Source organism: Triturus cristatus, chromosome 5_2 (genome assembly GCF_964204655.1).
Source record: "Triturus cristatus chromosome 5_2, aTriCri1.1, whole genome shotgun sequence".
Classification (NCBI taxonomy): Eukaryota; Metazoa; Chordata; class Amphibia; order Caudata; family Salamandridae; genus Triturus; species Triturus cristatus.
The window spans coordinates 121,276,641-121,420,819 of NC_140588.1; positions in this window are offsets into that span (position 1 = coordinate 121,276,641).

The following is a 144,179-nucleotide window of genomic DNA, read 5'->3' on the forward strand; positions in this document are numbered from 1 at the left end:
TATTTAGTCAATACATCAAAGTCAGAGATTAGGTATTGGAATATAAATAATTGGGATGGAGAGGTTAAGTCAGAGATTAAGCAATTAGATATCTCTAAGGTACAGTCTTTGGAGGCTCTTCCAACACTTAACTTTCGAAGGGTGGCAAAGGAGGTTGAGCTATTGTCGACTAGATGGAAGAACTTGCCCTGAACAATTTTATGGGTAAGTAAATTTGATTAAAATGTTAATACTACCTAAACTGACATACCTTTTTAATGGCCTTCCACTACGTTTCCTAGATCAGCTTTAGCTAAACTACAAGAGTTCATGAGTTTTGGGGTTTGGGGGGAGCCAGGCTCTCCTAGAAGATGTTGAGGCGGAGAGTGAGGAAAGGAGGACTGGCAGTTTGAACCTGTATTGCACGACCTTTCAATTTGAGAACTGTAGTATTGCTTCTTGGGACTGTGGCTAGTTCATCTTGGGCGAGGATGTTGTCAGAAATGACCACAGAATGGGGAGCAACAAGGTTTCTTTATAAGTTTGGAGCCCCAAAATCTTTCAAAAAATTGCAACTAAAGGTGTTAAGAGATGCACTTACCTTATGGGTCAAAGTAAGGAAAACTTTGAGAATAAGCTATTACTCTGAGTTTTCACCAATTTGGGTTTTTCCTGGTGTGCCTGAATGTATGTTGAATAATTTAAGTTTCCCCCTGAGAAGGGTAGGGATATTCACCTGGGGGGAGATATTTACAGAACATGGTTTAAAACCTTGGGTTGGGAAATACTCAATGTTAGGACAGGGGGCTCCCTATCAATATTTAAGTATTTTCAGCTTTCTTCTTGGTATAAAAGTGATATCCGAGGATGGAACATCACCTGGGAGGAAGAATCCCCTATGCAAGATGTGAAATCTAAAAGCAGAGAAGTTGCTATGTGGTATTGGAAATTATAATGCGCAGACGATAGGAGATTGCCGGTACCACAGAAGATATGGGAGGAGATGATACCAGGGTAATAACTGTCCAATCTGTGGCATACATCTGTTAAATTTCTATTCTCTATGGTTAAATCGGCCAATTTAAAGTGAAATCATTATTTGACCCTGAATAGATTGTATTGGACACATCAGAATGTAGAAGATGAGGGTTTCTTGAAGCAAATGATGAACATGTTTTTGTGTCTTGTCCAATGCTTGAAAGATACTGGGAAATCGTGAGCAGCGTCATATCAGAAATGATGGGAACAAACATTAAGACGACTCAGATGCTGGTCTTGTTAGGGGTTGATACTACACCAAGGTGTTTTCTTAGTAAGTCTCAGCCATGGTTGCTGTTCTATCTCGTATAGCTGGCAAGAAGAGAGATATGCATACATTGGTTGGACCCAAGCCCTCCCACAGCAATGAGTTGGTTAAAAACAGTTTGTCAGACTTGTAGGTTGGATGTTGGAAGTACTCCAGCTAGAGCAGGTACAATATGCGCTGAGTATATAAGATGGAACGATATCCCGGATTCAGGGGGATGAAAGTCCTGTGGTTTCCCAAGCACATGGGTATTGGTCTTCAGCCAATATAAGAGCACCAGGACCATTGCAAATGCAGTAGGCTGATAGCCATACTCCCCGAATATAACATAGCCTGAATCCGCAGTAGCTATGGTGCTCTGAGGACAATAAAATAAAAAAAAGTCACGTTTGAATGCCTTACACAATTTAATTGCGGTGCAGTGGGATTGAGAAAAGTAAGTGTTCATCACATTATGTGGCAGTCTATTAATAAACAATTTACAAACAGAGTCAAATCTGCTTTAAAGACTGGCTGTGTGGGCTTTCCTTTCTCTTCTTGTGTGTGTCCCTCACCTGGAGCATTGTCTCATTACTGTGTCCACTGCTTACTTTTCAGACACTCCATGGGGCAGATTTATAACGGACTTGCGCCACTTTTACACCGCCGTTGCGTCACTTTTGTGACGCAGCGGCGGCGTAAACCCTGCGCCATGTTGCGCCCCATTTACAGCGAGACGCATCTAGGGAGATGCGTCACGTTGTAAAGCTTGCGCCACATGTGGGCGTACCTGCACGGGGGGGCGTTCCGGCGCAGGAATGCCTCCTAAAAGTGGCTGAGTGAAATCTACAAGATTTCACTCAGTCACTTTGAGGCCCATGCTGCGTCAAAACCCTGCGCCTGCCTGAAGCAGGCGTAAGGATTGACGCAGCATTTCAAAGATAGGGCCCCTCAGAGCATTGCTGGAGCTGCGTCGCGCTTGCGACGCAACTCCAGCAATGCGCATCTGTGCCGTTTTTGCCCCGTGGTGCGCCACATTGTAAATGCGGCGCATCCATGGTGGCGGAGCTGTGGCGCACAATAACTGGCGCATCCCTTCTGATATGCAGGGATGCGCCAGTTATTGTAAATATGCCCCCATGTTTCTTTTCAATTTTGTACTCTATGAGAATGCATGTGTTTTCCATCTGTCTTCCTTGTATACTTCTCTTTGCCCTTCTTCTGTACTTGCCCAAGTGATTCTCCCTCACCCCACTCCATGTTGTGCTTCCACTTCTGTGGTCTGCCCCAGCATAGCTTTTTTGCCCTTATTGTGTACTTCTCCTGCCATCCTCCATGTTGCTTTTGACCCCATTCTTTGTGATCCTTTCTCCCACCAGCACCCTCCCTGTTGCTTCCACCCCCACTCTCCTTCGAGCTTCCTTCCACCAACTTTAAAGAAAGAAATAAATCTTTGGCCCTACTTTTTTTTCATTTACTGATCCAACTTGGATGAGTGAATATAAAGATCTCCACCCATATGCGTTTTGTAGGTTGATGCATGGGTGGTACACTTGCCTGCAAAATGACATGGCCACTGCGGCTGAGTCATAGCACTTTTTTGAAGTGTTTCCTCTTTAGCAAAGCCAATAGTTTCAAAAGGCATGACCTATTGACTTTGCCAATGTGTGTTACCCTCTTGCAAACCTTTTTTTCTGCTAGTGTTTTCCTATGTTTGATTTTCTTTTTTCATTCAGTTTGCATCGTTACCTTATTTATGCAGTCTAATGCCTGTAAAAATTAAAACAAAAAAAATATTGAAAGGTTCCACAGAGATGAACAGTTACCACAGGGTCACCAGCACTAATACACACCCTGCAGCAAGTCAGCTTACTGTGCAGCCCTATGCTAAGGTAAAGGGCTGGAATGCACTGTATTTATGCAATTTGGTTCATTCCTGACCCTACCCCCTGCACTGACACAGTTTCGGCAGCCTATTGTCAACGCAGGTACACTTGCACCATGGTGCAGCCCTACGCCATGCTGTCGTCCACCAAAGTGAAAAGGCAGAAATCCACTGTATTCATGCAATATGCTGCATTTATGGCCTTTCCCTCTGCACTGGTGCCGTTTCGGCAGCTTAGCACCAATTGAAACACTCTTGCACCATGGTGCAAGGCTGCCTGTGTTGTAGGCAGGATTGTTTTTGTGCAGGAGAGGCACATTCCTAATACTTAATAAATAATTCTAACACACATAGAAAGAGGAAAAACAGAGGAAAATTAAGACATTTCTCTTTGTTATGCCTCACCTTGGAGGCGTAAGGTGTTGGTGCTTCGCCAGGTTTACATGCCCTTGTAAATCTAGGGAAGTGTAAAATTCCATGGGTTTTGCGAGGAGAAACCCATCACAATGCCCATAGAGCACCTCTCAAATACAGAGTAAGGTAATGAAGTGATTTGAACTGCCTTGCCGTACTCGATATCTATGAGATCATTCAAAGCCATGCATCGTGTATGAGTCTGTAATTTGCACCGCTGGAGCTTCACAAAAAGTGACTCTCTGTTGGCGCAAGGGGCTCGAAAATATGCCCTGCAGTGTTTAGGCTATGTTAAAAATATATATATATTATCTACTGGCGGTCGCCAGTAGATAGTTATAGTTAGGACCTATTTTCCATAGGAAATCCGCAACATTCTATTCCCAATAAGTCTGGCACCGGTCGACGAATCTTCGCAAAATTTTCCAAACTTTTGGCCAGCTCTGCTCCGCTCCTACCCTGAAGGTTTCGTGGTGATTCATCAAGCAGGGGCCGAGAAAAAAGGGGGGGCCCAAAACGCATTTTCCCAATGCAATTTCCCATAGGATCTGTTGTCGCAACTACAGCCCGAACCGCTGAACGGAATTACACCAAATTTGGCAAAGAGGTAGTCCTCAGTTCAGACTCATGCCTTTTGCATAAATGGTGTGAATCCGTTCAGTAGTTCCTGAGAAAATTAGAGTTAAAAGTACATATATATCTATGGCCGGGGAGGATCCGCGGACCCTACCCGCACCGTAAGCGCACCCTCCCTGAACCGAGCGCGCACCCTCCCGATCGTGCGCTGAATGCTAATTGGCTGTTGAGTGTCTGTCTACATTCGAAACCAGGAACTGTTGGTGGCTATTTTCTGCCTCGGTAGAAGCAAGGCTGAAGAAGCAAGGGGAATAAGTGTGTAAAACATATGAAGGGGGCAGAGTGGAAATACTCTGACCCTCTAGAGGTGCTTAGGGGGTCCCAGAAGGACCCCCTGGGGCCTCCTTTAAAAAAAAAACGGTAGAATGCGCGCACAGTGCGCGCATTCTAACGCGTTTGGTGCACGGATCCTCCCGCGTTGGGTGCGCAGATCCAAGGAAAAAAATTTGAAAAAAGACAAGAAATCATTGGTTGTATGACAACTTTCTACACTGAAAGGTAGGGTGTATATTTCTGTTTTTTAAAGGCATGATTCTTATTGGTTAACAAAAACTGATTGTAAGGAACATTATATATGATAAGCTGATATGTTGAAAAGTCAAGCACACTTGCTGTCTTGTTTAGCAACATTGTGTGCTGAACTTGTGGCCTGTGTGCTCAGTGCAGTGTTCCATGACCTGTTTCTATGGTAACAGGCAGAAGGCAGATTGGGGGAAGGGTTGAAATGTATTTCTGTTGGAAAGGGTTGAAATGTTTAACCAATAGAAATGTGTGTTTGCTTTTGAGTTTATGTGTGAAGGATTGTGATTTAATGTTTACATGTATATGTGTGGAAAATGAAAGGGAAACTTGTCCATTCTTTGTTTTTGCTGAGAGGTTCACAGTGTAGAGATTCTGTAAAAGAAAATATGGTGAGTGACTGATATACTTCTTAATCTACAAAATAATTTGAAAGAGGAGTTATTTAATTGTGAGGGGATGTATGTAGACTATTTTGATTTTAATCAGACTAATGTATTTCTCCGGCTAAAGTGTAGGGAGTACTTTTTTTCTCTACAATCTTATTGACAGTGTGTGTGCATGTAGAAACCATTCTGTGATAAGCATTTGTGTTTTTCATGTGTTTGCAGACAGATAACTGTGCTGTTTTTATATTTTGGTAGAATTGGAAACCAGTCATTGTTTATAAATTTGTGAAATGAGTTATGTTTCTATATTAAAATGTAGTACTCCATCTAGATGAAGAAATGTGTTTTGGTATAGTGCAAGGGATAGTGTTGTTTGTCTAGAATCACACAGTGAGTATGTGTGCATTTGGGAACCACTGTGAGAGAAGCATTCAATCAATCAATCAATCAAGCATTTATATAGCGCGCTACTCACCCGGAGGGTCTCAAGGTGCTGGGGGGGGAGGGGTTCATTACTGCTCGAAAAGCCAGGTCTTGAGTTGCTTCCTGAAGGAGAGATGGTCCTTGGTCAGCCGAAGGTGGATGGGGAGGGAGTTCCAGGTCTTGGCTGCCAGGTAGGAGAAGGATCTTCCTCTGGTGGTGGCTCTGCGGATGCGTGGTACGGCGGCGAGGGCGAGGCTGGTCGACCGTAGCTGGCGGGTGGGCGAGTAGAAGGTCAGGCGAGTGTTGAGGTACTTGGGGCCCAGGTCGTGGAGAGCCTTGTGTGCGTGGGTGAGGAGTCTGAATGTGATCCTCTTGCTGATGGGTAGCCAGTGCAGGTCTCTCAGGTGGCTGGAGATGTGGCTGTGTCGGGGGATGTCCAGGACGAGTCATGCGGAGGCGTTCTGGATGCGTTGGAGTCTTTTCTGAAGTTTGGCTGTGGTTCCGGCGTAGAGGGTGTTCCCGTAGTCCAGTCGGCAGGTGACGAGTGCCTGGGTGACCGTCTTCCTGGTTTCGGTGGGGATCCATCGGAAGATCTTACGGAGCATGCGTAGGGTGTTGAAGCATGATGATGAGATGGCGTTGACTTGTCTGGTCATTGAGAGGGAGGAGTCCAGTATGAAGCCCAGGTTGCGTGCGTGGTCCGTTGGCTTGGGAGTGGCGCCCAGGGCAGGGGGCCACCAGGAGTCGTCCCAGGCGGAGGGCGACGATCCCAGAATGAGGACTTCCTTCTTGTCTGAGTTCAGTTTCAGGCGGCTGTTCTTCATCCATTTGGCGACGTCTTTCATCCTTTCCTGGAGGCTGGTTCTGGTGGTGGCGGGGTCGTTGGTGAGGGATAGGATCAGCTGGGTGTCGTCGGCGTAGGAGATAATGTTGAGGTTGTGTTGAAGTGCGATGGCTTCAAGGGGGCTCATGTAGACGTTGAAGAGTGTTGGGCTGAGGGATGATCCTTGTGGGACGCCGCAGATGACTTCGGAGGCCTCGGATCTGAATGGGGGCAGGCGGACTCACTGAGTTCTTCCGGCAAGGAACGAGATGATCCACTCCAGTGCCTTCTCTTGGATCCCAATGTTGTTGAGGCACTGTACTAGGGTGCGGTGGCAGACAGTGTCGAACGCTGCCGAGAGGTCCAGGAGGATGATGGCCGCTGTTTCCCCATTGTCAAGCAGGGATCTGATGTCATCGGTGGCTGCGATCAGTGCGGTCTCGGTGCTGTGGTTGGCTCGAAAGCCGGATTGCGAGGGGTCGAGGGATCCGTTCGTCTCGAGGAAGGCGGCGAGCTGTCTGTTGACGGTCTTCTCGATGACTTTGGCAGGAAAAGGGAGGAGCGAGATGGGGCGGAAGTTCTTGAGGTCGGTGGGGTCCACTGTTGGTTTCTTGAGGAGGGCGCTGAGCTCGGCGTGCTTCCAGCTCTCCGGGAAGGTGGCGGTGTGGAAGGAGGTGTTGATGATGTCCCGTAGTTGGGGTGCGATGATGGAATCGGCCTTGTTGAAGACGTGGTGGGGGCAGGGGTCGGCAGGTGATCCGGAGTGGATGGTGTTCATCGTGCGGGTGGTGTCTTCGGTGCTGACTGGGGTCCAGGTGCGGAGTGTTGTGGTGGGGGGCATTGGTTCGGCGGTTGGGTGCGTGGTTTGTGCGCCGAAGCTGTTGTGTATGTTGGCGATCTTGCGATGGAAGAACGAGGCGAGTGAGTTGCAGAGGTCTTGTGAAGGGGTGATGTCGTTGTTTCCGAAGTTGGGGTTGGAGAGCTCTTTGACGATGCTGAATAGTTCCTTGCTGTTGTGGGCGTTGTTGTGCAGTCTTTCTTTGTATGCTGTCTTCTTGGTGGTGCGGATCAGCTGGTGGTGCCTGCGGGTGGCAAGCTTGAGGGCGGTCATGTTGTCTGTGGTCTGGTCGTGGCGCCAGGCTTTCTCGAGTGTGCGGCAGTTCATCTTGGAGTCCTTGAGCTCGTCGGTGAACCAGGGGGCTTTCTTGCTGCCGGGTCTGCTGGGAGGGTTCTTCAGTTAAGCGAGGTCCTCGGCGCAGGCGGTCAGCCACTGTGTGAGGTTGCTGGCTGCTTCGTTAGGGTCCGTTGTGCTGGCGGGAAGGTTCCGGCTGAGGGAGGTGGTGAGCTGTTCGGCGGTGACCTTGCTCCAGTTCCAGCGAGGAGCCTGTTGCGGGCGGTGGTGGGTCGTAGTTTTCCTGAAGCTGAAGTGGATGCAGCTGTAGTCGGTCCAATGAAGTCCGGTAGAGTGGCTGAAGGAGATGTGTTTGCTGGATGAGAAGACGGGGTCAAGCGTGTGGCCGGCGTAGTGGGTGGGTGTGTTCACCAGTTGCTTGAGTCCGAGGTTGGTGAGGTTGTCCAGCAGGGTGGTGGTGTTGCAGTCCTTGTTGTTCTCCAGGTGGAAGTTGAGGTCCCCTAGGAGGATGTAGTCAGCGGAGGGGAGGGCGTGTGGGCTGACGAAGTCGGCGATGTCTTCGCTGAATTGTGTGCGTGGTCCCGGGGTTCTGTAGATGAGGGTGCCTCTGAGGGTCGTCTTGGGGTCGGTGTGTATCTGGAAGTGAAGGTGTTCGGCGGCGGTGAAGGTGTCGTCGGAGTTGGTCGTGATGCGGATGGTGTTCTTGTGTATGATGGCAATGCCTCCTCCAGTTCAGGTGACGTGGTCCCTCCGGGAGATCTTGTATCCGCCCGGGATGGCTGTGGCGATGTCGGGCGCTGAGGAGGCGTTCAACCAGGTCTCTGTGAGGAAGGCGACGTCTAGCGATGCTGCGTCGAGGAGGTTCCAGAGCTCGATGGCGTGTCTGTGGATGGAGCGGGCATTGAGCAGGATGCACTTGAGGTGGTTGTGGCTAGTTTGCATCGGCTTGGTGGGTGTGGTGCAGGTCCGGAGGCAGGTGAAGTTGCAGGCCTGGCAGGTGAAGGGTCCGTGGGTGCGTTTCGGGGCAGCCTGGTAGCAGACGGGGTTCCGGCCGGGTTTGAGTGCGTTGAGGGTTGCAGCATCGTAGGTCCGTCGTGTGGGCTGGCTTCGACGGGCACCAGGGGTCCTGGCGCTGGGCGCGGTCCGGTCGCGGACGGGCGAAGACGGGCTTGCCTTGGGCGCGCCTTTGGCACGCCAGCGGCGCGTCCGCTGCGCACGGCCGCTGCGCGGCCTCCATATAAGTGGGTGTGGGAGGGAGGAGCAGCTGGGAGGCGGGAGCGGGGTGGCGAATGGGAACGGCGGGGGGGCGGGGCCGCAGGGAGCAGTGGCGGGAAGCAGAGGTCGAGGCGGGAACTGGGGGGGCACAGAAAGCAGAGGGGAGCGGGGTAAACAGTTACGGGATACAAAATGCAAAGGGGGAACGGAGGGAAAAACAGATGCGGGATACAAAATGCAAAGGGGGAACGGGGGAAAAAACAGATGCGGGATACAAAATGCAAAGGGGGAACGGGGGAAAACAGATGCAGGATACAAGTGCAAAGGGGAACGAGGGGTGAAACGGCTGACACGACACAAGTACCAAGCAGGAACAACAGTGGTCAGACCGCAGCTACAGCGCACAGCTCAGGGAGGGTCACGCGGTGGCTAGGGGGGCGACCTACCTGGTGACAGGGTCAAGGGTCGGTAACATTGTGGATTTGCTGATAGATAACTGTTTTAAAACCTGTCATGTTGTCAAGTTTTAGTAGCATTAGAAGCCAGTCTTTGCTTATGCATTGATAAAATAAGTCATGCTTTCACACTAATGTGTTGTACTTTAATATGTAGATTGTGTGTAGTCTCCTTACCCCTTGCACAGTAGTGAATGAGTTTTGGTAAGCTGCTAGGGATAGTGTTGCTTGTCTAGAATCACACTGTGAGTCTGTGTGCATTTGGGAACCACTGTGAGAGAAGCATTTGGTAACATTGTGTATTTGCTGACAGATAATTGTTTTAAAACCTGTCTTGTTGTCAAGTTTTAGTAGGATTAGAAGCCAGTTTTTGCTTATGCTTTGATTAAATGAGTCGGGCTTTGACACAATAGTGCAGTCCTGAAATATGTAGATTGTGTGCAGTTCCCTTATCACTTCCACAGTAGTGAATGATTTTTGGTAAACTCCTAGGTATAGGGGTTGTTGTCTAGAATCACACTGTGAGTCTGTGTGCATTTGGGAACCACTGTGAGAGAAGCATTTGGTAATATTGTGCATTTTCTGGCAGATAACTCTTTTATAACCTGTCATGTTGTCAAGTTTTAGTAGCATTAGAAGCCAGTCTTTGCGTATGCGTTGATTAAATGAGTCATTCTTTGAAACTAATGTGCTGTACTTAAATATGTAGATTGTGCGCAGTACCCTTACCTCTTCTAGACTAGTGAGTGAGTTTTGGTAAACTGCTAAGGATAGTGTTGCTTGTCTAAATTCCCATTGTGAGTCTGTGTACATTTGGGTAAGGATTGTGAAAGAAGTGTTTGCTAACATTGTGTATTTGCTGACAGATAACTGTTTTAAAATCGGTCATGTTGTCATGTTTTAGTAGCATTATAAGCTAGTCTTTGCTTATGCATTGATAAAATGAGTCAGGGTTTGACACTAAAGTGCAGTACCATGTACTATTCTCTTCACTGTGCCAGAACTGAAAATTTAAAAGTTTTACCCTGGCACTGTCCTAGCAGTAGTCTGATGATTTAATCAGTTTCCAAGTACTCATGTTGTGAACCATACATTACCACATAGACTGCTTCAAATGTCTGTGCAGTATGAATGCAGTCTTCTAACATACTCTACACTTGTCTTTCACATCTTCAATTCCCTAGTCAGTATCCATACAGTCCAGCAAACATCCTGTCACTCCATTTGCACTCCTCTAGTGACCCATTCAGTACCAAGTACTAATCCATTGACTGTGTCAAAAGCCAACCACTTATAAATTCCCCCAGGCACTCTCCTTGCTGTACCCTAATCATTCAGTCAAGTCCCAAGTACTCATGCAGTGAGCCAGGCCTTAGTACATGGACTGCTTCAAATGCCTATTCACTATGCATGCAGGCCTCTAACCACCTACACAGTTGTCTTTCACACCTTCAATTCCCTAGTCAGTATTCATACACTTCTAGCAAACATCCTGTCACTCACCCAGTGTGTCTCCTTACAGTACTGTAATCATTCAGTCAGTTAGCATGCAGTCTTTTAGTGAGGTAGGCTTTAGGGCATGAACTGCTTCAAAGTAGTATGCACTATGCATGTAGTGTTTTAACCATCTTCACACTTGTGGTTCAGGGCTATAGTTTCTTAGTCAGTTTGTATATAAGATGTGTTTGTACAGTAATGGAATAGTATACATTTGAAAGTTATTAATATACATTTATTTGTGATTCTTTTTTACAGATACAGAACAGGAGTGTTTCTCATCTGTTTGCACTCTTCTCGTGCAAGATTGTTTGGATGAAGGGTCCTTCGGTGTTTCATCATACTTGCCGTGCCGTACAAGTATTTCTTTTTAGGATCCCCTTGCAACAGAACTCTTTTACATATCTTGCACGTGACGAAGGTGGCATTGATCTTTGCTTGCCCCTCGGGAAAAGTAAAACATTTCCACACCACTGAAGGAAAACGTTGTGGGCGTGATGCGTCCTCCAAAAATTCATCCTTAGATTCGGTGAATATTTTAAAGTGACAACATTTACAGTTTTTGTAACTGAAACTTATAAACTTTGTTAGCTGTAAGCATTTTATATATCTGTGATTTGTATCTTGTGGTATTTTGTTGAGAATAGCATAATGTTTTTTTTTTTAACAATCTTTATGATTGGTTTTCTTTTTGCCCGCTGTTAAGTGATGAGTACGATTGAAATCACTATTTTTAGTGAAATTTAATATATTCTGAGAACAGCAAAAAAGGCAAACAAATTACTTTGTGGAAATTATGCTGTGTTGTAAAAAATTTATTATTACATGTTATAATTTTTTTTTCTTTTCTTTCACAGATCCAAATTAAAAAATAGGCAATTTATGTGAATTTAGATTGCAATGAAAATCTGAAAAAAATGTATACCATATTTTATTGCTATTACTGGGAAGGTAAGTTTAACTAAGTCTCAATATGCAGAATGAGGAGGTCTGCAAGAAGCTACAAAGTTGAAACACCTTTCTAAAAATACTCTGTTTATACCTATGTAGTTTTGAAATCTGACCATAATCAGATATCATGTGACCTGCAAAAAAAGAGATTTGAGGGGTTCATAATATTTCCCAATGTAGCTATTGAAGGACCGTAATTATTTCAATCATTCTTCTTTGAACATCTTTGCAGACAAAACTCTGTGCTTACCTTCTATCATTCACAAGGAATATTTAAACTGGAAATATGTCACTTTTTGTAACATAGTTATTGCGCAAGACACTCTTTCATATTTACAAAGAGAGGAAAAGGCACTCTGTGTACTTTTTATACTCCATGTAAATACAACCTCATCATGCACACCAGTTTGCGTTAAAAGGGTGTTCTATAAGTGTTGTTGTACATGGTTGCACTGAATACTCATAGAACAAGACACATGTCTAGATTTGTCAGAAATCATAAAACTTGATTTGTGTGTGAATGCTGCACCATTCTAAAATTGGTGTAGGAAAGCACAACAAGGAGAATTGTTTTCATTTCTCCACATTTGTACATCTTCAATGCATGCTAAAATGCTCAGCATACATTGAAGGAGAAAAATGCCTTTACTGATTGTTTTTGTGCAGGAAGGTGTGTCTTCCTACACAAAAACAAACAGCACATGACACAGATATCCTTGCACTATGGTGCAAGTGTGCCGGTGTCACCACATGGCCGCAGTTTAAGCAGCCGTGCAGAGAGAAGCATAGATTTGCAACATATTTATGTACATATGTTGCATCCCTGTGCTTCGGAACTACTACAGCTCACTGTAGTTAATGAGGTTACTGTGTGATGCTGTAGCACTTCCTTATAGTTCTGCACTCATACATTCACCATACGCTACTAATGCATTTGTCCAGTCAATTACGTACTACACATACATTCATCTAAACTTTCACAGACAAACAAACAAATATAGCTCTTTTTTTAAACCAGGAAAGTTAGTTCTTAGAAGAACTTTTCTTTTTCTTCTTTTTTTTTTTTTCTTTTTTTTTTTACTTTTTGGAACAATTTTGTTATTTTTTTCAAAAGGTAAAAAAGACAACAGGAGGAACAAAACAGTCAACTTCTGCAAAAAAAAAAATAAACACAAATTTAGCACTTGTGGTTTTGCTGCGCTCGGCAGATTAGTTCAATTGACTGCTCGCCGTAACATAGTAGTTTGTTGCATTTAATGCAACTCATTTTTAGTTTTCCAAATTCTGGACGTATGTCCGGGTGAGTGCTTGATGGTGATGCTGCAGAAGTGCTTGCCACTGCTGGCTGAGGCTGCTGTCGGAGTCTTCTGCATTCCTGCTTGGCCAGGTTCACGGGATGCAGAGTCTTCAGGTGTTTTAACATACTCGCAGTCCCACAAGAGTATTTTTTTGATAGATCTCCTCTGGAGAGCACTCTTTGACATATTTTACATGTCACTTTGGTTGAATTAGTTTTATTTTGTCCTTCTGGGAAGGTAAAAAATGTCCACACCACAGAGGTGTATCTTTCTGTGCGTGGAGGTTCCACAACAAATTCCTCATCGGACGAATGGTCTGATTCTGATGGTGGCTGCTGTGCAGAAGCCATTGTCTTCAGAAAAATTGCAGCTGTGGAAATCTTCCCCAAAAAGTTTCTTCTAGTTATAAGGTGTGAGATGTTCCTCCAAAGAAGCTCAAAGAAGAATGATTGAAATGGGTGGGGTCTTTCAATAGTTAGAATAGGAAGTGTAATGAACCAATCAAATCGCTTTTTTGCAGGTCACATGGGATCCGCGCACCCTGCGCTTCTGCATCACGCCCCAGCGCGCTTCCGCGAAATTCAATTAAAAAGAAATATAGGATTAGATGTAAAAATATATTACTTTTAAGACTAGTTTAGATTTTGTCTTCAATTAATATTCACATGAAATACATATATATATGTTTTTTAATGTTAAATATTTCACCGGATCCGCGCACCCATCGCGTCATACATGCATATGACGCATCGCGGAAGCGCGCATCGCGGAAACGCGCATGCGTCGCGTTACGTTCATCGTACGTGTCGCGTATAGGCTTGGAGTGGCGTACCGGTCGCATTGGAAACACGTACCCAATGCATACCGTGCACAGATGCTTTCGTGTAGGGATCGAGAACGGTGCGCATAGGGTGTGCGAATCCCCAAAAAATGGAGAAAAAAATTTAAAACATTACGGGGCAGATTTATGTTTGACTTGCGCCTCAATTACGCCGCCGTTGCGTCACTTTTGTGACGCAGCAGCGGCGCAAATCCTGTGCCATGGTGCAGGGTATTTACAACGTGACGCATCTGGGAGATGCATCACGTTGTAAAGCCCTGCGCCACATGTAGGCGTTCCAGGGCAGAGGGGGGCGTTCCGGCGCAGGAACGCCTCCTAAAAGTGGCTGAGCGAAATCTACAAGATTTCACTCAGTCACTTTTGAGACCATGCTGCGTCAAAACCCTGCGCCTGCTTGAAGCAGGCGTAAGGATTGACGCAGCATTGTGAAGATAGGTCCCCCAGAGCATTGCTGGAGCTGCGTCGCGCTTGCGACGCAACTCCAGCAATGCGCCACTTTTACGGCACAGATGCGTGATGCATCTGTGCCGTTTTTGCCCCATGGTGCGCCGCATTATAAATGCGGCGCATCCATGGTGGCGGAGCTGGGGCGCAAAATAACTGGCGCATTCCTGCTGATATGCAGGGATGCGTCAGATATTATAAATATGCCCCTACGTTTTGAAAATATAGTTTAAAAATAGTTTTAAAAATATAAAATACCAAATAAAAACAAATGATAAAAGAATTAATAGAAAAAATAAGTAAAAAAAATGGTGATAAAATAGTATTTCAAAAAATTTTTAAAAATATAGAAATCCAATGAAAATCATTAAACATGATATCTTTAGAGATAAGTTATAGATAGGAATTAGCATTTAAAAAACCTTTGAAATTCACTGAAAACAACATAGGTTTCATGCACGTTATAGTTAGGAATTGGCATTTAAAAAAAACTTTGAAATTCACTGAAAAAAGCAAAGGTTTCAGGGCGTTATAGTTAGGAATTGGCATTTAAAAAACCTTAGAAATTCACTGAAAAAACCATGGGTTTCACACACGTTATAGTTAGGAATTAGCATTTAAAAAACCTTAGAAATTCAATGAAAAAACCAAAGGTTTCAGGGGTGTTATAGTTAGCTGGACTTTTCACTTGTACAAAACCATTGAAATTCCCCCGTTATAGTTAGTTCAGCTAACTATAACTCGCGCGCCCGCAATGCACTGATGATGACATCACATATTACATCACTCATGACATGGTCAGTGACATTACTGAGATGTCATCAGTGATGTCATGAGTGACAGAGAGCTGCGTTGCATAGAGGTGTAAAAAGGGGTGGGCCTTTTTATTTTTTTTATTCTTTAGGAGGGGGCTGCGTTGCCCACCTCCTCAGGCCACTTATGGCCCCAGGGACCCCATCCCCCGGGGCCGGCCTTTGTTTTGTATTATTTAAAAAAAAAGATATATTTATAGAAACACCTATGACATGCTGGACAAACCGTATGTACCTATCACCATGATGATTTGCGTGATATTCATTAAAAGGCGACTATGCATAGAATGAATCCACATGGAATGTATTTACACCGCTAGTGAAGCTCTGACGTGTCTGACGCCCTACCGTGCCTAATTCCGGCACCCCCGCCGGTGGTACTCTACAAGTAGACACCCTTGTCATTTATTTATACAAACATGGGTAGCTATTGAAGGGCACATTTAATATACACGCACACATCCACCGCCGAATGTGTAATACTTTTTATTTTACTCTCTGGAAAGGAGACGAACCTCACTTGAGAGTCACAGCGTGCTCCTGGCTGAGCCCAATGCTGTGTTACACCCACCAGTGCCCACCGAGTGCCTCACACCTCTGTGTTGTATTCCACCAGCTAGTGCATATGCTATGACACTCTCTAGCCCATGTGCACTGTAACACCACCCCGTGAATATGTCATGCCACACTTGCCTTCGCACGGGTTATATTGCCCCATCTAACGTGCCTTCCTCGATGCCTATATTATAACGCACAGCGCTACGCCATACATATTACAATCTGGGATCCATATCTTTGTCACAGTGCATATGCAATGTTACACTCCCCAGCACATATTTTATATTACAACTTTAGAGACTAGTTAGGTTACACATCACAGCCCTGTGAATATTACACTCCAAGGCGCATATCGCATAGCACGTGCTAGTGCCTGTGCTATCTCGCGCTCTCCAATGAATCTGTCATTGCGCACAATGTATTGCATATTATATTTCACGCCCCGGTTCATCTTATATCACACTTTTTGGTGCATTGTTTATACCATATACTATATCTAGTTTTCATTTTCAATCGTGCTCTCAGGACTATGTTCTATATAACACTGCGTCCACCTACCCTTTTCACGGGCATTACATTTTGCGATGGGGGGTGGAGGGTCAGGGTGTGTTTCTGCCAAGTGAGCCCAGAGTCACTGTCACAGACGTCCTCTTCTTCCTGAATAAAAGTGAGATTATGTTGCATACTTGTTCATATTTTAAGTAGTTCGCACAGACACTCATTTTAGAAACAATAAAGTTCCTAATACCCACCTTCTCTGAACAGTTAGCTTGCTGCCCCATCCACCTCCTTCCTATCCACTGTTGTCTGAATCCATGGACTAGCCTCCTCCCTCCTGCCATGCATGGTCTGATGTGCTGCCACTGCCCTACATTTAGCATGATGTACCAGTCCACTCCTCCTGCCCTCCATTGCCCAATTCTATGGCCCATCATTATCCTCCTGTTTAGTTTCTGTGCTTAGCTTGCTGCTCCTATTCTCCTCCCCCCTGCCCTCCGATGTCTTTGTGCATGCCCCTGCTCCATCCTTTTTGCCCACCATGTTCCATGGACCAGCCACTCCTATCTACTCTGAGTGTTCTGTTGAGCTGCCACTCCCCTCCCACCTGCCTAGCACCACCAATGCTCATGTAAAGCACTCCAATATCTGACAAGTCTGCACTATATAAAACTGCAAATACACAAAAAAATTAGTGTTTTGCACACTTCTGTCATTGAGCTATACTTGGGTTACATCTGGGTGATATTTGTGCTACATTTGGGCTCTTTTGTCTCTGGTGGCCATCTTGGGAGATTTATTTGTTATGAAGTTTCCTAATTTCCTCATTTACTGCAGTCTCCTCAGTGGGAATACTTTCAGTTTTTTATTTTGGTTCCATCAAGAAGGCATTCAGATGTGTCACACATTTGCCATAAATTCTGAATGTTAGCACTCTAGTTGCTCATTAGATCACTGTAGTAAAACTACTGCTCACCAGGGAAGTCTGCTGCTGGTATTCAAAGTGCATGTTTCAGTCTGCATGTCAGAATTTTTTTATGAAATAGAAGAGTATCTGAGAAGTCAAAATGTGCCCTAATTTTTCTTTCTGCAGAACTTATCATAATTTCTATGGCGAAATGAACCCCCTCATTTTGTTTCTTTGTAAATTAAATGTTTTAAGTGTTATCACTTTATTCCAATTAAGATGGCTTCAGTTGTGCCATACTTTTGTCATAAGTAAGACTGTTAGAGCTCTAGTTGTTCGTTAGAACACTCTGGGACGTTCTGTCATTGGGCTATACTTGGGCTACATCTGGGTGATATTTGGGCTACATTTGGGCTCTTTTGTCTCTGGTGGCCATCTTGGGAGATTTATTTGTTATGAAGTTTCCTAAATTCCTCATTTACTGCAGTCGCCTCAGTAGGAAATACTTTCAGTTTTTTACTTTGGTTCCATCAAGAAGGAATTCAGATGTGTCACACATTTGCCATAAATTCTGAATGTTAGCACTCTAGTTGCTCATTAGGTCACTGTAGTAAAGCTACTGCTCACCAGGGAAGTCTGCTGCTGGTATTGAAAGTCCATGTTTCAGTCTGCATGTCAGAATTTTTTAATGAAATAGAAGAGGATTTGAGAAGTCACTCAAAATGTGCCCTAATTTTTATTTCTGCAGCACTAATCATACTTTCTAAGGCAAAATGAACCCCCTCATTTTGTTCCTTTGTAAATTAAATGTTCTAAGAGTTAGTACTTTATTCCAACCAAGATGGCTTAAGGTGTGCCATACGTTTGTCATAAGTAGGACTGTTAGTGCTCTAGTTGTTCTTTAGAACACTCTGGGAAGCTGCAGTAGAACACAAAGAAATCAACTGACAGTCTCTGCCCTTGTTGGATGTACATGTTTTACTGAGAATGTCAGACTTCATTCTCACATGACTGAGAAAGATAATGTGAATTTACTGAAAATATGCTCTCAGTTTAGCTTATAGATCACCTTCCAAACCTCTGTGGGAAAAGCATGAGAAAATAGTTTTCTCTCAAACATGATTCATGATATCACAGCAGAAGGCTTTTTCACATGGTAAAATCACATTACAACACACCACAATTCCTAAAATGCGTATGGTACCATCAACAAATAATTTCAGATGTCATCAGTGATGTCATCAGTGATGTCACTGACCATGTCATGAGTGATGTAATATGTGACGTCATCAGCAGTGCATTGCGGGGGCGCGAGTTATAGTTAGCTGAACTAACTATAACAGAGGAATTTCTAGGGTTTGTCTGGGGAAATGTCCAGCTAACTATAACGCCCCTGAAACCTATGGTTTTTTCAATGAATTTCTAAGGTCTTTTAAATGCCAATTCCTAACTATAACGCCCCTGAAACCTATGGTTTTTTCAGTGAATTTCAAAGGTTTTTTAAATGCTAATTCCTAACTATATCAGGCCTGAAACCTATGGTTTTTTTTAGTGAATTTCAAAGGTTCTCTAAATAACAATTTTGAATGTTTTAATTGTCATACTAATTTTTTTGATACTGATTTACTACATTTTTTAAACTATTTATTTTTAGATATATAATTACATTATAATTACATTATAAATTACAATACAAAATATACTTTCTCAGAATGAATTACTTTAGTTTAAATACTTGGCAAATAGGCAACAGACTTTTAAGTACAGTAGTTACAGTTGTTGCAATGGGCAACACAATTTCAAACACAAAGCAACATTGAGCTCAATGTGAATTTCTAGTTAAATGCAATTAGTTACTTTATGGATTACTTTTCTAACCACAAGTCTGGATCCTAGATTCAGTCCTTGGACATCTCCTGTAAACAGTTGAGTAAAAGCGCTTTGGTTACGGTAGGGATTTTTAAGAAATATTATTGTATTTTAAAAGTTAACACTTAGAAACTTTTTCCCATAGAATCACCAATGTTATCCTATGGCAGAAAATTCACTTAGCAGGCGAGTAGTGTTATAGTTACTTTTTCTTACTCAGTGGTGGATCCTGGATCTAGCACTGGCCAACCTCCTGTAAACAGTTGAAAGAATGTGTTTAAGTCATACAGATGATTTTTTAGGAATATTTTTAGTTTGTGAAAATAGACACTTAGAAACTTTTCTGGTGAAAACCACACAATGGATTCCTATGGAAGGAAATACAAGTTACTGGTAAGTACGCTTAGAATTACTTTTCAGGGTCAGTGCTGAGCTAAATGATGCAGCCCTGGGTTCTTTCCTGATAACAGGTGAGTAAATCGGAATTCGTAGTTCGGCTGATTTTAGAGGAATATTCGTACATTTAAAAAATGGACTGAAAATATTTGTACAATGGTGAAGGAAGGGGGAGGGGCCTGAGGTGACGTGTGCAAACACGCCCTGTGGCGCATTTTAAGTTGGGGCATTATTTCCTCTTCAATCCTGAGGTCCCCTGGGGGCCAACTAGCCCACCAGGTACCTCCAGTATGCGCCAGGGAGCTGCATTGCAGAGAGGTATTCACAGGCCACGCCCCTTTTTACAACACTCTGCAACACAGCTCCGTGGCGCTTACTGGAGGTACCTGGTGGGCTAGTTGGTCCCCTGGGACCCTCAGAATTGAAGAGGAATTAATTCCCCAACTTAAAAAACGCCACAGTGCCTGTTTGCACAGATCTCACCTCAGGCCCTGCCCCCTACCTTCACCACTGTGCAAACGCACCCCGTAGGGTGTTTTAAGTTGGGGGATTAAGTCCCCTTGAATCCTGAGGTCCCCTGGTGGACAACTAGCCCACCAGGTACCTCCAGTATGCGCCAGGGAGTTGCCTTGCAGAGAGGTCTTCAGAGGCCACACCCCTTTTTACAACACTCTGCAACGCAGCTCCGTGGCGCTTAGTGGAGGTACCTGGTGGGCTATTTGTCCCCTAGGGGACCTCTGGATTGAAGAGGAATGCATTCCCCAACTTAAAACGCGCCACAGGGCGTGTTTGCACAGTATCACCTCAGGCCCCGCCCCCTACCTTCACCACTGTGCAAACGCGCCCCGTGGCACGTTTTAAGTTGGGAGATTAAGTCCCCTTGAATCCTGAGGTCCCCTGGCGGCCAACTAGCCCACCAGGTAACTCCAGTAAGCGCCAGGGAGCTGCGTTGCAGAGATGTGTAAAAAGGGGCGTGGCCTCATTACACCTCTCTGCAACGCAGCCCCCTGGCGCATACTGGAGGTTCCTGGTGGGCTAGTTGGCCCCCAGGAACCCCCAGTATTGAAGGGGAATTCGTTCCCCCTCTGCAAACGCACCAGGGGGCGCATTTGCAGAGTGGTGTAAGGAGGGGGCGTGGCCTCCAGCCCGATCCTTTTTTTTTTTCCCCCTCTGTTTTTTAGAAGGGGGGCTGTGTAGCCCCCGCGTCCTGCTGGATCCGGCATTGCTTTTCCACATGGGGAGCAGCTAACATGCTGCTCCCCGTGTGGAAAAACAATTGTCTTTGATATTTGGAAGAGAGAGCAGGTTTCCGGCTCTCTCTTCCAAATACCAAAGCAGTTTGCTATGGCAGGGCGGGAGCCGCGAGGCTCCCACCCTGCCATAGCAAACAGCAGTGTCCCGGGGGTGGGCACCCCGGGACACTGCAGGAGCCGGCCCTGGGGGGTGGCGGTCCCCGGGGCTTGGGGGTCCGTAACAGACCCCCTATTTTACATAATCAGTGCCCCGGGGAGGTGGCGGTCCCCGGGGCATGTGGGGGGGGCTCGAGCTCCCCCACACAGGTTTTTTTTTTTTTTTTTTTAAAAGCCCCGGGGGGTGACGGTCCCCGGGGCTGCGGGGGTCCCATGAACCCCAACGCATACATTTACATAAGCCCCGGGGGGTGGTGGTCCCCAGGGCTGGGGGGCCCCTCTGGGCCCCCCATTATAAAACCATATTGCCCCCAGGACTTGGCCCCCCGGGGGCTAAATCTAAACGAAGCGCGGGAGTCCGCGCTTCATTTTTTTTTTCGTTAGCGGGATGCGCGGACCCTACTCGCATCCCGCGGTTTAAAAAAAAAAATAAAAATTTTGGGCCTTGGGGGTCCTTGTGGGATCCCCTGAGCAGGCCTAGGGGGTCAGGGTGTTTCTACCCTGCCCCCTTTTTGCGTTTTGCGTCTTTGTTTTTTGTGCTTTCTTGTGCCTCGGTTCTACCGAGGCACAAGATGGCTGCCAACACTTCCTGATTCAGAGTGTTGGCAGCCAATTAGTATTCAGCTCGTGCTCGGGAGGGTTCGGGTAGGGTGCGTGGAGGATCCGCGGATCCTCCGCGGCCATAGATATCACTAACTTTTTTACCTTAATTTTCTGAGGAACTAGTGAACAGATTCACACCATTTATGCAAAAGGCAAGAGTCTGAACTGAGGGCTACCTCTTTGCCAAATTTGGTGTCATTCCGTTCAGCGGTTCGGGCTGCAGCTGCAACAACAGATCCTACGGGAAATTGCATGGGGAAAATGCGTTTTGGGACCCCCTTTTTTCTCGGCCCCCGCTTGATGAATCACCGCGAAACTTTCAGGGTAGGAGCGGAGCGGAGCTGACCAAAAGTTTGGAAAATTTTGCGATGATTCGTCAATCGGCGCCAAAGATACTACCAATAGAATGTTGCAGGTTTTCCTATGGAAAATAGGTCCTAACCTACGTTCCGTTTAAGGCGCGCGCACCTTCCCCAACCTCAGCGCGCACTCCCGGATGTGGAGCACGCACAACGATTCCAGGACGTCCGGAGAGAGGCGCCGCCGCTTTAAGAAGCTGGCGGCGCGAAAAGCGGTGCTGGCGAGGAGTTGTGGAGAGTGCAGGTAAGGGGGCTTGTGGGGGTTTGAGGCGGCTTGGGGGGGCTTGTGGCGGCTTGGGACGGCTAGTGGCAGCTTGGGGGGTGGGCTCGGGGGTGTGTGGCTGCAGAGCGCGGGGCTGATTGTGGCCTTTTGTTTATGTATTGGTGGTAATCACAGCCCATGAAGGGGCTCTGATTACCATCAATACTTAAACAAAAGGCCACAATCGTCCCCGCGCTTTACTAACAAAAGAGTAGAGTCGGTTTAAAAACACAGCGTGTACCAAAGTACAGGCTGTGTTTTTAAACTGGCTCTACTCTTTTGTTAGTAAAGCGCGGTGCGGGGACGATTGTGGCCTCTTGTTTAAGTATTGAGGGTAATCGGAGCCCCTTCACGGGCTGTCATTACCATCAATACTTAAACAAGAGGCCACAATCGTCCCCGCACCGCGCTTTACTAACAAAAGAGTAGAGCCAGTTTAAAAACACAGCATGTACTTTCAGAAAGTACACGCTGTGTTTTTAAACTGGCTCTACTCTTTTGTTAGTAAAGCACAGTGCGGGGACGATTGTGGCCTCATGTTTAAGTATTGATGGTAATCGGAACCCCTTCACGGGCATTTATTCCTGACGAGCTTTGGATGCCTAAAATGCACCAGATCCAATGCAGCAGATGCATTTGTTCCAGCATTGAGACCCCACAGATGGGTCACTCACACGGCTTTACGGTACTCCCATGTGAAGAGACAGCGCATTGCCCTCATCAACCAGACAATAGTGCAGTTTTTGATGGTTCTCCAATAGGTCATATTGCAGTTTTTGATGGTTCTCCAATAGGTCATATTGCAGTTTTTGATGGTTCTCCAATAGGACATTGTGCAGTTTTTGATGGTTCTCCAATAGGACAGTGTGCAGTTTTTGATGGTTCTCCAATAGAACATTGTGCAGTTTTGTGACTCACTGAAGGAGTTAGGGCCTTGCAGGGCAGAGCACTGACTGAGATATGTGGATCAAGGGAATGATGACATTCATGAATACACAAATGTCTGCAGAAGTGAAAATAGAACATAGGGAAGACTACATCAGTGACAGCCAATCGCAGGACATGAAATAACAATCGTGTTGGGCTATTGTTGTAACACTCAGTTCTAGCCTCCATCTCTCCTTGCTTGCTGCAATAAAGCTCAGCTGTTATGGCACCTGCCTTTCAGCAGCGATCACATTATCTCTGAGGAGAGCGAAGAATGCAGTGCCCCTGACAAACCTCAGCTTTCAGGCGTTCATGAGCAATTTACATGAATCTGGTGTTTTTCAGACCCCAGTATCGAGAGCAAATTAGGTATATGCCATGCTCTCTGTAGATGCATTAAGTATGTTTCCCACTCACACGCGTATACTCGTGGTCAGGGCTAGGAGTGATGAACTGTGTCTATCCAGATTATGGTGCGTTTTTAGATAGCTGAATATACCATATTAATCAAAGGAAATAGACAGAATCCTCTGATCGTTGATGTCATTGTCTCAGTTTGCAACAAAGGAAAAATAACACTGTTCTCACCGATGCAGGTTCTCATGTCCAAGGAAGCCATAAACCCATCATAGCAGAGGCAACGGTATTCTCCATGGATGTTCGTGCACTGACCGCCATCACAGATGTCTGGGTTGTCCTCGCTGCGGGGTGATTGAGTGACTTTTTAAACTTTTCTGTGCTTGGCATAGTGTGCCCCCCAACTTGTATTTTCATGTTTCTGTCATTGCATCCAGATATATGATACAACAAGTAACATCATACCTACAAGAAGTCGGACTATTGGCTTTGTCAGTTGCATGAGATAAATAAGCAGCAACTATGGCTTTCATATAATATTGAAAACGCTTCCACTTAAAGCCCTGGTGACACCACGACAATGTTGCTGCCCCTGAGTTTCAAAAAGAAAACGGAAGCAAGTGTTAGTGAAGAGAATACTCCCGACAAATGGATCTGTCTTTAACACACTTGCAGCTGCCATCTGCTCAGACCTGCATCTTGGCAAGGCCTAACCAGCCTTCCACCCTCCTTAGATCGTTCAGGAGAGCACGGTTACATAGAGCAAGTGTTTAGAAATGACAAGATGGCGAAAAAGGCTCCTTATAGAACCCCCCAATGTCGATATGCAGAGACGCTACTTTTGAAGCATTGCCATACCACACTCGCTGTCTTCTCTGATATATCTTTTGTCCTTTTTTTCCACTCCCCAGCTGCTCTCGCCATCTCCTTCTCTTCTTTTTCTTCTTTCTCATATTAGTCCCGCTCCACGTTTACCCACTTTCCCCTTCTCCCCATCCCATTCTTGTCTCCTTTTCCCTCTCACTGCCAGTCCTTTGCTTTCTCTCTTACCGGTTTTCCATTCTCCTTTCTCCTTTCTCCCTCCCAGTTCTCCAAAGCCTCTGGCTGCCTTTCTCTTTCTGTCCCTCTCTTACCAATTTCTCTATTACCACTTCCCCATTTCTCGCCTTTGCCCCCTGACTTTTTTTTACTTTGTTCCTCTCTCCCCCTTTCTCCGCCACTAAATCCTATTTCTCACTATTCTCCTCTCCTTCTCCTTCAGGCTATGTGACAATTTTGAAAACACATACACTATCCCTGAATATTACATGGAAGCACATTTAGAATTTGGACCAGTGTGCCTCTGCAGTGTGGGTGACCTGGCCAAAAAGGACATGAAAAAGCTGAAATGTAATCATACATCCAAAGCTGTTCTAATCAGGGGCCCCGGAAATAAGTTTGGCCCTGGCACTCAAAATCCTTAAGATGTCCCTGTGCATTTGGTAAAGTTTTCATGCTAATCGCAGCACCCATCATGAGCTGCAATTAACACGAAATCCTTAACAAATGCACACAATCCCCCCGCAGCCCAACCGTATTAAGAAAAGAAATACAGCAACTTAGCTGCCAAGGTTTGAAATTGCAATGTGGGATGTTTTCATAATTTCACTGTCATTATTAGTGCCATTTGAACAGGGCTGGCTTTAGTGCTGGTGGCGCCTGGTGTGACAATGTTCGTTGGCGCCCCAATGGCCACCTCCGCCACGGATACTCTCATTACCAACCTTTAACAGTGACCCTCAAGTCTCCATAACCCCTCTCTCTTTCATATTTATTTTGTTTAATAGCGCCACTCATACCAGTGTAAGGTGTTAAGCACTTTACATCGAATACACATTGCACAGAGTCACTGAATCATAGTGTGTAAATCAATGTATAGGAAATGTTACATCAGACAGAGGAATAAAATGTCTCTTAACAGAGCTGGGCTGCTAGGGTTTTAAGCAAACGTTTGTAGTGATATTTGGCTCTGCACACACGCGCGGTGTGGTTCGTGGCGCACATAGCCATGACTGCAGCGCACACAGACCCTACACTGCCGCACACAGAGGAAAATAATTAGAGGGAACATTGGTCCTAACTACAACTATCTACTGGCGACCACCAGTAGATAATATATTCACTGAAAAAACCATAGGTTTCAGGGGCGTTATAGTTAGCTGGACTTTTCACTCGTACAAAACCATTGAAATTCCCACGCTATAGTTAGTTCAGCTAACTATAACTCGCGCGCCCGCAATGCACTGCTGATGACGTCACATATTACATCACTCATGACATGGTCAGTGACATCACTCATGACATCACTGATGACATCTCAAATGACAACACTGATGACATCATCCAGTGAATGTGTGTTTTTCTGAAAATTACATATGTTTTATATATGTATATCTCACGGTCGATGGAAGAATAAATGGGTATATAACTGTCTAAATGGATGATTTGTTTTTGAAAAATTGATTGTATAACTGACTGATTAAGTGTATCTTAGTGAATACATGGCTTAGTGAGTAATGTTTAAATATGTAAATATCTGTATCAGTCTCTCACTTTGTGTATAAGTGGCTGCATGGATTGGTGAGTAGCTACATGAGTGTCTATATAGGTTATTATTTGTTTTTTTGAGTATCAGTATGAGTGTCTGAGTGTCTGTATGGGTGAGTGTCTGTATGGTTCGGTGGGTGGTATTATGTAGTGCATAGGTGCATGAATGAGTGACTCACTGTTTGTATGTGTTGAAGACAGCATGTGTGCAGGACTGTATGGGTGGATCAGTGTGTGCATGGGTGTGTTAGTGAGTGAATGACTGTCTCAATAGTGTCTTTATGAGTAACTACATATGTTTTAAACTAGTATATGTGACTATTGGTGTATATAAGTGAGTATATGTGAGAGTGAGAGATTGAAAGAGTTCCTGTATGAATAAGTATGTGTTTCTATAAGTGATTGTTTAAAAGACTAAGTATGTGTAAGTTTCGTAGAAGTAAGTGTGGTGGTGTGTGTATAACTGTATATACAAGTAAATGGATGTTTGATTCTTTATTAGCCAAAGGGACTATGTGTGTGAGTAACTCTATGGATGAGTGGTGTTGTGTAACAGGATGTATAGGTGTATGAGTACATATGATGAGTGAGTACATGTATGAGTAACTGTATAGGACTGTTGGTGAATGAGTGGCTGTGTATGTGGATCTTAGAATTACTGAATAGGTTGTTGTAACTGGTATTGGTATGTCCATTGTTTTGAAAATTTTAGTTTCTATTTTTGAATGTGTGTATCAACGGTTATATTAGGGGAAGAGGAGGTCTGCCGCTCTATCACAAGGATGATGTCATCAGTGATGTCATTTGAGATGTCATCAGTGATGTCATGAGTGATTTCACTGACCATGTCATTAGTGCTGTAATATGTGACATCATCAGCAGTGCATTGCAGGCGCGTGAGTTATAGTTAGCTGAACTAACTATAACAGGGGAATTTCAATGGTTTTGTACGAGTGAAAAGTCCAGCTAACAATAACGCCCCTGAAACCTATGGTTTTTTCAGTGAATTTATAAGGTTTTTTAAATGCTAATTTCAAACTATGCCTTCAGAGATAGGACATGTGAAGAAAGAAGAAAAAACGCACAGAAAGAAAAAAAAGAAATGCAAAAAGAAGCAACAGAAGTCCTCGAAGATGAAGAAAAGTGCAGGAAGAAGGATAACATGCAGAACAGAAGAGCAGAAAGAAGCCTTGTTGCAAAATCATCCTGTACCCTCAACTTTTTCAGACGGATACTGGTGGTAACTGAGTCTGACTAACCAGTCCTAGAGCCAGTGCTATGTTAAAAGAACTCAGAATATAGTGAAAACACCTACATACACTAGGGAACACTATGCGTTGCGGTCCCCCTGTGATTAGCATGACCTCCCCTGTAAGCCCCTAGTATATAATAGGGCAGGGGATTAAAACTGCTCAGTGGCGCTTACTGGAAGCACCTGGTGGGCTGGTTAGCCCCCAGGGGCCCTCAGGATTGAAGGGGATTTATTTCCCCAACTTAAAACACACCACAGGGCTTGTTTGCACACGTTAACTCAGGCCCCGTCCCCTCCCTTCACCACTGTGGAAACACGCCCTGTGGCCGTTTTTAGTTGGGAGATTAAGTTCATTTGAATCCTGAGGGTCCCTATGGTCCAACTAGCCCACCAGGTACCTCCAGTATGCGCCAGGGAGCTGCATTGCAGATAGGTATTCAGAGGCCACGCCCCTTTTTACAACAGTCTGCAACGCAGCTCAGTGGCGCTTACTGGAAGCACCTGGTGGGCTAGTTAGCCCCCAGGGGCCCTCAGGATTGAAGGGGAATTATTTCCCTAACTTAAAACGCGCCATAGGGTGTGTTTGCACACATCACCTCAGGCCCCGTCCCCTCCGTTCCCCACTGCATAAACACGCCCTGTGTCCGTTTTTTAAGTTGGGAGATTAAGTCCCCTTGAATCCTGAGGGTCCCTAGGGGCAAAATAGCCCACTAGGTACGTCCAGTAAGTGCCATTGCAGAGAGGTGTAAAAAGGGGCAAGGCCTGCACCACCTCTCTTCAACGCAGAGCAGTGGCGCTTACTGGAAGCACCTGCTGGGCTAGTTGGCCCCCAGGGTCCCTCAGGATTGAAAGGGAATTATTTCCCCAACTTAAAACGCGCCACAAGGCGTGTTTGCACACGTCACCTCAGGCCCCGTTCCCTCCCTTCACCACTGTGTAAACGTGCCCTGTGGCCGTTCTAAGTTGAGAGATTAAGTCCCCTTGAATCCTAAGGGTCCCTAGGGGCAAACTAGCCCAGTAGGTACCTCCAGTAAGCACCACAGAGCTGCGTTGCAGAGAGGTGTAAAAAGGGGCGTGGCCTCAGAACACCTATCTGCAACGCAGCTCCCTGGCGCATACTGGAGATACCTGTTGGGCTAGTTGGCCCTCAGGGACCCTCAGTATAGAAGGGGAATTAATTCCCCAACTTACAACTGACCAGGGGGTGTGTTTGCAGAGTGCTGCAAGGAGGGGGCGTGGCCTCCGGCGCGATGCCGGTCTTTTATTTATTTCATTTTTTAAGAAGGAGGGCTGTGTGGCCCCCCTTCTTTTTGTAATTTATTGGCCCTGGGGACCCCATCCCCCAGGGCCTGCACCCTATTTATTTTTGTTGAAAAAAATCAATTTGGCCCTCCCAAGGCCTTAATCGGTCCCGGGGACCCCAACCCAAGGGTCATGGCCTTTTTAAAAAAAATTCTTTAGGAGGTGGGGCAGCCCCCCTCCTCAGGCCACTTATGGCCCCGGGGACCACATCCCCGGGGCCAGCCTTTGTTTTTTATTATTATTTTTTAAAATATATTTAGAGAAACACCTAGGACATGCTGGACAAACCGTATGTACCTATCACCATGACGATTTGCGTGATATTCATTAAAAGGTGACTATGCATACAATGAATTCATGTGGAATGTATTTATACTGCTAGTGAAGCTCTGACGTGTCTGACGCCCTACTGTGCCTAATCCCGGCGCCCCCGCCGGTGGGTACTCTCCAATTAGACACCCTTGTCGTTTATTTATACAAACATGGGTAGCTATTGATGGGCACATTTAATACACACGCACACCAAGCCATTCAAAGGGGATTCGAGAAAAATTCGACCAAACTATGCAAGAAACCCCCCTCACGGTTAATAAAACACACATCCACCGCCGGATGTGTAATACTTTTTATTTTACTCTCTGGAAAGGAGACAAACCTCACTTGAGAGTCACAGCGTGCTCCTGGCTGAGCCCAACGCTGTGTTACACCCACCAGTGCCCGCCGAGTGCCACACACCTCTGTGTTGTATTCCACCAGCTAGTGCGTATGCTATGACACTCTCTAGCCCATGTGCACTGTAACACCACCCCGTGAATATGTCATGCCACACTTGCGTTCGCATGGGTTATATTGCCCCATCTAACGTGCCTTCCTCGATGCCTATGTTATAGCGCACAGCGCTATGCCATACAAATTACAATCTGGGATCCATATCATTGTCACAATGCATATGCAACGTTACACTTCCCAGCACATATTTTATATTACAACTTTAGAGACTAGTTAGGTTACACAACACTGCCCTGTGCATATTACACTCCAAGGCGCATATCGCATAGCACGCGCTAGTGCCTGTGCTGTCTCGTCCTCTCCAATGAATCTGTCATTTCACACAATGTATTGCATATTATATTTCACGCCCCGGTTCATCTTATATCACACTTTTTGGTGCATAGTTTATACCATATACTATATCTAGTTTTCATTTTCAATTGTGCTCTCAGGACTATGTTCTATATACCAATGCGTCCACCTACCCTTTTCACGGGCATTACATTTTGCGATGGGGGGTGGAGGGTCAGGGGGTGTTTCTGCCAAGTGAGCTCGGAGTCACAGTCACAAACGTCCTTTTCTTCCTGAATAAAAGTGAGATTATGCTGCATACTTGTTCATATTTTAAGTAGTTTGCACAGACACACATTTAAAAACAATATAGTTCCTAATACCCACCTTCTCTGAACAGTTAGCTTGCTGCCCCATCCACCTCCTCCCTATCCTCGGTTGTCTGAATCCATGGACTACCTTCCTCCCTCCTGCCATGCATGGTCTGATGTGCTGCCGCTGCCCTCCATTTAGCATGATGTACCAGTCCACTCCTCCTGCCCTCCATTACCCAATTCTATGGCCCATCATTGACCTCCTGCTTAGCCTCTGTGCTTAGCTTGCTGCCCCTATTCTCCTTCCCCCTGCCCTCCGATGTCTTTGTGCATGCCCCTGCTCCATCCTTTTTGCCCACCATGTTCCATGGACCTGCCACTCCTATCTACTCTGAGTGCTGTTTTGAGCTGCCACTCCCCTCCCACCTGCCTAGCATTGTCAGATGACTGTAACCTGTCCCTGCCACCTCCCCCCTGCCTGTCCACATGCCATGCCCCTATCCCCTTCCTCCTGTACTCCATGGTTCATTTTACTGCCACACCCTTCTGCCCTCCCTGGTCTGTTGTGCTGCAACTGCTCCTCCTGCCTGTGCCACGCGGTCTGTTGTGAGGCCCCTTCCCCTGAACGCTCTTGTCTGTGCCCAGGTCCTGACCCTTCCTTCTATCCTCCACGGTCCTTTGTGCATGCCCCTGCACCCTCCTTCTTGCCAGTCATAGCCATTGTGCTGCCACTAACCCTCCCGCTTGCCATGCATGGTCTTCTGTGCTGCCATGGCCCCTCCCACCTTCCCTGTGTTGCCAGCTAGCTGGCCCTGACCCCCTCCCACCTTTCCTCCATGGTCTGTGTGTATACCATCATAGTCTCATTGTTGCTCTTCATGGTATGTCTTGTTTCTAGTGCCCATCCTGCCTGACCTCCATGGTCATCTTGCTGCTCCAGCCCTGCCCCCTTGCCCCCAGCCCTCTGTTTCCATGTGCAGACCCCTATTCCCTCCCTCCTGGCTTGTCTGTTCCATTGTAATGCCCCTGATCCGTCCCTCCTGCCCTTTATGGTCTGTTATGCTGCAGCTTTCTCTCATGTCTGTCCATTATGGTCAGCTAGCTACCATTGCCTCGTTCCCCTCTGTTCTCTGTTGTCCATGTACATGGTCCTGTCCCCTCCCTAATGCTTTCTATGGATTGTTGTGCTGCACACCCGCTGCGCATGCCATGTTTGGTGTATTGTGCTGCTGCAAACCCTGATGCCTGCCCTGTAGGGTCAGTTTGGTGCACCTCTCCATGTCCATCCTGTCCTCTGTTATCCGAGTCCATGTCCCTACCCCAATTCCTCCTGCCTACCATGATCCAATGTACCATACTTGCGAACATTTTGAACTTGGTAAGAGGGAGATTTTGAAAAAAAACTGGGGTATTGATTTTCCCCTTTGAATTACATTGAAAAAGAGGAGATTGTAGACAGGAGACAGGTCAAATAAAGCCCATTTGAGCTTAAAAACATTGGACGTTTCCTGGCTGAAACGGGTCTGTTGGTATGCATGGTTGTACTACCACTGTCTCTTCCTTCTGCCCACAATGGTCTATTATATTGCCACAGCCTCTCTTGCCAGTCCTGTATTGTTGGTTTGCTGCCCCTGCCCCACTTTCGACTGCCCTCCATAGTCTGTTGTGCTGCCACTGTCCTTCCTGCCTGCCCAGTGTGGTCAAATTGTTGCCTCTGCACTCTGCTACCTGCCTTCAATTTTCAGAGTCCCTGGCCTCTGCCTCTCAACAGAATCCCAATGAACAACTATATTAAATAACAAAAGTGTGGAACGCCTGACGTCATCTTGATGTAATCAAAACTGTAATACTTAGAGCATTTCCTTTAGAAATTACATATACGAGAGGGTCTTATTTGCATCAAAATTATGGTTAGTGCTCTAAAAACCTAAAATGAGGACATATTTTCTGAGTTTTCAAATAGCGACAAAGAACTTTTAAATTATTTGTAATCTTTATGTTTTTTTATCCAGGTGACCACTTGATTAAATGTTGCACCTAGGGGAGAGGATGTGGTGTTACTTCCAGAGCTGCAGACTTTGCAACTGGGGAACCAGGTTGGAATTTCTGCTCAGCTCAACATTCTGTGATTCTGGTCAAATCACTTAATCTCCCCATGTCTACAACCGAAATGAATTTGATCTTGTGTGATGTAACCGATGCTCATGTAAAGCACTCCAATACCTGACAAGTCTGCACTATATAAAAGTGCAAATACACAAAAAATAAGTGTTTTGCACACTTCTGTCATTGGGCTACATGTGGGCTAAATCTGGGTGATATTTGTGCTGCATTTGGGCTCTTTTGTCTCTGGTGGCCATCTTGGGAGATTTATTTGTTATGAATTTTCCTAATTTCCTCATTTACTGCAGTCTCCTCAGTAGGAAATGCTTTCAGTTTTTTACTTTGATTCCATCAAGAAGGTATTCAGATATGTCACACATATGCCATAAATTCTGAATGTCAGAACTCTAGTTGCTCATTAGATCACTGTAGTAAAGCAACCGCTCACCACGGAAGTCTGCTGCTGGTATTAAAAGTGCATGTTTCAGTCTGCATATCAGAATGTTTTAATGAAATAGAAGAGGATTTGAGAAGTCACTCAAAATGTGCCCTATTTTTTCTTTCTTCAGCACTCATCATAATTTCTATGGCAAAATGAACCCCCTCATTGTGTTCCTTTTTAAATTAAATGTTTTAAGTGTTACCAGTTTATTCCAATCAAGATGTCTTCAGGTGTGCCATACTTTTGTCATAATATAGTAAGCGTTCTAGTTGTTCTTAAGAACACTCTGGGACATTCTGTCATTGGGCTATACTTAGGCTACATCTGGGTGATATTTGGGCTACATTTGGGCTCTTTTGTCTCTGGTGGCAATCTTGGGAGATTTATTTGTTATTAAGTTTCCTAATTTCCTCATTTACTGCAGTCTCCTCAGTAGGAAATGCTTTCAGTTTTTTATTTTGGTTCCATAAGAAGGCATTCAGATGTGTTACACATTTGCCATAAATTCTGAATGTAAGCACTCTAGTCGCTCATTAGATCACTGTAGTAAAGCTACTGCTCACCAGGTAAGTCTGCTGATGGTATTCAAAGTGCATGTTTCAGTCTGCATGTCAGAATTTTTTTATGAAATAGAAGAGGATTTGAGAAGTCAAAATGTGCCCTAATTTGTCTTTCTGCAGCACTAATCATAATTTCTATGGCAAAATGAACCCCCTATTTTTATGTATTGTATTGTATTGCACACTACTCCGGAACCTAAAAGGGATTAGTGGTGAATTAGTATAGTGAAATATGAAAAGTGATTTGAGCAGTGGATATTTTTGTCTGTAATTGGGGATGGGGATGGCTCAATTTAAGAGGTGAAAAAATTAATTCTAGGTCTATTGGATTCCTTTGTGATACTGTTCACAACTTTTGTTGACACACCAGCTAATCATGACTTAACAAGGGAGAAAGGGCAAGGCTTGCATCTGTTGTTTATATTGCTATGAAATGATGTGCTACACATCTTTACATGTGATATTCTGAACAACAAGGGGGCAATTGAGTTTACTTACATGGGAGAATAATTTTGTTTGTGGGTACATTGCTAACATTTTCACTAATTATTTTTACTGTCTCCCATATTTGGCAAGGCATAGTTAGCCTTAATGATTATTGTCATGAAGGGTTGTGGGGTGGGCACCTCATCAAGAGAATGAGAAAAACATAGCACGTGATGACATTACCATATACATAGCAATAGTTTTGCCTATTAATGCGTATACTGTTTGTGGACATGAATTCTAATTTTTGGCATACGTTTGTAAGTCATCTGGTATAACATATATGATTTTTATTCCTTTCTCTTTTAATTTTTGTGTGCATTTACCTTTAGCTTAGCACACCAACTGACAGTTTTTCTACAACCTATTTAAGATGCATGGCTTCTGTTGATCGTGTTGTTGATGTGAACAAGATATGGCTATTTTTAGTACTTTTCCCCCACTGCAGGAATGGAATATTGATGCCATGGATTCTCAAGCACAAGAGAACTCTAAATATGGCAGGCATAGTATAGTTTTCTTGCCAGTATTCCTTCCAATATCTGACTCGACCACCATTGCGTTGGAGTGGAGTGTGGCAGAAGTGGTGGACACGACACAGAGTTTTGTCCCTTTTTGCACTAGACTCTCAATGAGCAGATGGTAAGTCATGGTGGTGGAAAGGAGAACTGGCATCGAATTCGTTTTCATTTAGCCTGCATCCTCCAAGCGCTAGGGGCGACCCCTAGAAATTCTAATACGAATGCACAATAGCTGATAATACCCATGATGATGCCAGGTTTATGCAAGTGCCTTACATTTCAATATTTTACTAAGCAATACAATTTCCAATGTAAGGCTGTGCGTGCTAAGGTGAGCTACATGTCCATGAGTCTGATTCAGTATAGGTGAAAGAGTATATTTTACTAACCATGCAGTTTACTGGAAACAAAGTCAAGATCGCGGATGCAGTGATGAAACACAGAAAGGCAGTCTTGCAACTCATGACTCTGAAAAAAATACTATACACATATGTTCCTATTTGTTAAAAAAATTATACACATCTTCGTACCTGCAAGAGGTTGAAAGCCCGAGCAGGTGGCTGTATTGCCAACAAGTGGATTTACTTTCTTGCACTTAGAACACATTTGAAGATAGACTGTTTGATTTCATGTAGCTCCGACTGTTTGATTTATTCCTATGCATTCCTGACGATTTCTAACATCTCACGTTTTCCTTTCCAACACTCCAGTATAAGGGACAAAAACGTTCTTTTGCAATCATTACATGCATTGGCTTATCAAGGAGTACCGCTTAGTTCTTCGAGTGCCATAAAGTGGTCAGGGTTTTCCGTGACCAACAATGAATATTCATGGCACTACTTTCCATATATTTAGACTAGTTGTATGCAAATGTATTTGAAGAATATTCCTGTTGGACCTCCTGACTGGTTTGTACCCCAGAGCCTCGGCGTTCGCGTACTCCTTACCACTTCTCTCATTAGCAGTGAAATGTATCCTTGTTGCCACTCAAGGGAAGTGATTCTACCAGAAAGAGAGTATTTATTTCTAATTAATTTATATTAAATGTTATCTTTAACACATTCCCCTGCTTAACGAACTTCGCAGATCACCCCGATTTCAAATACATGAAAATGAACAGACACCGTTTCTGAGCGGAAAATGAGATTTTCAAATAGGAAATTCAGAGTCTGAAGAAAAAGACAGTTGGTAAGAAGCAGAAATGTGGCAACCAAAAGCCTGGCAACAGAAAATGTTGAATTAATGTGTGTAAAAAAAATATGCAAATGAAAAATCCTTTTCTGGCAATCTTAAATTTGTTGCAATTTACACACTTACAAATTTGCAGTTGTGTATTCCGCGGTAGGTCCACCTGTAAAAGATCATAAACATACACAGCTTTAATTTGACAGTATTCACATTCCCTGACCTGGAAGTATGGCACTGTGAAAACAAACTTAAATTGAAAAAAGCATATTTAAGGCTGACTGTTAGAAATTCATTAAATCTTGTCGGCAGAGTATACACCCTGTCCAAGCAGGAGGCACATTCCTAGTCAGGGTAAGTCAGATACACAACCTAAATTAACCTGTGCTCACCCTCTGGTAGCTTGGCACAGAGAAGTCAGACTGAACTTAGGAGGTAATGTGTAAAGTATTTGTGCTACATTTTAATTACAGTAACATAAAGAAAACACCACAAAACAACTAACTCCATACAGTTTAGACAAATAGAAAATATTAATCTCAGTAAAACAAGATCAAAACAACAGAAGACAATAAGTAGAAGTCCCAATATGAATTTTTAAATATTAAATCTAGAAACAGTACTTAGAAGTCAGTAGCTAAAAAATTACTTGTGGTGGCACTAGACCAGGGAAAATCCAAAGTTCCAGGATGACCGCAATGAAGGGCAGTTTGGCTACTGGACACATGCAGGGCCCACTGAGAAAGTGCCTTTGTATGGAGCAAGCATCGGAGACACAGTCTCACAAATGTTTGTTGGATAGACGCTGGGTCATTGTCAAGCCCCACATTCGGAACCTTCAACTGGCATTGTGGCATCATCGAACCTTGCAGTCAAGACAAAGCATTCTCTTCGATTCACGCAGGGATGTTCTTGGATTGACACTGCATCAGCACTGGAGGGCAATGCGTCGATTCCGATTAGGCTAGTGGTGACGATGCATCAATTTTTGCAGAAGCATTTGCGGAACCCTGTTCTGAGGCCCAAGACTAGAGGGGAGCTCCTCAGGCAAGGGTAGGACTCACAGATGGCAGCTTCCAGCAGCACAGTAGAGTTGCAAGAAGTATTTTGTGACTCTCAGACTTCAGAGAACAGGAGACAAGCCAACAAGTCCTTGGAGAAACTTGGGTTTGAGGATGTAGAAAGCAGGTCCAGTGCCTCTCACACTCAGGCAAGAAGCAGCATGCAGCAGGTCAATACTGCAGATGAGCAAAGTGGATGTCCCTCCTACCGCACAGCTATCAGCAGGCAAGGGGTCAATACAGCAGTGCTTGTAGCAAAGTGGCAGCCCCTCCTACAGCATAGCAGCTCTTCTTCCTAGAAGAATGTCTGTGGTTCCAGCAAAGTTCTGATTTGGTGGTGTCAGAGGTCCATTATGTATAACCAAATGTGCCATTGAGGTGGGGGGAACATCAAAGTGGCCTTTGAAGATCACAAGGTTCATGCCTTTCCTGCTCTGATTCCAGACTCACTACAGGGAGTCTGTAGTGAGTCCTTGTGTGGGGACAGGCACAGCCCTATCCAGGTTCAAGTATCAGCTCCTCCCTCCAAATCTACCTCAGGAAGGCCCATCAGCCTGGTGATGGGGCATCAGCTTGCAAATGTCACACCCATTCACCCTTTGTGTGACTGTCAAGAGGAACTGCGCAAAGTGGACGTTTTTGCAGGCTTACATTTACCAACGACTACTTCACAAAATCACCAGTACCCCGGGGATTCTTGGAGAATTGCATGCAAATTGGGTATATTTTATTCACAAAAGAGTAATCTTAAGGATCCCTATTCCTGAATTTAAAGCCCTATCTTTCATTCAGAACATGAAGACAACAAGTTTGTGTTTGACCCTTGTGACTGCAAGCTTTGGCCTAATGGAATGAGTTTGCAACCAAACAGACATAGGGCATAAGTAAAAGTGCCCAGGTGTTTGAAGCAACAATTAATACACTCAATACAATCTGACACCAAAGTGTGTAGAAATAACTTGCTGCAATAATTATCCCATTTGCTGAGTTTGCTCTGCAAATGGCACATAACTGCACCATAATTTGCATGCACTATTATTTATCACTTATCATTTAATTCTCTAATAAATTGAGTCAAATCATGCACTGATGAAACCCTGCATACGGGAAACGGTTCTGAATATTGAAAAGGCATTATCTGAGGTCCAACTATTATATGATGTTGTCCCAAAATCAGAAAGACTTCTTTTTGTCAGTTCTTAATGGATGTATGACGTTACAACGCACACTTTTACAACGCATGCACTTACAACGCATTTTTTACAACGCAAAATCCATTACAACGCACTACACTTACAACGCATGACACTACAACGCATTTTTAAAAACTACCTTTACAACGCATACCATTACAACGCATAATATAAAATTGCATTTAAGGTAAGTATTAGATAGTATAGGGGTAAAAATTACTATTCTAACTCCAGGGGGTGCAACAGTAGGGTAAGTGTTGGATAGTATAGGGGTAAAAATTACTATTCTAACTCCAGGGGGCGCAACAGTAGGGTAAGTGTTGGATAGTATTGGGGTAAAAATTACTATTCTAACTCCAGGGGGTGCAACAGTAGGGTAAGTGTTGGATAGTATAGGGGTAAAAATTACTATTCTAACTCCAGGGGGTGCAACAGTAGGGTAAGTGTTGGATAGTATAGGGGTAAAAATTACTATTCTAACTCCAGGGGGTGCAACAGTAGGGTAAGTGTTGGATAGTATAGGGGTAAAAATTGCTATTCTAACTCCAGGGGGTGCAACAGTAGGGTAAGTGTTGGATAGCATAGGGGTAAAAATTGCTATTCTAACTCCAGGGGGTGCAACAGTAGGGTAAGTGTTGGATAGTATAGCGGTAACAATTGCTATTCTAACTCCAGGGGGTGCAACAGTAGGGTAAGTGTTGGATAGTATAGGGGTAAAAATTACTATTCTAACTCCAGGGGGTGCAACAGTAGGGTAAGTGTTGGATAGTATAGGGGTAAAAATTACTATTCTAACTCCAGGGGGTGCAACAGTAGGGTAAGTGTTGGATAGTATAGGGGTAAACATTACTATTCTAACTCCAGGGGGTGCAACAGTAGGGTAAGTGTTGGATAGTATAGGGGTAAAATTACTATTCTAACTCCAGGGGGTGCAACAGTAGGGTAAGTGTTGGATAGTATAGGGGTAAAAATTACTATTCTAACTCCAGGGGGTGCAACAGTAGGGTAAGTGTTGGATAGTATAGGGGTAAAAATTACTATTCTAACTCCAGGGGGTGCAACAGTAGGGTAAGTGTTGGATAGTATAGGGGTAAAAATTACTATTCTAACTCCAGGGGGTGCAACAGTAGGGTAAGTGTTGGATAGTGTAGTGTAATATTATGCGTTGTAATGGTAGGCGTTGTAATGGAATGCGTTGTAAAGGTAGTTTTTAAAAATGCGTTGTAGTGTCATGCGTTGTAAGTGTAGTGCGTTGTAATGGATTTTGCGTTGTAAAAAATGCGTTGTAAGTGTAGTGCGTTGTAAAAGTTGCGTTGTAAAGGTTGTTCCCCGTTCTTAATGGATGGCAGCCGCAGAGGGCAACACATCTTAAACAAGGAAAGTTCAGTCTTAGAGTCCTTGAAGGGATTCAGCGTCCTAGATTGGGCTCCAAGGATCCTTAATAAATTGTCTCTGTCTTATAGAAATTTGTTTTTGAGAAAAGTGATGCTTTGCACTCTTGGCCAAGTCTGATGGAGCAGCAGTCCCACACTTGTGGTCCTGAATAAAGTGGATGAAGAAAAGCAGTAACAAAGTGGTCCCACAATTTAGATTTTCTTTTCAATGGCTACCTTATGATTAGGTCTTCTGAACAACACTTGATTAGTTCCAACAGCGCAACACCAGAATTCACTTTCTCCCAGACCTTGCAGACAATATTGACTGAAGGTATGAAACTTGGCAAATACAATACATCTTTAGTGGCTTGTCATTTTTTAATCACTCCTGTGGCATCAAAGATTAAGCAATGCAATATTACACTGCAGTCTGAACTCTGAGAGACTGCGGGTCGATGTAGGTGTGGAGCCGAATGAAGAAGGCTGAAATACTTGGAACTTTGCCTCCTGCTGTGTGGCAGGCTCTGACTGTTCCTAGGTACTTCTTGCTGAGTTGGTGCAGGGCTAGACACACTGACTTGACTTTACTCAATTACTATCTCAATGCAGAAGGTCTTGATGATTCGAAGATACATTTTACAGCCATAGTTCGAAAAAATTCAATGTTATGATTAAATGTGAGCAAAATTACATATTTGTTTTCACTGAAATTATGCAAACTTATATTTACATTATGCAAAATTCATCATGAACCATCTCCAGTGACAATTAAATTCAAGGGCATACTCACATTTAAAAGTCACTGGACATGCTGACAAAGTGACAGAATCATTGAGAGAATGTGTCTTGCATCATATTTTATGCTCCAACCTGTCTCATGCAAGATTACTTCTGTTTTAATGGCCACTTTTCAGTAAAAAAGAATTGCGCTCACATAATCCCCAACATTTAGCTTACTTTGCGTAACTCAAATTGCATGATTTTGTCCTGAATTTTCCTCAGGTCTATTAGTAATGCTGGCTACCTAAAGCATGGATGTTCTTTTCAGCTCAATAAATCCTCAGGCTTAAAGTAGAAAACTGGCTCACCCAATTCTATAGGTAAATGCTGGTTACGAAAGTTCAAAACAGACTAGAGGACAACTCTACCCACAGATCTCTGTCAGACAGAAATTCTCCTTTTATTCAGTAAAGGCTTCTTTTGTGTTCAAATCCAAATAGGTTCTCTCACTTCAAATGCTTATTGTCAGGGTTTTAATACGCTTGTGCTCAGGATCCTTTGAAACCCATGTTCTTTAACTTCTCGCTCCATCCCCATCAATGAGTACATATTCTTATACATAAAGGCAGTGAGAAAAGGCTGGGAAAGGGGAATGGTATATGAGAGAAAACAGAGACAGAGGACTTTATACCCTGGTTTGTCACCTTTGAGGTCAAGGATATCTGCAGGTTGCAGCGGATCTCCAGAAGACAAAAAGATGTCCTAAGTAATTTTAAACTGGGACAATGAAAATAGCTGTAATTCTGAAATGATAGACCCTTGCGATATCTCTGTATAATCAATCCTCTATGCTTTGACAGGTAACTGGGTATTCCTCGAATGTAGCCATGCGAAAGAATAATTAATATCTTGTTAAATTAATGTACATTCACTTCACTCCCAATGTTTAGAATAACTGCCTGAAGCTGTGTGACTATACACTCCTTTGTGAAAGAGGAGCATCATTTTTACTTGCCGCCTCTAAAATTGAAAAAATAAGGAACATCATTAACATCCTTTACTTCACTCCTCTTAGCAATATATATATATATGGACTGGATTCATGCACTACATTTATTATCTATATTTAAAACAATGTACAAAGAATAGATAAACTTCATTTTCAATTCACACACAACTTTATTATATTTCTCTACAATCCAAAATGTCCATTGTTTAATCCTAAAATAGCAAGAGGTCTTGATGCTTGAAAACAAACTTCCATGTAGCAAGGTAACATTTGCAGCAAAATTGTAGCCCAAATGTCTAGCAAGGACACTGAGCACCAGGAGGATAGTTATACATGAAGATCCAAGATGGCATCCATTATCTGAACATGCTAGAGTCTGTGGACTTCTGGGAGAAATAATTCACTGCTCCTGCTCTGCATTGCATTCATGGACATTCTCAGCCTGAATCCTGTCAACACTAATACTATGTATTGACTGACAACCTTTCCTTCACTGAAAGACATTCAGCACATATGGGTTTAAAGTACTGCTTCTTTGCACTCAGATCAGACTTAAGAATAAGCAGGAACACTAGCCCCACTTCCTGACACTCAGTTATATGATTTTAAATGATAGTCTATTTTTTACTTATGGTCAGGACCTCTAAACCAATTCTTACAAAACTGTTATGCCTTCTAATCTGTCTTTTATGACTGTGTGAAGCACATCCTGCCCCTGGAAGATGTCCTGTTTTTACGTGTATGACACCAAATATGAGCGCAAGTGATGTTTAGTCAACCTGGATGCATGATGTTGTGCATCCTGCTCTTTAGTGTACTGTACCCAGAACTGTGCTTCGATAACAGTTGGTAAAACAGAATTAACCGAACTGTTCAGTTTTAACCAAAACATTTTGGCTCCCTGGGTACTCAGGACTACAGAACCCTATTCAGAAGCTCACATGGTGAGTGTGTGTGTGTTGAAGGTGTTGGAGACTTGTTAAGATTAAACATATTATGTGTATGTAACTTGTATTAATTTTGGTAGATGAGCATCAGCAAACTGTTTGGTAGCTGTGCTGAGAACTGGAAATCCAGTTATATAAAACCGTTATTATAAGAACATCTACTGTGTGCTCCACATGTAATACTGAGCAATAGACTGTTAGAACAGGATGCATATGTAGGGTTGTACATGTAGATGCAGTCAAGCAAATGTTGATTACCACAGGTCTATCTTGTGGTTTTGGTCATCTAGTTCGATGCACTCGCATTACTGGCAGAGAATATAACATTCGCACATTGCACCACCACCTGTGATAACCACTAAGCACATACAATACTGACATTAACTAATTATGTTTTGTTATACCGATTTGCAGAGCACACTCTCACTCGGGAGGGTATCCTGGTGCTGAGCAGGTGCAAGTGTGGGTATACCAAGCGCCTAGTGGGACTACCCGAAAAGGCATGGCTTAAGCTTCTTGCAGAATTTAATAACTGAGTAGGCAAGAGGCTCTTATGCGTACAGACAGATCATCCCTTGCTCTAGGAGCAATATGGGAGAAGGCTCAACTGCCAGATCTGGTTTTCTGTGTGCATTGGATGTGGGCAAGCCGGAGCCCAGACGAGCAGAGGAGTCTGGAAGGTTTGTTAAAGAAGATGCAATTGTTGAGGTATGGTGGACCATTGTTGTATATAGCCTTGAAAGTTTGGACTAGGAGTGTGAATTGTGCTAATTTGTGAATGAGGAGCCATTGGAGCTGCTTCAGGTGTGGTGTCATGTGAGTGTGGCGTGGGAGGTTGAGAGTGATTCTGGCTGCCAATTTGTGAATGTTCTGCAGACTTTTGGTGGGTTGTTTTTGATCCCAGCATAGAGGATGTCCCTATAATCCACCTTGCTTGTGACCAGGGCGTGCATGACAATGTTCCGGTTGGTGATTGAGAGCCATTTGAAAATTTTCCTCATCATATTCACAGTATGGAAGCATCAGTCGGTGACAGCATTGACTTGGGCAGTCATGTCAAGTTTGCTGTTTGCTGTTGATGATTATCTGGAAGTTCTTGGTGTGGGTGTTGTGTGGGAGTGTCACTCCTAGCTCTATTGGTCACCAGGTGGAGTCCCATGGTGATATGCTCTTCCGGGACATCATGATTTTTGTACTAACATGTACACAAACCTCGGCACTCTAATCAATTCATAAAAAAACAAACATTTCGAGGCAGTTCCGAGTAGGTCAGCAAAGGTTTGCTGACCTACTCGGAACTGCTTTGATATGCGACGGGATTCATTTGGACAGGGACATATCATAGTCCTACACTCCTCGCTGACTAAACTTATGCTCATTACAATATTTTATTGAAATATGGGCACTACTTTCATTCCGGACAAAAATACTTTATCTAATAGGACTGAATATCCGCCCTGGAAGATAAGAATACTTTATGGAATACTTTGAGAATTTTCTTACTATCCACTAAAGCCTTGAAAAAGTTTCTTTGAAACAAAACACGTGTCGGCTGCCGGTCCAACATCATACGGAAGGATCATTGTATCAAGTTTTCCATCGTTGAATTACAATGCTCTGTTTGTTCCATTGTATATTTAATTGAACAGCAAGTCAAAAAATTTATTGTCTGCTGGTATTTCAAATTGATCTCCATTAATAAAAGAAAAAAATGTGTTTATGAATTGATTAGAGTGCTGAGGTTTGTGTACATGTTTTGAGGTTACCCCTGGGTGCCTTTTGGGCCACAGTGGGTTGACACCCTAGGTAGTGGGGTGTGGATTTCTAACCTTGAGGGGCACCAATACTGTGAATTAATGGACAATGTACTTAGAAAGTGATGTGCTACCAATAAGACCACCACTACCATTTGTAAATATGGTATGATTTTTGTCTTGTCAGTGTTAAGCTTTTAGATAATTGGTCTTCATCCAGTAGGCAATATCAGTTTTAGAGGCATTGACCTTGATCTGGGTACTGGGCGTTTTGTGTATGAGGGAGAGAATGAGTTCTCTGTTATCAGCATAGAAGAGGATGTTGATATTGTGAGAGCGGATCCTGCTGATTAGAGAGCTCATGTATGCACTGAAGAGGGTGGGGCTCAGAGAGGATCTTTGCGGAACTCCGCAGATGCGGTTGTGGGCATCTGAGGTGTACAGTGCTAGGTTGACTGACTGTGTCTCACCAGTTATGAAGGAGCTGGTCCAACTTAGTTCTTGTCCTTGGATTCTTTGGATTCCGATGGTGTGTAGGCATTGGATGAGGATGACTATGTCAAATGCTGTGGGGAGGTCCGGGAGGATGAGGGCCGCCATGTCTCCTCTATCCAGAGTCATCTGGATGTCATCCGGGGCAGCGATGAGGGCAGTATCCGTACTGTAGTTGATTCTGAAACCAGACTAATTGGTGTCAAGTAGTTGGTGGTCATTGAGGTATTTGGTGAGTTGTCTGTTAATGATTTTCTCCTAGATCTTGGAAGGGAATGGTAGAAGGAAGATTGCTCTGTAGTTGGCAAGCCAGGAAGGGTCTGCAGAAGGTTTCTTCAGCAATGGGAGGATGATTGTGTGTTTCCAAGCATTTCGGAAGGTTGCGAAGGAGGTGGAGGCATTCAGAATGAGTGTGAGCGTGATGCTGATAGTTTGCATTCCTCTGGAGTGGGCAGGATGGGGGCAAGGGGTCAGATGGGGCTCTTCAGTGAATGGACTTCATGGCGCTAGCGGTTTCTTCTGGGGTGATGATTGGCCAAGTGGTTAGCATTGGTTCTTTTTGTAATATCAAGAGGCATTTGGCGAGGTCTGCTGTGTTCGGTTGCAGGTGGAAGTTGATGTAAATGGCGGTGATTTTGTTGCTGAAGAATTCAGAGGGTCTGCTGCAGAGGTCCTGCGAAGCGGTGATCGGGTTTGAGGTGGCTGATGGCGAGGTGAAATCTTTCACAATGGCAATGTTGTCTTTGCTATGGTGCTGGCATCGATGTGGTTCATGGTCCGGAACATTTAGTGTCCTGGCTCATTCTTCATTTGTGCTCCAGTTGTTTGTAGTGGCATTTCACCAGTTTGAGCTCCTCCATGTGCCAACTGGCTGGGGTCTGGATCTTCTTGAATTGCTGTGTTTGAGGGGGGCCAGACATTCTGTGCAGGGGGTATCCCATTGTTGAAATTCTTGATGGTTTTGGGTAGACTGTTGCTGTGTTTGGGCAAGGATGTTGAGAGGAGTGTTATATTCCTTGTCTCTGACGCTGTTTCAGTTTTGGTGATCTGTTCTGGTGGTAGTGTGTGTGTGGATTGGGAAAGGAATGCTGAAATTGATAAGAGAATGGTCTGTCCAAAGGACTGGTGTGGGTTCATCGACTCTTGCTGAAGTTGGTAAAAATAGGGTACAGGATGAATCTGGCAATGTGGGAAGTTCCCTTTACTCATTGCATGAGAACCAGGCTTCCAAGGTCTTCAATGAGTACACTTGAGTTGAGTTGGTGTGGTCTTTCAGGTGGAAGTTCAGGTGTACGAGTGGGATGTAAGCTAGCATTGAGCGTGAGTGGTACATCAAAGTCCTGGATGGGGTCGTGAAGTTGGTGGACGGTCCTGGTGGTCTGTACATGAGAGTGCTGCCTAGGGTGAAGTTTTCTGTCACATGGAGCTTGAACAGCCAGTGTTCTATGTTGTAGGATGACGTGTCCGTGGAGGTCGGGCAGCTGATGGTCCACATTTCTTCTCATTTATCATCCCAACCCTGCTTCTCTCTCTAAGTTGCTAACCACTATAGCTTCATTGAAGGTTTAGATAAGTGAGAGAGGGCATGGATGAATATGCATTGTTCTTGTAAGGGATAGTGTTTGATACCTTGACATCTTCTGCCTGCTCAGTCTGCTGAACTGCGAATGAAATGTTCTTCCCCAACTAGCCCTAGACAAACCTCTCTCACAAAACAGGATTGCAAGAAAGGCTGCATTAGACTGGAAGGGTGGTACGGGTCCTATTCGGAAGCAGATGTTTCTACTGATAGATAGCAGGCAGTAGATTTCTCATCTCCAGTGCTTTGAGAGCTGTGATTGAAATATGTGATGTGCTGGAGACTCAAGGCATAAACATGCCTTATGTGAATGTGCAGCCTGTGAGATCAAATGGATATTATTTCATAATACATAACTGCTTAAAATATACATTGTGCCTGGAATATGACTTGACTGATTAACTATTCAGGCCATTTCACCTCTATGCTGCAAATTTGATCCTGAGGCCCATTTAACATTTAAAAGTTACAAATAAACGGCAACACCCCTTTCCTGAAAATTTGGGGTTCTTTGCAGTATACCTGTAAAGCATGTTTCAGTATTCGATGTGGCCTGAAAAATCCTATCCTTTGCAACAAAGTCATACATATGTCTCTAGTAAATAGGCTGCAGTCACTGCTGAAGACAAGATGTCTGCCTGATACACGTCTCATATGAAGGGGTCTCCAGAGGCTAGAGGTGTCAATCTTAAGACTCATCATGTTGGTGCTGCGGGTGATGTAATTGTGACCAGTAATGGACAGTTCTTGGCTAAAGGTCTTGTTCACTGGCATGATGTGACATTAATTTATTTTGATGTTACTAGTGTAATTTCTCGATGGAGTGTTCGTATTTTCCAATAATTGTGCAAGTCGTGGTGTGAAATGCAACCTTTAGAACGGTGAAGGATTCTGCAATGGGCCGGGTATGTGCAGATGTCATCTGGGAGGCGTTGTTTCTTGCCTTTTTCTAAAGTTGTCTTGCCCTTTTTCACCATTGCATCATTGCTATATCTCGTTTGATTTATACGGGGGCAACCCAAGATCTCATGCTACTGATATTATTCTTTTAACTGTCCCTGTGACAATGCTCTTTCTCCAAGCTGGCTAGAGCAAAAGAGTGTGTTAGTTGGAAGTCGTGGGAAGGGGCAGAATATTATGCTCTGGGCTGGTCTCATAAATCACTCGTGGTGATCTTAAAAAGAGCAATGATTTTGAGATCAGGTCCATTTCACATTCTGCTAAGGAAGCCTCACTACACCTGTCCAGGTGAAAAAGCTGATCTAAGCAGCATGATCACTTCAAAACATATTCTTGTCTAGCATGTGTTTAGACTGTTAGTGCTAACTCATTAAATGTGTTTGGAAGTTATACTTTTAGCACTTCCAGGGCGTGCAAGTACACAAGTGGTCGCCCCAATCACAAGCTGGTGTTAACAGCCCACAGCACCGGTTTACCCGCGATAGCAGCCGCAAAAAACATCGCTACAGATGACCCCTGCAACTCTCGCTAATGAGATGCAGAGTAGGCGTTCCCGTGCCAAAAGCCATGACAACACCACTCCACAACCTTCACAACAACCACACAGAACTGCGATAAGAACACAAAACAGGCCATAGGGCGCGTTAGCAGCAGGAAAATAACACCTGCTCTGACCTGGTGCAAAGTCTGACCACAGCTTGCACCACAAAAGGGAGCACAGCCCACAGCCACACTTGAGGAACAACAGATGCACCCGGGCAACTGAACATGCAGCCCCAAGGGCCGAAAGGGCAACAACACCCTCCGCCACCACCCCCAGGACCCCCCCTCCCCGGCACCCCCCGACCAAAGACATGCCACATCAGCTACACCTACACATATACAAAATAATCTGCTTGATCATCAAAGGACAGAGAGAGAGCAACGGAGAGTGAAAGAAGGAGAGGGAGAGAGAGAGATAAGAAGAGAGGGAGAGAGAGAGAGAGAGAGAAGAAGATAGGGGGAGAGGGAGAGAAGAAGAGAGGGAGAAAGAGAGAGAAAGAGAGAGATAGGAAGAGAGGGGGAGAGAGAAAAAGAGAGAAAAAGAGAGAGGGAGAGAGAAGAAGAGAGGGGGAGAGAGAGAGAGAAGAAGAGAGAGAGAGAGAGAGAGAGAAGAGGGGGAGAGAGCGAGAGAGAGAGAAGAAGAGAGGGGGAGAGAGAGAGAGAGAGAGAGAGAGAGGAGAAGAGAGGGGGAGAGAGAGAGAGAGAGAAGAAGAAGAGAGGGGGAGAGAGCGAGAGAGAAGAAGAGAGGGGGTGAGAGAGAGAGAGAGAGTGTTGACCCTGCTCAACTGCTGCCACCGGTGTGTCTCCAACCACTTGCCGGTATGTATAGCAGTGCACCAGGTCACACATCTGAGACAGAGCTGTCATCTGAAACAGAGTCCAGATACATGATTGGCACAGTACACACACTTGCACAAGACAACATCGCCTGCCCGCCCATGCACACCCAGGCAGAGGCACCCCAGCCCTTCCTGCCACCCATCGGAGCATGCCCACCCATGCACATCTAGGCCTCACTGCTCACCTTCCGCCACCGGCATGTAGACAGGAGGTCCCACCACATGCCGCTGCAAGCCACAAACCCAGGCCTGCGGACATGGCACCCTCCAAACCATGCAGCCATGCTCCGCAGGCCACCAGGTCTCACGTTTTATGTTTGGTCTTGATTACTCCATGGCATAGGACATACCAGTGCACCCGGCATCATCGCAGGTTGCACACCGCTCAGCCCAATGGGTGCCACTAACTCTGGGATCCTGGAAGCGACACCACGTGGTGGTAGGCCCACGCTGCCCGCTGGCTCTGGCCTACACTGCGGTCCAGCAGGGCACACAAAACCTGAGCTGTCAGGACCGCTGGGACGGGGCATCATCGCAGGCTGCACACCCGCTCAACAGCTTAAGGTGCCACTGACTCAGTGCACCCAAAGTCACCATCACCTGGCGGGGTGCCTGTGCTGGACACAATGCTCTGGGTGCCACTAACCCTGTGCAACCCCAGTCAGCGCCACATGGTGGTAGGCCCGTGATGGCCGCAAGGCCTCGGGTGCCACTAACCCTGTGCAACCCCAGTCAGCACCACGTGGTGGTAGACTTATGATGGCCGCAAAGCCTCGGGTGCCACTAACCCTGTGCGCAACAACTCATGGGCCCTTTATGATAGAGAACCGTAAAGCGTCCGTAATCCAGTCACCACCGGCAGAGGGGAATGTGACGTCGTCGGCCCCTTATGTTGGCAGAGTCACTTGGCCTGTGATGCCTGGGCCAGATGGGTGTGTTGTGCAAACCTGCCCTCATTGAGTGGCTGTGGCATTCTGACAACTAGACCAGTGACCTGCACACCACCAGTGAGTACGCCTGCAATGGGTAGCAATGAGGGCCCCCCCTCAGAGCGTAAGCGGAGTGATCTGGCCTGCCGTATGCCGGGTCAGTGCAGGGCTTGCAACAATGACTCGCTGGCTCTGGGCGTGGTTCAATATATGTCCGGACAAGGAAGTGACTGATGCGTGTGTCCCTGTTGTAGTTTTCACGGGACCCGGTACACAATATGCAATGTAGCACCCTCTGACTGGCATCCCATAGGATGAGCATCATTGAAGCAAGGAAAATCACTGTCCCTGCATTCATCCACACATTCGTACATGAATGATGAAAGATATGACACAGCAGTGCGTCACTGGATGTTTATTGCACATCCAGTGCAGTTCTGCAGCTGGAGCGGTGCAGGGCAATGCCGAGCACATTACACAACATGGGCCCGTGGAGGGCCAGCCAGAGTCCATCCGGGGATAACAAGTACTGCGGAAGAGGAAGGGTACAGTCCGTAGTCTGGTCGCCCTGCCATTTGTCATCAAACAGGATATGGCAGTCCATGTCGCTGTCCAAGGTGAGTGCATCGGAGTGTATCAGGGGTCAGTGGAAGGTCATGAGGCCATGTGTGGCACCAAGTAGAAACAGGCCAGGTGGCGGAAATGAATGCTAGTGCCTCCTGATCACAAACCCATCCACGTCCTCATCCCTGGATGTGTGCTCTGCCCCACCTGTGGGTGTTGCAGTACCAGCTGAGGCACTGTGTGCCACTGACACATCAGGTGCTGGAGTGGATACGTCTGCTGCACTGTGAGGCAATGGCACACCAGGGGGTGGAAATGTGGATGGTGTGGGGGCAGCAGCATTCATCTGCTTCACACCTTGTGGCAGCAATGACATGATGATGATCTGCAGGGCATGGTAGATCCCAGCTACATTTCGCTGATGTGCAGCGGTAGCTGCCATCCTTTCCACCTCCATCCTCACCATGTCCTCCATGAGCATCCGCATGTGTGCCAGCTCACGGCTGGTATTGCTGGTGCCCCTCTGAGTGGACAGGTGTTCTTCTCTCCACGTCAGCACTCCAGCAATGTCAGTCAGGGCTCGTTGGAGACCATGGAGCGGGCCTAGACAGCCATGGATGGTGTCCAGTTTGGTGGCCATGAAGCCGAACCCCACCAACACCTGCTCAGCTGTCTCCCTCTGGTCCTCCAGCACACGGCGTTGGAAGGCCGTGTGTTGCTCCTGGGGGTCTTGGGAGACTGCCGGACCGTGGGTGTCTCCTGCTGGGTGGTTTGGGTGGTGGGTGGGGTCTCCTCGATGCAGCTGGTCAGCCCTGATCCTGGAGGTGAGTCGCGGATGATGTCAATGATGTCTAGGAGGGCTTGTGCGTCGATGATGGGGTTGTCCTCCTTGTCATCAGTGAAGAGTGGCTGGGACTGCTCTGCAGGGGCTGTTGACGGTGGCCCTGCAATGTGAAGGGGAGATGGTGTATTGCAATGTGCCCACATGTATGTAGCCGCATTGTACATGTTGACATTCAGACAGCATGGCATTGTACATTGTGACAGCCTATAGATCTGGGCGATGACTCAGAGTCATTGAGTCATTGAGGGTGTGCATTGTGCTCTGCTTGATTGTGCATGTGTGCCATCATGGCCTTCTCCACCCGTCCCCCCAGTACCTGGTGGTTACTCACCCTGTTGCAGTGGTGTTGTATCCTGTCGAGCAATGTCTGGTCCCCCGACTCTGGCCACAGTATCCACACTGATGACTGTCGACACCAGCTCCTCCATGTCATCCAGCCCAAGCTGTGGCGCTGGGCCTCCTCCTCCAGTGTGCATTGCTGCCTTCTGGTTGGCTGTGAGTTTCTTCCGCTTGATGTCATTCCATCGCCTCTTGACCTCGTTCGTTGTCCTCTTGTGGTCTCCAACAGCATTCACCTTGTCCATGATGTCCCGCCATATTCCAGTTTTGGTGCCCAATGACACCTTGGAGGTGACAAACAGTTGTTGATGGTGTTCCATCACCTCCGTGACTATGATCCTGTTCGCCTGCGGACTGAACTTTGTCTTCCTCTTCTTCTTGTCCTTGTTCTTCCCTGTCCCCGAGGTCCCGGGCTGGTCGTCCGGGGTGCTTGTGGGGTTGCGCTCGTCTTCTGCACCTGCTCTGGCTGCCTCCATAGTGCTTGGGTGTTGGTCAGTTTGTGTTTGGGTGTTTTTTCTACTTTTATGGTGATTTTTCCCACCTGTCAGGTGTATGTTGCAGGCCTGGCGCTGCTTATCGCTGATTTCCTCATCGCGCTTTGGCCCATCGCAGGTTTTTTTGTGTTGTGGTTTGTGTTTTTATCTCCATCGAGGTGGTTGTATCGCGGACATTGTCCGCGTTTTCGGCAGACTATCGCATGGTAACGCCTTGTGAATTCCACGTTGACACAGGGTTATTTTCCTGTGATGGGCTGCAATGTTGAGAGTTGCGTTAAGATACTCTTGCGGTAGTTATCACACTTTCATGTGAATATACCCCTCTGTCTTCTCCCAATGGTTGCACAGTAATGAATAGTGACAGCTGCCATGAATAGATTTGGTACGTCTTTCTGTGCTTAAAATATCCCCTCACCGTTTCACAATACCATGCCTGATGTGGCCAGGCTTCTCTCATGTTTCTGGCCTTGCTTTACTGACAAGATGGCGTGGTCCGGTACAGCAGACTCAAGAGGGTTGAACAGCCTCATCTGAATTAAAAAATACAAGGTTTCAGTACCTAAAACATATCTGTAATTCATGCCTACAAATAGATTTACTTACAGCGAGATTCTTCTTGAATGTTCTACATTTAAAAGCGATATTTGAGGCTCTCAGTTAGAGACTGTTCATATATGAAAGAACTTATATCCATGAATAATCCCTCATATTCATCAGTAATGATATTAACAGAGCCGAGAAAGGGTAATTTAGATGTTACCCATTAAGCTTACCCCCTAAGTACATCTTTGACATATATTAAAATAATTGGACACCACACTGTGAGTACCCCATCTATTGGCAGATAGTATGACAACAAACTGTGGGAGGCTTTTAGAAAACACATTTAAAAACCATTTGACAAAGGCATCAGATAAACATACTGTTCATAACAATTAGACAATCATTGGAGCTGAAATTCTACAATATTAAAGTTGAAGTTTAACTCAGTGTCTGCATGCTTCAGACACTCTGAAATGTGTTTTAAATTACAAATATAATAGAGTAATTAAAAAGTCTCTGGCTTATTAGTTACATGTATGAACCATGTGGGAACGTGTTTATAGAATCATGTTGGGTGGATTTCAGGAGTATTAAAACTATCTGAGGCTGGATCATCCCTCTGTTCTGAAATTGGAAACAGAGATCCGCTTCAGTGAATAAAAATAATGGTTGTTCTGTTGTGAGTAATTCTGAAATTACCTAAAGACATAACAGCCATTGGCAGAGCGAACAGGTCTCGCCCGTGGTTGAGCTATTAGCTTTGGTAATCGGTGGGGTTGGCCAACGGGTGAAGGAGTGGATAACGGGATGATTCTAAAAATCGCAATAAAGTAGCCAGAGCTGGCCGCTTCATAGCACTTTTTAGGTTGAGATTGCAGTCTCTGGGGCTAGCGGGAAGCATGTAAGGAACCAGAGACGGGATGAGAAGAAGTAAGGAGGGGGATGGGCATACATTAAAAAAAAATAACGTGAATTAGAGGGGAGGGAGAAGAAACAGGGATTGGGAGGGAGGGTACAGGAAACTGGGGGGAGGTGGGGATAAGTTAAAAGCGTTTTTTAAAAAGAGCTATGACGCAGCCAGCATTCACAGTGTAATAGCTCAGAAATAGTAAGTGTCATTATATATCCCTTACTACCCGTGATGAAGCAGTGAAGCACTTTATGGCGAGTAACATGCTGCTCCAACTCTGGAACCCAAGGTTAATCTAGTGGTTATTGTGATTAGTTGTATGCTCGCCACAAAAATTTGCATGCACTTACTCCAGTTGCTTGTGATTATACAATAGCGAATAGGTCTTGCTTTTGGGACCTTATAAATGTTGCGATTGAGGTATTAGCTTTGCCAATGTCTTTAAGCTGTGTTGTAGAGCAGCATGGCTGCTGTGCAGCATGTTGAAAAATTAAATTTAAAAAAGTGTTATAAGCATTTTTTTACCACATATATAAACAAGAAGACATTATGTACAACTGAAAGACCCTTTTTAAAAAAATAACTAACATAAAAAATGTCTTCTAGTTTTTTTGTCCTTGCAATACTGTCAACTTCTTCCTATCTGTTCTAATGCTTGTTTCTTATAGCTTTTTGTTTTTGCTTATGGGGGTATAAACAGCTGCAGGGTGGAGATTGGGAAATAGTACCAGAATTATAATTTAAGCAGCGGATGGACACTAGGGGAAAATCAACAGAAGCCAGATTATGAGGTCAGACTTCAATCATGGTAATGGGGCACATTAGAAACTGTGTGGATAGAGTCTGAAATCAGTATAACATAATACATATAGAAGCACTGAGGCCAGAGATAGAGAAAGAAACATTGAGGTAAGAGGGTGTGTGTAGGGGGAAGACATTATCAGGTGAAAAAGACAGACTGAGTTAGTATGAGAGGAGAGCAGTAGAGTAGAAAGAATGATACCCTCATGTAGGAGAGGGTGACAAAGAAAGAAACAAGAGAGAGAGAGAAAGATCAAGAAATTGTGTTTGTGTATGTGCTTGAGAGAGAGATAGTGGTGGTGTTGCACTGGTGTTGAGGTAGTGCAGTGCTGGTACTGCACTTTGGCAGAGTGATGCTGAGATGGTGTTGTAGTGGTGTTGTGGTGGTGCTCAGGTGCTACTGAGTGATGCTCAGGTGGTGCTGTGGTGGTAATGTGTGGTGCTGAAGTGCTGCTGCGCTGATGCTGAGGTCTTGCTGAGTTGGTGCTGAGGTGTGTTGCACTCATTCACTGGTGCTGAGGTGGTGCTGATGCTGAGGTGGTGCTAAAGTGGTGCTGTGCTGGTGCTGAGTGATGTTGAGGTGGTGCTCCCAAACCCTGAATATGTGTACACATCATCAATAAAGTTACTAGTAAAGAGCTCATAAACCTGTCTTTTTTGACAAGGATGTGCCTCTGAGTCTGAGCGAGGCACCTCAGCTCAGATGGTCACGCCACCACAGAGCTTCTAGGACAGAAAAATAAATTATGCTGCACCCCTTATGGCTCACCTGAGACAAGCAATGCAGTGGGCACCAGACATGGGCAAGGATATAAACGTGTACGGTACACTCAAAGCACCTGAATGCACAAAGTGTACACAGATATTAGCTGGTTAACCGGGGGTCATTGTATCCAGCTCAACAGAGGCAGCACGAGGCATCCATAATCTTGCTCAAGTTCAGTTTAGACTCTGGACTCCACAGAATAAACATGCTTGTGGTTGTGAAAACTAGCGTGGCTGCCATTCAGTATGGCTAAAATGTATTTGTGTAGAGGGGCTTGGAGTGAAGTGTTCTGAAGTTGAGCGAGGCATGGCATAGAATGGAATGGCGTTGCATAGAGTGGCATGGTGTAAAGTGGAGTGCAGGTGCATGGAGTGGAGTAGCAATTTGTAGAGTGGTGTGGTGTGGCGTAGAGAGGAGTGCAGTTGCGTGGAGTGGTGATGCATTGAGTGGCCATTCAGTATGGCTAAAAGTTATTTGTGTAGAGGGGACTGGAGTGAAGTATTCTGAAGTTATGTAGAGTGTAGTGTTAAGGCGTGGCATAGAATGGAATGGAGTTGCATAGAGTGGCATGGTGTAAAGTGGAGTGCAGGTGCGTGGAGTGGAGTAGCAATGTGTAGAGTGGTGTGGTGTGGCATAGAGTGGAGTGCAGTTGCGTGGAGTGGCGCTGCATTGAGTGGAGTGCAGTTGCATGGAGTGGCACTGCATAAAGCAGAGTGGTGTTTTGTAGAGTGCAGTGGCATTTCATAGAGCAGAGTGGCATTGCGTGGAGCGGAGTGACATTGCGTGGTGTGTAGTGCCACAGAATGATGTAGAGAGGAGTGATGTGGTGTAGAGTGGATTGCACTTGTGAGCAGTGGCAGAGCGTTGTCTAAGGTGGAGTTGCGATGCAAAGAGTGGAGTGGCGTTTCGTACAGTGTGTGCATTGGTGGCTGTTTCTACAACATATTAATGATATTATTGCACCAGAAACTCTAATTTGAATCTCTAAGATTCTATGTAACCTGTACGGGATATAAATGCTCCAAAGTGTGCTCCAAAGTGTGCTATCCACTCCAAAGTCTGCTATGCAAAGAAATTAGTGCACATGGAAAAGAACGTTAAATTCCCAAGTCCACACTGTTTTATAGAATTGAGAAGCTGTGACCAGAAACCATGAAGTGGAAGCAAAACTTTGCAGTCCGGGTACTTGTCAGCACCAGCATTCAATAGTGCCAGTGGCCGGCTTCTAAAAAAAACTTTTGCCCTTGCAATTTGTTAATAAGAAATTAGAGACCAGAGAAAATTAAAATATTGCCAAGTGACGAAAAGTTGATTACATTCTTTAACCCCTTCGCTGCGGCAGCGCGGTGGCCCGGTGCTCATGACGGAGCCACTCCGTCATGAGCCACGGTTGAGCTGTGCTCATGACGGAGCTGTTCCGTCATGACTCCGCCCAGTTGCGTTGTCCCCCCGCACAGGCGGGGAAACAGCGCCGCGTAGGCAGAGCGGCCGCCAACGGCCGTGACATGACGGAACCGCTCCGTCATGAGCACACGGCAACCGTGGCTCATGACGGAGCGGCTCCGTCATGAGCGGGGAAGGGGTTAAATGTCACCACATTATCGTGGCGCCAACACACCTGAGAAATCTATTAATTAAACTCAACAGAACATTTATCAAAATGCAGAGCTACCAATTTGCTTCAACCCACACTCACCACTTGTTGTGCCAATTAACTACAAACAATAGTTAGGAAAGTGATAGAGGAATGTTTATGAATGTTAATGAATTATTTCGCACCGCCCGATCTTAAGCTAACAGGTCCTATCAGCAGGTTGTTATGCAACACAACAAACACCACTACATACAGCAAAACATGAAAGAAATTGAAGAAGGTTACCTCCTTAAATAATTGTCAAACACAGAAATAATGAAAACGTATACCCCTCGATGTAGGATAAGCTTGAAGAATCTATGCAAGGTTCTGGTTAATACGATGTTGCCCCCTCCCCCACCACCATCCATAAAATAAAATTGCATTGACATATACCCACAGTGATATTTTGTTAACACTGCCCTGGCAGGAGAATATGATGCTTGGCAAAGCCAATAGGTCCTGATACATAAAAGAAGTTTACTGAACATTAGCTAATGCGAATAACTCTCTTCCATCTGTCTGGGTAAAAAAAGCCTGGACAAAACACTCATATGTTTTTTTTCATTTTTCTACTTGGAGATGAGCCATCCTAAAATGGAAGGTATAGATGCTGGTTCTAGCTGAGTTCCCCATCATCTGCATGCCCTCTTCTGTCTGCGCTCAAAAGTAGCTGAGATTTTGTGGCCTGCCCAATGATACACTGGCACCAGAAACAGGAACCTCAATCAGCACACCACAAACATGTCTGGCTACAAAAAACAGTAAAACGACTCCACGTTAACAATCTCTCCCCAGCCACGCAGGCGCTTACGCTCAGTTTAATTAAGAATGTGTGTATACAACACTCTATTGCAGAATTCTCAGATTAACAGTGGGTATGAGGAGCAGAAATGTCACCATTTGGTTTGCACCATATAGTACAGCTTGGTACCCGTTTTTCATGCACATCTAATAATAGCTGAATTAAAACTGTACATATGTTTAAGACTGGGAAAATAAACACAAAAGTAATTATTAACTAATAAGACAACAAAAGCACGTGTCATGAAACAGGAAAAATCAGCTTGAGGATGGCACAACAGCAACGTCTTTTGCAGAGAACTGAGAAACTCTTAAGGTGGCATAAAACACTATACAGCTACCCAGCTGTGGGTGACGCCCTGCTATGAAGAGGGGAAGTGCACATTTTCAAAGAGCAGCTTTTACTATATAGGTTCACACCAGAACATGGACTTCTATTGGAATTCTCAAGGGCATATTATCAAGCCCATTATTGCCACTTTAGCAGCAGTTTCCTGCCGCTAAATCGGCGATAATTTTAACGCCGTTCTTGATAATATGCCCCATAGAGTGTAGTTCTCTTTTGAAAGTATCCTTCTTCTGCCCTGGACTGTTGTTGCGTGTAATTTGAGCAGTGAAAACAATGTGCTCCTGCTGGAAAGAAAAAACACACTAAAAACTCGAGGTCAAATACCAGTGGCCACTTCCTGCAAGATCCAGCTTTATTGCGTAGAAATGTGAAATGAACCCAAGAAATCAGCCCTAACGCAGCGCATGCGTAGAAAATGCATGAGGTCACTGAACCGTCTCGTCCTAGCCACCCTCTTCTGTGTGTTAGGAAAGAGTGAACTGCTCTTTTCACTGCATCACAAATACATTACACAAGATGAGCATGCGCTTTACATAACTTGCTTCTTCTGAAATATTCATGACCTAAAATGTTTATTCTTGTGATTAATGTTCTAACAAGAGATGTCAGGAACTAAGGGGCATATTATCAAGGACGGCGTTAAAAATTATCTCCGGTTTAGCGGCAGAAAACTGCCACTAAACCGGCGATAATGGGCTTGATAATATGCTCTATGGAATTCCCATAGAAGCCCATGTTCTGGTGTGAACGTGGGCTTCTATGGGAATTCTCCAGGGCATATTATTAAGCCCATTATCGCCGGTTTAGCGGCAGTTTTCTGCCGCTAAACCAGCGATAATGTTAACGCCGTCCTTAATAATATGCCCCCAAGGGGCATATTATCAAGCCAGGGGATAAAGTTATCGCCGATTTAGCGGCAGAAAACTTCCGCTAAAACTGCGATAATGGGCTTGATAATATGCTCTATGGAATTCCAATTGAAGCCCATGTTAGACGTCCTTCACATTTAACATGGGCTTCAATTGGAATTCCATAGAGCATATTATCAAGCCCATTATCGCCGTTTTAGCGGCAGTTCTCTGCCGCTAAAGCTACTATAATATTATCGCCTGGCTTGATAATATGCCCCCAAAATTGGTGAGACATACCCTAGCTGAGAGTAAGTTCGCCCCCCTTACCAAAAGCCTCACAATAAATGGGGAGAGGATGTAGCCTAACGGCTAGGGCAGTGGACCTCGAATCTGGGGGACCTGTTTCGAGTCTCAGCATCCTGTGATTCTGCACCAATCACTTAATCTCCCTGTAACTAACAAAAATTAATGTGTTCGTATGTAATGAAACTGGTGATAATGTAAAGCGCTCTGTACCTTTGGGTCAAGTATGCACTATATAAAACTACAAAAAAAAACAAGCATTTGTAATGCAATAGGTCGTGCATTCATGCAAGTTTAAGCTATCGGCATTGTAAATGACAATGTGTTTTATTTATGCTTCAAAACCAAAACATAAATAAAAGGCATTGTCATTTACAATGCCAATAGCTCAAACTCGCGTAAATGCGAGTCCTATTGCATTGCAAATGCTTGCTTTAATTCCAATCATTTTATTGGTGTAATTTCTCCCCGTAAATGGGAGACACGAGCAATCCAGTGCAAATGTATCATTGAAAGGAGGAATCTGTGCATACATCCGGCGTGATCCGCTGATGGAGATTACAGAAAGCATTTGTATACAGCATCGATGCTGCCCCTCCCCGTACACATGCTCATCCACTTCCCCGCCCCCTTCATCTGACCCACAACTGCAGAGACGTAAGTGTACCCCATGTGTCCGCCACCTCATGTGGGCTCATAGTACACAGTCTCTGGGCCAGCCTGCTTGTCGGCGGCACGTCTGCCTCACCGGGCGGGGCGGGGCCCCACTCTGTGCAGGTGAGTGGAAAAGATCCCGTGCCCTCCATCACGGGAGGAGAGCTGGGCTAGGGGTTCCCCTCCTTAAATACTGCTCCAGTGGTCGCCGCATGGGGTCAAAGGCCATGTGGAACCCTTAGATTCTGCTGGTTAATTGTTCTACTGACAGGATGATTACAGCCTCTGGGGCTCTGTATCTGCGGGGTGCAATCCGGTTTCTTCCAGTTATAGGCTACGGTGAGTTTTGCTGCACCAAAGTATTGGAGGCAGAGATACTATTCACCTCTGAACATCCGGGGTTTATGACCCTCTGGCATCGCCAGAATTGGGAGTGCAAGGACCCCCAGAGTAATGTAAACGCCTCTTCCCAGAAGGACTAAATTACAGGGCACCCCCACCATATGTGAAGCATGTCACCTAGGGCACCGTGGCCTCTCAAGAAAGTAGGCAAGGCGTAAAGATACATTAAATGTAATCTATGGGGAGCGTAGTGCCAACCAACGATTCTGCATAATGTAGCTTCTTCCCCAGGGACAAGATCTGTGCAGCTTACCTCATCTTTTAAGCGGCATGTGTAGGCCCTGGGCTTCCTCCTATTCCCAGTTATGTCCCTGCGAGGGCGAGTGTCGTGAGCCAGTAGGGGTCAGAATAGCGCTGCAATGGTGCTTGGAGTGCCTAGTAATTCCAAAAGCTATAGTTCAAATGGCCTTTTTGCCCAGGTGGCTCCTCCCATAATATGGACCTGAGTCACCCAGTGTCCTATCTGGGCATACCATAGTCACTCAGTTTCGGAGACCCCATATGTATCTTAGCACTGCTGAAAGGATCTCAGCGCCCACCCTCATACATATCTGAACCCTCGTGCACCCACTCCCTCCCTCCCACTAGCTATGGGAGGCGTGGCTGTCCAATGCGGGTGGGAATGAGGGATTATAATGGATTCGGTGTATGGAGAGGCATTGGTCATCAGCCTGGGCGTGCTCACACATTGGTCCCAAGTCTTCATTCTTATGCAAATATCGGGCTTTACATACATGTTACTTGGCCTGGCCATGCTGCACAACCGTCACTTCTGTCCAAGGGCCGTGGAAGCGTCGCATTCTGGGCTTGGTATGATGTAGCTGTGCAAACACTAGTGGTGACGGACGAGCATGCATTTCATCAGGACCTAGATGCGGCCATTCATGCTGAAAGAAAGGAGGCGCTGGAAGGATAGCAGAGATGTCCAGTAAATCGGACCGTTCTTGTGTTCTGTAACTTCATCTTGAGATGCTCGTGTCCAGGGACAGAACTCTGCACCTCAACTATGAAACGCCCAATAGGTGGTGCATTCCTGCTGCGAACCGTCTAATAGTGAACACATTTTATTATTAAGACCGAGGCAACCTGTGGAGCAGGGTGAACAAGAATAGAACTGAATACTTTAGTTTGTCATTGCTTGGCCCAGTGATCATGGCACAGCTCGTCCCAGGGTTGATTCCATGCACATTGCATCATGGACAACGGGAGGGAGGGGGACAAGACATGGACAGCGGGGGGAGGGGGGAGAAGGCACGGGACAATGGAGGAAGGGGGGAGTAGAGAAGGCAGTAGGAGAAGCTCATTAAGGAAAATAGTGCTCACAATAACACGTACTGTGCAACACTCGAAGTAAAGGGGCCAGTAGCCATTGGAGGATACAAATGAGGATATGGCTGTAATAAAAAAGGACTAGCAAGCCTCATAATCAATCAGAAGACAGCATTAATGAACGACAAAGACCCAAGCCAATGAAAAATGTAGGTCGGGGGAGAAGGTGGGCCTTCCCCCACCTACTGAACTACCCCAGATCTTCACCTGAGCAGCGCTTGCAAGCTGGCTGTAGGCCCGACCTAAAAATGAATGCAACAGATAGGCACAATATACTGCGAAACAGAACTAAAACATAAACGACCTCTGAATGCATTAGTGTAATTGAACAGACATTTATAACCACAAAAGTGCAGCAAAAAATGAACAAGACCTTTTATAAGCAATGGTAAAAAAAAGTTTGGGAAGCCACATTCATTTCTTCCAGCAGAGGCTTCCGTACTGAGTGCGAGAAGTTGGCCTGGCATATGCTGGTCACTAGTTATAGTGGCCACCTTGCACCAGTCTAATTCGACTCTTATGGTAGATAGGTTTAAGACTAACCCTGGGCGTAGTGGGTGTAGTGGAGCTACGTGGAGCATCTCGAAGTGTGCCCAAATCTACGCACACTTCGCGTAGCCCCACTATGCGCCGCCCGCCTCCCGCCCGCCTTCATTTTAAAATAAAAGAAAGTATTTAAAAGTAAGAAAATATCTTACCTAAGGTGCCGCGTCCCGGGGCACCCAGTTCCTCCTTCAGCTGCAACTTCTTCTTCAGAAATGTGCATGCGCGGGCGCCCGCGCATGCTCATTTCTCGCGAGAAAAGCATGTGAAGAAGAAGTTGCCGCTGAAGGAGGAACTGGGAGCCCCGGGACGCCGCACCTCAGGTAAGATATTTTCTTACTTTTAAATACTTTCATTTATTTTAAAATGAGGGCAGGCGGGAGGCGGGTGGCGGGCAACTCTGCTCCGCCGTGGCGTGTGCGTAGCGCTGCCTACTACGCCTACTTCATGCCCCACGAAGCAGGCAGCACTACGCACCCTCCGTGGGCGAAGCGGAGTACTACGCCCACCCTTATTTAAGACAACCTTTTAAAGAAAGCTATCCTAGTGGTAGCTGTGGAGAGCAGCCTTCAGGCTAAGTCTCAGAGGAATGTAAAGCAGCTTGTTTTACCTTATAATCTCTTGAATTACCAAATGAAAGGACACCACACAGGTATATATATCAAATATATATGTATTTATTTATAGACACACTCTACTAATCTCTTTATGAGATTAGAAGCCAGGAATACATTCAAATATCAATGTTTAAGGGAACTTCGAGGTAGTCTACAAGCAAGCCACTTACAAGGTAAGTAATTTGAGGGCCAACACACACTAGGGCACCGGAGTGCACGAGTTACCTCACCCAGGGAAGCCGGGTGCAGAGGTGTCTTTTGGTGTCGGGTCGCGACGCTGTTTTCTATGGAAGCCAAAGAAGATTTGCTGCTTGTGAAGACTGAAGAAGTGTCCGGTGGAATCCAAGGCTGGATTCAAGTTGAAGAAGACCTGAAAGCAGAAGTGACAGTGTTCACAGTCACTTGCCAGTCAACCGGGGCCAGGAAGATGGATGCCCACGGATGTTGGGTGATTTCAGGTGATCAATGGTGTTTTGACTCTTCACCTACGAGGTTCAGGAGAGATCGACGATGACCAGCAGCTGGTTTTGGAGTGTCCCACAATGTTTGAAGCAGACTGAGGTGTCGGCAACCGGATTGGAGCCAACAAGCCTTGGTAACAGCAAGTCTTGTGAAAAGTGAATAAAGTCAATGGTGCAGACCAGCAAGGTCTGAGGGACTCACCCAGCAAGGGTGAGTGAGGACAGGCCTGGAGCAACCAGGAGAGCTCTTTGGTTTGAGAAGAAAGTCTTCAGGGGACCCAGAAGCCAATGGGAAAGGGATCGCAAAGACACCTCATGAGGAAATGCTTTACAAGAGCCCACGGTCACTCGGGATGGGGTAGGCTTCTGATTTTCAGTACACAACCTACTGGAGGCTTGGGCCACAAATGGTCCAAAGCACACGTTCATAGAACATAGTGAACATAGTGAAGGGGTTGTACTCCACAATAGTGCATGGTACCCAGGTATTGCTGTTCCTCATCTCTCGTGGGGCCCACTCACCTCAGCTCTGCTGGGGTCTCACAATGGCCATCGAGAAGTCAGGAAATCCACTTCTAGGGCTGCAGGGACTTCGAACTCTGGCAGGAGCGGGAAAGTTTGCAAATGTTGATTAGAGTTTCTGGTGCCTGCCAAGCAGAGGACTCACTCCTTGACTCCAAGGGAGATTCTTCTGTTTTCCAAAGTTAGTGAAACGTCGAAGGGCCAGGATTCTTCTTGTAAAGCGTTGTCCAGGGATATCTGATTTGCAATGGCAAGGTTTCCCTAACTTATACTAAAAGGAAGGGAGGGACTAGCTTTATGACCACTCCTCTGGGAGGGTCAGGGGAGTGGGTGGTTACACCCACTTCCCTTTGTCCAGTTTCATGCCAGAGCAGGGGCAGGTAGCCCCTGAACCGGTTTGAGCAGGCATATGCACAGAGGAGCCTACTGCTCCCCCAGTGCATGACTTCAAAGCACTCTAGGAGTGTACCCACCCAGCCCCAATACACTTAATCCTGTCTGGAAGGTGGTGACACCTCCCTGTGACAGGATGCCTATTGATGGGCCTCCTCCACTGCGAGTTTCAGTCAGCAGCAGGAGGGTAACCCAGTGTCTGTGCTGGTGGCATCCATTTTGTGATGCCAGGGCTCTTTCAGATTTCTACCGTGTTTCCACAGTAGGTACATTTTGTCCCCTCTAGAAGGGTGGGATCATACTCCCACACCAGTTACTGGTGTTGGGTATGATTCCAAGTTGTTTGACACCAAACACGACATATTTTGATGCAGTCATTCCAAAGTTAACATTTACCGCTAGGTTATAATGCACTTAAGAGTATATGGTTTAACCGCATCCACAAACAGCCACAGAGAATAGACTCTGCCAGCTGCAGAGGGGCACTGCTCAGGCAGAGGCACCCCCTCACATTGTAAACCAAGCACCCTGCCCTCAAGATTGATAGGGCCTGCCTTAGGGGTGACTGATAGGTGTATATGTGTGTGTATGGTGAGATATAGGAACCTATACCTCCGTGAGGAGTGCTAACACCACCTCACCCAGGCTGCAGTCGCAGGCCTGTGGTGTCAGATTTAGTCTGCTTCCCAGGGGTAGCATAATACATGCTTCAGCCCCTGGTAGGCCAGTGAAGTACCTATGCCCTTGGTACCTAGGGTACCATATACTAGGGGCTCATAAGGTACCACAGTATCCAATCACTAGTGCATCTAGTATGCACTCCAAGTTTTTTAGAGAGAACAGAGAGACAGGGGCCCTGATTAGCAGGGACCCAGCCAGACTATAGCCAGAAACCAGTGTTAACATCAGAAAAAAAGTGGGGGCAACATAAGTGCAGATTTTACTCTCCTACACTGAGGTAAACATGAATAAAAATATAGATTACGTCAACCAAAAATGAAAATAAAGTGCTCTCAAAAGTTGCTTTTAAAATGTCCATGGGTTCTCTTTAGTAGGGAGTAGGAGGGGACTCTAAAATGAGCAAAAAAAAGGGAGCGTTGTTGAGGCAGAGGTTTGGGAGAGCACAATACGAGGCTTTGATAATAGGGGCATTGTTTGGAAGTGAGCTGTTTGTCTTAGTGCTTGGGGCTGGAGGCCTGTCCCAGAAAACATCCAGCTTGATATGTTGTGGTCAGAAAAACATAGGGGACCGCATGGCGCCAGTCTCTCTGCTATGTGCTGCTGAGCAGGACTCCTTGGAGTGGGTCACACATAATGCGATTTGCATATGAAAAGAGAGATTAAGCCTAAGAAAAATGAACTAAAGTGGACTCACCATTGTTTTTAAACACAACATGAAGTAGAAGGAAAACAAAAGTATTGCTTCAGCCAAAAATGGGAGCCCATTGATTAACGTTATGAGACGTTTCAGGCAAGGACAATGATACATGTTACCAAGGCACAAACAGAGGCAGTGGCAGTTCTTCCGCTAAGGCAGAGGAGCATCGCCCCACTGCTTTATGCAGTGTAAAAAGGAAAAGTAAAAACATAATAACTCGAGGTTTTTATCATTTTATTTTTTCCCATTGCAGCATCTTTGTGGGGCCGGGCTCCTCTTAGAGCAGGGGGACGAGTGGTTTGCATCCGTATGTGAGAATGAGTGATTGGCCAGCCTTCTCGAGCCAGCCAAACAGTCATGCGCACATAGAATGCTCTCCATGCAGGCTGCATTTCAGCCTGCATGGAGAACAGGTCCACCCCTCCAGCCCCTGGCTGAGCACTATGTCACGGCACTCTGACCAATCACAACGCTGCATTGCAGCGTTAGGATTCGCTGCGGGGAGAGAGGGAGCCCTGGTGGTTCCTGCTTCCTGTTTCCCCCAAGAAGCCTAGAAGAGGACGCAGGAGAGGCGGCGGCCTCCTAGCCGGCCCAGCCGGGAAGTAAGTGATTTTTTTTTAGCCCAATCCCCCCTCTACTTTCCCCCAACCTCACCACACTGCTGCTTCCAGGTAGCAGCCGCCACTGTACAGGGGCACGTTTCTTTTTTACATTAAGCACAGAGTCAGCCTTTAAAAGAGTCGGGAGAAGCAGAGCATGAAACAGTCTTTCACAAAGCTGTCTCTTTGACGTAACTGTGTTGAGGATGTGGTGTAACATCTAGAGCTGTCAACTTTGGACCTGGGGACCCGTACTTGAGTCTCGGTGTCAGCTCTCCCCATGCCTAAATAAGGCAACTTTTTTTAGTAGCGACTCACCCACATGAACAGGAAATGCAGCGATGGGGGTAGGAAACGGCACTGCGAGCCAAGTCAAAAGAGAAAGTAGCGAGATGAAACTAAATAAATGACCAGAAGTGAACTGATCAATGTAACTGGGTCAATCTCCAGGGTGGTAGCAAAACAGCCAAAAGGTGAGACAAAAGTAAAGCATTTACCAAATAATCCAAAGGAATTTAGAAAGGCAGGCCAAGGAACAAGTTAAAGTAATAGGCATGGTGAAAGCCCAAAGAAGTAACTACAGAATGACGAGAGACAGCTCATGCGCACTGCCTAGGATCTACCAAAAAAGTGTAATGAACATAAAACTATATGTTAAGATTTTTAGACTCTCTCCTTCTTGCCCCACTTTTCTGGGTCTTTAATTTTTGTTTATAAAATGTTGGTAACCACCTCCTTCCTATTCTTTTTTTGGGACCAATTGCATTAAAAAATATCACTTTGTCCGAGAAAAACTAGTATGGACGACAGCTTTCTGACCTAAGTATATCATCAAAGTACTCAAATGCTGTTTCTGCACGTTGATCACCCTTGCCCAGAGACAAACAACCATTCACACTAAGAACCTCATTTAGACTTTGCTTGGAGAAACTTCCTCAATGCAGTGATCCCCGTATTTGCCTCCTCATGTCACAGCCATCCATTGATGGTGGTTGTCCTCAGGTAGGGGAACAGCCCGGATGTCTGTTGCCATCTATGTAAAGGTATGTAACTTGCAGTAATATCAGTTAACTTAGGTATTTAAGGATAGTTTTTTGTTTAGAAATCCATGTTTTTCATTGATTGATTGTATTGATTGATTTAAAGAAATTTTCAGGAAAAAACTAAGGGGCATATGCATCAACATTAGCATTTGCGATTCCTTATTAGCGAAAAATAAGGAATCGCTAATAAGGAATAGCAAAAGGCTATGCATGTAGGAATCGCTATTCAAATAGCGATTCCTTAACATTCCTTATTACCGAATCGGTAATACCGAATCGGTAATAAGGAATACCTACCCATTCATTCCTATGGGCTTGGAGGCCCATAGGAATGAATGTAAAGCCATTCTGTATTAGCGATTCGGTATTACCGAATCGCTAATAGCTGGAGCACTTTCAAGGGTGCCAGGGTGTCAAAAGGACACCCTGTTGCACCCCTGAAAATGATATGTGCACATATGTTGCACACACACATGCTCTAAGGGCATGTGTGTGCGCAACATGACACTTTGAAAAATGCACAAAAGTGCATTTTTCAAAGTTTTTGCAAATTACCATGCAGTTCATCTTCATGGTAATTTGCTCCCCTTATTAGCGAAATCGCTAATTTTTTAACTTTGATGCATTGCATTTAAGGAATCTCACTTTGGGATTCCTTAAATGCAAGAGCTATTTAAGGAATCGGTATTTAAGGAATCCCTATTTAAAGAATCGCTATTTAAGGATTCCTTAAATACCGATTTCTGCTTTTGGGTTGATGCATTGGGATTGGGTATTTTTTACTTAATACCGGGAGCTAATAAGGAATCGGTATTTTACCGACTGGATTTTGGCTTGATGCATAAGGGTGTAAGTGGGAAATAAAGCAGATACCAGCATTTTATGGCATGCATGCACCCGTAACTGAATCCAAAATGTAGGGCATCCCACCAGACCATAGCAAATCCCTGTGATTAGTCCCTTGTTGCCCTGTGTGCATGGCAGTGCAGTGGGGCCCCCCAACAACTTCCCAGGCCTGGGGAACTACTGTCCCAATTCTAATCCTCATGATGATTACTTTTACTACTGGATGTGCTCCCTCTACCCCTTCACCACCAAAATGGAAATCTAAGGGATTCCCTCACTGGTACCCATTTCATGTTTGGGACTGGTGTGAATAATCCTGGTATCTCCCTCCGACACTCCCGTTGTCAGGAGGTACCTCTGCACCCCAGGGATGGGACCTTAAGGATTACTAGGAAAGCTTGAGCCACATTTCTAAGGTTTGTGAGGGTGCTAATGATGTAGAAGGAAATTCAATGGTTTCTATAATGAAAAGTAAAGAAATGTTTATGAATGTTCAGAATGCATCCTGACTCTTGAGAAGAATCACACCACTGACCTGTGTAAAACTGTAATTTCACATGTCCCTCATCATTTCACATGCCCCTCACCCAGGGCCGTCTAAACAGCATTATTGGCCCCCCAGAGCAAAGCAGTGCACTGAGCCCTGCCTGCACAACCACTCACAGAAATAAAACAAATTAAGGGAAAATTTGTCTTAAATTCTGGTCTGCATGGACCCCTGTGCAACTGCCCAGCGTGCCCATGCCTTAAGACAGCACTGGCCTCACCCAAACTCCCAGTGCTTAATTTGAGCCGAGCACCGGCATTTGACTGTCAAAACCGGCACTTAGACAAACAGGGCCGCCATGTGGCACACTGCCCTAAATTAGAGAACAGCACAACAACGTGTGTTGATTCAATATACCTTAAAATGACTAATACATGTGGCACAGGCCATTCTTATAGCTAAGGGGGGCCTAGAATAGACTTAATGGTCACACTGCTAAGTGTGTGGTGGAGGGAACTGTACTGATACTGTTATTGGCAGCGCGATTAGGAGAAACGAGTGGTGCAAGCTGCAGTGGCCTCCTGACTAGAGCCCTGGCACTTATTATTTTACAAATTAGGCACTGCAAACTCCACTGCAGCACTAGCTAGATTGTTCCGATTAGTTCCTCTTCCTTACTGCATTAAATTCAGGGAAATAAAAATGGTGACATTTATAACCTAATAAGTATTGTTTTAGCTGACATGACCATTTTATAGATTGATAACAATTCCTAGGAGTACGTTTAGGAATAACAGACTTCTACGAGCTTTCCTATATTACCGAGTCAAACATCTAGAAATTGACCTCCGTTAGAAAATCGGCACATTTAAAATGAAGAGAAAAGTGCAATTTGACATGTTTGTATCACTACATGGCAAGAAATGTAGGGTTGCATACCATAGTTTGGCTTGAGAATTGTTCTAAACTTCCTGCTGTCTCTGACTCAAGCTCGTACATCGACTCAATAGGTCCGATGATAACTGGTATTTTCAACGCATCTGGTAACCTCACTCCTCTCTCCACATCTGAGCTGCCTACAGACTTATACCGGGCATTCTCGGTTCCTATCAAGATCTTTCCTTCTATTCCTACTTCTGATCGGGGTACTGTTCCCCTACTCTCTTCTTCCTTTGTCTCATTGCCTTCTGAGGCATCCGGGTTGTATGGAGGTGGTCTCTCGGATAGCAACCTGTTTACCAGGCTATCATCCGTGTCACTGTCTTCCTCCCCGTCTACTGTCTTTTCCTTTGACTTTTCTGTTGTCTCTAATAAGGGAAATCAATTATGTCCCTCTATTGCCTGCATTTTCCATCTTTTCTCCGCTGCATCCCATCTAGCATCTTGGAAAGCCTGGACCGACCTTTCACCCTTTCCTGATTTCTGCCTCTCTCCTTATCATGCGCTGCTCTAATCCACGCATGTAGTGCTTCAAATTGTATGGGCCTCGGCATAGGTCGTAAAGCTGCCATTACAGTCTTCAGCTGATACAACACGCTAATCTGAATGAACCATACCGTGCGAACGCTAACTCTCCTTCATCTTGAGTCATTTTATGCCAATTCTCAAGCCAAACTATGGTATGCAACCCTACATTTCTTGCCATGTAGTGTGCTGGCGTGTCCTCAGGAGGGACCTCCGCACCCTCTCGAGTAACCACATGTTCATCCCCTCGACACAATTCTCGGAAAACTTTAAAACATTTCATAATGACCGAATGCTAAACGCACACAATCTCTGTTTACTTCCTGGTATCTGTCCGCCAATGACAGCGCGAACTACACCAACCAGCCTATCGCAGCGCGACACCTTCTGACGTCACTTTTCCTCCACTCGCAGCAGTTCCCCTCCTGCACACCGCTCGTCTTACCCTTGCATTCGTCCCATTCACACGCTGAAATAACCGTTTGTCCCAAACAAGTTACTACCCTGGCTGTCCGTCCACAGCCTCTGACTGTCCGTCCACAGTCTCTGACTGTCCGTCCACAGTCTCTCGAAATTGTCGACCTCGGTTGGTTACTATCTGTCCCTGCCGGGCAGACAGATCGCCTCTGATAGGTTACAAATACTCAATTCCACATACAACAACCCACGACCAGCGTCAGGTTGGCACACACTCATACATTCGCTCCCCCTATCTCGGTCCAGGTGATCGATGGTGCCTCACGATCGGTGGTCAACAAAATCTACCAGGGGTGTCTTCTCACCCTCTCGCTTAGGCTTCTCTTTGCCTAAGACTTTCCCGGGCTGCGCGCGCTCACAGCCTGATCTCATAATCACACAACATTCACACCAACTCCGCAAAACATCTCACACAATACAACACCGCAATCTACAACATCGTATCCTGTTCATACTCACTCTTCGAGCTTCTGCTTGCTGCCGCACTGCTACTCGCCATCTACGTCCGTCCGCCAGGCCGTCTGCCGTTTGCCCTCCGATGATTCAACCTCACTTATCATTGATGGGCCTCAAGGATCACTTATCCTAATCTCAATCTTCCCTCGCTATCAGAAATAACCATCCGTGTCTGCTACCAACTGGGAACGCCGGATTCTTGTTCTCGTCTAGTTATCTACAAGAATCCACTCAGGTCGCCAGGATCTTTTTACTTGCAAAATAGCGTAGAGGGAAGAAACACAATTATCAAATCGTATTTACCGCAATTTGACTTTTCAGAAAGGAAGACTCATAATCTGGGAGGTTGACCTTTTATTATCAGCAAAAACATCTGAATATATAGGCACCTCAATACAAGGCACAAAAGATAAATGGGGACTAACACAAATGCTAGTCTACGAAGTATCCGCATACGACTAAAGATAAACAGGATTACAGCTTCCAAAAGCATCAATTACCCTATGGCAATTGTGATATCGAAATTTAAAGTCATGAATCAAATCATTTCTGTCCCTACTCTATTCTAAGGTGACATCCCTACTCAATATTCCCTTCCTGGTGAGGATCGCATAAAAGGTGTCAGCAGTGAAACTTCCTAAGAAGTTTTCACCATATGAGAGCTCGATCTATAGTGCTCCTTTCAGTCCCTCTCCTAAGTGTCTTCTGCTCAACCCACAGGGCTCTGTCCCTAATACAAAACCCCAAAAAGCTGTACATGCCCTTCAGCACACCCCTTCAGGCAGCTTCTTCCTCCAGTAGATTTCTATTTGTATCCTTTCATCTTCCTTTCCATTAATTCGACCTTGGGTCCCAGGCCTTTTCTGTACCAGGAGTTGCAACTTTACATTCCAATCCACTCCCTTCCTGTCTACTCCTTCTGTCTCCATTCCATTTGAACAAAGACTTATTCTAACTAACGAGCTACATGGCCTTGTACCTGCAGCCAAATGATGAACAGAAAAAAAAACCAAACATCATGAGGTTTCACAATTCACTGCAATTTAAGCTTTGCTAAAATCCTGTCGTCCTAATAAAACATGGCTAAAATAAAAGAAAGGCCTTCACTTTACATACATGGTTAGGCCTCAAACTACACATAGTACAATTACTAATTAAATTTATTTGTCTCATATTAGTAAGAGAACTACCTTCTTCATTCTTCTAACGCAACCTAATGTCTCTTAATGCATGACATTACTACAAACTAAACATTACACATACACAAATGCATTTCTTAATAACTGGTGGCCTTTTCTCTTCTCTAGAGGCCTATTTACATTTCTACTTTGCTATTTCAACGAATATATTTCTATTACTCTTTAAACATTCTTATTTATATGCGGGTGCTGACTAACAATGAATACGGTGCACCCCTACAATTTTCGCATCAGCAACGCTCTATCATATCACTTTGTGTTTTTTTTTAAAGCAGAATCTATCTTTTAGCAGCATTCTTCCCTTTTTTGTTTACAAGGGTCTCGAGAGGAAACGCTTGATTTTAGCAGGCACTACATCGCTTTTTAAAAAACGCTGTTACTTTTACATCGGCAGTGACTGAAGCCCTGATAAAAGTGCATCAACTCTCTGAGTACATGACTGTTTTGTGTTCTAAATTGACAAATATTACATTGTGCTAAATCAACTGTTTGCACACTTGTACTGAGTTCAGATATGGTGTAAAGGACTGAAGGATATATTCCTCACACTTGCAGCTTGAAATGTAACCTGTATGTTTAGAAGTGCAAGTTAATCCACAGTACACTTGTAGCAGAATCTGTCGAAAATGTTGAGTGCTTTTTATTTCAAACGTTTAAAGTATAATTACTATCAAGATCTTACTTCCACCAAAATGAAAATTTATTTTCAAAACATCATTAGTGAAATCAGATCCAGTTACTCAAAGTTATTTTCGCAGTCATGGGCAATGAATAATATTTTCTCCAATGACAGTAAGTTCTCAACAAATAGCATTTCCATCTTTGGCAAAGGCTTTACAGCCTTTTTCACTTCACGCCTAGTTTGCACCTCCTGCGCAACCTGAGCCAAAGGGCAGCCAGTACAAAGTATAGACACAAAGGCCAGGGAGGGGAGGGAAGCGTAGGCTTCCTGAGTCACATCTGCCTCTTGATAGACCACATTTTTGTCATTAAGGCCCTCATTTATGAGAACGGTGGTATCGCTAGAGGGAGGCAGCAATTTGTTCAAAGAAGTTGTGCTGCAGTACAACATTCTCAAATGACTTGGATGCTCCATATTCACGTTACGGCACACCATGGCGAAAGGTCCCATGGTGTGTCAAAAAAATGACGCCTCCTTGGGACAGTTGCCACAGAGAAAACTGATGTATGCACAGCCAAAGTGACGCTAGGCTGCTTTACGGCATGTAAAGCAGAGTCACTCTAGTGTCACATTCGAGTGCATCATGCATCAAAAATCCCTTACAAAGTGAATGATTTGAAGAAAAAACATTTCCCCAAACCTCAGAAGGGAGAGCCGGAGCAGGCAGCAGCAGCCGGGGCAACAATCCTAACAACCCCAGCACCAGCCAGGATGTCTAGAAAAAACCCCAGGGGAAAAGGAAGAGTAATTTTACTGAGGAGGAGAATGTGGGGGCATATTATCAAGGGCAGCGTTAAAAATTATCGCCGGTTTAGCGGCAGGAAACTGCCTCTAAAGCGGCGATAATGGGCTTGGTAATATGCCCTTGAGACTTCCAATAGAAGCCCATGTTCTGGTGTGAACATGGGATTCTATTGGAATTGTCCAGGGCATTTTATCAAGCCCATTATCACCGCTTTAGCGGCAGTTTTCTGCCAGTAAACCGGCGATAATTTTAACGCCGTCCTTGATAATATGCCCCCAAATTCTCATAACAGAGGTAACAAAGTATGAACATCATCTCTTTGTCACCTCCAGATTGCCATTAGGGAAGAAAAAGGCCATTTGGCAGTCCATAATGGACAAGATTAACAGTGTTGGGCAAGCCAAGATGACAGTGCCAGAGTGCAGGAAGCACTGGCACAATTATAAGCGTAGGATCAAGGAAAAACTGGCCAATAACGTGAAGGCAGCCATGCGGTTGGAGGAGGAGGACCTAAGGAGCCGGAGGCGCTACTCCCTTAGAGGAGCCGGGGGCATCAGTCATCCCAGCAGAGTTGGTGACAGGAGTTCCCACACAGGACAAGGTTGGCTATGAGGACGAACTAGTCCTATAGGGTAAGTGGCAACAAAGTACAATATGACCAAAAATGTCATGCTCTGCAGCGCAGTAAGCTGCGATCCTGCACTGCACGGTGCTCAGTGTAAGGGAAAGGGATGGAATTGCTCACATGTCCAGTCATACGCCATATAACATTTCTGTCAAATTGCCCAGTTAAATGTTGCACAGCCAAGTTTGTCAAGTCCATGTGTGATGTTCAGCATCAGTCCAGGTTCACCTTTGCATACTGGGACTTGTAGTGGAATGTACATTAATGACCAGGACTACAAGTCTCATAATACAAAGCAAAAACCAGGACTGGATCACCACATCATGCATGGACACTTGAACTCTGCTCACCCTGGCTTTGACAATGCATTCCTGTTAGAAAGGTGGGGTCTCTAGTTAGCAATGATTGGCACCTTTGTCCTAGTAGGGACCCTTGCTTCTAGTCAGGGTAAGTAAGTTACACCCTTAGATAACCCCTGCTCACCCCTTTGATAGCTTGGCACAAGCATACAGGCTTATCTCAGAGACAGTGTGTAAAACATTTGTGCACAGATACATTAACACAAATAGACACAACACCAGTTTAGAACAAAGTAACCTTTCATCTTAACCAAACAAGACCAAAACGACAAAAATCCACAATACATATACCAAGATATCCTCAAAAATGGGTTATCCACACAAATAAAGCTTGTAGCCACAAATAACTTCACCTGGAGCCATTATGACATCATTACAGATGAAAATCCAAAGTACGGCGCCAACCGTGAGGTGCAGGGCGTCGGGTATGGAGTCAAACAGACCCCCAAAGAACAGTACCTTGGCAAATGAAAGCAAAGATGGTGCACGGCATCGGGGAGGTGATGCTTCGTTGGCACAGGTGGCGTCGGTTCCTTATGACCACAGGAGAGATGATGCATCAGTTCCTTACGACCCCAGGGGAGGTTAGGCCTTAGGGCCCGATTACAATGGCGGAGGGATTACCACCGCCGTCCCGGCGGTGGCAGCCCCTCCGCTATCTGCATGCCCTTTTCCCTCTGCCAGATCAGGATGGAGGGGGGAAAAGTTCCACAAGCATGGCAGGCGCGAAGACTCACCACAGGCAATCGTAACGATTGCCTGGCGGTGTAGATATGGCCGTGGTTATGGGGGCGGTGCCTCGAAGGCACCGCCAGCCCAATGCTGGAGTCAGCCAGCCGTTACGGGCCCCCTCAGGGGGGGGACACTTGTGCACTGGGGCATTTCCATGCATAAGGTGGCAGGCACCGCGCGTGCCTGCCACGTTGTGCATGGAACTGCACAACATGGCCATTGGACATTGAGGCGGGTGCTGCATCCAGCAGCACCTGCCGCAATGTTAAATTGCCAGATGCGACTGCCGCTGTGGTGGTCGCATCATTATCAGGAGCACGGGACCACCGCATGGCAGGTGGGCAGTCCCATTACTGCTAGGGTGGCGGGCGGACTTCCTAATGAACCCCTTAGTTCCTGACTGCCTTGCATGAGAGGTGAGGTCTCGGTTCCTTTCTGTTGTCGAGGAGGTGAGGTGTCGGTTCCTTACTGTTGCCCGAGGGTGAGGTTGCGCTGGCGGCGAGACTTCAGTTCCTTATGACGGTGCGGTGTCGATGGATTCAGGAAGTCACTCACGTTCGGTATCAGCTCCGTGATGATGGAGCACCAGTGTCGAGGAGGTTGCAGCTCCAATGTGAGTTGTGAGCATCAGGAGCAGTGCTCTCCGCTCTGGTGCACACAGCGGCCTCAGTGACAGCCTCTGAGTTGATATGATGTGGCCTCAGCAGGCGTCGGGGGCTGCGGTGCAAGTCGGCGGTGCATTGTGCACTTCACAAGTGGTGCCCACAGCTTTGTTGCAGGTCCCGGCATCGTTGGCCGGCATCAGGGTGCAATTTCCCTCTGTGGCAACTGAAACATCAGTCTCAAATGCAGGGAGGACAGAGAAAACAAATCTTCATGTCCCTGAAACGTCAGAACATGAGGCAAGCTGTACACTAGGTCCTTGGAGATCTTCTTCAAGCAGGATACACAGCACACAGTAAAGTCTTGGTCTCTCCTTGGCAGAAACTGCCACTGGAGGCCAATTCCGGACAGCACACAGCAAAGGGGCAGTACTTCTCCTTCAGTTTTCCCAGCTGTTCTCCTTGGCAGAGGTTCCTCTTGGGTCCAGAAATATTCTAAAGTTCTGGGGGTTGGTCCCCAGTATTTATTCTCAATTTCTCTTTGATCTCTTGTGGCAGAGAGGCTCTGTGCTCAGTCAAAACCAGTTCTGTTCTGCCTGCGCCATCTTCCTGGCAGGAGATGGAGACTGCATTGTTTATGGCAGACCAGGCCTAATCAGGTGCAGGGATATCTCCTCCCACCACTCTACATGCAGCCCAGGTCTATTCAGCCCAGCCTTGACTCTTTCAGGAAAGGCAGGACACACCTAACCCCCCCCCCCCTCAGTGGCTGTCTGAGACAATGCACAACCCTCAGCCCCTGTCACTCCAAAGCCAGTCAATCCACAGACCAGTAGATATACACAAGATGGCTAAGCAAGATAATAGTCACTTTCTAAAAGTGGCCTTTTCAGAAACACAACATAAAAATCATTTGCATTAAAAGATGCATTTTTATATTCTGTGCTCAGGCATACTAAACTGCATCTTTCTTCTTTGTCACAATGGGAAGTCATACTTATTAGATGTTATAAATAAACTCCCATTCTATCTTAATGGACAGATGGCCTTTCACTAGTGAAAAATGAAATACACTGTATTTCACTATCAGGGCATATCACACACACCAGGACATGTCCTACCTTTCACATACACTGCACCCTGCCCACACGTGTACCTTGGGCCTACCTTAGGGGTGACGCACAGGTAATAAAAGGGAAGGTTAGGGCCTGGCAAGTGATCCACTTGCCAGGTCAACATGGCAGTACAGACTGCGCGCAGACACTGCATTGGCAGTTATGAGAACCTTCTGCAAGGCTGCTTGTGTGGGTGGCACAATCAATACTGTAGGCCCACTAACATCATTTGATTCACAGGCCCTCGGCACACACAGTGCACTGTACTAGGGACTTAGTAGTAAATCAAATAAGCCAATCATTGAAACACCAATTCATAATAACAATTTACACAGAGATCATATGCACTTTAGCAGTGATTAGCAGTGGTAAGGTGCCCAGGGTCCTAAAACCAACAGAAACAGGAGGCCAAAAATCAAAAGGTCTAGGGGTTAACCCACTGAAAAAGCCAGGTCTAGCAATTCCCCATTGCTACATGAGGCTAGAGTGTCTGTCTTGGGGACAGTCAGAAAATCTGAACTGTAAAGCAATGGAATGTGGTTGCCAGAGGATTAACTCCTCATCTGAGAGGGGTTTCAGGTGTGGTGTATGTGAAGTATCAACACGTGGAGAAATGCAAAGAGCCATGTGTACAATCACTAGCATGAACCTACATCACACACAGTTGTACCGATGTGCAGGGTGAGAGCACACAGGTGTCCGCTGCCACCTTTCTTTCTGTCGTGCACAGATCGAACCAAGGTGTGGGGGAACTGCAAGTGAAACGCACTGGAAGACATGAATGTTTGTTGGAAGCAATATGGTATGTGAACCTGGTGGGCCCCTGGTAGTGTAGTGCAGTGCATATGTGGCTGAGCATATTCAAGTGGCACTGTGAATGGGGAGACGTTGCATAGCAGGGAGGTGAGAAGTGACATATGTACTGAAAGGTAGCTTGAGCGATACTCATGCACTGCTGTATCTTATAGTGTCACACTTCTGATGCAGCTGGGAAGGTATGTCATAGAAGAGCGCATTGGTGTACTACATCCTACATATTATGTGGATCTTGGTGAAGATGAAGCACCTGTCAGGAGGGATTTGGAAATCATTTTTTTTGACTATGCCACATATGTCAAAGCAAGAGGATATCAAACAGGGAATTGTGAAGTGACTGGATGAGATATGTTTCCCGACGATGGCCAGGTCTTAGTGATGCTTGGAGGGTGAGGTGTATGGCCCTAATTGGGTGGCAAAACTTGGTAGGTACATGTCACAGAATATCGTAACTACTAGCTTGTGGGTCACAGCTTGAGCCATAACCCTCAAATACAGGCAGCATTGGTGCTCATTTGCAAATGGTGACTCACATTGGGGGTGTTGGTGTCACATGAGAATCAAATTATCATCTCTGGGTGACAGTGTGTAACATAAAGTACAGTTCCTGGGTCCACTAGAGGTTTGGCAGAGGAGTCATGTACAGAGTGGGGCTAAGTTGAGGGATGTGTGATGCTCTGCAGATGAGCAAATCTGGCAATTACAAAATGGGGTGAGCGTCAGTAGTAGCAACCTTCCTAGATTGACTGGGCCTATCCCCTCACAGTTAGTACACAGTGCCTATTTTAGAGAACTAGAGAGACATCTGTGGGTGTACTGTAATCACATGAGTATACAATTAGGGAAACCATGGTGAGTGCATGGCCTTACACATACCTACAGTGTAAAAAGGTTGATAGCGCTGTAGAGATGTGTGGATGCATGTCAAATATGAGACCTTGTTCAAATTAATGCACAATGTGCATGCAATGCAGCACAACAAGGAAGACTGGGGTGGGGCACTGTGTTAAAGGCAGACTGCAGGATCAACAATAATACATGACCCAAGCCACATCACTTACCCAGAAGCTTTGGGCTGCATAGTGGCCAGAAGAAATGCAGGCACCCTGGTGATGTGGTGCAATGTGCACCGTAGTGTTGTCAACATGTGAAACTCCATTCAGTATAGCGATCATGAAAAAGAAAGGCTATCTCCAAGGCAGATGTGGACCTTACGTCAACTCACCTTTCTGGGAAGGGCAGGCCAGCAAGCGGTGTAACTGTCTTGTAATGTGCAGTATGACACAAAATATCACCCTTTTCACACAGTGATCCTGTGAACAATGTAGAGGTAATGCCATCTGAAAGGCAACTACATTGAATCTTGGACACAATTCCTACGATTGACATATGTCCTACACATCCCCGTCCTGAGGAAGACCCGCCTGCAGAGGATACAAACCACCCTCTATGCGCCAGGGTCAAAACGTCGACACTTTCCCCTAGTGGGCATGTACCCTACTTCACCCCATCCCCACCTCTTTACAGAAGATTATACTCTGTACAACATCAAGAAACAGAAAAGTACTTTTGAATCCATGAGAGACAGGGCCCATTGTAAAACTAGAGCTACTGTAAACCACAACCACTTTACTAAGGACATTACATTGTGTAATTGATTGTTTTAACTACTCTATGATTTCTCTCCCTATACATCTGTTCTATCCTCACAAGCACAGTCCTTTTTCCACACTCCCCCTGGAGCAACCCTCTTTTCTGTTTTGAAACGTTCCCTACAGTGATCTGTTATCATAACTGTGAGATTAAACTGTCACTATTGAAGCTCTTTATGATGCTTGTGTGTCTTTTTGAGGATATACTTAATTGAATTAAGAAACTACTGGGGAACACTTATGATGTAATTTGAATTCTATGTGTATCATGTTCATAGGTTTTGACTTAATCAATACCTACCTAAGGCAATTAGTCTAGGACCATTTTTTCTATACCATGCTTGAAGTCTGTCTGCTCATGTTTGACACTCTGTTACCTTGAATTCCCTGCTCACTGCTTTGTCTCCACCCCTGCATGCCAAGGATGGGTGGAGCAATTCAGCTCACCCGTGGCTGGCTGCTGCTAGCCTGCTCACACCTGATACATATGATTACTGTGAGCTCTTTTAAGCCCCAGCTCCCTTCGGTCCAAGGTGGGTCATTGTAGCTGTGTGCTGGTGAGACCGACCCTTGTTTCCAGTGTTTCCTGAGCCTTTGATATCCTTGTTTCCAGTGTTTTCTGAGCTTTTGATATCCTTATTTCTAGTGTTTCCTGAGCTTTAGTTATTCCTTGTCCCTGAGCTGCTGCAGTAGTTTCCCTTGTTCTTAAACTAGCACTGCCAGCAGTGCTACCTTGACTCCTGAGCCTCAAAATTCCTTGTTTCTGAGCTGCAGCAGTTTCCTTGCCCCTGAACTAGCACTGGCTCCAGTGCTACCTTGACTCTTGAGCTTTTGCTCAATTCTAGTTCCTGCTTCATTACTGCATTCAGTGATACTTTGTTTTCTTGATTCCTGATTCAATACTATTGTAGTATACCCTTGTAGCCTCCCCTTCTGTATATCCTTTTCCAGTCCATGCTTTTCTTCCCATTTCCTTGGTTCCAGTTCCTGGATTACTGTCTTTCTATTCCTGCTGTCTTGCTTTTATTACCTTGTATGTTTGTTACTTGCTTTCTGCCAAGTGTGCCCTGTTATTTCTTCCTTCCCTGTTAAGCACTCCTCCTTGCTAGCTCCTTGTCTATTGTGCTTGTTTTTAGTTCTACCACCTTGCTGTTACTGCCTTGCACGTTCCTGTTTGATCGCCAGGATATGTGGGCACAGCTGACTACCTAGGTGGTGTTTCTTGTTCATTGTGAGTGCTGTCTTTGAGTTACATTTATAACATCATCATAGGTATCAGCTCCACAGACCCTGTCTTTGAATGCATATCCTATATGTGAGTATTTGCAGTCGGTATCTTTAACAGCAATTGTGGGGGAGGAACTTACTAAGTTTCAGTCTTCTGTGTGGAGTTCCCAAACGCTTTACCCTACATTCCCTTTATTGTTAATGTTGTATATATGTATGTCTTGCATGTCCGTTTGTTTGTAGTTATTCTGAATGCTACATCACCTCATGAGTGCCTGTCCTTTCTGAGTCTCAGGCATCTTGTTCCTCCGTGCAGGCTCCCTTTTTGCCTCTGACTTCCTGTATGATACTGGGCAGCGCTATACTCCTCTTTCTGCGTATATACTCTACCCAGTCCAAGTCCCTGACTGTGGTCCAGACATAGTCCCGGACAGTCACTGACACTTTGGCTCTCAAACAATGTTGAGGTTGTTGCTGCAAGAACTGCTACTTTGAATTAGCATCTGAGCACACCTGTAAATAAATGCACTACTTTGAACCTGTGTGTTGCATATCTATTGCAGATATGGACTAACTAGACCATGGTGGATGTGCAGACCCAAAAGGCACTTCCTACCATCTCAAGGAAATTGTGCTACAGTCCCTATCACATACTCTTGTTGGACAAGGTCCAGCATCATTGACCTCCCCTGCCATGGCATTATGTTGCTAATTCCTTGGAACTATTGAACATCATGAGCATTGGTACCTTAATTTCCACATAGTGAAGTAGGCCAACTAATCGCACAATTCCAGAACTGCACACATTGCGTCCTTTGAGGCATGTGAGTCACTAACGCATTTTCACACATTCAGTTATCTTGCTCAGTTATCATGACAATATCATCATGCACATATGTCAGCCGCAATGTTTAAACTGAAGATATCCTAAGAGTACTATCATAATGCATGCACCGACAATATGCAGATATTAATGGGCAGACTCCTTCTGGATAGCACCATATGTATGCCACTCGAGGATGTAGAAGCTCTGTAGTACACTTTGGATGTCATTAAGCAAGAACCTCAATTACTAAGTATTTGGGGTCCTGTGCAAATGATAATTGGTTTTGAAAAGCATACTAGAATGTGAAGGGACATTGTGTTCCTTTGGCCCTGAGAGCCCTAACATGCATTGAGTGTGAGTGTAACCACACATGACATCAATTGTACCATATACACACATAACAATAGACAGGAGCCAGAGCACAGACCCTGGAACCAAGTTACACATCCCTAGGCTAAGAGGGAACATCAGACTACTGTCTATTCTAACTTTGCAAGTAGTTGCACAAAGTCACATGCATGAAGTCTCCCACTTAGCAACTACTCAATGACAAGGTTGGTTGAAGTTTCAAGGAAAGGGGGGCCCACTTTCATGGATACCAACAAGCAAACAATAATGTCGTACTAGTACAATGGTGCAAGGGTGAGTGTGTAAGTGGCAGGCTTCAGTGTGTGATCCCAACACAGCCATGAATGGGTACTATGGGGTGACAGACCCATCCCTAATATACATGCATCATCTCTTACACACACAATGCAACAGCAGGTGGTTATCTATGTAGGCCTGTGCATCAATTCACATGAAGATGTCCAATGACAGTGCCTAAAGTTTGGTGAAGCGTCCTTAATTGACTCAATGTTGCGGTAAACTGACTCTTGTCCATAGGCCTGTCACTAAGTAACGCATATCTACTAGAAATGCAGGCAAGTGATACATCATGTACTCAACTCAACTTACACAACATACATTTCTAGGGCAACTCAGAACTGATGCAAAACTAAATTATAACAGTCAGTCAAAGTTGGCTTTATTTCGATATAAAACATATCTTTAAAAGCAATACAATACATCTATTTTTAAAAAGAAAATAAAAGGCCAATTCATAAGAAAACAATTATGCAGGTTCAAAATACGAATGGCATAGATAAATTACATAAAAATTCCAATTTTTAAAACCATAATTAAACAACATACAAAAGCCTTTTTGATCTGATCGGCCATGCCCAATTTAAGAACTTCGCCATACCACAGGCGAATAAAGGGCGTGTGTCGGATTTTAAAATACGGAGAGCCTCACTACATTGTCTTGTGCCTAGCTCTTTACATAGGGGTTTCAGCCACCTGAGGCGAGGAGCTTTATATGCAGGACATTCAAATAAAAGGTGGGAAACCGACTCAATCCTGGTCTCACAGAAAGGGCAGATAGGAGTAGTCTGTGCTGGTACCTTCCATCCTGCGGTCAACTCACACACAGGCAGCACACCTATCCTAAATTTAAAATATAAAGACCTATCTCTAAATTTTGAAATGATATCGAGATAAGGCTCAAGTAGTGCCACCTCCTTTACTAATAGGAATTCAGCAGAACATCTACATAGATTGGGATTAGAGTTTCTGGAATCCATTACCCATTTCCAGTACAGTTTTTTCAGGACAGACTTGGATGGTGCGGTCCTGGACTGCCAGGCCCCTCCAAGACCCAACTCGTCCAGCAACCGCTTAACATCCCTCAACCATCCTATTTTATGCCAACCAGGCATTGATAAAACCTCATTTAGCCCCTCCGCATAACTAACAAGCTCCGGAACTCTCCATATGCGGGCCCAGAGGAGTAGAGGGCGCAACCTTGCCTGGTCTTTAGTAGGACAGCAGCCCATGTCAAGGAGTAAGGGAAGGGTGGGGGTACTATAAGGGAGGCCCATTAAATCCTTTAAAAACTTATTTTCTGAACGGGTCAACTGATCCACATTCTGCGCCCCCCAAAGCTCTGCTCCGTAAAGCGCCGCACTCACCCCTCTTGCCTTGTAGATGTCAAGTACTGGGGCAATCGGTTTGAGGGTGGAGGACCGTTGTTCTTTGAGTAGTGCCCCCACCACCCTTTTATGACTTAGCAGCATTTTGTGGAGATGACAATTCCACCTCATGGTGTCAGAGAGGCGGATTCCTAAATAGTCAAACTCCTTGACCCTTTCTAGGGACACTGAGTTCAGTGCAGGTGGCCTACCCCTTTTTTGGGGGGGATTCAAGACCAAATATTTGGTCTTTCCCGTGTTAATTTCTAATCCCCTCAAATTACAAAAAGTTTGGAACCTATCAAGGAGGCTCTGCAGTCCAACTGGGGTCTTGGAGATCAAGAGGGTGTCGTCTGCAAATAATAGAGTGGGTATTCTCCTGCCCGCCAGGGATGGAGCATCTGAAGGATTTTGTAAGAGATGCTCCACCACTCCATTGACGTACAATGAAAACAGAGTGGGGGCTAAAACACAGCCCTGATGGACACCTCTATTTACAGTTATTCGGGCGGTCTTTTGGCCCTGATTGCCCCACCGAACCTGTGCAAAGTTTTCTGCATGGAACTTAATTATCAAAGATAATAAGTACGGTGGCATACCTAAATCTGACAACACCCTCCATAGGCGGCTGCGGGGCACTAGGTCAAAGGCAGTCCGTAAATCTATAAAGGCAAGATACAGACTGCCTTTGCCCAGCACAACCACCTTCCAGTATAACAACAGCAGACGGAATGACTGCTCAATGGTCCCAGTACCTGACCTAAAGCCCGCCTGGAAATCAGAAAGTATCCTATTCTCCTCTACCCACTGGAGCATCCTCCCTAAAACCACCTTTCCTGCCAACTTTTGCGATGAATCCAGTAGGCTTATAGGGTGATAATTAGCTGGGTCGTCCCGACTCCCTTTTTTGAAAATCGGGACGACCTCAGCGCCCATCCAGGAGTCTGGGAGAGGTGCATCATAGAGACTTGCATCAAGTAATGATGCAATGAGCTTTCCCCATTCTAATATATTAATGCGGATCAAATCCCCGGGTAGCCCATCCGGCCCCGCAGCTTTATTTGGGACAAGACACAAAATCGCAACCTCTATTTCCTTCCCTGTAAACAGGAGGTCCTCACTCAGCCCGAAAAAATCAACCGAAAAAGTTTCAGCTAGATCTACCCCAACCCCCGTAGTCACAGTATAAAGGTTGGAAAAATGGTCAAACCATGACGCCTCAGGGATATTGCATGTTATAAGGGAATCTATGGGTTTGTCCCTGGTTCTAATTAAATCCCAAAAACCCTTCGAGTCCCTCCCAGCACTTGCCAGTTTTAGATCACACCAGAACTGATTTTCCCACTCTTTCTTCGCCTTACCAATAGCACCCCTGTACAACTTCCTGGCTGTACTAATCAATTTGGTATCCTTAAGTTTAACTGCATTGATTAAGTCCCTTTTCGCACTTCTGCAGGGAGCAGAATACCAACCAGGGTTACCCTTAGGGCGCCCCATCTTGTTGGCCCTATAACCTGGATTTCGCACAGTGAAGAGGTCACCTAATGCTTTGGTAGTATGGCTAAACAGAGTGGAAATCTCATGAACATTCGTCGCAAGGGAATCTAGTCTGGACAAGGCATTAGCCATGATTGATCTTATTGCCACGATCTTGCCCTCATCGAAAGCTACATTTTTCCATTTTAGGCGCCTACCGCAATTCGAGGGACAAACATCGCTTGTTGACTTCCACGCCTGGGGGGATTGCAGTTTCTCCCCAACCGTCCACATTGGGGACAGTGACAAAGACAGCGGATTATGATCGCTGTCAGACGAAGGGAGGACTGCCATATCCAACAAATGCCCCCAGAGCTTGAAATTCAGCAGGATATAGTCAATTCGAGATGAATGACCTACCCTATTGAAGGTGTGGGCCCCACAGGAGTCCGACTTTGACCGTCCATTTACTGCCCTCACACCATATTCCAGGGTTAGGGTATTTAAATGGATAGCACTTTGGGTCCAGCTCTTAATAGGTGGTGTTAACAGGGGTGGAATGCCTCGCCTAACATCTTCTTCTTGAGAGCCTAATATGTCATCCTCGGCTAGGGGTTCAAAGGTGCAGTTAAAGTCCCCTGCTATCATAATATACGTTGCTGACCTACAGGATCTGAGTGCATCCTCTAAGCCCAGTAGGGTCAATGAGGGCACGCCCCCTTTCGGGAATCTAACATAGATATTAAAAATCTCTAAAGTCCGCCACCCAGAAGACCCTCTGACTACTAGTCTCTGCAAATCTGGGGACTTAGTTTCTATACACCTAATCTGATACCCCAATAAGATGCTTACCCAAATTAATAGACCGCCTGAAGGTCGACCTCTCCCAGCGGACGAAGGGGTTGCAGGTACAAAATAGGTGGTGTAACCAACCTTGTATCGTGGTTCCAGACACCAGGTTTCCTGAAATAAGCATATCCCGAATGACTCAATAAAAGAGTTCCATTCCGGTATGTCCAGGATGGGAGAAATGCCCGCTATATTCCAGCTGACAATCTTCAGGACCTCATCATCAACTGCAACCTGCGCAGAGGAAAACCTCTGCACGGATAGACTATCCTGAAATCCAGAGTTAGTTGGTACATCACTTACTGGTTTCAGCTGGTTAGGGGCTTCGAGGGCGGACTCATCGGGATTTGAATAACCTGTTGACTCCACAATATGGGACACAGCACTACCCTCAAAAGAAGATAAGTTATAACAGGGTGGCCCCAAAACTACCCCTTAACAATCTAAAACACAGCTCTCCTCCTCCTCAAGTACAGCAGGTGACTTCATGGGAGGTTGGTAACTATTTTGTCAACAATCCTGCCAGGACCAAGTGGGAAATGGGCATGGATTTTGACGAAACAGGCTGAATTGGGGGAGATTTTGAGGAGTTTGTCTGCCAATCCATCCCTCCCAACTAGCGATTCTAGCAGGCCGGGCGGGAGCTACATAGGGATTAAAAAAACTAAGATCACGCGTACCAATTCCTGTGTTGGGGCCCATACCGCCCTCACTATTGTTGAAACTACAAACATAGCTGGCTACCCTAGGGTCTTCAAAATTAACTATAATACAGTCCCCCATTATGTCTTTGGGCCGGGTGCCTAACCAGCTAACCCTCCACACATGGATAACCCGACCACCCAATGAGCTAGGGAGAGGTCTGTTTTCCTTTAGCCAGAATAGGGTTTTATTCTTAAGTTCGGCATATGACTCATGTTTACCTGGCTTTAGCACGGGAACCCCAGTAAGTACTGTCACAAAGGGCTGGCAGTCTGGGGGTAAGTTGACATTGGGGACAGGAAAAATGCTTGGAGCATTTCTTGGTTGTAAGATGGAAGTTGGGGTTATTTTGCCAGATTTGGTATTAGTTGTACCAGTACAATTACTATCGCTAGATTTTTTAGTCGTAGCGGTACCGCTTGTGCTTGGGCCCGTAGACCTCGCAATCGTCACTGGATAGACAATGCTACCCAGTGCTGCGTTAGATTGCGCCGGTACCCCCACTGTGGTTGCCCCGAACTTTGGGATGGCTCCAGAGGAGGCCACAGTTTGTACCACAGGGCTATTTACCTCGACCACCCCCTGCACTGCCCCACATGTGTTAGTTAGACTTATTGGGGCAGTAGATGACTCTCGAGGAGCAAAATTCCCTACTGAGACATCCTCCCTAATTCTAGAGTGGAGTTTAATGAGAGATTTTAGGGAGAAAAAATTATCAAGAGTGACTTGCTCGAATCTGTCCAGTCGCTCTGTTAGCCCCTTCACTCTCTCTAGAACCGGGATCAACAATGATTTCATGATTTTTTTGAGCTCGGTGATTAATGGGGTCTCGGTAGGGGGGCCGTCGGCAGATTCAGGAGGATCGGACATCAGATCCACACATGTCTTCTCTAAAATAGCACCAGTAACTGCTCCCCCTTTAAGCCCCTGTGGATAACCAACACCCACCCCTGCGCCCTTATGGGACCAACCCACCCTACTTCCAACTCTCCTGGGTTTCTTAAAAGGTTTTAAGTAACTGCCCTTACGTGGACTAGCCAGTCGTTTCCTTTTGCTAAAAACTTGGCCATTTACTGCCAGTGGTAAGGGCACAGAAGGGGCGGTGGAATCCTCCTGACGAGGTGGGGTAGCAACAGGGAGCAAAGGCGCAGATTTCCCAATCGGCCGTGGCTCTGGCAGGGCGCTCTCACCTCCCAGCGAAACCGCAGCAGACAAACTCTCTAGCCGGTCCAGGCTAGCCCTAATCGCAACAACCCGTGGGTGGTCAGGGTCTAGTAAAACATTAACTAAGGGATCAGATGCATGAACAGGAGAAACATTAACTAGAGGGTCAGTTGGGTGTACTGGGGAGGGAACTAATGCCAGAGAGCCCAACGATGAGCGTTTACCGGTCAGAGGTTCCCGAGAAAGACGCCGTTCCATCATGGCGATTTCTTTCTCGATAACCGTAACAACCCGGGTAATAAATTGGTCCATAGTCCCAGAAACACAACCAGCGCCCGCCCCGCCTACCCCCCTCAAGCCCCTACCAGATCGCGTAGACATTGGCATAGAGACCTCAGCAAAGATAGTTAAGCCACTAACTGCGCCTAGAGAATGAATCCTTCAGCTAACAATCCAATACACTCACAATACTTGCTACCCGTGCACCTCCTAAAGCAGATATCAGAGGGGTGGCCCAGCCCAGCCTTGTCCAGCCCCGGACGGCCACAGACGGTCCCGCCCTTCTCCCGGGCTTCTCCCGGCACGCTCCCGTGCGCTCCTGCGCTGCGGCTCTGCGACCTCCTTAAGTAGAACAAAAGGGGTGATAGGCGGGGGGGCGGGTCCAGCAGGGAGAGCAGCCCAGGTGAAACGAATTGGGCTCGCAGAGACTCCTGGGTGATGTAGTCCCTGCTAACGTACTCGCAGCCCTGCCAGCAATAACACACCCCAAGTTTTAAAGCACAAGACAGCCCCTCTCTCAGCAGCAACTCTCGCTGGTGGAATGTGCGCTGCGGGACCCGCGAAGCGGGTCCGGCGAGTTGCTGATGAATTTCAAGTCAAAAAAGGCAGAGAGCAACAATGGCAACAACAGCAGACCGGTGGCAGGTCCAGAGAAACAGCCAGTAGGAATCCAACAAACAAAGTCCTGAATCCCAGTTTTAACTCTGTGGGCGGGGGGGGGGGGGCGGGTCCAGCAGGGAGAGCAGCCCAGGTGAAACAAATTGGGCTCGCAGGGACTCCTGGGTGATGTAGTCCCTGCTAACGTACTCGCAGCCCTGCCAGCAATAACACACCCCAAGTTTTAAAGCACAAGACAGCCCCTCTCTCAGCAGCAACTCTCGCTGGTGGAATGTGTCCGGCGAGTTGCTGATGAATTTCAAGTCAAAAAAGGCAGAGGGCAACAATGGCAACAACAGCAGACCGGTGGCAGGTCCATAGAAACAGCCAGTAGGAATTATAACATTTCTATTATATGGAGAGACAAGGACAAAAATGTGTATATTGAAAAGTACAAAAATAGTTCTATATTGAAAATGTTATATTAAATATTCAAAAATTAAATCTAAAGCAAACCACAAACACACCACATCTGTGTCATCATTCATACTAAGCAGTCATAATGCGTACATCACGGACACAGTAGACACCTGAAATAGTTGCAATTCAAAACATTATGTACATAGTCAAAAAGTTGCATATTGCCATTATGATATTGATTTAAACATTTTCTATAATTGAGCCATAGATGCAGGTTTTTAGGTTCTAAATGTGTATCTGTGTCACTGAGTGGCTGTAACTCAAGATGGTTTCCTACGTGTGTTTCGGCATAAAAATGCCTTCTTCAGGAAAAGCCACGGCAGATACAGGCAATATCTGTAAATATATATTTATGTATTTTAGTGTTTTATAGAGCGCGAACTTGACCAGTTAGGGGATCAGGGCGCTTTACAGGAACAATACAGTATACAATAGGTTTGAAGTCACAAAAGTACTCAATAGTATAGGAAAGAGCGGGGTGCTGGGTACATAAGAGAGAGAGGATACGTATGTTCATTTTGCATTATACATTTACTTGTAGCGATCGCCTCAGATGTCTCTGGGGGGTTGAGGCGAAAATTAAGTGAGGAATTTGCCCATAAGGAAGGTTTTGGCATCCTTTTTGAAGCGTGCCAGTGAGGGTATTCTTCTGATGGCAGGAGGGAGAGAGTTCCATACTCCTGGTGCGGCCCCAGAGAAGGCCCGATTGTAGGTTTTTTTTCTGCAAGCACGCAGGTTGGAGCAAGAGGTCTGTGGCGGACCTGGAGTTTCTGGTTCCTCCAGATACCACGTGTTTCTGTGCAAGGTATGCAGGGGAGTTTGAGTATAGTGCCTTGTGTGTGATGCATGCCAGTTTGAGTTGAATTCTGGCCTTGAGAGGAAGCCAATTCAGAACTTTCAGATGAGGAGAAATGTGATCGAATTTCCTTGTGCCAGTAAGAAGTCTGGCGGCCGCGTTGAGGCAGGCTTTTAAATGTGCCAGGGAGATCTTGGGTAGCCCCGAGAGGGTAGAGCAGCCATATTCCAATCTAGAGATGACTAGTGCCTGGACTGCCATTTTTAGGTCGGGAGTGTTGAGGAAGGGTTTCAGTTTCCAGAGGTAGCTCAGGTGGAATCTGGCTGATTTAGCCATCGAGTTGATGTGGTCTTGCATGTTCAAGTTGCAGTCAAGGGTTATGCCCAAAGATTTGGCCGAGTCCACAATTGTCAGTTGGCAGTTTAGGGCTGTGATAGCCTTAATCCATATCTGAATCTCAGGGTTAGGTTTTGGTGGGGAAATTAGGAGAAATTCTGTTTTCTTTGCGTTGAGTTTGAGTTGATTGGAGGCGAGCCATTGTACAGTCATTTTCAAGTCCGCATTAAGGAATATAAAGAACATATGTATGCCATCCCTCCTAACATCACGGTATACACGAGATATCTTAACATATAGTTATTGCTTCGTATTTGGTAGTCCATCACCTCTGAGGACAGTAAAGGAAAGTGACTTAGATGGCCCCATCGTGCCACTGGTAAAGGAGCAGAATTGTGATTGCATGCTACAAATGCTAAAAGTGCTAAGACAACTCCCACACTAAAGGTTTGAATAGCCTTATATAAGTGCTCTTGCATCATGCACTATTTGTTAAATTATCATCACCATGTGTTGTGGAGACTGTCCGTCTAGACACTCAAAAAGGTAAGCAATGTCCTACTTGAAAGGAAAACATGCCCTGGTCTTCTAAGTGAAGCAAACGAAAGGATTCAGGTGTCTAGTATTGTAATGCTTCCATACTATAAGCATATTTAACGTGCAGCAGTATATTTACCATTGAAGTGAACCACTGGCACGATGGGGCTATCTATCTAAGTGACTTTCCTTTACTGTCCTCAGAGGTGATGGACTACCAAATATGAAGCAATAACTGTATGTTTAGATATATCATGTATACCCATGATGTTAGGAGGGACGGCATACATATGTTCTTTATATTTACAGATATTGCCTGTATCTGCTGTGGCTTTTCCTGAAGAAGGCATTTTCATGCCGAAACGCACATAGGAAACCATCTGGAGTTACAGCCACTCAGTGACACAGATGCAAATTTAGGAACTAAAAGCCTACATCTATGGCTCACCTATAGAAAATGTTTAAATCAATAGCATAATGGCAATATACAACTTTTTGACTATGTACATAATGTTTTGAATTATAACTATTTCAGGTGTATACTGTGTCCGTGATGCATTATGACTGCTTAGTATGAATAATGACACAGATTTGGTGTGTTGGTGGTTTGTTTTAGAGTTATTTTTTTTATATTTAATATAACATTTTCAATAAAGAACTATTTTTTTACTTTCAAAGAAACATTTTTGTCCTTGTCTCTCCATATATTAGAAATTGTATAATTGAGTGTTGAATCAATTCTGAGTTGCCCTAGAAATTTACGCTGTGTATTATGGAACTCCCTATTAGTAGCAGGGAACCCTTTTCATTTACGCTCAACTCAACTTACTCCCTTCTTGCAAACTATAATTTAAAAAGGATGACAAAGTTCTGAAAGTAGAAAAACATATATATGTTTGAAAAAGATTGCCTTACTACACCTATCCAACTTAAACTAACTATATCTAACAACACATTACACACTACTATCTATTTAAAACTACCTCCACCAACCTAGTCTATCCTAACAAACCCTAACTCTACCCCTACACTATCCTAACTTATCCTAAACTTTCTTCTCTATTAGACACAGCGGACAGCTTAAACATCTACACCTATCCCCATTAATACACATATATCAGCACCACACATAGATAACCTCATCCTAAATACTCACTACCTAAAATATAAATCTAGACAAAATATAATTTTTGTATTTTAAATTTCTTTCACACTATACATCAAACCCTCACACTCTAATAAACATACCCATTCATAAACACACCTAACATGTACTACATACTAAAATATTAAACTAACTTCTACTACCCTACACAAGACCTCCAACCTATGCTAATAATCCAATTGAATACCAAGAACTGACAAAAAACTGGGGAAAGGGAAAAGCACAAGGGAGAGTCATATTAGGGCACTCATCCAATCCATTGCCTCCTGCACGGTGAGCATTATGGCTCACAGATTTGAGACGTCCCCCTCAATGACAGCCACCCTCGGAGTTAGCTCTTGTAGGTCCTTCAGGGCCTGTGTCTCAAAAACAGACCCTACTTCAGAGGTAGTGACCAGGGCCTGTGATGCTTGGACTAGCTTTCCTGAGGATGGTCCTGGAAGTGGGCTCTGCTCAGTTGATGTTACACCTCCTGATGGGCTGATGCCTTTGACGATCCTGGTTGTTCGTGCCTCCCTGTCTTCCAGGTACCGGTTGAATTTCTTTCCTCGTACAATTTGTCCATCCTTTTGTTCAACATAGCCAAGTGCCTGGTGTGGCGGTAGCTCTCCTACCTGACGTAGTAATTCATCTGCTGTCATGTTGTCTAGGGGAGGTAAAGAAAATATGTATCACAAAAGCTGAATTTATACATGATGTCAGCAATAACAGGCTCACATTTCCTGAACAGCACATGTGGCATGTCAATCCAAAACCACATTTTGGGAAAGAGAAATGAACAGTATTCCTTTAAACATGCACTTCTCCTAATAAAGCAAGGCAAACATACTCAAGTGCTGGCTGTGTAGTTACACAAAATGGCAATGTCAACACAAATACACTGATAAGCATATAAATCCAGAGACTAAGTTGCAAGCATGATGTGGTGTACACTTGGAAATGAACACCTGGTACACATGTGTACTCTCTGGTGTTGGTTATGCAGCATGTAACTGGGTATTGTTGTGGTCAGTAACCTATATGAAATGAGTTATGCCAGCAAGTACAGGCAGTGTGCCTCAGCATTGGTTAACTCATCGGGAAAATACACAAGGCCACACATATTGCTGCATTGACAGACTGTGCGAGGAAATCAAACATAGATGGAGGGTGGGTAGCCACCATGTGTGAAACAGAGCTGTTTGACACTTCACCAATATTGACTCAGTCAAATACCAGGAACCCTAACACATAGCTTATGGTATACAGTTCCAGCAATACCATTATGACCTAAAAATATCCTAGTGTCTGTCTACACATGTCAGCAAGGCTGCTTTCCTTGATGTACATTAACAAAATACCTATCCATGTCAGGAGTATGTGCATGCGTGCTGCAGATCTTATGTTTACAAGTACTCTGTGCTGTATCTAGCAGGTACTCTTCCACCATGAGTCAAGGGTGACAGGGTTGGTGCTAGCCAGTAGACGTACACCACCAGTAGGTGAGCAGTGTAATGGTATGTATGCTGCTGACACAGTGCAGACCTGCATTGAAATGAAAAACTCCCAGCAAATGTATGAATGTTTCCCAGGAATAGGACACTGGGCATATGAGGCCATGCGTAAGGCATTTAACTGCATTTTCATGTGCAGACTCGTGACATGCACTCCAACCCAATCTGTCTGCACTGAGGTAGGATTCCTTACATCCTGTCAGGACTTGCAGGGCCATATATCCATACCTTGCCATGTGGACATCTATACTAACAAGGTGCATCAAACAAGCAGTCTGAAGATGAACTGCCAAACACCATGGAAAAAAAGAGAGTGTCTGTCCTGCATCCTTGTATCCCCCATGGTGTCTATGTAATTTTTCTTCTGTTAGTCCATCTCACATAGTTATGATATGGAGTACTCTGAGGAATGCACAGGAACTCCTGAGGCTGGATTACAGCTGCCACACCTCAGGATAAGTACGGCATAAGTGGTGAAACTGAGCAAATGATTACTTTTGACACTATACTCACACCCTCACAACAACAACGTTGATAAACCATATTACCACTGTGATTACTCTAATCAATGATTAGGAATAACGTTGTCCCCTCACAACTATATATGTAGCATCTATCATAGGAAGGATTGTTGGTGGGCGGAAAGGAAGATGGCGGACGTTGTTTCGCCGCTGAAGGACGCCTCCTAGAGCTCTCCCCCCAATGCTCTGACCGATGGCTACGGCTTTGCCTCACCGGATTAAGACGGATTAAGACTGGAGGAACGTGAAATTTCACCAATATTAAATTTGCAAAAAACGGAAAAGGAGCGGGAAGGATTTCGAGGCTGTAAGGCATTTCACCTGATGTGCCGTCTTAAGCAAGTCAGCAGCTCAGTCTTCGGCGCTCGTAGCGCGAGGTGGCGTTCAGGCTCCGGACCCGTAAAGACGCGCTGCAGTATAGCGTGTGGTGAGCAACTCCGCGATACTGGGATGGCCCCCCCTCGCAGCACTCGCCGAGCCCGGGCCGAGCATGGTGGAGAATCAGAAGCTCCACAAGAAGCTGCTATGGAGGCTAATTATGAGGAGGAGCTAACGGCAGCAAGCAGCAATATCCAGCACAGCCCTATCCAGGTACTTGGTCGAGATTGGGGGGGTCGCGGCAGCGCCTATGCGAGCTCTTTACCGAATATTAATACAAGCAACCTCGGTAAACCTATTATGAATCTTCTGAAATCTGGACAGGCTTCTGTTCTCTTCCAGGCTATCGGCTCAGAGACTTCCACCCCGGGTTTTCCCATAGCTGAGGCACTCAATGCTGCAGTGGAGTGCGGGATGGCTAAGGACGCGGGTGAGGTTGGGAAAGTTGGTATACCTCTATGTTTACCTAGTACTGACCACCCTCAGAAACTGATGGTTCATCGCCTGGGAGCGCTGAGGATGTAGGTTTATCTCCACCTCATAACTTTGTTTCGGACTGTGGTGTTGAATCTGAGCAGTTAGAGCAGGTAGAGCCACAAGATGCACTGAGAGGAGTGAAAGGACTGTCGAATCAAGCTCCAACTCTAACGGGGCCCTCAAAAATCCCTAAAACTAAAGTTGCTAAAGTCTATGGGGTTGGCAGTAGGGGTGGAAAGGGCCGGGGTCACGGGAAGACACAAGTAGCCAGTGCTGCCATTGGGGGCAAAGGCTCTACAAGACCGGTTGTTAACAATACCCTGAAGAAGGATCTGGGAGCGAGCCCGCTACGTAAATGGATGTCAACAAAAGGCAAAGTGAAAACCATGGTTGCTCGATTATCTAACATTGGTTTACCTGCCGGTCAGGGTAATTCAATAATAGGCCCGGCAACATGCTCTGAGAGACCTAGATCTGCACCTGTTACCCCTGCAGAGCTCCCGATAGTGGTGGGTGAAGGCCAAGCCTCAATAGCTCAAGTTGGAGTCATCGTGGCTGACGGTGTAACACCTTTTATAAATTGTGAAAGTACAGAGACCTTTGTAAATCCCATCACTCAAATCCCCTTTGTAACAATTCCGGTATCACCTATAGATAAAATACGACAGAGGGAAGATCTAACTAGTACAGTCGGGGACCAGCAACTCTCCTCAAACTCCCGGACTCCGGGTCTGGCATCTTCGACATCTGCGGGCTCGGCAGTGGCCGCTGAGTCAGTGAAGAAACGCAGTAGCGAAGTCTTGAATCCCAAGATAGCTTTGCAATTGGAACCCACTTTATCTACAGTACTCTCAGTGTTGGCAACCCAACACGAGGAGACACAGCATTATTTCCAACAGGCCAGAACGGATAGACATGAGATTAAATCTGCCCTGGAGGAGGTTGCTACAAAGGTTTCAAATCTTGGTATCGAAGTCTTAGACCTTCAACAGCGGGTCGCCGAAGTGGAGGAGGCCAATCCTGCTGCCTGTGCCTCAATTAAGGTCCAAGATCAGCTGATGATTACTATGCAATCTAAGGTCGAGGATTTAGAAAATCGGCAAAGGCGTCAGAATTTGAGGGTCTTTGGGGTACCTGAAGGAAGAGAGGGCGCTGATGCTCGGGGGTTTATTGTTAACCTTTTTTCTAAAGCATTTTCCGACCTTGCTGACTGGGACATGGACACGCAAATCCAAAGAGCGCACCGGCTCCCCCTAGCAGCTAACCCCTCTCGATCCTCAGAATTTCCTCGACCAATATTGGTGTGTATAGGGAACTTTTTATTGAGACAAGCCATCTTCTTTAAAGCTCGACCTACGACTCCAGTACAATATGACTCAATGTCTATTTTTGTTCGTTCTGACCTATGTAAACATACTATGGACAGAAGGTGGCAGCTAAGGCAGCTTATGGATCCTTTTAAGGCTGTCGGTGCATCATTGTTTCTACAAGATCCTGCCCGCCTCAAGGTGATTAAAGCTGGGCGCTCGCACATTTTCTTTAATGAACAAGAGGCTAAGATTAGCCTGTCTAAATGGCAACAAATACCAAAGAAATGATAGGGGGAGCTTGCAATGGCTTTCGTACGTCCACGTATATTCACGTTCCGTTTTGAGACTAATGATTTATGTGCTGTGATTTATTTGGTACGGTTGGGTGGGGCTTCGTAATGCATTTTTATTTTGTTGTACTTATTAGCCACTGGTGGTCGGAGGAGGGGGGCGCTTTCTTGGGGGGTGTACCTCGGTGTGTTGCTGTCTTATTGACAGCTGGGAAAGGGGGTGATTCCGTTCCGTAGACACAGGATTGTGGGGGGTGGACTCAGGTAGGGGCAGGGGGGTGGGGTTGGGGGGGGTAAAAAATGAAAAAAGCCAAAAGAGTGTTAAAAAGGGTGTTAAAAGCTACAATGGATCTTTTGTTTTAGGACTAGATTGTGGATTGGAGGGACTGTGGTTAAGAGTAATATCTGGAAGAAAATGTCTAGAGTTCGTATAATGTGTTGGAATGTGGCTGGTCTGAACTCTTCTATTAAACGACGATTAGTTTCGGAGGAACTAAAAGCATATCAACTGTGGAAATATGAATTTTTATGGTCAATTGTGTCCCCTATCTTAGACCCCAACGGCTCCATGTACATGCTATAAGTACATGTATGTTCCCTCCAGTTCCAGCTATGAAGACGCAAATACATGTGCATCCAACGTCAACATGCCCTCTTTCAGATCCGCCATGAATGGGTCGAATATTCCATTCCTAAGTATGAAAGGCCACCGACTTTATGTGGTTCACTTTTCTAGTTTTATAGTTCGGGCGAGTAGGCCCTGAATTCTGCCATCAAGCCTTTTTCTGCTTCTGCCTCTGAAATGCTCCAGCTTGGACCTGCATCCGTGTCCATGAACTTTGTCTTACTCCCTGCGCGGCTAACGGTGCCTGACGCGGCCTGTTGCCTGCCAAAAACTGTATTCAGCCTTCAAGTTATCTGCTCCGCTCCTCATCCAATGCATTCCTGTCTAGTAGTTTAGGTAAACATCCCTCCAGCTACCGAGCAAAAGGCTCGACCTCGCTATCTCTATGCAAGTAATTCATAGCTCCTGTTACCATGGAGGATTCCTGCCCCCTCGCATCTCATGTAGACACATAGACGCTTGTACATGCACTAACAGTCAGTATAGAATAGATTCCGTCCGAGAGACCTTTCCTTTTGGATAAACCAGTTCCTTAAACAAAGACATTAGATACAATTTGGGATTAGGTTGACCTGACCCCCCAGACTTCTGTCTCCACATATAGAGCTAAATGTCAATTCCCCTTCACCCTCTAGTTGTACGTCAATCACACGTCATGCGGCTGCGCGCGCATCTCTGCCAAATATTTCTGCTGACACTGCAGGATTCTCTTATGGATCCACCCACTTGTGACATCATTTTAAATGACGTTTCTAGTATACGCCTGTATTTACGCCTATTTTCATTACGTATGTGTATTCTTATCTGTATTATCAGCTGTTACGCCTCCTGCATCTGTCTTAATGCAATGCGTTCCCTATATATATTGTTACTTGTCAATAATGTATTGCTGATCCCTTCCTGAACCTTCGTGGTGATGGAATATGATTGCCTGGTTCGAACTATAATTCCTTTGTAAGGAATAAAGCCCTTTTCAGAACCTCTAATACCACGGATTCTGCCTCTTATTTTGACTGAGTTATTCTTACTAGTCTTTACCATAAAAAAATAGTACAGGTAATTTAAATATTTACCACATAAATTGGCGCCCGAATAGGGACACTTTCTCATCTCACGCGCCGGAGGTGCGTTGCAGGCCCGGTCCCCTGCCACAGCTGAACGGACAAAAACGCGTACCCGCAGGATTTCCTGTATCTCCCTCCGGCCAAGCGGGGGTGACTGAGGCTGCGATCAACACCCAGACGAGGCGGTGAGAAGTGCGAAGTATCCCGACCAGAGCCTAGCTGAGAGAGCAAGATCCGAGGTATACAGAGGCCCACCAGGTTCCGAAGTTCCGAGTCGCGTCGAGTCCAGTCCGGTCCAGTTCAGTTCAGTTCCGAGGCCTTCCGTTCCGTGCTACCCGGTGAGTACCGTTGCTGGGGAGGCAGTTAGACGTGCACATTAATTCGTGCCGGTCCTGACGGGTTTGGGTACACAGATCCGGTCTGCACTGTTTTAGCAGTGTATCTGTACTGTTTAGCAGTATATCCAGTATGTTCATGTATACAATTCAATATCATCTAGTATTAGTATTATGTCAGTAACTAGTTTTCTTCTAATTATCATTGTTCGTTAAAAGTTAAATGTTAAATGTTAAATGTTTTACGGTGTTCAAAAATTGTGGTATGAATGAGTGTTTTTTATTGTGTTTATTGTATTCATTGTGTTCAAGTCCGGTTCAAGTAAGAATCAAGTAGCAAGGTTTAAAGATGCCGTTCTTTTCAAAATTAAGACAGATTAAAACTAGAAAAGGAGTACTCGAAGAAGCTGTTCCCATTCCACCTAGGGACACTCCAGGGTATTTTATGTATCATAAACATGGTCTAGATGCCGTATTATATCTTGACTTATGGGTGGACTACACCAAGGATCTAGCAGAAAGTCAGAGGTGGCCCGCAGCTGGGACATGGGATGCAGATTGCATCATGAGAGTAGAAGAAGAATTATGGAAAAAGAAAGCCAGACAGTCACAGAAAGATGCTATTGAGTTATGGCGTAAAGAATCGCATAGGCGCACAGAGAAAGCGCTCAGACAGGAAGAGAAAAGTAGGGAGAACTCAAATAGAGCCCGAGAAAACGTATTAGTTGAGGAAGGTATTCGAGTAAAAACAGAACAAGTAGACAGACAACGAAACACTCTTATGAATGGTATGTATCCTCTTTTGGCCGAAGGTTTACCTAAAGCCACCCCGGAAATACCGAAAGATTTGCCACCCCCATTACTCCCGACTAAAGCACATCCCAAGACCGCAAAAGATATTTTCCTTTCCTCCTATTTAGACGATATAGCTCCCGAATATGTTAATGATCCACCACACACGCCACCTGTCGATGGTGCTCAACGCCGAGATCATCCGCCCCCACATCCGCAACAACAAACTCCTCCGCACAATCCAACAGGTTCATCTGTTTCCACCGCTTTTCCTGCATCCACAGTCTCTACCTTACATCCCACGAATCCTTTCATGCCTAGCACCTCAGAAGGTGCGACAGCAATTTTTGCCACACCACCATCAAGAAGCAAATCGTCTCTTAGAGATTTAGCCAACCAACGTACACCCCAAATAGCAACGTCCGACATGTTTAAAGAACATCTTGTAGATTGTAGATATGATCCAGTGCCCGTTAAAAATGACAGAATGGTGCTATCATCACTACGTATACGACGAGCCTCAATATATTTAACGACGCTACCAGGAATGATTAAACATTTAGACAATATATATCGCTTTGTCCAAACAGGGCAAGGCCCTGAAAGTATTGACGAAGCCATTGAATACCAGAAAGCGGATATACAGAGACAATTGTTGCGTTTCTTCATAAACTGCTTGATCAGAGACAGAGATAGGTCCGAGGTAGACCAGGATGAAATGCAAGTACTTACCCGATGGGGTCAGAATATATCAGAGGGAAAACATGATAAACAGACATGTATAGTAGCTATGTGCCGAAAGATCCGCAAAGAAGTAGAACGAATACATAAAGCCAGATTGGAGGCAGACAAAACTGAATCAGAGGGAGAGGAGGAGGAAGAATCAGAGATGCCCACAGGACAATTAGAAACGATAGCCTATGTAGGTAGGGGAAGACCTTGTAACAATACCAGATACTTTAATGACCCGATACGTCCAATACGTCCAGAATGTAACAGACATTTCCAAACCCCTATGTTAAACACGAAGTCCCCTGAACACTTATTCCAGGCTGCTGATAAATTACTCCGAGACCGAAGGGGGTATCATATGCTCGATTCTATGGATGAACAAGAATTAGCCAGGTCAGCAGTACAATGGGCTGACAGTTCTGAAAAATACAGTGATGATGCGTTAGCACACACGTTTTTGAATCTTACCCCAGAAGAACAGCGTTTAGCTGGTATATACATGATACAGCACCTCGTTATATTGTATAGAAGCCAACGTTCCGATCCTGGTCCCTTACCTGATATATTGATGGAATTACTCACGAATAAATGGAGAGGTTCGGGTACTGATTTAATTAAAGAAATTCTAGAACATCGACACCAGTACATTGTCTTCGTATGCCCAGAACATGTTTCAGTTCCCCCCAAGTTGGAAAGAAAAACGTATCACATAGACAGACAGAATCCCTTACGCGAAGTGCACCCAATCAGAGGCGAAGACAATACTTTTAAACGCGTGTTTGTGTACACGCCCATAACTAAAATTGAATTATTAGAAATGAAGAAAGTGGTACCTAGCCATGACAAAGACCCAGCAGGTTTCCACCGTGAGATAAAAGACATGTTACTCCTGGGAGAGTATACTTATCCAGACATTATGAAAATATTAAAAGTTTTATTGCCTGCCGGTATTTACGAGAAACTCAAAGAAAAGGAATGGGAGGTGGGAGACCAAAAGATAGAGTGGACAGCATTAGAAAACGAAGAAAAAACCCGAGCTGCAGGTTCAGGGCTTGGGGAAAAGACTACAGCATTACCGGGATTATTAGTGCAGGTACTACCACGTCTATTGACTACGAAAAAGGAAGACTGGGGTGCAATTTCAGCCTGTAAACAAAAACAAGATGAAGACACTAGTGATTTCTATTCCCGATTTGAAAAATGTTTTGGTATTAATAGTGGCATAAAAGCAAATAGTGAGTCGTATCCACATCTGTTTGTGACAAAATTAGTTGAGAATTCCCTGCCCCAAGTTAAAGGTAGAGTATTAAAATTCGAGAGTACCTGGCAAGGTAACACACCGTCACAGATGTTACAAATGTTACAATATCATCATAATAGGATTAGAGAAGAACAAGAAAATGAACAAAGACGTATGAAAGACACGAAAATGAAAATGCTTGTTGCGCAGTCAGTTCCAGCTGATGGTCATAAAAGGGGTACAACACAGTCCAATGATTCAGTAGATCCTGTTAGAGGAACATGCAACTATTGTAAACAGCCAGGTCATTATATACACGATTGCGCAGTTCTAAAACATAACATCTCTACGGGTAGAACCAAGGAAAGACCACGTCCGCCTAGACAGGATCAGATCCAACAACAAGTACCTCAGAATACACAGTCTATGCCAGTTCCACAACAGAACGCACCACAACCACAACAACAACTACAACAACAGCCACAGCCTATTGCTGCAACACAAAACACGACACAACAGATGTACCAGTATGCACAAAATGACTATCCAGAGTATCAGCGCTACACATGAAATAGCCTAGAGAGGGAAGTTGGCTTACCCCTTATTGAGGTTCCTGTAGATCAAGAGGGTCCTTATGTACAGAGTCAAGTATTAGGGAAGGACCGAAAGTTTTTACTCGATACAGGGGCAAGCAGAACCACTATCAGTCACAGCGAAGTCCCAGGGGTACCCCTCTCAGGCTCACAAAATATTTCCCTTGGTTTTTCAGGAAAGCCCACTATTAACGAAGTATCACAACCACTGGCATTTACAGTTGGTCCATTGACACGGACTACAGATCTATTACTTACGAAATCATGTCCAGAAAACTTGTTAGGTATAAAAACATTGAAAGCTCTAGGAGCTGTAATATGTTGTTCTCCGGAAGGAGTACGTCTATTTTTGCGTGACTTTAAAGGTCACTACGTGTCTAGAGACATGGATCACCGGTTACAGAATCTACCTGCACATTTATGGGCACAAGGCCCCACTGATGTAGGTTGTATGCACATTACACCATATCGAGTCACACTCAAAACAGGAGTGGTACTACCACGAATGCGACAATACAAATTACCGCCAGATGCTGTTGTGGCTTTACTGCAAATCATTGACGAGCTCATCGCACAAGGAGTGGTTGTAAAAACCGACTCCAATATATGTAATTCCCCGATAATTCCGATTCTTAAACGAACTGATCCAAAAGCACCACCAGTATATCGATTAGTTATTGATCTGCGAGAATTAAATAAATGCATTGTACCACAATACCCCGTGGTCCCAGATATCTCTTCACTATTAACGGCCATAGATTCAGAAGCAACGTTCTTTACTGTAATTGATCTCAAGAACGCTTTCTTTAGCGTCCCAATCGATCCGGAAAGCCAATATTTGTTCGGATTCAGTTTAAATGGACGAAGTTTTAAATTCACACGCGCACCTCAAGGATTCACAGAAAGCCCCAGCATCTATAGCCAAGCACTGAAAAGAGAACTTGACAGTATTCACATGCCAGCTAACACTGCCCTGCTTCAATACGTCGATGATCTGCTGATCACCGCCCGAAGCGAACCTGAATGTGAGAAAGCATCACTGACGGTTTTACATTTCCTAGCCGACAAGGGGCACAAGGTGTCCCCTTCAAAACTGCAATTCTGTGTCCAGCAAGTTGTGTACCTTGGGCACTTGCTGTCCAAGGGGGGAAGACAGCTTACACCCGACCGTATCCAGTTAATTGTTAACATGCCGCCACCTAAGACACAAAAGGAGGTACGGGCATTCATAGGCCTCACTTCGTACTGTAGGCAGTGGATCCCTCAATATGCATTTCTAGCGAAACCACTCATTCAATTGACAACACAGGAGGCAGCGACATCGACTGTCCTCCCTTGGACTCAGGAACACACACAAGCTTTTGAAAGCTTAAAGAAAGCTTTATGCCAAGCACCTGTTTTAGCAACACCATGTTACAGCAAACGTTTTACACTTTTTGTTACAGAACGTGAAGGTACTGCTTTGTCAGTACTCACGCAGGAACAAGCAGGATCACACAAGCCATGTGCTTATTTTTCTAGTACATTAGATCCCGTAGCTCAGGCTCTTCCTGCGTGCCTGAAATCAGTCGCAGCAACAGCTTTAGCAATCAGACAAAGCGATGCCATAGTATTAGGACATCAATTGACAGTACAAGTACCACACGCAGTAGAGGTTATCCTGAACCGGACCCAAACACAACACTTGACTATAGCAAGACTGACGGGTTATGAACTAACATTGTTCCAGCCACACATAGAAATCCGACGTTGTAGTACATTAAATCCTGCCACACTTTTGCCATTAAATGGAACAGACCCATTGGCACATGATTGTATTGAAGTCATTACTATTACGACGAAACCTAGACAAGACTTGACAGATATTCCATTATCAGATCCAGACCTGACATTGTATGTAGATGGTTCATGCATGAGAACAAATACAGGAGAGTTAGTGGCCGCTTATGCAGTCACAACAGACACTGAAATTATTGAAACAAATTGCATCGATACCTTGTCAGCTCAAGCAGCAGAACTCATCGCTCTGACACAAGCCTGTATTCAAGCCAAAAATAAGAAAGTCAACATATACACAGATTCACGTTATGCATTCGGAGTCGTCCATGACTTCGGCGTGCTGTGGCGAGAGAGAGGTTATTTAACTTCTCACGGTGCCCACATCCAGCACGGTCCCCTTATTCAAGCTCTGTTAGATGCAATACATCTGCCGACTGCAATATCGATTATGAAGTGTAAAGCCCATACAAAAGTGACTGACATTATTTCTCAGGGTAACGACCTAGCTGACAGAATAGCTAAACAAACTGCTCAGAATCAGACTCGTCCAACTGACACGACAAAGACAATAGTTCCGACACCAACACACTGCATGACAGTTAAGGATCCCGCCCTTGATGTAATTGACATACAGACACATGCTACACCAGAAGAAATAAAGAGATGGACTGAATTAGGAGGGATCCAAACGGATCAAGGATGGATGATGAAGGGAAAATCTATATGGTTTCTCCCCGACTCAATGGTTCAGGTCATCATTAACACAATACATAGTCCAGCGCACCTAGGAGAGAAAGCTATGCTAGACAGTATTCAACACATTTGGTTCAATAAACACTTACGAGCAGCAGCTAAACAGAAAGTACGTACCTGTATGATTTGTTGTCAGTTCAATCCAGGAAAAGGCGTACCTGTAGAACAGGGTGGATTTCAACCCCCCGATCACCCTTTTGAAGTCCTCCAGATGGATTATATCCAGATGGAACGTTGTCGAGGATTCAAATATGTCCTCGTAGTTGTATGCGCTCTTTCCCGGTGGACAGAGGCGTATCCCGTCTCAGATTACACTGCCCCGACTACTGCCAAACAGTTAGTTCGAGAATTCTTCCCACGGTATGGTTTGCCCCGTATCGTGTACTCAGATAATGGCCAGCCGTTCTCATCCGAGCTAATGAAACATGTTTCACTTCTGTTAGGCTACCAATGGAAATTCCACTGTGTCCGACATCCCGAGGCAGCAGGTCTCGTGGAGCGACATAATCAAACTCTGAAAATTAGACTGTCCAAAGTATGTAGAGAAAAAGGTGTCGACTGGATAGTAGCCTTACCAGTTGCGCTCTTTTACATGAGAATGGTAGCACATTCTCGAACAGGGCTATCCCCGTATGAGGTGATCTTCGGTAGACCACCAAATATGTGGGGGACGCCTATACCTCGTAAAATCACTGATGTTGACTGTAATATGCTGACAGATTACCTGGCTTCCTTGATGTCTGCACTACAATCTTGTCGTTCACAGGTAGCTGCAGCTTTTCCCGACAACACTGAGGTGAAGCCCCACGACGTGGTTCCGGGGGACCTCGTGTGTGTGAGGAATTTTGACAGGAGGAGCCAGCTGGAGCCTCGGTGGCAGTCGCCGAAGCTCGTCTTATTGACCACAAGGACAGCCGTGAAGATTGAGGGACGTAAAGGGTGGTTGCACTCGAGCCACATCAAAAAATTTTATGGACTACCGTCCGACGTGAACCCTCAGCCCTGCATTCCCTCACAGACTGATTCAAAACTACCCCTGGTTGAAAAAACCGAGAGTGAAAACTATAAACTGAAACTAAGGTCTAGCAAGTCAGACAATTTGATTGTTTAAGTCCTCTCCAAGGTGAATCGGTTGAATTTGTCTCTGACATGTATCCTCTAGACCGAAATAGAGAGAGAAATAGACAGGAACAGCTCAAAAAACAGGCGTACTGTAAATCACTTCGTAGTCACTGCATAGTGACATTATTGATTATGTTTTTTCTAAGTCTTCTGATTATTAGTGTCAGTATATTTTTACACATGTATTACCCTATCTCCAAGCGTGCTTTCAATGCTACTGCCGAACATTCTTTTAGCGAATTACCCCCACATGAGTTGTCCTATAGATTTGCGCTGCGCAACAACACATTCATTAGTATGTTACATCATTCTCATCAGACCAGCAATGCTACAAATTGTTGGATATGTGGCCGACTCCCTCCCTATCAGAAATACAAGGGAGTTCTGCCCCTCTTTCCGTATCCGTTCACACACAATGGCTCCTGTGGAGCATGGTTTAGTTTGATTAATTCCCTAGATTCAAATTCAGTAGTTTATCAAGACAACTGGGTTTGGGGAAACCTGAACCTAGTTTTACTTAAGGTCTGCTACCCTAACAAGGAGGGATTTCCCAAAAGAACAGGAACTGATCTAGAAAATGAAGTATATGGATTAGGTAACTTTACACTTAATCTCATGATCCTGAATGTTGAATCCGAAGCTACACCAATCTTGCCCGCTATGTCAGTATTTCCAGTTAGAGGCGAATTATGTGTAAGAAAGAATGGTTCAATACCCATGGGCCATAGTAAATGTACCACTGTAATAGAATTCAGTGATAAAGGCAAGTCTACATTTAGAGCTTCTCATCACTCCTACTTCATCTGTGGTCACACCGCATACATACGCCTACCCCTAGATTGGGATGGTACCTGTTACATTGCATTCCTTCTGCCACCTGTTTTCCTAGCCCCGCCTGATTATCATAGGAACACCCATTTAGTACACAATAGATAGCAGAGAGATCCCCCGATTGTCGACTACACTGAAACAGCATGGGAGAAATACACAGATTTCAATAAAGGTTTCTTTCCCTACATAGGTACAGTCACCAATAGTAAGCTGATACGTAGATTAACTAGAACCCTTGAAGCAGTAGTGAATGAAACTACTTCCGCTTTGGGCAACTTAACAGAGGAGCAGTCTGCGATGCGGATTGTTGTTCTCCAAAATCGTCTTGTCCTTGACGTCATTCTGGCCGATAGGGGCGGAGCTTGTAGAGTCATCGGATCAAGTTGCTGTGTTTTCATACCAGAAAACGCGCCGTCAGTATATAAAGCCATAACTCGACTTCATAAGATCGTAAGCCAGATACACCAGAATCCAGGCACCTGGACTTGGTCCGGTTGGTTCTGGAGCGTGTTGTCAGCCTGGGGATGGAGGATCCTATCCTTCCTAGGTATTGGCTTTCTCATACTATTCAGTTGCTGCTTGTGTCTACAATGTGGGCCAGCGATTTGTGGTCTGTGTGCCACATCGTGTATCCCGCCTTCAAATTTTCATTCAAGATCCCGGAAGAAGAAAGAAGAACAAATGATGCTATATGAACAGATTGATGGATTGATGAAGATGGATATTTCATGAGGGTCCGTAGGGGACAAGGAGGGAATGTGGAAATATGAATTTTTATGGTCAATTGTGTCCCCTATCTTAGACCCCAACGGCTCCATGTACATGCTATAAGTACATGTATGTTCCCTCCAGTTCCGGCTATGAAGACGCAAATACATGTGCATCCAACGTCAACATGCCCTCTTTCAGATCCGCCATGAATGGGTCGAATATTCCATTCCTAAGTATGAAAGGCCACCGACTTTATGTGGTTCACTTTTCTAGTTTTATAGTTCGGGCGAGTAGGCCCTGAATTCTGCCATCAAGCCTTTTTCTGCTTCTGCCTCTGAAATGCTCCAGCTTGGACCTGCATCCGTGTCCATGAACTTTGTCTTACTCCCTGCGCGGCTAACGGTGCCTGACGCGGCCTGTTGCCTGCCAAAAACTGTATTCAGCCTTCAAGTTATCTGCTCCGCTCCTCATCCAATGCATTCCTGTCTAGTAGTTTAGGTAAACATCCTCCAGCTACCGAGCAAAAGGCTCGACCTCGCTATCTCTATGCAAGTAATTCATAGCTCCTGTTACCATGGAGGATTCCTGCCCCCTCACATCTCATGTAGACACATAGACGCTTGTACATGCACTAACAGTCAGTATAGAATAGATTCCGTCCGAGAGACCTTTCCTTTTGGATAAACCAGTTCCTTAAACAAAGACATTAGATACAATTTGGGATTAGGTTGACCTGACCCCCCAGACTTCTGTCTCCACATATAGAGCTAAATGTCAATTCCCCTTCACCCTCTAGTTGTACGTCAATCACACGTCATGCGGCTGCGCGCGCATCTCTGCCAAATATTTCTGCTGACACTGCAGGATTCTCTTATGGATCCACCCACTTGTGACATCATTTTAAATGACGTTTCTAGTATATGCCTGTATTTACGCCTATTTTCATTACGTATGTGTATTCTTATCTGTATTATCAGCTGTTACGCCTCCTGCATCTGTCTTAATGCAATGCGTTCCCTATATATATTGTTACTTGTCAATAATGTATTGCTGATCCCTTCCTGAACCTTCGTGGTGATGGAATATGATTGCCTGGTTCGAACTATAATTCCTTTGTAAGGAATAAAGCCCTTTTCAGAACCTCTAATACCACGGATTCTGCCTCCTATTTTGACTGAGTTATTCTTACTAGACTTTACCATAAAAAAATAGTACAGGTAATTTAAATATTTACCACACAACCACAGATTGTTGGTCTAACAGAGACTCATCTGGCTTTCAAGGATTGTAACTTTTTTAAGCAAATGGGATTTGAGCTGATAACATGTACCTCCCAGACTGTTTCAATATGTGGCTTTGCTCTTTTACAAGCACGAACTACAAAATTTACGTTACTACGCTCACTTAGCGATAATAGGGGGAGATGGGTTATCGCTCAACTCTTGGCTCACGGACACAAACTTACAATCTGTGTGGTTTATGGTCCGAATAGCGATTGTTCTAACGACATTTCTATTTTAAATACAGAGCTATTGGGCTGGGATGGTGAACTTATACTTATGGGAGACTTTAATTGCGTTTTAGATCAGAAATTAGATTCCTCAAATGTCTTGGGCCGGGTTAGAATGGTATCTACTAGGGCGGCTATTAAAGATCTATTGCGAATACACCAGTTGGTCGACTTATGGCGGGAGGTCTATATATTTGCTATATATTTGCTAATGGTTTTACATATTTCTCGCAACCACATCGTCAATATTCTAGGATAGATATGGTGTTTGTCAATCAAGCTCGCCTAGCAGACTCTAATATCGAGGTCTGCCAAAAAATCACGTCGGACCACAATCCTCTATTGGTTTCAATATTTCTTGGATTAACAACACTGCGGGCGGTGAGGGGCTTTACATTTCCCAAAATCTTGACTATATTCAGCATATGCAAGGTCAATTAGTGGGCTTTATAGACATTAATGCCCATACTGCTTCATGGTCTATGGTTTGGGATAGTCTTAAGGCATACATCAGGGGCATTACCCAACAGTATCTATTTCGTCAAAACCAGGATAGAGTACTGCTTGCAGCGGCTGGGCGTAGGGAGTTTTTGGAATTAGAACAGCGACACATCAAAGCAATATTAAGTAAGGATGAAGCCCAGGTTGCGTGCGTGGTCCGTTGGTTTAGGTGCGCTGCCTAGGGCGGGGGGCCACCAGGAGTCGTCCCAGGCGGAGGGTGAAGATCCCAGGATGAGGACTTCCGTCTTGTCCGAGTTCAGTTTCAGGCGGCTGTTCTTCATCCATTCGGCTACCTCTTTCATCCCTTCGTGAAGGTTGGCTCTGGCGGTGGCGGGGTCGTTGATGAGGGAGAGGATCAGCTGGGTGTCGTCGACGTAGGAGATGATGTTGAGGTTGTGCTGGCGTGCGATGTCTGCGAGGGGGCTCATGTAGACGTTGAAGAGGGTTGGACTAAGCGAGGAGCCTTGAGGGACGCCGCAGATGACTTCGGTGGCTTCTGATCTGAACGGGGGGAGACGGACTCTCTGTGTCCTTCCGGCGAGGAAGGAGATGATGCACTCCAGTGCCTTCTCCTGGATTCCGACGTTGCTGAGGCGCTGCACTAGTGTACGGTGGCAGACAGTGTCGAAGGCCGCGGAGAGGTCTAGGAGGATGAGGGCTGCTGTTTCTCCGTTGTCAAGCAGGGCTCGGATGTCATCGGTGGCTGCGATCAGGGCGGTCTCGGTGCTGTGGTTAGCCCGGAAGCCAGACTGTGAGAGGTCGAGGGATCCGTTCGTCTCGAGGAAGGCGGCCAGCTGCTTGTTGACGGTCTTCTCGATGACTTTGGCAGGGAACGGGAGCAGCGAGATGGGGCAGTAGGATGGCCGAATATATTACCAACCTGTAGAGATTTTGGAGCAATTTAGGCAATTTTATATAGATTTATATAGCGATGATACGACATGTGATCATTTTGGGCTAGCAGCTTACTTACAGGAGAGTGGTTTGAATGCATTAAACTCTCTTACTACTTTATCATTGGACAGAGATGTGGATGGAGCTGAAATCTTGGAAGCAATTAAGGCTTTACCCTTAGGGAAAGCTGTTGGGGGGATGCTTTACCTCTGGAGTTCTACAGAACTTTCCTAAGAATTTTGGGTCCGGTCTTTTTAAAGATGGTGAATGATATTTTTAATGGCAGAGATGCTCCCACGTCTTGGAAACAGACCAATATAATTGTGTTTCTTAAAAAAGGGAAGCCTCAAGCTGAGAGAGGCTCTTATCGCCCAATCTCACTTATTAATCATGACGCCAAAATCTTTTCCAAGATCTTGTCCTCCCGACTTGCTCCATCTATACAGCTAATAGTGTCGGACCAACAGCACGGCTTTGTCCCTGGGCGGGATACTACAACCCACATTAATACTGCCATAGCTGTGTTTGATGCTGCCCAATGCTTGGGTGGCAAAGCAGCGATGTTAATGTTGGATGCCGAGAAGGCTTTCGACCGAGTTACATGGGAGGCACTCTGGGCCATAATGTTGGAAGTAGGGATCGGTCGCAAGTTTGTTTCCGCTATCCAGAAAATGTATGCAAATTCGCAGGCGGTTATTAGGCTCAACGGTCTGACTTCGGATTTATTTTCTTTCCAGAGGGGCATCCGACAGGGGTGTCCCCTCTCTCCTTTGCTTTTCGCAATATATATTGAACCTTTTATTCGTCATTTGCTACAGAATCAGCAGATTAGCCTGTTTTTTTATAACCAAGTATACATTAAAATAACCGCTTACGCTGACGATATAGCTGTTTTTACGACAGATCCGGTTCAAGCGATGGGGGAGATCGTTTCGGAAGCACAGCGTTTTGGATTAATCTCCGGGTATAAGCTTAATACTAATAAAACTCAAACAATTACTAATATTGAACCTATCCCTTGTTCACCCATTTTGGGCGTTACTCAAAAGGCTTCTTATTTAGGAGTCAGCCTCAATAGTCATACGGAAGAAATAGTGAAGATAAATTATGAACCACTATTTAAAAAAGTTGCTGCGGATCTGCGCAGGTGGCATCAATTGCCTTTAACTATTTGGGGGCGCTGTAATGTTATTAAGATGAATGTAGTTTCAAAGTTTTTGTATCTGTTTAGGAGTATTCCCTTGCGGGTTCCATTTTCATTTTTTAAAAGACTGGATGGCATTATAGGTAGCTTTATTTGGGGGTATAAAAGGGCCAGGCGGGCTATTAAATTTCTTAAACTCCCATATGAGAGGGGTGGTTTCGGATTACCGGATTTTAAATTATATTTCTGGGCTGCTTTTGCCCCGCGTCTGCAGAGCCTGATGGAAGGCTTTGGTACGTCTCCAAAGTGGATTTCATATCAGTTAGTATGCGGCCCTGAGTACAGGTTTGTACTTTCTCAGATGACAGACCCGAACTACTTTAAACGCGTTAGTTTCAAGATATTGAGACACGCTGCTTGGATCTGGCGGGACATTTCAAAGCAGTATAACATTCCTGATCTGCATGCAAGTACTTATTTAACTGGGAATCCCAGGCTGGGGGTTTTATTTGGTGATTCTGCTTGGAAGATTTGGCAACATTGCGGTGTACTACAGTTAGGGCAACTGTACGACCAGGATGGATTTAGATCATTTTCTTCCCTTAGAGATGAATTTGGGGTTCCCAACCACTCTTTCTTTAAATTTTTGCAAATTAGAGACTTTTTTTATTAATGGGGAAGGTTTAGTGAGCGTAGATACGCTGGGGGAATCTGTAAGCTCATTTTTACAATCTCGGGGCAGGGGTTGTATAGGAAAAATTTATAAATACTTCATCATAGGTGCAGTAGATGATGCTGTTCAGGCTGTAGAGAAATTAAATTGTTACTTTGGAATTAGTATTACTACAACAGATTTGCATAGGTCATTATTGACCATTAATGCTTCTGTTACGTCTATTAATTTAAAACTTCAGCAACACCGTATGTTATTCCTTTTGTACTACACGCCTGAAATTATTTCTAAATGGGCTACGCTTAATATGACATCTAAAACCCTTTGCCCTAAATGTTCACTTTACGCTGCTAATATTAGACATATGTTCATTACCTGTCCAGCACTCTCTGTCTTTTGGTCACGAATTGCTAAGGAGCTACGCAATCTTTCAGGAACTAATATTGTTATTTCTGAGAAAGAGATACTTTTGGGGCTTACAGAGGACTTAGGTTTAATATCAACAGCTTTATTCTCTATTATTATGGCTTGTTGTCGCTTATGTATTGCCAGGGTCTGGATTGAGCCTAAACCCCCAACGCTTGCGGAGTTCTGGCAGTTAGCAAGAGGGGTATATGAATTGGAGATTGCCCTAGCTAAGGCCTTCCCTCTCAGATCAGAATAGAACGAATTTGGCACTGCCTTCAATGGGACTAAAGAGTTATCGATGATTTGTTTTTTATATTTCATATTTGCTTATCCAGTCTTGATTTTCTGATTCTATGTTATGTTTTGTAATTTGTTTCATTGTTTTTCTCTTTTGGCTAAATAAAAATTATTTAAAATTTTTTTTAAAAAAAGGAAGGATTGTTGGTTTGTGATGCCTAGCTTGCTCACACAGTCACACAAGTTTGTCTTATTGTGAATTTTGATTACCCATATATATATACTAGTACATGTATGGATCACAAAACATTTTAGTTAGTGTATGTTTGATCATGCCTGCAGTCTTTCCCACTGTACTCATTTTGGTAGTGAGGTTAAACGTATGCTGCATGTATGATCATTGTATGATGCACAACACCATAGTATAAGTAGCATTTTGGAAAAGATGATCACTGTATATAGGATTCCATGACACTGTAATGTTGACTATTGTTAATGCTGTCTGGGATATTTGCTACACCTCACTCTCACCAGTCTCAGGTTCCAATATGAACACAGGCAAGCATACAGTGTCCATACAAGCTAAGACTAACTCCTTCCAGTTGGCTGTAACATTTTTTTTTATCAATAATTTGTTATATTTGTTCCATGATATGGCTGTAAGAAAATTGAATTTCTGACCATCTGTATATATTGTAGCTGGTGATGATACATGTGCCATAAACACCCACACAGTAGGTGGTCAAACATCACCACAGCAGCCAAAGAGCCATGAATCATGTGGGCCTGCAAACATTGCCTCTACATGCATATTGACATTTGTTCTTCTCCATTTAACATGCTACTGTGTGCTACTTCATTGGTGAGTTACTGTGTACTGTAAATTGGTTATAGGGGAAAGATGCTACCCCATACATACCACAATGTCACAAATATCATAGCTCACACACAATCTTTACAGAGCTAAAAATACATATTATTGACACTCAGTGGTAGCATTGGGATCCCTGAAGGACTCCACCGTCAACCCGTGTGTATGGTGCTGGACCACCTACAAGACAAAAACATGGTACTTTGCTCTATGAACATTACAAACACTGTATATATGATGCACAGTACTAAGACAACACAATTATCTGGCATATTTAGCATGATAGACACGTAGCATGTGGTGAAGTTAATATGGAATAAAAAGGTCTGATATACGTCATGTGGAACTGTTTAAGGACAATATATGACTAATCATGTCACTGGTGCACAGAGTAAAGAGTAGGTGCAAAGCATGCTACCTTGCAACATGGTGCAAGGATGCATGCCTTTGATGGCTATATAAAAATCCAATCTTGAAAGATCCCCCATCTGGAAATAATTACCTTTGCAGATGTGTGACCATATTTTTATCTGTGCTGAACAATGCAGCACACATTAGAAGGTCAACATGATAGGTGATTGATCATTACTTTGCTCTTTAAATGTCACCTGTGCAGGGTATTTTAACATCAAATATTCATGCTCGGTACAGGTATGTTAGACCTGTCAGCCCTGGGGTGGTCTACCCCGTTTTTGCCCTTGTTGCCTAATTTTTTTCCGCCATCTTTTTGGTTGGCCCTAGGTCTCTGGGCGCCTTAGCACTGCTAACCAGTGCTGAGGTGCAGGTGCTCTCCTCACAACATGGCTGCCACAGGCCCCTGCTACTGCGGAGTGGCCATTGCACGCACATACTAGTAGTCAGGAGCAGGCTGGGACAGTGAGATACAGTATCTTTTTCCCTCCCGCCTTTTTGTCCCATAGACTAGTATGTGGAAGCTACTGGAACCTTCCAGCCCTGGGAGGGATTTCGCTTTGCCGCCTTTGCAGGAGGGTCACCTGACCTGGGGGTATAAGGGTAAAGGAGGGAAACCTGACTAGCCAGTTGGGGCATTACTGGACCTGGGGGAACCTCTGCCGGAGCGTAGGCGGTTGGGCCTACGGGAGACACCTACACTACTGGGAACTGACTGAGTCTAGGCCCTGTAGTACCCAAGTTAGATGAGGGACTCTACCTGCCTACTGATCTTGCCTGGTGAGAGGGCAACCCGGGGGACCATCTCCAGTGTGCTGCAGGGACCCACCCTGCCCCTGACACCTGCCAACTCCACTCCCTTCTAACCCATCTAAGCCTACCAGGGAGGCCTGCCATCATCTTCTCTCCCCTCCTAAGAGAAGTGCCGCCCTGGAGTCGTGGACTATCTGTTAAGAGCCCTACAGGAGCTACAGGTAAAGCGCTGTGCCCACCTAGCGCTGCCCAGCTGGGACTGTGCTCCACAGAGGATTAATCTACCCTGACTGTTCCTAAGCACTGAGGAGTTTCTGAGTGTTACTGGCCCTAGCATCACCGAACTGCTGCCGCACTTCTCTTCCCTCTGCCGTGTCTCCCAAGAGCTAAGGCCCAAGCGCTGCAAGCCATCACCGCCGCAGCCCAGGATTTCGCGGAGCCACCGCTGTGCCCATTCTGGTTGTGCCTCCCCAGCGCTAATCCTGCCAAGCGCTGCCTGCCCCCCAAACTGCCGCTGCAACCCGGTACCTGCGACCCCTCCTCCGCTGAGGCCCGGGAGTGTTTGCCTGGCGAGGATCACCGCCGCGGCCCAGTCGCCAGGAAGAGGGGGGCGCTGCCGGTGGCGCCGGCGAGCGCGCTGTAGGCCCGAAGATCCCCGCTGCTGGCCGTCGCCTGCTGCCTGAAGGTTTGCCGACTGCCGACATCCCCGCCGCGGCCCCCGTCGCCTGGAGAGGGCCGCCGCAGCCTTGGGAAGGCCCGCGCAGGGCCAGTGAAGCCAACCTGTTCCGTGTCATGTGACGGGGCGCAGACCGCGTCACCAGCCACACCCCGCCACCGCCAAGCCGCCATTGGAGGAGGCTGCCGCGCCCCCAGCGAGCCGTGCTGGGATTGGCCACTGCGGGCGCGCCTCACCAGGCCGGTGCTCGGCTCGGTCCAAAGAGAGGAAGACGCCGGGGAGCCGGGACCAACTCGGACACCCCCTGCCGCGTCCCCACCATGAGTCTGGGCCACGGGGAGCCCGCTTTGCTTGCGCGGGTTCCCGCCTGACTCAGAACTCCCGACCGCGAGCGGAGGTCCAGGCCTCAGGTAATTCCCCAGAGATGGAGGGCGGAGTCTCGGCGGGAAGTAGCGCGGGCTGCCCCGGAGTCGCCCCCGTTTAGCGAGATCGCCCCACCACCGTCCCTCCTCCTAGAGATTGGCCCAGGGCCCCAATTAACTGCTTGTTGCCCGGGGCCTGAAGACCCAACAAAGGAGTGATGGGTACCATAGAACTGCACCGGTTGCCTGCAGGGAGCGAATTAATTGCTGTATAACCTGGCACTGTTTACCCCACAGGAGTGAATTAATTGCTGTATAACCCTGCACTGTTTACCCCACAGGAGTGAATTAATTGCTGTATAACCCGGCACTGTTTACCCCACAGGAGTGAATTAATTGCTGTATAACCCTGCACTGTTTTCCCCACAGGAGTGAATTAATTGCTGCATAAACATGCACTGTTTGCCCCCCAGGAAGGAATTAATTGTTGTAGGGGCATGCACCACTTTGTTCAACGGAATAAATTGCCTGATGCCCTGATTCTGACAATTGGCTAACAGGAAGGTCGTTCTGTGATTATCATAATGAGTTACTGTTGTTCTGAAGCGCCCTGATTGATTAATGCCAAGAATTAATTGTTCTGCTACCCTGCCTTGCTGAAAGTAATTGGATGTACTGATTATGGTTGTTGCCTTGAAATTAATTGCGTTCACCCCGAAATGAATTGACATTCTGAGACTTACCAAAGATAAAGAGTCTTGTGTTTTACCAAACCTCTGTGGTGGCGTCCTTCATTGTGTGCGCATGGCTGAATCTGTGTGAGTGAGTGCTGCACCAGTGCTTTACACATTGCCTTCGGGTGCCTTCCTACCTCGCGCCAAGCTACTGTGTCGGAATTTGTGACCCCAGTTCTAACAAGGTATGTAAGTGAATTGGTGTCATGTATACAAATACATACATGTGAAATCATTGGGAGTGACCCCAGTACCTTGCCTACCCAGTGGTGTGATGAAATGTGAGCGGAGCCCCCTGAAACATACATGGAGGGTGGCCCCAATACTCTGTACTGGGTCATGAGCTCTCAAGCCAGGGGACCACCCTCCATGCAAAGTGCCAGTGGGGTGCCCAGGGAGCTCTTGGCCTCCCCCGCACTGCTGGGTCTGCAGGGGTTATTGTTTAGGGGTGGGCAGAATTTGCGTAGTTGCCCTACGCAAATTATTGTGAAATTGCTCCAAATCTCCGCGAGCACGCGGAACTTTCGCAAAGAAGCGGAGATTGCTTTTCCCGCCCGTTCACGATGTGTTTTTGCATTTTCTTGGGGAAATATACCTCTATCTTGCCCATGCAGTCACTAATGGGCGCGGCCATCTTGCTCGTGATGCTTTATTCCTGTTCCAGGTCGAATGACGTGTTCGCAATCGCAAACTCTCGTGGGATAGCGCGACCGGCTATCAACAATCCAACATCTAGTGGTGCACGCAAACGGACAGGAAAACTTGTCGGTGAATGCAGGGATCCGGTAAGTCGCTATCGCACACGCGAGAATGCATTTTTTAAAGCTCAAACAAGAAAATACTTCCGCTTTTGACATCTCCGCGTTCTCCGCGGAACGCGGAAATGCCAAAACTTCGCAACTTCCGCGAGCGGAATAGAAATTTTTTCCCAGGCCTACTATTGTTACGCCATTGTACACTGTCCCCTGGGGCATGGTGTTACAATCTGATAGATTTAGCCTGTATTGTGGCATCCTACCCCTCAAATTATCTGGCTCTTACTGTTAAAAAATAAATGATATAATTTTTAGATGCGCAGAAAACTCCATGCAGATGATAAATACGGGGCCACCAACCTCCACACCAAGTTGATCTAGGAGATCAGCATCGCGGGCCACCACATCTGCTCATCGATGTTTGAGCTGGTTTACAGTGCGATCAACACAAAACAGCTTGGTCATGGGCCACTGCACTGTCTCCTACTGCTCCTTGGTGGGGTAACTCTGGCTGACCCTACCCCCTTTAGCAGTCATGTTGGGCACATAATGTGACAACAGCTAGAGCCGGCCCCCAAACTCTCCCTCCAACAGATTCTTGGTTCTCCCTTTCCCCGACATGGCCCAGCCCACTCTATCCCCCTTCACACTGTAAAAAATACCCCTTACCCTTTCCCCTACCCCTAAAATACAAAACCCCTAAGTGGACTAACACTCGACAATAAAATGACAAAAACAATACAAGTAACAAATACAACACACAATGAACGCAATTGGCACAATACAGGGACAGCACAGACAATAACAATAACAAGACCAAAATACTCCAAAATCACCAAGACAATCCACAAAACACTTCCTACAGCCAGCACAGACAAAAGGACTGTAAGTGAAAGTAACTTCACACTTCCTAGTTTGCAGCCTGCCACAGCCATTGTATCATTTCCGGGGTGTATTCCGCTCATTTCCGGCAAATGCGTAATTTTTTATGATGCATCGGTATCGAAATAGCCAATGTGTGATCAACGCAGAACTCCTGCTAATGCACAGTGCATTGTTTCAAATTCACTGTAGTGGATTGTGCAGTGCAGGTAAACCCATATTGGGCTCTCTTTTATTGCTCCTCTTTTCTTCCCTCACAGTCTTGATATCTTCGGATGTGTTAAATTTTTTGGGTAAAAGTGCTCCAATGTGTGAGTTTTTGCTAATAAATTGAGTGAGAATATATTTTTATGAAAAACACATACTTATTGTGATGTGTAGAGATATTCCCAACCTTTTGTTGGTGTTACGGTTTGTCATATGCTTTGGTAAACGTAGGTAGCTGCGGTGTAAGCATCTTTTTGGCCAAATATATTGCATTGCTGTGCATTGCTGTGTCTATGAAATGCACTATTGTATTCACTATTGTGCGCAAACTCTAAATTCATACTATTGGTCTATATTCCTGCCATAGGATGCGTTGTGGATGCAATACCCACTCAGGGAAACACAGGGACTGGCTGGTTCAACCATTCTACAGTGTGTGTGGCATCCTGCCCACCAATTAACTGGATAGATATGAAAGGTATGGTGTTAGGCCAATATGACACTTGTGATTGCTGGGCAGACATCATTTAGCACATTAAAATAACCAACTTCCACCATGGAATTTAGTGGTACAGATACATCTGCTGTCTGGGCCGTGTGTCTGGAACAATATATGTGGAACATGCACAATGCACCTTGTTAAATGTAATTGTGAAACCTCTTTGCCTATCATTTGAGCATCACAAGTCCAACTTGAGTAGGTCAGACAAGTGTGATGAATCCCAAGTGCCACTATGTATATCAATTCACCGGATTGCATTGCTCTGCACCAGAGAGGGGTTCCTTGAGCTTTACATGTGGGTAGTCATTCACACCAGATGGTGATATGTTCATTTACTGACAGACAACACCAGGCACACTTGCAATGCATCAGTGAGCACTACCTTTACAAGAATGATATTACATGTAGTTAGACCTTGACGTCTTATCTTTACATTAATTTTATTTGTGTCCTGTGTACAACAGCACACACATAGGTCTCACAGCATAATTTGGTTATCAGTAAAAGGCACCATCACAGTCACATCCATTCATGCATGTAACAGTAGCATCCTTGCCTCATGGGGTAAGTGTGTCTGCATTCAGCCTAGGTAGAAAGTAGCTATGGGGTTCCAAGTCAGATACCCTGTATACAGGATTATTGCTGTACTGTAAAATCATTGAACGTCCATACCCCCTTATATTCCCTTAAACCCCAGAATAACATTTTTGTTCCCATATATCCCAGAATCCAGGCCTCTTATTCTATGCTCTATTATGATCCAGTTTCTAAATCGTGTGAGTCGAGGCCTGCCACTCATATTGCATGGGAGGACTAATTCATTGTCCTCCCACGCAATGTGAGTGGCTGGTCTGCATGTGATAATACATACCTCACGTCTGGCTAGCAGTATGAAATCAATTTGGTACAGCACTTCAACACTTGGGTACTAATTTCCGTCAGCTTTTCTGGCATCCAGTACGCTCTGTGCACTGTGAATAAATGTTTTTTTGTGAGAGGAGCTGAGCTAATAGTATACCACTAAGTACCCATTGATACTTGCCAGAAATCTTGTACATTGGTAGTTTGTAGTTTGTGTTCCTAACTTTACTGAATACCATCTGTTCTACAATTTGCTGTTACACAATGCAGCAAGAATGCTAGCTGGACAGCTCTTCACTGCTCAAGTGGAAGGGGAGAGTAATGATCAATTAGGATCTTGAAATGTGGCATGTCTGGTCGTTCCCTTTAATTCAGTACACTGCTTCACATAGCAGTTATGTATGTGTGTAAATGATAAATATGAGACATGGCACAATGTTGGTCAACAGATCTGATGACATGATAGTTACATTTTGAGGCCTAGTTCTAGTTGACGAGATTGTGGATGAGTTGATGTTTACTGGGACTGTGATATACATGCCAACACAAATAATGCATGCAAGCTTTCATTTCCATGCTTAACCTTCCTATTATGTTTAGATATTCTGTTCCTCAAATACATGTAAATCAACAGAATACATTTTTGCACAATGTGGGTACATCGCCTATTCCCAGCCACTGTATTTTGGACCTCGCCTCGATCCTCATCCTCGTTCTCCATTGGGTCCCTATCTCATTAGATATTTGTTCAGACACAGATATTAGGGAGAATGTCACATACTGGTATGATCTTGCAGACTATCGGGGGCGAGTACAGCAATCTACCCTTAACATGTCCATGCATCAGACCCAGGACTTAAGAACACCAAGATTCTCTCCACAATGTTCAGGGTCTTGGTTGCTGCCTGATTGTAGTATTGGTCTGCCTCAATCTGGGGATGTGCTTTTCGGGTCAGGACCCATGGCTGGAGACCATATTCTTGGTCAGCTGAACTTTACAAAGTAATAACACCTGTCAATGCTTTAGCTCTCTGTTACAGCTACATTCCTGTCCATGTGTGTTATGTGTACTGCATCACTCATACACATTACTGAGGGTATTTCACAATATGTTTTACTTATACAGAGGGACATAGGCTTACTCATGTCTCTTCTATTTCTCTGTGTAATTGCAAATGATGAGCATGGCCTGTACAGTTCTACATCCTAACTTTCATGTTATCCTGTAGCTTACTGAGCTGACTATTTGGAGATGTTCCTGATCACTCTATGTTACATGCACTGACTTTGTGTGTAAAGTGACAGATTTGTGATCAGATATTTGGCTCATTGGTCCTCTCTAGGTTGGGAATGGCATTGCCAACATGTATTACACCCAGACAGACATAGGTCTATGGTAAATCACTGATGTTGTTGGTGGCCTACATGACATTGGCGCAGCCATTTCATAGTACAGTTACTTGACCATGTGAGTTTGGCACATATATGTGGTGCAGTTTAAACATGTCACATGGATTGTAATGCTATTAATAGTCAGGGTTAAATAATTTTTTTGGAAGATAAGTTATAATGGCGCACTTTGAATGACACATATGTATTGCAATGTGGGCTATCTTTCTGTGGGACACACTGATGGAATTACAAGGAATTGTATACTACAAAATTAGACACATTACATTGGTTTTTCAAATCTATGTGTACGATTCCAACATGTAGGGGATTGTGTACTTTTATACCTTGATTTTTTCCTCTTTGCTGTGGCACATGAATGTTGAGATTGGTATTCGAGTGCAATGCAGTGCCTTGTCCAGGTTGGTTTTAATTCTGTGCTAAAGATTGCATTATGACATGCTTAGCAGCATTGGTTCCGATTCACAAAGGAAAAGTGAGACGAAAGTCTAACTTTACAACTTTCAGTATTCACAAAGAGCATTTACTACTCGTAAATGCCCTTTGTGAATACCGTAAGGTTAAAATTTTGGTATTCACTAAGGGCATTCACGAGTAGTAATTGCCCTTTGTGAATATCAAAAGTCATAAAGTGAGACTTTTGTCTCACTTTACCTTTGTTAATCAGGCCCATTGTGTTTAACTTTGTGAGTTTCACATTGATGGATTCATATGCATTCCATCTGGGTTACTTACTACACAGAACAGGTGAGCGATCAAATTGGCTACATCAGTCAATGAGGGTATCAGCTATAAGTTGGTGTCACAATTTTATCCTGTAGTGACATTTACACATGTCTGGGGAAAAAACACTGACATGGCATGCCACACAGGCCTTTCCACATACTTCTTCCTGTGTTGCTCCTGAAACATATATGTATACTGCCATGTGTAACACACTTACTGATTTCAACTGTACTTGTTCTCACAACACTGACCTTGTAGACCTTTGACTGATACCAAGATTTCTTAGGCCATTGAGGACACAGTCACCTCAGACTTTTCTTGTGTGTCGCCTTTGTACTCATAATGAGCTTGTTTGTCATGCCACATGATTTCATTAATGACTCCTTATCCACTGCAGTTAATGTGGTTCCATCCACCTACACTGAACAAAATGACACATTGCAGCTCACTGACATTATGTTGCAGATTAGTGAGTGCATGTCAGTGTGGCACTTCATTGTGTACACATTGCAGTGCATTGTTCCCACTATATGCACATGACAAAGGGGCCCATATATTTGACGAAATGGCACTGTGCAGTACAGAAAATCATCTGTCTGCACTGCATGACTGAGAAAGGGCAATAGTGCACAGTATTCAGGCCATACAGCTCATTCCTGTCATTTCATTCTACACTGGCACAAAATGTGCTGCCTAGCACAAACACAGACACACTTGCTTCATGGTACTCAGGTGCCTGCATTGCATGTGGGACTGTGTTAGTGCCAGAGAGGGCTACCTTCCTGCACATGATAATCCCTTGGATCCATGATCATCTATGTATGTTTGCCACAGACTGCAGCACACATAGGAAGTCGGAGTGACTTGGATGCCTTCAGTTCATTTTCCTTATTACACATCACCTGAGAAAACCATTGATTTGTCACATTCCAAAGGATACCTGGTGTGGTATAGATGATATGCCTCATGAACCATTGGAGTTGCATGGAGACACCTCCACAATGTCCATGAAACACCTCCCTTGCACATAGTGATACTAATTTGCATTTTGGCCCGCATTGTATTGCTCTGTACCGTTATACCATTCAAAGGCATACAAAGTGGCATTGCGTGTCGTAACATGCGTAACTTGGGGGTTTGCATTACACATGTACCATGATACATGGTGCATATAAGAGGCACATCACTCATACATATGGCCCTATCTCTGTCAATAGACACAGACATGGCTATTATGTCATCAATTTCTTACTGTTAGTTGGTCTGTTATATATTTCAGATTCGCTTGCCAACAAGTAGTCCATTCTCATAGCACCCATTCTGGAAGCGGTTATTGATGATGGAGTGCCTGAAGACGTAGACATCATGTGCACTCCCTGGGTATTTTCCCAGCACATTTGTGAACATCACCCGATGGTCCACAATGTCCTGGACGTTGATACTATATGTGTGCTTCTGTTTCCTGTACAGCTGTGATGCTGCTGTAAGGAGAAGCAGTTGCACATGTGTGCAATCGATGGCACCCAGCACATGTGAAAATCCATCAATGATATAGAAACCTTGTTTACTGTCCAGCTGCAGTTGTTGTGTCTTGGGGAAGAGGAGGTATTAGGGTGTGAGGAGGATGGTGGCATCCATGACAGAGTTTAGGAAAGCCCAAAAATATGGCTGAGAAATTCCTGCCACTCTGGCTGTTGTGATCTGGAATGAACCAGATGCCAGCATGTGGAGGATACCTTTCAGCTTGACCAGCAGAGGGATGTTGGTGGGCCTGGCAGTTGGTGGCTGCAGTCTCGGCACTATCTGGTTCAGCAGTTCTATTATGGACTCTCTCCTGAGGCAGTAGTTTGTGATGACCTCATCCTTCCCGAGGTCAAGGAGGGAAGTCCCTGGTGAAAAATGTGCTCCCTTCTCCTGTGTTGCCTATGTGGTATGGATGTGGGTGGTCTCCACACAATTTACAGCTGGAAAATTATCACCTGCATGGTGTAGTTGTGCTTGCCAAACTGTTTTGTGTGGCCTATCTTTATGTACCACAGCCAATACTTCATTTCCTGCAGCTGGGCTGCTGATTCGCAGAAATTTCGATGCATTTCTGGCTCTGCACAACAATTGCCAATGATGCATCACACATTGTCAAAACCATAAATAGGACTGTGTGGGTTTTACACTGGATTTCATAGGGGAACGCCTACCATTCTGCATTCTGCTGCATAGATTTCTGAAAACATCAGCAGTGCTACCACAAGCTTATGTCACCTACAGTGGTTGAAACATGAAGTACTGCATACTCACATAAAATTGTTGGTGTCTCACCTGTCCAGCCATCATATTGATATCTACATAGCTTCAAGCTGTGTATCGCTGTCACACTAGACTGATGTGAAATTGTGCCGGACACAAATTGTTCAGTATGCCATGTAAGAATGTAATATACCTATGTTGCTGAATGACAAGCAGCAGAGCAATTATTGTCTATAGAACATGGAGAAAATGAGGTTGTGGCTGGAAACATGGCCTTTGGAATGTGTCACGCAAGTAGTGTGTGCAAAATGAGCACATTTAGTAGCAGGATTGTCTTGTGTTGCACAAGGCTACACTGGTCATGTTTTGTGGGTATGACAGACAAAGCAGATCCAGCCATATATTTATTTAGTGTTTTATAGAGCGCAAACATGACCTGTTAAGGTATAGAGCGCTTTACAGAGATAACAAGTTGCATACAAGTAAGACATAGGTAGGGGGGTGAAACTTAAGGGACTAAAACAAGTGCTTACAATTTTCAAGTCGGAAATGTAGAGAAAGTCCAAGAGTTAGATGTGTGGGAGTACAGGGAGGTACAAGTTGGATAGCAGCCAGACAGTCCAGGGTGTAGTAGCAACAAAATAAAAAAAGGTCACTGAACAATGTGTGCAATGCAAGAGTTATGAGAGGAACTTGCCCATTAGGAATGTTTTGACTTCCTTTTTAAAAAGTGCCAGAGAAGTAATTCTTCTGATGGTGGGCGGCAGTGAAAAGGGAAGAATGTTTGGAAAAACTCCTGTATGTAGTTGAACACAGTCTGGGTGTGTATCACATGGACCTCGCCTCTAGTGTGATGATGGATCATAAAAGTATGATGTATGCACAAATGTATGAAGTTGAGATGGAGCATAGCATTTGTCTTCCTGACGTAACTCTGCACATCCCCATTTAGTGAAAGTCATCATGAGACTGTGTTAGCAAATATCCTGCTTATCTCTGGCTCTTGACCTTTCTTGGAGCAATTATCATGACATGCTTAACATGTAGGCACAAATGTGCAGGGGGTCCTGTTCTGGTGGTAGCCATGGCAAATGGACATTGTTGTGTCTGCAAATAATTGTTGCATTTTTTACATGGCACCTTGTTTGCCAAAATGAATTAGCAACATGTCATATCCCTATTTCTGAGTGAGTCAATATAATACAACAAACATTTCCAAGGTAGACCCTCTGAGATTTGTCCCATCAGATGTGTGATGCAATGGGATTCATTGTGCCCAAATTCCCACCATTCTATGCATGCTGTGGCTGTAGCTGTTCATGCCTAGATAAATGCTGTACACAACTGTCACACAATGTGATAGAAGAAATGCATTGTACCCAGATCTCAGGTGTGAATACATTTCCAAATCACAAAGTGTATATGCCTTCTAGGGATTGCATTATGTGTACGTGGCACCTTAGGCTTATGTTGCATGTCGACAGCTAAATGACATATGATTTGGTCAGTCTGTACAAACTGATTCAGTCAATGAAACCTGTTAAATTACACTGACAACTTCACCTAGTCCAAAAATACCGAAGGGTTATGTCACACCTGCCGATACATGTGGATTACACAGTGTACAGACAGGAGAGGAGGCATGTGAGTAGTGTTGTTGATGGTTATGACTAGACATGTAATACTTATGTAATACTTGTACAGCCTTGACTGAGATAGCTGATAATGATGATCAATTCTTTGGAGCACCAGTTGTCAGTTACAGGTATCAGTACAAAGAGGCAGTCACAAACACAATATGTTAGCTGGTGTACGTGATTAAAGAGTTAGTGCTGCAGGAGCCAGAGTCACACCTCCTGTGGATGTGTCGACATCACTGTAATGTATAGTTGTTTGCCAGCATTTTATTCCTGTTAATAGTCAATGTCTTTCCTCTGCTGTGTTGCATCTTTGACATGTTGGTGCATATTACAAGGACACCTTTTTCTCCGCAATGTTACGTGGTACAACATTGTGGTAGCAAGAGTGCCTTAGCCTGGGTCATGATGCAGCGTTAAGCCGGCTGCCTCTGATTGATGCCCAATAATGCTTTATACCACCTTTTCATATCATATCTTGTGTGCTAATGGTGGGAAATGTATACATGCACAACCATCATTTTGCATGTCTTGCCTCTATCTACAAGCCCAGCGTGAATATGTGGGATACCCTGGCCAAATTGTATACAAATATGCACTGTAGTGTGAATGGTTTAATTAGTTTCCATCCCTGCTGCTCCAATGTGTGCTGTGTTGTGCGATACACATGGAAACAGCAAGCAAGGCACCATTGATTGTTCTTGTGTACGAAGGTGCGCCTTATAGCACATGACCAATCTCTGAATAAAAATGTAATCTTGTGACTTCCATCTCTGCTGCATTAAACAGCACACATAGAAGTGACAGTAAATAATTTCAAGAATCGTGATGTGCAGGAAGGGGCATTGTCTGGCTCAAGATCAATCTCCACATCAACGCAGACACCCTTGTACCATTGTGCAAGTGGGCCTGCATAGGCGCAAGGAGGTAAAACCTTTCCTGCAGCTAGGGGTAGACACAGGTCTGCACCATACTGTTGTAGGTACGGTGAAGACCTGCGTTCCTGAAGTTGCAGGGTGACACGTTAAGCCAAGGAGACCAATGGCACCCTCCGCCACTATCTTGTGAAGATGCCATTATGTCTTTTTTGGTAATGGCATGGCCTGGCTCTTCAATGGGCCTGTCGAGCTGTTTCCTTGGGCTCAGTGCTCTGGTAGACTCAGTCTGAGTATGTGACAGAACCATCATTTAATTCTGCCAATTGAAAATGTTGTGACACTACTCTGCCCTTGACATGTCCCATGCCATACATTGTCAGGTCAGTAACACCATCAGGTTGTAATTGATTTTTAATTTCACATTGCATTGTTTAGGTCAAATTTGAAATTCAAAATCTTTGGTGAGAGTGTATAGTCCATGTTTTCATGCACTAGTGTCTCAAAGTTAAATGGAGAACATTGGCATTAATATCTGGACTTACATATTGTCATATCTCTTATTTTTCAGACATCATGTCGGCAGAGGAGGCAAGGGCGTTCCAAATATGTAAGGAATGATGCACACAAATACGCTGGGTGGCCAAGGGTCATCATGGCATGGCGAAGAGGTAAAGAGAGAACAGTGCGGCTGGAAGATGGAAATCTCTGCTTGAATTTGCACAAAAACTTTTTGCAAGGGATACACGGGCCCTACCAGGCCTTTCTAATTTTTCAGATGTGCATCCTCACCGATCTGCCACTCCATGTCAGACTAACCTGCTGCAACTGGATCAGGCACGCAAACAAGTTCCCCCTCTCGACCACGCACACAAGGGCCTGCCTCGCTGTCATCTGCAGCACGGACTAATGGTGTACATTTCACAAACAGGGACCAGCGGTGCTTGCTGGACATAAATGTGCGGCTGACACAAAGTGGAAAGGGACTTGTCAGACATAAACACCCATCTCCAGGACATCAAGCGTGCCCTGGGGCTCCCTTTTTGAGCAACCCAGGTTGTAAGCCTTCCCCCTTTTCTACAGTCCCTCAATTCCTTTTATACAACTGTTTTGATATTAGTGTAAGTGTTTAAGTGTTATTAAGTGTAGTTGTAGAGGAGAAATATGTTAGTATAAGTTTTAGATGAGGTTTTAGATTTTTTTATCTCTTAATGTAGTGTTATGGGCTAAGTTTCCTTTTTTTAGGTAGGGGTTGAGGTATTGTTCTTGTATGGGGGTGCGACGCGAATGCCGTTTGCAGCAAATTACCAAAGAGTTAGCAGGAAGGTCGGGTAGCACCAGACCGAGAGGGCGGTCACACAGCCAGCACCTGCTAGCTGGTATAACCCCCACGTCCGTGAAACAGAGTGGGGGGCCACGGCCACAGCCGGGACGAGTACGGGCGAAGACGGGCTTGACATAGGCGCGCCTTCGGCACGCCAGCGGCGCGTTCGCGCAGCGCGCATGCTAAATAGTGTGTTGCCTACAGACCCCAGGTGTTGCTGCTCACGCGTGCCTGACCCAAGATGGCGGCCGGGCAGGACAAAATCCCTCGAGCTAGTGTGGGTTGCGGACAGTGCAGCTAAGCGGATCAATTTTAAGCTAACACACGTTAATATAAAAAGCCCCTGAAGTGTCAGCAACAATTAAAAAAGACAACAGGATAAAAGGCAATAGTTCAACAAATGTACTTAAAACCAGGTGTCAGTAGTTTTAAAAGGAACGAAATTAAAAGCAGAGCAGTCAGTGCAAAACAAGAAGATTGACAAGCCCAGGAGAGGTAAACCATGTGCTCTCTCCCCCTACTTAGGCAAAGGCGTTCGCGCAGCGCGCATGCTAAATAGTGTGTTGCCTACAGACCCCAGGTGTTGCTGCTCACGCGTGCCTGACCCAAGATGGCGGCCGGGCAGGACAAAATCCCTCGAGCTAGTGTGGGCTGCGGAGAGTGCAGGTAAGCGGATCAATTTTAAGCTAACACACGTTAATATAAAAAGCCCCTGAAGTGTCAGCAACAATTAAAAAAGACAACAGGATAAAAGGCAATAGTTCAACAAATGTTAAAACCAGGTGTCAGTACTTTTAAAAGGAACGAAATTAAAAGCAGAGCAGTCAGTGCAAAACAAGAAGATTGACAAGCCCAGGAGAGGTAAACCATGTGCTCTCTCCCCCTACTTAGGCAAAGGCGTTCGCGCAGCGCGCATGCTAAATAGTGTGTTGCCTACAGACCCCAGGTGTTGCTGCTCACGCGTGCCTGACCCAAGATGGCAGCCGGGCAGGACAAAATCCCTCGAGCTAAAGTGGGCTGCGGAGAGTGCAGGTAAGCGGATCAATTTTAAGCTAACACACGTTAATATAAAAAGCCCCTGAAGTGTCAGCAACAATTAAAAAAGACAACAGGATAAAAGGCAATAGTTCAACAAATGTTAAAACCAGGTGTCAGTAGTTTTAAAAGGAACGAAATTAAAAGCAGAGCAGTCAGTGCAAAACAAGAAGATTGACAAGCCCAGGAGAGGTAAAACATGTGCTCTCTCCCCCTACTTAGCCCTGTTGTATGGTAGGGATGAGCTATGTAACTTGTCATTATCTGCATGCTCCTCTCACCCCCAGTTCAATTTGGCAGATGCTCAGGAGCATGTCTGTTCTATGTGTGGCTTTCGTCTCCCTGACCCCTCCTCGACTGTATCATTCGCCCCAGGCAGTCGGCCAAAGCAGGATACGGCTCCGCCCATCTCTGCCACCTTAATTAATGTACGTTCACTTAAAAAACACCACGCCAACATCTCTGAGCTCCTCTCTGATCACCCGGTTGATCTTCTGTTTATTACGGAAACATGGCTCGATTCCAACGCTGACCCTTTTATCACCCTAGCTATCCCCCCGGGGTACAAGGTTGCTAGGGCCGACCGATTAGATGGAAGGGGGGGTGGTGTTGCGGTTATTTTCAGAGAAAAGTGGGAGCTTATTAGGGGTGAGTCTTATGATTGGGGGCCTGGAGAAGCGTTGGACTTTAGCATCAGGCTGTCCCCGCACTTTCTTTTAGGGGGGTCGCTGGTCTATCGCCCCCCTGGCCCGGCCAATGCCACCATTCGGGAATGGGGTGATAAGCTAATCTCTAGGGCGCTTCGCTTCCCCCATTTCATATTCCTCGGCGACTTGAATATCCATTTAGATCAGGGGTCGGATACTGATGCTATGCTTCTTAAAGATATGCTTCAGCTTGCCCAGCTATCCCAATGGGTTCTTCTCCCTACACATCAGGCTAGACATATCCTTGATCCTATCTGCTCCAATTTTAAAATCCTGGCAGAGGATCCGCTTCCCCTTATGTGGTCGGACCATCTCATTACTTTTTTCTCCTGGAAGGCTGGCCCTCCCCTTGCTGCAGAATCTATCTCGCGGAAACCAACCTTCAAAAAGGTAGATCCCGCCTCTCTGGCTGGGGCTTTGGCGGCCTCTAGGCCGTCCCTTATGGGTGATCTTGCAGAGAGCTTGGCGACTTTTTCTAATTGGCTTGACAAGTCTATGTCTTCGCTCGCCACTCCCACCTCCTCATGGGCTTCGAGAGTTTCGCCATCTAAACCTTGGTTCTCGCATGATTTATGCCTGCTCAAACAAGAGTGCAAGAAGCTGGAGCGGACTTGGCTTCGTAAAAAATATTGTCCTTTGGCCAAGGCTGCTTTGAGAGCCAGGCAAAAGATCTATTACTCGGCTATCCTCCTGGCTAAAAAACAATACTTTACTGACCGCATTGAGCAGGCTGGTAATAATTCAAAGGAGATATTCCATATAGTCCAGAGCTTCACTGCCCCTGCCGCTCTTAAGTGCTCGGGCCCGGTCTCTGTTGATTGGTGTAATACCCTTTCCTGTTTCTTCTCGGCTAAAATCCGGTTGATACAGCAGTCCTTAACGGTATGAGCTGCTCCATGGCTGGATGACGGTCAGACGGTGCCTCTTCAGGGTGCCTCAAATCACGTTCTGTCGGCCTTCTCGCCGGTTGATCCCGCTAGCACTCTCAAACTGCTTAAGGGCCTCAAGTCCGGCTCCCCCACTGACTGCTGTCCAGCTAGATTGTTGGCAGCGGTTGCAGAGACCATCAATTCGGAGGCTAATGCCATTATCAACCTCTCTCTTGAGGGGGCTTGGGTTCCACCGGAATGGAAGCAGGCCAAAATTCTTCCTTTATTGAAGAAACCGGCCCTTGACCCCTCACTGCCCTGTAATTACCGTCCTATTTCCCTCCTCCCCAGCCTTGCTAAGGTATGTGAGAAGGTAGTGACTAGACAACTCTCCAATTTTGTGGAAAGATCTGAGGCCCTGCACCCAGCCCAGTCGCGTTTCGGGCTTCTTACAGCACGGAGTCGGCACTAATTGAGATCTCGGAGGCAATTCGGGACTGTTTAGATGCGGGTGGCAGAGCAGCTCTGGTGATGCTTGATCTGTCAGCCGCATTTGATACGGTGCCACATGCCAGACTGCTTTCCCGCCTCTCCGAGATTGGTGTCTCTGGCCTGGCTTTGGCCTGGCTGAGGTCCTTTCTGGAGGGCCGTACCCAACAGGTTTGGCTGCCTCCCGCTGCCTCGCTTCCACAGGAGGTCTCTACAGGCGTCCCCCAGGGCTCGTCACTTAGCCCCCTCCTTTTTAACATCTATGTTACACCGCTGGTCTTTTTGGCTGAGAAACTGGGGGCTAAGGTGATAGCCTATGCTGACGACACCCAGCTTCTTTTCACCTGGAGCAAGGGGGAGGATTCCGTGCTGCCTGTACAGAAGTGTTTGTCCTCGGTATTTGGTTGGCTTGCCAGGGCTCAACTCAAATGCAATGAAGACAAATCGGAGATTCTTCTCTATGGTAACTTCCCCTCGGACTTCAGATGTAAGATTTGGCCCCCGGACCTTTCCCCCCCCTCTTCCAAGGGGAGCTCCGTAAAAAATCTTGGAGTGTGGTTCGAGGACAATCTGTCTTGCGCGGTCCAGGTGAAGAAGCTCTCGGGTGGTTGTTTTGGCCTTCTTAAGGCTCTTAGGAGTTTTCTTCCTAGAACAGCGAAGGAAACGGTTGTTCGGGCTTTGGTTCTGTCCCGCCTGGACTACGCCAATGCCCTCTATGTTGGCCTGCCTGGCTACTCCATGAACAAACTTTAAGTGATCCAGAATGCGGCCGCTAGGCTCATTCTTGGTATCACTAGAAGGTGCAGTGTCCGATCTCATCTTCAGGCCTTGCACTGGCTGCCCCTGATTGAGAGGGTTAAGTTCAAGGTTTTGGTCATTGCCCATAAGGCCCTTCATAACTTGGGTCTATTTATCTGCAGAGGCGGTTCGCCTTTTATGTGCCGACTAGAACCCTTCGCTTGGGTTCGCGCTGGGACACTCTTCGGGGTAACTATTGCGCGTTATAAAAATATTTTAACATAACATAACTACCAGTCTCTCTCCCACCTTCTGGAAAAGAGTGTGACCATGCTCCGGGGGACTTAAAAGCGGCTTTATTTGTTGACAGTGCACAAACATAGAAAGGGTCCCTGAAACGCTTAGCAGACGTGTTTCTTCCTTCAAATGGATTCCTCAGTGCACGTTTCAGTAGTATCCTTGTAAGGGGTCCTTTGCTGTGGTGTTTTAACAGCTGTGACCACTCCCAGTCACGTGATCACGCCCCTCCTCTGCCTCACAGGTGCGAAGCTCCTTGTGCTGTGCATGCTCACCCACTGCATGCTGGACATCGTAGTTCGCCGCAGGGACCCATGCAGTGAAGGGACCCACTGAACACCAAGTGATGCTTCCAACTACCGTTGGTCGGCGTTCCACAGCCGCTGCAGTTTGTAAACAGGTAACAAAGTCCTCTTAGGTCCCCCTTGTCAGGCAGTCAGATTCTGCCTCCTCTCTCCCCATGCGCCGTTTCCAGCACCGGGGGGGGGCGACACGAATGCCCTTTGCAGCAAATTACCAAAGAGTTAGCAGGAAGGTCAAGCAACACCAGACCGAGAGGGCGGTCACACAGCCAGCACCTGCTAGCTGGCATAACATAACTACCAGTCTCTCTCCCACCTTCTGGAAAAGAGTGTGACCATGCTCCGGGGGACTTAAAAGCGGCTTTATTTGTTGACAGTGCACAAGCATAGAAAGGGTCCCTGAAACGCTCGGCAAATGCGTTTCTTCCTTCAAATGGATTGCTCAGTGCCCGTTTCAGTTGTATCCTTGTAAGGGGTCCTTTGCTGTGGTGTTTTAACAGCTGTGACCACTCCCAGTCACGTGATCACGCGCCTCCTCTGCCTCACAGGTGCAAAGCTCCTTGTGCTGTGCCTGCTCACCCACTGCATGCTGGACATCGTAGTTCGCCGCAGGGACCCATGCAGTGAAGGGACCCACTAAACACCAACTGATGCTTCCAACTACCGTTGGTCGGCGTTCCACAGCCGCTGCAGTTCGTAAACAGGTAACAAAGTCCTCTTAGGTCCCCCTTGTCAGGCAGTCAGATCCTGCCTCCTCTCTCCCCATGCGCCGTTTCCAGCACCGGGGGTGCAACGCGAATGCCGTTTGCAGCAAATTGCCAAAGAGTTAGAAGGAAGGTCGGGTAGCACCAGACCAAGAGGGCGGTCACACAGCCAGCACCTGCTAGCTGGCATAACATAACTACCAGTCTCTCTCCCACCTTCTAGAAAAAAGTGTGACCATGCTCCGGGGGACTTAAAAGCGGCTTTATTTGTTGACAGTGCACAAGCATAGAAAGCGACCCTGAAACGCTCGGCAGACGTGTTTCTTCCTTCAAATGGATTCCTCAGTGCCCGTTTCAGTTGTATCCTTGTAAGGGGTCCTTTGCTGTGATGTTTTAACAGCTGTGACCACTCCCAGTCACATGATCATGCCCCTCCTATGCCTCACAGGTGCGAAGCTCCTTGTGCTGTGTCTGCTCACCCACTGCATGCTGGACATCGTAGTTCGCCGCAGGGACCCATGCAGTGAAGGGACCCACTAAACACCAACTGATGCTTCCAACTACCGTTGGTCGGCGTTCCACAGCCGCTGCAGTTCGTAAACAGGTAACAAAGTCCTCTTAGGTCCCCCTTGTCAGGCAGTCAGATCCTGCCTCCTCTCTCCCCATGCGCCATTTCCAGCACCGGGGGTGCGACGCGAATGCCGTTTGCAGCAAATTACCAAAGAGTTAGAAGGAAGGTCGGGTAGCACCAGACCAAGAGGGCGGTCACACAGCCAGCACCTGCTAGCTGGCATAACATAACTACCAGTCTCTCTCCCACCTTCTAGAAAAAAGTGTGACCATGCTCCGGGGGACTTAAAAGCGGCTTTATTTGTTGACAGTGCACAAGCATAGTAAGGGACCCTGAAACGCTCGGCAGACATGTTTCTTCCTTCAAATGGATTCCTCAGTGCTCGTTTCAGTTGTATCCTTGTAAGGGGTCCTTTGCTGTGATGTTTTAACAGCTGTGACCACTCCCAGTCACATGATCACGCCCCTCCTCTGCCTCACAGGTGCGAAGCTCCTTGTGCTGTGTCTGCTCACCCACTGCATGCTGGACATCGTAGTTCACCGCAGGGACCCATGCAGTGAAGGGACCCACTAAACACCAACTGATGCTTCCAACTACCGTTTGTCGGCGTTCCACAGCCGCTGCAGTTCGTAAACAGGTAACAAAGTCCTCTTAGGTCCCCCTTGTCAGGCAGTCAGATCCTGCCTCCTTTCTCCCCATGCGCCATTTCCAGCACCGGGGGTGCGACGCGAATGCCGTTTGCAGCAAATTACCAAAGAGTTAGCAGGAAGGTCGGGTAGCACCAGACCGAGAGGGCGGTCACACAGCCAGCACCTGCTAGCTGGCATAACATAACTACCAGTCTCTCTCCCACCTTCTGGAAAAAAGTGTGACCATGCTCCGGGGGACTTAAAAGCGGCTTTATTTGTTGACAGTGCACAAGCATAGAAAGGGTCCCTGAAACGCTCGGCAGACATGTTTCTTACTTCAAATGGATTCCTCAGTGCCCGTTTCAGTTGTATCCTTGTAAGGGGTCCTTTGCTGTGATGTTTTAACAGCTGTGACCGCTCCCAGTCACGTGATCACACCCCTCCTCTGCCTCACAGGTGCGAAGCTCCTTGTGCTGTGCCTGCTCACCCACTGCATGCTGGACATCGTAGTTCGCTGCAGGGACCCATGCAGTGAAGGGACCCACTGAACACCAAGTGATGCTTCCAACTACCGTTGGTCGGCGTTCCACAGCCGCTGCAGTTCGTAAACAGGTAACAAAGTCCTCTTAGGTCCCCCTTGTCAGGCAGTCAGATCCTGCCTCCTCTCTCCCCATGCGCCGTTTCCAGCACCGGGGGTGCGACGCGAATGCCGTTTGCAGCAAATTACCAAAGAGTTAGAAGGAAGGTCGGGTAGCACCAGACCAAGAGGGCGGTCACACAGCCAGCACCTGCTAGCTGGCATAACATAACTACCAGTCTCTCTCCCACCTTCTAGAAAAAAGTGTGACCATGCTCCGGGGGACTTAAAAGCGGCTTTATTTGTTGACAGTGCACAAGCATAGAAAGGGACCCTGAAACGCTCGGCAGACATGTTTCTTCCTTCAAATGGATTCCTCAGTGCCCGTTTCAGTTGTATCCTTGTAAGGGGTCCTTTGCTGTGATGTTTTAACAGCTGTGACCACTCCCAGTCACATGATCACGCCCCTCCTCTGCCTCACAGGTGCGAAGCTCCTTGTGCTGTGTCTGCTCACCCACTGCATGCTGGACATCGTAGTTCACCGCAGGGACCCATGCAGTGAAGGGACCCACTAAACACCAACTGATGCTTCCAACTACCGTTGGTCGGCGTAACACAGCCGCTGCAGTTCGTAAACAGGTAACAAAGTCCTCTTAGGTCCCCCTTGTCAGGCAGTCAGATCCTGCCTCCTTTCTCCCCATGCGCCGTTTCCAGCACCGGGGGTGCGACGCGAATGCCGTTTGCAGCAAATTACCAAAGAGTTAGCAGGAAGGTCGGGTAGCACCAGACCGAGAGGGCGGTCACACAGCCAGCACCTGCTAGCTGGCATAACATAACTACCAGTCTCTCTCCCACCTTCTGGAAAAAAGTGTGACCATGCTCCGGGGGACTTAAAAGCGGCTTTATTTGTTGACAGTGCACAAGCATAGAAAGGGTCCCTGAAACGCTCGGCAGACATGTTTCTTCCTTCAAATGGATTCCTCAGTGCCCGTTTCAGTTGTATCCTTGTAAGGGGTCCTTTGCTGTGATGTTTTAACAGCTGTGACCACTCCCAGTCACGTGATCACACCCCTCCTCTGCCTCACAGGTGCGAAGCTCCTTGTGCTGTGCCTGCTCACCCACTGCATGCTGGACATCGTAGTTCGCTGCAGGGACCCATGCAGTGAAGGGACCCACTGAACACCAAGTGATGCTTCCAACTACCGTTGGTCGGCGTTCCACAGCCGCTGCAGTTCGTAAACAGGTAACAAAGTCCTCCTAGGTCCCCCTTGTCAGGCAGTCAGATTCTGCCTCCTCTCTCCCCATGCGCCATTTCCAGCACCGGGGGGCCACGCAAATGCCGTTTGCAGCAAATTACCAAAGAGTTAGCAGGAAGGTCGCGTAGCACCAGACCGAGAGGGCGGTCACACAGCCAGCACCTGCTAGCTGGCAGAACATAACTACCAGTCTCTCTCCCACCATCTGGAAAAGAGTGTGACCATGCTCCGGGGGACTTAAAAGCGGCTTTATTTGTTCACAGTGCACAAGCATAGAAAGGGTCCCTGAAACGCTCGGCAGACGCGTTTCTTCCTTCAAATGGATTCCTCAGTGCCAGTATATATATTTATATATATATATATATTCACTGAAAAAACCAGAGGTTTCACACATGTTATAGTTAGCTGGACATTTCACTCGTATAAAACCATTGAAATTTCCCCGTTATAGTTAGTTCAGCTAACTATTACTCACGCGCCCGCAATCCACTGCTGATGACGTCACATATTACATCACTCATGACATGGTCAGTGACATCACTCATGATATCACTGATGACATCTAAAATGACATCACTGATGACATCACTGATGACGTCATCCATGCGAAAAATTACAACATCTTCTCACACCCTAATATAACCTTTGATATACTGACTCAAAATTTCAGAGTTCATTTATTAACTTTTAGGTCTTCATACACCTCCACACACTCACCTGTATAGTCACTCATACTTTCAGTCACTCCATACAAAAGTATCATATGAATTGATACACCTATATAGACACTTACACACTACCAATCATCCATAGAGGTACTCTCACACCTACTCAGTCATGCAAATAATCACACTGTCCAGCTAACTATAACATGTGTGAAACCTCTGGTTTTTCAGCGAATTTGCAAGGTTTTTTAAATGCTAATTCCTAACTATAACGTGTGTGAAACCCATGGTTTCTTTAGTGAATTTGCAAGGTTTTTTAAATCCTTTTTTTTCTTTTAATTTTTTCTTTTGATTTTTTTTTTAAACAATGTGCTACCTATGTATATATTAATTGATTTACTGTATCCTGCAATATAGAAAGGTTCACCTTTTTTAAATAAATAGTTAGATATAGTTGAATAACATAGTTAATATCTTCTACAAACCTTTATTTTAATTTTTTATTTTTTTAAATGATTTTTCACCGTGCGCGTACGGTAAGCTTAACGTAAGCGCACGGTACGCTTTATGCGCGGTGAGCGTACGTAATATTTATGCCCATGCGCATGCTTACGCGATTTACGTACGCGTCCATACTTCCTGCGCGACGCGTAAGCGCATGCTCCATACGCGCACGCGCGCGCGCACGTTATGCGGAAGTGCCGTACGTGCGTGCGTGCCTCTAATGCGCATGCGCGCATGCGTGTGTCTTCCGTACGCGCATGCGTACTTTTACCGTACGCGCTCAGTGAGCTTAACGAGCGCGTACGGTTGGTCATGTGATCCAGAAACAACACTTTTCATTGGTTTAAACTTGTTTCATTTCCAGAAACTTCTAACACCACACCCATTCCCCTCATTACTGCTTGTAATTCCCTAGGAGAAGGAGCTGAATTGTCTTTGGGATACAATGGCAGAGCAGAAGTCCTCTTCTGAGAGTGAGCAGGGCAGCAGCATCATTAGACAGAGAAGGAGGAAACAGAAGAATTCTTTTATTTGGGAATATTTCACATTTCCAGAGGGGCAGAAAAAGGTAAATGCTCCATTAGTCACCTGCTCACTTTGTCAGCGTGTCTTATCTAGAGGTAATCCAAGGAAGAAGTATTCCTTTGGTAATTACACTATGTTTAGACACATTAGGGATGTACATCCCAGGACTTTTGCTCGACATACTGAAGCAAACCCTCCAGTAAGTCACCCGAGCACATCCGCAGAAGCTCAGCCGAGTACATCTTCGGCGGCTCAGCGAGCCCTTCCTCTGCGGTGGGAGCATCACCCTCTTCTGCTCCTCTGGACATCTACCCTCGGTTTCAGAGAGTACATATAAGGTGCGACACTTGTTACTCTCTTATTGCTATGGGGGAATCTAGTATTCCTCTAATAGATAATAAGATTGAGCAGCACAAGTGCGGTCCCTTCTAATATTCCCATTCTTTCTTTCCTCTGTCCCTGTATTAACACAAGGGCTCTTTTATGAGCCACCCTACCTCTCAATTTTTTTGTAATTTTTTTTATCAGTTTTTTTTTTAAAAAAATGTTGCCGTGCGCGCACCTTTTTTTTATTTTTTTTTTTTAAATAAAATATTTATTACACCCTTCAATGTACTTGAGGGACCACAAGGCAAATAACAAAAGCAGAGTGAGGAGAAGTGAAAACAAGGGACTACGAAAGTAAATGTGTGATAAATACAGATATTTCAAACTTACCTGACCAACTTAATTTTCATTCAAATGAAAAAAGGATTAATTTTCCTACAATTTATTTCACAATCTGTAGCATAAGAAAAAAAGTATTAATATTTAACAATACATTTTACAATACAGTACACATATTTTCATATTTAACAAAGACATGTTTTGCCCTTTTTTGCTGTTTTCAGAATATATTGAATTTCACTGCAAATTGTGAAACCAATTGCATTCATCACTTAACAGCGGGCAAAAAAATTAACAATCTGAAAGATTGTTTAAAAAAAGCCCTGAATCTCTTCTCAGTAAAATATACCTTGATAGAAATATAATATAATATATATAATATATATAATAAAAATCCCACCCCTCTAGGCCCCGCGACTCCGCCATCTTCCGGTAAAGTGACTATTGGCATTTTATTCTGATTGACTTGGTGTGCTATACGTGCAACATATTGTTTGTTACATCATATGTTGTGACTTGCATGTACATAATCTCTCTATGGCAATGTCTACTCGTTCGGGTAAGGGAGGTGAAAAAGGTGGGGCGTCAGTGAGTGGCACTCTAGACCATTTCATAATACGTGCTTGTTCCGTACTTGAAAAGGAAATTGTCATCACAGAACGCCGACTTTCCCTTGACCTGCTTAAAGATAAACGTTCCTCAATGGGCAAATTTGCATCAGCTGTTTCCCCTGTTCCAGATAACATTCAACTAGATGGTATTACATTGGGGAACACACAATATACGCAGATTAGTGCGGATGCAACTCCTGCTAGATCTGTAGACCATGGCTCCCAAACACAGCTTGATTTGTCCTATTCCCCTCTTTAGGTTACTTCTCTAGTTGTTCCTGAACCTATTAGTAACATAATTTCTTCTCACAAAATTTCTGTCCCCCCTGAGTCATCTACTACAGTAGTCCCAAAATCCGCTCCAAGTAAAAGAAAAAGAGTGGGTAGCGGTAATAACGAGGACCATACAAAAGTACCCAAGAAATGTAAATGTAAATTGCGTCATAACTTTGACAAGAAAGTAGGTCGTACAGCCTCTCCCAAACTTCATCACCAGAGGACTAGATCATCCCCTGTACAGTCCACCAATTCGGTTCCCAAAAACTCTGCTGAGCAGCTCTCCTCACACCCTGAATCGCAAGTAGATTCAGATATTCAAGTTTCCCTTATTGGCCAACTCGAGCCACTCATCAAATCCCTCATATCACCCTTGATGGAAAGAGTAAGGGCATTGTCCGAGAGGCTTGAGAAATTTGAACAGGCCTCTCTGGACAATTTCTTCTCTCTTAAATCTTTGATTAAGTTACACTCAAAGATGGGCCAGGATAATTATCCTACTGTCGATCCCCCCCAAATTATTAACATTGACCCTACTTCTCAAGCCGCTCCATTGCAGCTAAATGCTGCCTCATGTTCAGGACTAAGGAATGGAGCTACTTTTTCTGGTACCAATTCCCCAGCATCCACATCCAAACGGGGCACCCTATCTACTAAGAAAAAATTGGCCTCTGGCTTGACTGATAGCCCCATACCCCTCGAAGCACCGGGACGTGCGGTAAAACCCGCACAGAACCTTCCTGAATTACCTAGTAAAGATCCAGTGCAAGACCAATTGAAAGACACTGCCACCTATCTTGAACAAAAGTTATCCCATATTAATCTTCCACCGGAGTGCCTACCCTTTGTTGCCGTCTTAACAGGAGTACCACACCTTAAAGCTGGCAAGCCAGAATCTTTCCTCGAGTTAAAAAACAAAACAACACACTGGCTGAATATTAATAGGCCACTCCCTAGACATCTGGATGGTCATGTCCTCCATGTTAGAAGGGTTTCTTGGGTGGGTAACAGACCAAAGAAAATGTCTGGCGACTGCGTCATTGTAAACTTTAGGGACCCCCGTGTAACTAAGCTAATCTGTAACCATGGTCAATCAGGCTTTAATACCAATGGCATAGGATGTGCAGATTTAAGCCAATTTTATTCAGACTCTGTGTATTTCCATCACTCGCATTCCCTTCCCCAGTTGTCTCAGGATGAACATTTTAAGGGAGACTGGTTCCATAGCGGAAATGCACACTTTTCATCTGTTCCTAATAGATTTTGTGAACCCTACAATTGTTATGATCCCTACTGACATGGAACTTCTTCTGGGGACGGCACTCACCTTCTCCTAGGAGCCCAAAATACTGAAGATGCTAATGTGATTATTGATCTTGTCAAGAATTCTTCCCAAAATATCCAGCAGTCTAGCCTACAGCCCACCCCAATTCATCAGGATAGCAATTATTCTTTCTCGCACTCCTCACATAGCTCGCCACAGGCTATTTCTAATTTCTTCCATAACACAAGATGTAGCCACTGAAGTTTCTTCCTTTAGGGTTCTAAGTTGGAATGTAGCCGGCTTCGCCAGCAAATTAGATCTCCCATATTGGAACTCTTTAATAGTGCCTTATAGCATCTGTATTTTTCAGGAGACATGGAGCACAGTGCCCCATCATATGGTCGGTTATACTACGTTCTTTATACCGGCTATTTCACCATTGACAGGAAGAGGTCGCCCTTCGGGTGGTCTCCTGATCTGGGTTAGTATTTCCCTTGGGTGTACTATTAGGCAGGCCCACATTGTTTCCCCTGACATCTTGAGGCTCACCCTACAGGGAACCCAGGGAAGGAGGTCTCTCGAGATCTTCAATGTCTATGCTAGGGGCCTAAATGGTGGTGCTCTGTCACCTGCACTTACATTCCTTGAGGGTGAATTACGCAAGTGCCATCATGCATCTCATATTCTGGTAGCAGGCGATTTTAATTGCTCCTTTGAGCCCCTTGCCTCAATGGATCTCCCTGATCTCCTTGAGGACGATACCAAAAGAGGCATCCCAATACTCTCATTGCCTCCTATTAAGAGATGGACTAAATCAGTTGTCTTTATGAACACTATGACCCTAGAATTCGGATTAAGGGCGGCAAACGGTAGAACACCTTCTGACCTCCAAGGCACACATACTTACAATAGGATAAACCATACATCTCGGATCGACTATATACTCCTCGATCTTAACCTCTGGGCATATGAGGTGGATATGGAAATAATCCCCTCATATGATAGCGACCATAACCAGCTATCCCTCAGTATTAAATCACTATGGGAGGATGCACATGAGACCCTGCCCCCTCCAGCACCCAGCCCTATGCAAACTCATGAGGTATGTCCTGCCAATTGTGAGAGGCGCCTCAAATGGTGCAAAGTAAGGTTGGATGACGAGAAAATCGACTTGATAAGGTCAATATTGCATGTAGCACAAGACGAGCTGACCCCACTAAACACCCATGAGATTACTTGTGATAAGGTTTCATTCATCTTCCAAGACACCATAAACAAGCTGGGAAACCTATTCCGAGTACATACCAAAGGTGGCCCACCGAGAGGTGAGGCCAAACGTACTCCTATGGACGGTTGGTATACACAAGACTGCAGAAAGAAGAAATCTGCCTTAATTGCGGCTCTCAAAACTAGGATTATACCCAAGATTCAGATGGCCAGGAAGGAGTATAAGACCACTGTCACCAAAGCCAAAAAGTTTTGGGAAGAACAGTACTGGCAGGCATTAAGAGAGGCTTTCCTCAATCGAGACCCTGGCTCCTTCTGGGACACAATTAGATCCAAAAACAGACCAGCCCATGCACTTTTAACATGTAATATTACGAGCACGGCTTGGTTCGAGCATTTTCTTAAACTTTACTTCGGCCCGAAGATGCGGGGATGCCTCCTTCTGAAGGGGTGCTTTCTTCTTCTATGGACACACTGAGCATTGACCCCTTTACCGATAGGGAAGTGCTCTATGCCATCAAGTCCATCGTCCCCATGAAGGCAGCTGGGCCGGATGGCATTCCTGGTGACGTCCTTAAATTTAGATCCTTCCAGATGGGGGAAGCTCCTCTCTACCCTAATTAATGCCATCAATAACGGTGCCCCGGTCCCCGAATCTTGGAAGGGGGCCGAGGTTGTTCCCATTTTTAAAAGGGGCGCTAGAGATGACCCAGCTAACTATCGCCCAATTAGTCTGATTGACTCATCCCAGAAGGTGACCGGGAAAGTGATTTTGGAGAGGATCTTATCCTGGGCGAATGACAACAATATCCTCTCAGACTATCAAGCAGGATTTAGGGTAGGGACAGGCACCATAGAACAGGTCTTTAGACTGTTTCTCATCTATTGGAAGGTTGTCCTTCTTGGAAAGGGCAGCCTCTATCTTGCCTTTATAGATCTTAAAACAGCATTTGACCTTGTTCCCCGTGATACCTTGTGGTGCGTCCTGGCCAACATGAATATTCCTTCTTATTTGCTGGCCCTATTAATAAAACTTCATGAGGGAAATTACGCTCAAGTGCGTTGGGGCCCTCAGGGCCAGAAAACAGAAAGAATCCCAGTGAACAGGGGCGTCCGCCAGGAATGTGTTCTTGCCCCTACCCTTTTTTCACTTTATGTGAACGGTGTAGTGGAACATCTGAAAAAAGCACCTTCTGATGCACCATCCCTGGCGGGCGAACGCATTCCAACTCTCCTGTTTGCTGACGATACTCTTCTGTTGTCCAAATCACCCATGGGTCTACAAACCCTCCTTGATAGTTTTCAAACTTTCTGTAGTGCTAGAGGCCTTATTATAAACACTACTAAAACAAAATACCTAATTCTGAATCCACCTAGAAAATTAGGGAGGCCCCCAGTCTTAAATGCGGTGTTCCTTGAACGGGTAAAGGAATTCGATTATTTGGGCATTCGTATCACAGACACCATGCGCTGGTCATCCCATTTACAGAAGATGATCTTAACCCACAAGAGGGTTACTGGTGCCCTTCTTAGGGAACATCTTACCTCCACATCTAGGCCAATAGCTCCAGCTCTGGATATATACAAAGCAAAAGGTGTGAGTTCGGCACTCTACGGTGCCGAATTATGGGGCTTAAATAATATTGATGAGCTTGCCAAGTCCGAGTCTAGTTTCTATAAGGAATTGATGGCACTTCCACAGAGCACTCCTTTAGTGCCCTTACTAATGGATCTAGGGTGCCATGCAATGAAAGACTTGGCAAAAGTACGCCCCTTACTCCTTTGGGCCCGGCTCTGGCGGACCCCCGAGCTAGCCAAATATGCGGAAGGCCTAACCGAAATACTGTCTATGCCTTCTTGGCATAAAATCAAATGGCTGAAAGACGTGAAGGCCTTGCTTTCCGACCTTGGCCTTAAAGATGCATGGGTAAATAGAACTTCACCCCCGAAAGCAGAGCTAAAGAAATTATACTGGAGTTGGGTGATTGCAAAAAGGAATTCTAGTTCCCTTGGTGGCAGTAGAACCATTGAGTTTCTTATCCTCAAAGACGAAGTGTGTTACGAGCCTTATCTTGACATTATTCAAAAATCATACGACCGAGCCCTCTATGTCAAGTTCAGGTTTGGAACCCTTCCGGTCCGCGAGTTGACCGCACGCTGGAAACCACCTTCCCAGACATCACCATTCTGTCATTTCTGTAGGACCAAAGTTGAGTCAATTGCACATGTTCTATTTGCGTGCCCCAAATACAAAGTTCCAAGATCATACTGGCTTAAACCCCTATGTAGAACATTGGGTACACGTGACCATCATATAGCTTTGCGCATCTTGAAATCAGATGCGCGATCTCTCCACATCTGTGCTTTATCAAAATTTTTGAGGTGGTCTTGGCTCTTAAGAACTAAAGCCCTCGCAGCTCCTAATTAAGTAGGCTGATTGTTTTTTATTGCTTGTATATATTATTTTTTTAAATGGTCTTATTTATAGTGTTTACATGTACTTTTAACCTCTTGCTTATTTTGGGAAGCATGACGACATTGTACTCACATGGCTTGTCCTTTGGCCCACAAATCTTTCTCTTTATGTTATATTTGTATGTGCTTTTTAAGATATGTTTTATCGAAATAAAGCTTATTTCATTCAATAAAAATATCATCTAACAACAATAACTTTTTGCAATACATAACGTCTGTAAATCTTGTTGCTTAAGCTCATACACCCAAATAATATCTGTCAAAGAAGTCCACAAGAGACACATTTTCATTATTTGTTTCAGAAACAGAAAACAGCACTTGCCCAAACAGCTTTTTGAGACCATGGACATGTGCAACCTGAATGACGTACTACACTTTGGTAAAGGAAATGAGCCTTGGTGATGTTTAATGTATTAGCGTTACTCACTGCTATCTGAAACACCACACAGCGCTGAATAGTAAGCATGACTGTACATGAGAAACAGCTTGCTCTCTGCTAAGATTGTCCTTCTGGAGACTGTCTACTGTCAGGTGCAAAAGAGATCTGCATGGACGCTTGCGCAAATGCATAAACATTGGAGACATGTATGTAACACTACATGTGTAGTAAAGGTTAATTGGACTTTTGAACATGTACAAACTACATGACCCATTGCAGGAGTAGAAGGAAAATCTACCATGTTGATGTCAAATGTCTTTGCAGTGCCCTCTCATTTGTGACATATTAATTTGGGCTCAATGGTAGCCATCACAGTTGAAGAAAACAAGCTTCCCCTTTCCTACGAATGCAATTCTGAAAGAACCAGAGTAACACAAATTGAATCTCTGAGAACAATTCCTGTGTGCGCACAGACTCATGGTGTGATTCTAGGCAGAAAACGAAATTTGATTTGCAATTTAAAAAAACACTTACTACTGTGGTAGAGCAAGTGATAATTACTCTAACAGTCTGACACATTTTCATTATTTGTTTCAGAAACAGAAAACAGCACTTGCCCAAACAGCTTTTTGAGACCATGGACATGTGCAACCTGAATGACGTACTACACTTTGGTAAAGGAAATGAGCCTTGGTGATGTTTAATATATTAGCGTTACTCACTGCTATCTGAAACACCACACAGCGCTGAATAGTAAGCATGACTGTACATGAGAAACAGCTTGCTCTCTGCTAAGATTGTCCTTCTGGAGACTGTCTACTGTCAGGTGCAAAAGAGATCTGCATGGACGCTTGCGCAAATGCATAAACATTGGAGACATGTATGTAACACTACATGTGTAGTAAGGGTTAATTGGACTTTTGAACATGTACAAACTACATGACCTTTTGCAGGAATAGAAGGAAAATCTACCATGTTGATGTCAAATGTCTTTGCATTGCCCTCTCATTTGTGACATATTAATTTGGGCTCAATGGTAGCCATCACAGTTCAAGAAAACAAGCTTCCCCTTTCCCACGAATGCAAATCTGAAAGAACCAGATTAACACAAATTGAATCTCTGAGAACAATTCCTGTGTGCGCACAGACTCATGGTGTGATTCTAGGCAGAAAACAAAATTTGATTTGCAATTTGAAAGTACACTTACTACTGTGGTAGAGCAAGTGATAATTACTCTAACAGTCTGACACATTTTCATTATATTTTTCAGAAACAGAAAACAGCACATGCCCAAACAGCTGTTTTTATGCTGAATACAAACCATCACAGTTCTAAAAAACAAGCTGCGCCTTTCCTATGAATGCCATTCTTACAGAACCAGACCAACACAAATTAATTCTCTGACAACAATTCCTTTGTGCACACAGACTCATAGTGTGATTGTAGGCAGATAACAGCATTCCTGGGTGATACCAGTACACCTTAACTTATGGTGAAGACATACTCCATAATATCTGACATGTTCAAGGCACTTAAATATCTTCCTTAACATAAAATGTAAAA